The 144,179-nt window shown below is 43.0% G+C and overlaps 1 protein-coding gene across 3 annotated transcripts; it reads left to right on the top strand.

Moving 5' to 3' along the window:
* The first annotated feature begins 23,529 nt into the window (after window positions 1-23,529).
* Window positions 23,530-99,452, top strand: TMEM200A (transmembrane protein 200A). 3 transcript variants are annotated; one of them, XM_072141553.1, is made up of 6 exons: window positions 23,530-23,772; window positions 24,309-24,660; window positions 46,483-47,530; window positions 88,017-88,228; window positions 93,673-93,807; window positions 95,647-99,452. In XM_072141553.1, exon 6 carries the CDS (start codon window positions 95,663-95,665, stop codon window positions 97,118-97,120), a length of 1,458 nt encoding a protein of 485 aa, XP_071997654.1. In that variant the 5' UTR covers window positions 23,530-23,772; window positions 24,309-24,660; window positions 46,483-47,530; window positions 88,017-88,228; window positions 93,673-93,807; window positions 95,647-95,662; the 3' UTR covers window positions 97,121-99,452. The 3 variants fall into 3 exon arrangements, with proteins under 3 accessions (XP_071997654.1, XP_071997653.1, XP_071997652.1); XM_072141552.1 differs by lacking the exon at window positions 46,483-47,530; XM_072141551.1 differs by lacking the exons at window positions 46,483-47,530; window positions 88,017-88,228.
* The last annotated feature ends 44,727 nt before the right edge of the window (window positions 99,453-144,179 follow it).

Below are 144,179 nucleotides of genomic sequence, written 5' to 3'. Positions count from 1 at the left end.
GGCTTGCATCCACACCGGGACTTTCTGCTCAGTGCTGCTCTCTTTCACAGTTTTTCTTATACAGTAGGTTAGATATGGCTATATTATTATTTTATGTTTGTCTGTTATTTTTCCCAAGTATAGGACATTGACGGAAGGTTTGGCAACTTATTTTGCCAACTCTTATATTTCTTATTAAACCAGTATTTTCCTTAAAACTTTATGCCTTGAAAACTTGATTAGAAATAGTATAGGATAGGCAGCAGAAACAGGATCTAACAATTATTAAGATTATTATTATTAGTCGTATTACTCATATTACTATTATTTTATAAACGGATTCCAAAATGTTATATTTACTACCAACATATGTACAGTAACTGGATACATTTATAGTCTTGAAAACAAGAATTTTAAGACTTTGTTCTCCTCTCCAATGCAACAAAAAGCATTTGGTTGGTTGGTATATAAGTCATATGTACCAGCCAGCAGATGACAAAAAACATACTTGCCAACTTTTATGCAATGTCCGAGACTCCCACACATCCAACCATGCATCTCTATTGCCCTTTCTGAACTTCCTCCTGCTGAAGTCATGTTCCACCAAAGTATGCACAGAAGTGAAGAGCAGCTTCATACTTCCAATATTTATAAATTCATTTTTCTGCTCTTTATTATTCTTTACGCTCCCCTCATTTTGTTAAAGTTTTTTTTAGAATCAAATGTTTCCTACTTATTTTTCTACTTATTTTTTATGGCTCTATGTATTGACAGTATTTAGAATGAGATTCAAAAAAATAATTCACAAACACTAACAGCAAAAAAATAAAGAAAAAAAGAAAAAAAATTGTTACAAAATTTGCATACAGATAGAAAATATGTTAGCCATGACAACGTCAATTCACATGTGAAATAGGAAAACAGGGAAGTGTCCACATTAGACGAGGAACCTCATACTATAACTATATGAAGATGTTTTACAAACCAAAGCAAAAAGTTAAATGGGCAGTGTCATGATAGGGAATTGGGAAACAGGCTTGGAATCAGGGTACAGACTCAGAATCAGGGTAAACCATACAAGAAGGGTCTCAGAGTACAGACTCAGAATTGGGGTACAGGGTCCAGAACAGGGTACAGGCAACAAGCCTAGATACAGGTTTGGGGTTTCAGATCAAATTGCGGTTTACAGTTTTGGATCTGGCAGGGTGCAAGGTACAGGTACAGGTTTATAGTTCTGTATAAGGCAGGATACAGGGTTCTAGATCAAGCTGGGGCTCAGAGTATTGGCTCAGGTACAGGTCTTGCAAACACAGACTGACAGAAGTACAACTGCAGTGTTGCTAAACATGACTGACAGAAAAGGGATGACAATATAAAGAGGTCAAACCAAAAAAAAATAAAAAATAACTATATGGCGGGTTTCATGATAAGGAACAAAAATCAGACTCAGAATCAGGGAAAGGCTCTCAAAATGGGCGGAGAGTACAGGTTCAATATCGGGATACAGGGTCCAGAACAGGGTACAGGGTACAAGCTCAGATACAGGTTCAGCGTTCAAGATCAGATTGTGGTTTAGGGTTACGAGTCTGGCAGAATACAAGGTACAGGTTCCAGATAATTCAGGATACAAGGTTCGAGATCAGGCTGGGGTTCAGAGTATTGGCTCAGGTACAGGTCTTACAATCCCAAATTCACAGCAGTACAACTTCAGTGTTGGTTAACATGACTGAAAGCATGTTAACAGAATTAGTTATCACAGAAATGGGATGGATCATGTAAACTGATGCTCTTCACTGCAAGTTACAGAAGAAGGTACTACCAACCCCATTTTATCTAGTTCCTGGACACTGCTCTACAAAGGCGGATTAAGTGTCCCATGGGCCCTGAATGTCCCATGGGCCCTGAGCTGTTCACATGACTCGGGCACCCCCAACATCCAAACCAACCTTGCACCCTGAGGCCTAATCTCCTCCGCCCAATGATACCACAACAGCTCGTAAAGGCCCCCCTTTACTGAAATGTCCACAGCAGAGCCCCCTTGACAAAAAATTCTACAGCAGCGCCCCCTTTACAGAAATGTCCACAGCAGAGCCCCCCTTTAATGAAATAGCCATTGCAGACCCCCCTTTAATGAAATGTCCATTGCAGAACCACTTTACTAAAATGTCCACAGCAGAGCTCCTCTTTACATAAATGTCCACAACAGAGCCCCCATTTTATGAAATGTCTACAGTAGAGCCCCCTTTAATGAAATGGCCACTGCAGAGCCCCCATTTAAAGAAATGGCCACTGCAGAGCCCCCATTTAAAGAAATGTCCAATGCAGAGCCCCCTTTACTAAAATTGTCACAGAAGAGCCCCCTTTAATGAAATAGCCACTGCAGAGGCTTCTTTATGAAATGGCTATAGCAGAGCCCCCCTTTAATGAAATGGCCTCAACAGAAGACCCCCCTTTAATGAAATGTTTACAGCAGGCCCCTCCCTATACAGAAATGTCCCCAGCCCAAAGGCTCCGAACGCCCTCCCATACTGCCTATATGGAGATCTGCCATTGCCTCTGCAACATCCCCCCCCGGACGTTGTATACCCCCAGGGCAATTGAAAGAGCCACCCACGGCTCGACTATTGGACCAGATGTGTAGAAAGAGAACCAACGCTATCCAGCAGCAAATGGCCTCCGGGGGTCCAGGTGTGTAACAGCCGGTAGGGGTGTGAATGGTATAGGTTGCACTTCCGAGGAAGTGCTGGCTATGTGCAGTGTAGCGGACAAACCGTCCATGGTCCTGGAGTTGGTGTTGGACTAAGTACAAAAATACAAATATATGAGATACTTATGCAAAAAGGTGCTTACTGGCGCAACTGAGTCTAACTGGTGCTGCAATATACTAAATACCTCCTATCATGGTATTAACAAAGAAATGCAAACAAATGTGGGTTCTGTATATCGCGCTCCTCGATTATGAAATGATAGTTTTTACCTTTTGCTGCGGTGTTCTATTCCCTCCAACAACCTGGGGGGGGGGGGGGGAGAAGTGAGGGATCAATGCACTGTTTCTTCTGCCACCGATCCGGAGCAGCCCCGGCCGGTGACCGCGTTCGGATGTGCGTGGACGCTGTTCGAAGTTCTCAGGTGTCTGCTTCGGTGACGTCACCACTGGAGATACGGGAACAAACGAGGAACAAATTTCCTACGCGTTTCGGAGACAGAAACGGTCTCCTTCGCCGGGGCTGCTCCGGATCCATGGCAGAAGAAAGTGCATCGATCCCTCACTTTCCCCCCCAGGTTGTTGGACGGGAATAGAACACCGCAGCAAAAGGTAAAAACTATCGTTTCATATTGGAGGAGCGCGATATACAGAACCCACATTTGTTTAATTATATGAGACAGTTGGTAGCTAACGCCCTTAAACCAACTGTATTAAGGAAAGGTGTGGTGTCATGTCCTGTAATCCACTCCTTGCACCAAGGCCTGACTATTTGTTTGAAAACTCTTCTTCCTTGGCGACAAATAGTAATAATAGTAGTACATATTATACATACAGTACATTTTTAACCTGCCGTCTGACGGTCTTACCCTTGATGTATGGCAGCTAGGTGCTTCTAGTTCAACACCCCCGGTCCCCTAAAGACCCGCGGTTTACAGACTACCATAACTTACGAAGCTTTGGTTTGAGGCGTAAGCCAGCGGTCAGGATTTACATATAACAGACGGTCTAACACAGTCATACTATCACCTGCAAACATTAAATGCAAACTTACTGACAATATATGACAGTTGTGCAAACATTATAGAACACGCATTGGCTTTAACAGCTCAATGGGTAAGTGCTTGAACATTGCAAACGTTACATGAGAAAGGCTACTCAGGGTAGCAATGGCAAAGTGACAAAATGTCCATTTTCCTGTGGAGAAAAAGGCATAAATGTAAACAGAATGTCTCATTCCTGAAAATAAAGAGCATTCAGTGCAACACAAAAGTCACTGGCAGTTTTTCCTTGTAGTGGATGGCTAACTGTCTCTCAGAAGGCTTTTGAAGAAAAGTCCATCTTCTGGGAACAGCCCTTGATGTGGGAAAAAGTGCAGATGAAGGGTCTCCTCCAGCGATGGAGGGACAGAGTCCTTCACAGAGGTCTCTGCATCAGCAGAGGTGGATGCTAATGTAGCATATAATACTGTTGTGCAGTTCAAGGAGAGTCTCTTGATTGAGATAAATAAATATGGGAGAGAGTCCCAGGAAAGTCTCTGGCTCGATAAGGTTTATGGTCGTCCAGCCCATCTGGGAATAGCAGATAAAAGTCATATATACACAATATATTTACAGTAAGTTACCTGTTAGGGCTACAGCCCATCAGGGGTTACTATTCTTGCCGCTCAAGAGCAATGGATGCAGGCATGGGAGCAGAAACTGCAGCAGGGATATCATCAGCCTGGGTGAAGAAAGCAGAGTTGAGATCTGTCACCTGAAGACATTTGGTGGTAGAAACTGGAACTGCTGACATGGGACACCCAGAAGCTGGAGCTGGAGCAGCAGGGAGGTCATCTGCGGTGGCAGACATCTCAGAAAAGGAAGGCGCTGGGGGCGCTGTAGAGCGCATGATGATGAAAGCAGGAGCTGCAACTTCTTCATTGCTGACAGCTGAAGGATTGCTGTTCCTGGACTGACCTCTAGCTCTTGGGGGCGCTGTTGCGCTTGTGGTGGGAACCTCTGTAGCTGGCAGGGTGCTCTCACCGGACAGCCTGGGCCTCTTAGCAGGTGGTCCTGGATACTCAGCAGGCTGGTCAGCATCATTAGATAAGCGGTCGGACCCCTTTAAGAGAGTCCCTTTGGTAGCCTGGTCTCCTATGGGGAGATGTTGGCCCTCTGCAGGGAGGCCGGACTGTACCCCAGCCGGGGCTAAGGGAGATATAGTGACAGTCACTGTGATATAGGCCCTGGGGGCCATGGTACTCACATCAGAGGTGGTCCTCTGGAGGTCCAGAATCGGAGGATGAAGCCGCTGTGGAGAATCCGCCATTGGAGGCTGCATGTGGAGGACAGCAGTAAGCGGTGCAGCAGATGAAGGTGCCCGAGATTCTTGGGCAGGTCATGCGACACTTGGTTCCTCATTTCGGCGGCTGTACAGCATGTCAGCAGGACAGGAGACAGCACGTGGAGAAATCCAAGATGGCCAATTAACCTCTCTGATGCTGGATGGCGGCTGCACTGACTCTGAGGTACCTCGTGGGCTCTCACTGGCATTGCAGCGCGGGAGAGTTTCGCGCCAGAGGGCGAAGCTTGAGTCTTGAGCTGAATTTCCTCCTGCGCCACAGCGCTCTGAGGCAGGATTTGCGCCATATGCGCAGGGGGCGGAGCTTCGCAATGCCTCTGGGTTTCCCGCCAGTGAAGGTTTTGGCGGGCTGGAATTACTTGCTGCACCACAATCTTGTGAGGTAACCACTCCGGGTACTGCAGGGCCGGATGTAGCAGAGCTGGTAAACTTCAGTGGCAGAGATTAACCTATGGAGCGCTGGAGCGATGCTCGACAGCACTTGGCAGCAGTTTAATACAGTCAATGTCATAAAGCACAAAGTCACTTGGGCCTAAACCCGGATGGCAGCATGGTTAGGCAGCACAGTAGATTTTCAATAAAGGACAGTCTATAGTGCCAGAATAAGGCACAGAAGTAGAAATCCTGTTTGTGACGCCACTTGCAACATCCCCACCGGGGTCTAGCCTTTTCTTGGGGCTTGGAGGCAGCCGGGGCCCAGAATGGCAGAGTGGGTGGCGGCCGCGGCCTAGGCACGCTAGTGTCACGGTGCTTGGTATGGGGACCGGAGGGCTGTCCTACAGCCTGGCAGGTCTCCACCAGGTGGTGTTGGCAAGAAATGATATGGAAGGAGAGGCTGTGGTACTGGTTCTCCCTGGGGCAGCCCTTACAGCCTGTAGTATGTGTCTCTGGTAGGTAGATAGATGGGGCGCCCTTGGTGGTGATGCAGCTTTAGCAGGGACCAGACGTAGGCCATATTGTGCATAAAAGTAACTTACAGTTCTTTATTTAACCAACGGTAACAACACGCCAAAGGATTCTGTACAAGTGCTTTACTGGAGTGATTTTGGACAGGAACCTCAGGAGTTGTGTCACCAGCCTGGATGCAGGGGCAGGCTGGGATGTAGCTGTGTCCAATCCTGGAAGCTGCAGATTTTTTCTTTTTGTCCTGTGTCACTCTATGTGAAGTTGCTGAGCTGAGGCCTAGCAAGCCTGTAGTCAGAGCTTGTGCTCTCAGGTGTCTCTGGTAAGAGAGCTGGATTCCAAGAGAGAGAACTCCTCCCCTGACTAAGGGTTTAGTTACTCCCCAGTCAGGTGGTCTCCTCCTCCAATCACACTCCAGTTACAATAGGTGGAACATCATTGGATGATGATATTAACATGCTCTTAACCCTTGCCTATCCAGGCAGAATCTACCGCTGCTCAATTACCTCTATATGTATTTCATAGAAAGAGGGCTTATTTGCAATTCCTCTGCCATGCGCATTGGCAGGGACGTTGCACCTCCCTAGCTGCAGACTAGCTAAATTCTCCGTCACTCACAGCTCCCAGCAATGGCGCCCTGGGTGTGACTCACAACCTCAGAGTCCTGCAACCAGAACCTTACAGAGAGTTCAACAGGCAGACAAGTCTTTGTTTTAGATGATGAGGTTTGTAAACAAGGATGCATCTGGTAAGGGCACCTAAAAAAACTGATATTGTCTGAAGACAAATACGGCGTGCAAATTATGCAGTTTGTCAGCAGATATATTAAACCCACAGAAAGCATGAATAGGTGGATCATTGCTTACTGTTAAGCTGGAACCTATAATTATCTATAATCTTTGTATTTGCAGGGGGCACTAAAACAGCTTTACTCATATTACCTATTCAGCCATGGTTTCCAGCTCGCTTATATAATTTTTCCACAGCAGTGGTCCTGAAACATTTAGAAATGACTAATGTTGTCATGGATACCCCAGTCTTATGTTTACTGTAGGTCACCACTCTGGAATAGAGCGTTACTCTCACCTCCGTACAATACATCTCATAGGGTAATGAAGCAGTATATAGCGCAACGATATTATATATTTTATCTTCAATATCATGGAGAGTTTTATACTGAAACACATTATTTAAAGGGCGAATAGCGACATTCTTCGGAGAAAAGGGGGTTCCCAAGTACTTGGCTTAGCAAACTCTAGACTGACATCTTGGTCACTTAGTTTGCAGGTAGTTTATTTTCAGATCACAGTAAAAAAAAATTAGAAATAAAAGGATCTGTACTCTAAGAGCCATGCTGTTCAGCTTAAACAAGACCTGTCACCTCTTTGTCCCTGTACTCTGTTATTCATGAAAATACAGAGGAAAGGCACAATAGAAATTTATAAAAAATTGCATCAGATTTGTTATAGGAGAAAAGCTCTGCACATATAGGGGCTAGAGATGAGCGAGCACTAAAATGCTCGGGTACTCGTTATTCGAGACAAACTTTTCCCGATGCTCGAGTGCTCGTCTCGAATAACGAACCCCATTGAAGTCAATGGGAGACTCGAGCATTTTTCAAGGGGACCAAGGCTCTGCACAGGGAAGCTTGGCCAAACACCTGGGAACCTCAGAAAAGGATGGAGACACCACGGAAATGGACAGGAAACAGCAGGGGCAGCATGCATGGATGCCTCTGAGGCTGCTTAATCGCACCATTATGCCAAAATTATGGGCAACAGCATGGCCATGACAGAGTGACAGAATGAAGCTAGATAGCATCTAAAACATGCAATAATTGACCCTGACACTATAGGGGACGGCATGCAGAGGCAGCGGCAGCAGGCTAGAGAGTGGCATGGCGACATACCCTAAATGGACTCAGGCTTCAAACCAATGGGTGGCAGAGAGGAACCAAAGGAGGTGAGCAAGAAGCGCTCAAATAATATCGGTACATGATAAAAGTTTGCCAGTATATTTTGTGGATTACACAGCAGGGTGGCGACAAAGTTAACATGGAAGCCATGAAAACAACCCAAAATTCTGCCTGACACAGCTCGTTTGATAAGGGGACCATGTATGGAGGCAGTGAACTAGTAGTAGATTAAAGGTTCTGCAGTTAAAACTATGTTAGTTGGATCTTGGCATGGAGTTGGCGCTGCGCTGCCAGGCGAGCTTTCGCCAATCCAAGCCCCTGTCTCTAGGCTACTCCCCAAACAGCACTTCTAAGAACCTTTTGTATAAGATCAAGTGTAGTAGCGTTCTTATAAGTTTAGGATATGGCGGGTGAGGGGAATGTAAACAGATGCGCAAGAAGCGCTGAAATAATATTGGTAAATGATAAAAGTTTATTAGTATATTTTGTGGATAACACAGCTGGGTGGCGACAAAGTTAACAACTTTGATGTGGAATCCATGAAAACAACCCAAATTTCTGCCTGACACACCTCGTTTGATAAAGGGACGATGTATGGAGGCAGCTATATGGACGACTTTTGGAGGTAGCAATGGAGACAACGTGTGGAGGCTGCTATGGAGACAATTTAATTTGGATAGTGCCTGTATGTGGCAGTCCCAAAAATTTTTCAAACCAGAGGAGCAGGTAGGTGGCCCTCCAGAAAAATAGAATAGATTGAGTGCCTGTATGTGGCAGTCCCAAAAAGTTTTCAAACCAGAGGAGCAGGTAGGTGGCCCTCCAGAAAAATTGAATAGATTGAGTGCCTGTATGTGGCAGTCCCAAAAAGTTTTCAAACCAGAGGAGCAGGTAGGTGGCCCTCCAGAAAAATTGAATAGATTGAGTGCCTGTATGTGGCAGTCCCAAAAAGTTTTCAAACCAGAGGAGCAGGTAGGTGGCCCTCCAGAAAAATTGAATAGATTGAGTGCCTGTATGTGGCAGTCCCAAAAAGTTTTCAAACCAGAGGAGCAGGTAGGTGGCCCTCCAGAAAAATTGAATAGATTGAGTGCCTGTATGTGGCAGTCCCAAAAAGTTTTCAAACCAGAGGAGCAGGTAGGTGGCCCTCCAGAAAAATAGAATAGATTGAGTGCCTGTATGTGGCAGTCCCAAAAAGTTTTCAAACCAGAGGAGCAGGTAGGTGGCCCTCCAGAAAAATGGAATCGATTGAGTGCCTGTATGTAGCAGTCCCAAAAAGTTTTCAAACCAGAGGAGCAGGTAGGTGGCCCTCCAGAAAAATAGAATAGATTGAGTGCCTGTATGTGGCACTCCCAAAAATTGTTTAAAACAGAGGAACGGGTCGGTGGCCCTCCAGAAAAATTGAATAGATTGAGTGCCTGTATGTGGCACTCCCAAAAATTGTTTAAAACAGAGGACCGGGTCGGTGGCCCTCCAGAAAAATTAAATGCATAAAGTACTATAGCAAGAGCCAGTGGGCCCTGTCAAAAAATAGCCAGTTTCCTCTGCTTTACTGTACAAAGAGGAGGAGAAGGAGGAAAATGAGGAGGAGGAGGAGTGGATCAATTATTCAGGTTGAGCTTCCTTCACCTGGTGGAGATTGGAAATTATGAGAAATCCAGGCTTTATTCATCTTAATAAGCGTCAGCCTGTCAGCGCTGTCAGTCGACAGGCGTGTACGCTTATCGGTGATGATGCCACCAGCTGCACTGAAAACCCGCTCGGACAAGACGCTAGCGGCAGGGCAGGCAAGAACCTCCAAGGCGTACAGCGCCAGTTCGTGCCACATGTCCAGCTTTGAAACCCAGTAGTTGTAGGGAGCTGTGTGATCATTTAGGACGATGGTATGGTCAGCTACGTACTCCCTCACCATCTTTCTGTAAAGATCAGCCCTACTCTGCCGAGACTGGGGACAGGTGACAGTGTCTTGCTGGGGTGACATAAAGCTGGCAAAAGCCTTGTAAAGCGTACCCTTGCCAGTGCTGGACAAGCTGCCTGCTCGCCTACTCTCCCTCGCTACTTGTCCCGCAGAACTACGCACTCTGCCGCTAGCGCTGTCAGAAGGGAAATACTGTTTCAGCTTGTGCACCAGGGCCTGCTGGTATTCATGCATTCTCACACTCCTTTCCTCTGCAGGGATGAGAGTGGAAAGATTTTGCTTGTACCGTGGGTCCAGGAGAGTGAACACCCAGTAATCGGTGCTGGAATAAATTCTTTGAACGCGAGGGTCACGGGATAGGCAGCCTAGCATGAAATCTGCCATATGCGCCAGAGTACCAACGCGTAAGAATTCACTCCCCTCACTGGCCTGACTGTCCATTTCCTCCTCCTCCAACTCCTCCAACTCCTCTTCTTCTGCCCATACACGCTGAACAGTAAAGGACTCAACAATGGTCCCCTCTTGTGTCTCGCCAACATTCTCCTCCTCTTCCTCCTCATCCTCCTCCACCTCCACCTCCTCCGATATGCGCTGAGAAACAGACCTAAGGGTGCTTTGGCTATCAACAAGGGAATCTTCTTCCCCCGTCTCTTGTGACGAGCGCAAAGCTTCCGACTTCATGCTGATCAGAGAGTTTTTCAACAGGCCAAGCAGCGGGATGGTGAGGCTGATGATGGCGGCATCGCCACTGACCATCTGTGTTGACTCCTCAAAGTTACTCAGCACCTGACAGATATCAGACATCCACGTCCACTCCTCATTGTAGACTTGAGGAAGCTGACTGACCTGACTACCAGTTCTGGTGAAAGTTGACATCTGGCAGTCTACAATGGCTCGGCGCTGCTGGTAAACTCTGGATAACATGGTCAGTGTTGAATTCCACCTCGTGGGCACGTCGCACAACAGTCGGTGAGCGGGCAGTTGGAGGCGGCGCTGCGCTGCCCTGAGAGTGGCAGCATCTGTGCTGGACTTCCTGAAATGCGCACAGATGCGGCGCACCTTCGTGAGCAAATCTGACAGATTGGGGTATGTCTTGAGGAAACGCTGAACTATCAGATTTAACACATGGGCCAGGCATGGCACATGTGTCAGTCTGCCGAGTTGCAGAGCCGCCACCAGGTTACGGCCGTTGTCACACACAACCATGCCTGGCTTCAGGTTCAGCGGTGCCAGCCACAGATCAGTCTGCGCCGTGATGCCCTGTAATAGCTCTTGGGCGGTGTGCCTTTTATCGCCTAGGCTCAGCAGTTTGAGCACCGCCTGCTGTCGCTTAGCAACGGCACTGCTGCTGTGCCTAGAGCTACCGACTGATGGCGCCGTGCCCACGGATGGTAGTTCGGAGGAGGAGGTGGAGGAGGGGTGGGAGGAGGAGGAGGCATAGTAGGCCTGAAACACCTGGACCGAGGTAGGCCCCGCAATCCTCGGCGTCGGCAGTATATGAGCAGCCCCAGGGTCAGACTCGGTCCCAGCCTCCACCAAGTTAACCCAATGTGCCGTCAGCGATATATAGTGGCCCTGCCCGGCAGCACTCGTCCACGTGTCCGTGGTCAGGTGGACCTTGTCAGAAACGGCGTTGGTCAGGGCACGGGTGATGTTGTCTGACACGTGCTGGTGCAGGGCTGGGACGGCACATCGGGAAAAGTAGTGGCGGCTGGGGACCGAATACCGAGGGGCGGCCGCCGCCATGAGGTTGCGAAAGGCCTCGGTCTCTACTAGCCTATAGGGCAGCATCTCCAGGCTAAGCAATCTGGAGATGTGCACATTAAGGGCTTGGGCGTGCGGGTGGGTTGCACTATATTTGCGTTTCCGCTCCGGCGTCTGGGGTATGGAGAGCTGAACGCTGGTGGATGCTGTGGAGGATCGTGGAGGCGACGATGGGGTTTTTGTGGCAGGGTCCTGGGCAGGGGGCTGACTATCAGCTGACACAGGGGAAGGAGCAGTGGTGTGCACGGCCGGAGGTGAACGGGCTTGTTGCCACTGAGTGGGGTGTTTAGCATTCATATGCCTGCGCATACTGGTGGTAGTTAAGCTAGTAGTGGTGGAACCCCTGCTGAGCCTGGTTTGGCAAATGTTGCACACCACAGTCCGTCGGTCATCCGGTGTTTCCTTAAAGAACCTCCAGACTTCTGAAGATCTAGCCCTCGCCGCAAGAGCCCTCGCCACGGGAGCTTCACTAGTTGACACATTTGGCGCTGATGCACCAGCTCTGGCCCTGCCTCTCCGTCTGGCCCCACCACTGCCTCTTCCAACCTGTTCTGGTCGAGGACTCTCCTCCGTCTCAGAAGCACTGTGTTCACCCGGCCTCTCAACCCAGCTTGGGTCTGTCACCTCATCATCCTCCGATCCCTCAGTCTGCTCCCCCCTCGGACTTCCTGCCCTGACAACAACTTCCCCACTGTCTGACAACCGTGTCTCCTCATCGTCGGACACCTCTTTACACACTTCCACTACGTCAAGAAGGTCATCATCACCCACAGACTGACTGGTGGAAAACCTGGGCATCGGAAAATTGCTCAGCAGCAACCGGACAAGTGGTTTGTGACTGTGGGAAGGGTCCAGAAAACAGTTCCTCAGAGTATGCCGGTTCAAATGCCAAATTTTCCTGGGAGGGGGCAGACTGGGGGGGAGGAGGCTGAGGTGCAGGAGCTGGAGGAGTGGCGATTTCGGTGACATGGGTGGACTGCGTGGAAGACTGACTGGTGGACAAATTGCTCGAAGCATTGTCAGCAATCCACGACATCACCTGTTCGCACTGTTCTGGCCTCAACAGTGCTCTACCACGAGTCCCAGTAACTTCAGACATGAACCTAGGGAGTGTAGCTCTGCGGCGTTCCCCTGCTCCCTCATAAGCAGGTGGTGTCTCACCCCGGCCAGGACCACGGCCTCTGACCCCTGCAGTAGTTGGACGCCCACGTCCCCGCCCTCGTCCTCTACCCCTAGCCCTCGGGTTAAACATTTTTAAAATGAGAGTTATAGCTTTAATTTTTTTTTAACTTTTTTTTGTGTTTTTTTTTTTTTTTGTGTTTTTGAGTTTTTAAAACCAAACAATGCTATCCTATTGCTATGGCTATTTTCTAGCCAAGTATGAAAGCACACTACTATGCCAGATGAGATGACACCGAGTTATTAAACAAAATAAACGTAAAATAAAAAAGGACAAATGGCAGACTGTGCCTAATTGAAATCCAACCCCTACTAAATTTTCCCACTTCGGTCTTTGCAATGGATATGTGCGTCACTAAGCGCAAAACACAGCGGTCGCAAGTCTCACTACAAATTGCTCACAATTGGCTAGTAGATGCACTGCAGCAAGTACAGCCACCAGCAGATCAACCAGAAATCAAATATATAACGCTACTGTAGGCGTAAGCCGTTTGGATTCTCCTATGGCTATTTTCTAGCCAAGTATGAAAGCACACTACTATGCCAGATGAGATGACACCGAGTTATTAAACAAAATAAACGTAAAATAAAAAAGGACAAATGGCAGACTGTGCCTAATTGAAATCCAACCCCTACTAAATTTTCCCACTTCGGTCTTTGCAATGGATATGTGCGTCACTAAGCGCAAAACACAGCGGTCGCAAGTCTCACTACAAATTGCTGACAATTGGCTAGTAGATGCACTGCAGCAAGTACAGCCACCAGCAGATAAACCAGAAATCAAATATATAACGCTACTGTAGGCGTAAGCCGTTTGGATTCTCCTATGGCTATTTTCTAGCCAAGTATGAAAGCACACTACTATGCCAGATGAGATGACGCTGAGTTATTAAACAAAATAAACGTAAAATAAAAAAGGACAAATGGCAGACTGTGCCTAATTGAAATCCAACCCCTACTAAATTTTCCCACTTCGGTCTTTGCAATGGATATGTGCGTCACTAAGCGCAAAACACAGCGGTCGCAAGTCTCACTACAAATTGCTCACAATTGGCTAGTAGATGCACTGCAGCAAGTACAGCCACCAGCAGATCAACCAGAAATCAAATATATAACGCTACTGTAGGCGTAAGCCGTTTGGATTCTCCTATGGCTATTTTCTAGCCAAGTATGAAAGCACACTACTATGCCAGATGAGATGACGCTGAGTTATTAAACAAAATAAACGTAAAATAAAAAAGGACAAATGGCAGACTGTGCCTAATTGAAATCCAACCCCTACTAAATTTTCCCACTTCGGTCTTTGCAATGGATATGTGCGTCACTAAGCGCAAAACACAGCGGTCGCAAGTCTCACTACAAATTGCTCACAATTGGCTAGTAGATGCACTGCAGCAAGTACAGCCACCAGCAGATCAACCAGAAATCAAATATATAACGCTACTGTAGGCGTAAGCCGTTTGGATTCTCCTATGGCTATTTTCTAGCCAAGTATGAAAGCACACTACTATGCCAGATGAGATGACGCTGAGTTATTAAACAAAATAAACGTAAAATAAAAAAGGACAAATGGCAGACTGTGCCTAATTGAAATCCAACCCCTACTAAATTTTCCCACTTCGGTCTTTGCAATGGATATGTGCGTCACTAAGCGCAAAACACAGCGGTCGCAAGTCTCACTACAAATTGCTGACAATTGGCTAGTAGATGCACTGCAGCAAGTACAGCCACCAGCAGATCAACCAGAAATCAAATATATAACGCTACTGTAGGCGTAAGCCGTTTGGATTCTCCTATGGCTATTTTCTAGCCAAGTATGAAAGCACACTACTATGCCAGATGAGATGACGCTGAGTTATTAAACAAAATAAACGTAAAATAAAAAAGGACAAATGGCAGACTGTGCCTAATTGAAATCCAACCCCTACTAAATTTTCCCACTTCGGTCTTTGCAATGGATATGTGCGTCACTAAGCGCAAAACACAGCGGTCGCAAGTCTCACTACAAATTGCTCACAATTGGCTAGTAGATGCACTGCAGCAAGTACAGCCACCAGCATATCAACCAGAAATCAAATATATAACGCTACTGTAGGCGTAAGCCGTTTGGATTCTCCTATGGCTATTTTCTAGCCAAGTATGAAAGCACACTACTATGCCAGATGAGATGACACTGAGTTATTAAACAAAATAAACGTAAAATAAAAAAGGAAAAATGGCAGACTGTGCCTAATTGAAATCCAACCCCTACTAAATTTTCCCACTTTGGTGTTTGAGGTGGATATGTGTGCCACTAAGAGCTAAACACAACGGTAGCAAGTCCCCCTGCTAATTCCTCACAAAATGGTACTAGATGGAAATAAAAAAAAAAAAAAGTAGAACGTTATTGTAGCCCTAAGAAGGGCTGTTGGGTTCTTGGAGAATCACTCCTGCCTAACAGTAAGCTAATAGAACACCCTAACGCTTTCCCTGACCAGCAGCAGCTCTCTCCCTAGCGGCATCCAGACACAGAATGATCCGAGCAGCGCGGGCAGCGGCTAGTCTATCCCAGGGTCACCTGATCTGGCCAGCCAACCACTGCTATCGACGTGTAAGGGTACCACGTCATGCTGGGTGGAGTGCAGAGTCTCCTGGCTTGTGATTGGCTCTGTTTCTGGCCGCCAAAAAGCAAAACGGCGGGAGCTGCCATTTTCTCGAGCGGGCGAAGTATTCGTCCGAGCAACGAGCAGTTTCGAGTACGCTAATGCTCGAACGAGCATCAAGCTCGGACGAGCATGTTCGCTCATCTCTAATAGGGGCACTTTTACTTAAAACTGTCCAACTGTACTATGTGCAGTTTGCCTGTGTAGTGTGCAGAGGGCGCTAGATTCATGATTTGTGGCGCCCGTTCTTCATGAATCTGGCACCCTCAGCACTGCCCCGACAGAGCGCTCCGATATTTTTATGGTGTACCTCTCACATGGGGTGTGCAACACATTTCTGTCGGGCTCTGCATGATAAACGTGGAGCAGTGTCTGAATATGCATCGGAATGGCCCTTTCAGTGATGAAAGCCATGACAAAAATGGGTGGTGTGTGACACATATGTGGCATGGACACTTCAAAATACTTGTGCAAACAGTTTGCACATTAAAGAATGTGCAAAGTCCACAAGAAAACTGGTGCAAGGACCTTAGTAAATGTGCCCCATAGAATACCTTGGAGAATCCAAAAAAATGTTTTCTTGTTGAATCCTACATGAAGTTATGGAGGTATAGTAAGGTCATGGGGTACTGTATTAGATTCCAAGCACAGGCATAGCAACAGTGGTAGTAGCCATAGCAGCTGCCATGGGGCCAGTAGTGCCAGGGGGCCCAGGCATCTGACCTGCAACAGCATAATATGTATATAACAGTGCACATCATCCATAACAGATAAGAAATGTCAGGGGAGAGGGAGCGGAGGGGACAACAGATGACAGGACTAGGAATCTCTAATTTTTACTTCCTGTAGTCTACTTCAACATGTGGTCAGCAGCTGTTGGGACAAATCTGTAGAATTGTATAAATAAATATATATTAGGCAGAAGTGGGCCCCATTTAGAAGTCTGTTATGGACCCTGCCTCTCCTAGTTACGCCCCTGACTCCTTGCTTTTCTACTAATTCTGACATTGGGACCAAAAAAATAGGAGGGTGTGCCACCAAGTTCAGACCAGCTTAGACCAGCTAAAAGCAGGTATAAAGGTAAACATGACTACTAAAGCTATCCATAATCTGTCCACTCCATATATCTCTGAACTAATTTGCCTAAAACCGTCCCACACGTCATATCCATTCCTAAAAGGACTTTCAGTTGTACTCTTTTACCATACGTTCTTCTCACAACCGTAATTAGAATTTTTCCTATGCACCTCATATACTATCTACCAAAATGTGTCAGACTGTCCCCCACCTTCCAATCCTTCAAACGTAATCTGAACACCCATCCATTTAGGATTGCCTACAGTACACAATAACTGCTCTGCTCCCACGCCTTGTGTCTCCATCTACTCTCCCATGTAGATTGTGAGCGCTCACCCGCAGGGTCCTCCTTCCACTTGTCTCCTTATCACTGTAGTTGTCATGGGTGCTCCTGCGATTCGTGTTGCGGAGCGCGGGTACTCCGACAGGTGTTAGACTCCTGGCTACCGCTGGTTCCACTTCCGCAGCTTCCCAGTGCTGCTCTGGCTTTCCAAGAGCCACTCCAGTCTGTCTCAATGCCTCTGCAGCTGTTTAATTGCCAGCAACTACAAGTCTGGCTTCCATGTTGGCCTCGCTTGGCTCTGGTGTTCCAATAGCCGGCTGCCGTGCTTACTCAGCTTACAAGCTCTACTCCGGTTTTCCAAGAACCACTCCAGCCAGCCGCCATGCTTCCACTGCTTCCAAGTTGTTCTCTGGCTTTTCCAGAAGCCACTCCAGAGCCTCCGGCTTTCCAAGAGTGGTTTCAGCCTCTGCAGCTTCCCAAAGCTGCTCCAGGCTTCCAAGAGCCACTCCAGCCTCCGCAGCCTCCCAAAGTTGTTCCAGCTTTCAAAGAGCCGTTCCTGCCTCCACAGCTTCCCAGTGCTACTCCGGCTTCCCAAGAGCCACTTCAGCCTCCAGCCGTACTGCTTGCAGAGGAGTCTATGCATGTTAGCAGAGTACGTCCCTCGGCTAAAGGACACTCCAGACGTCTCGAGGATATCCTTAGCTTGTTCCCTGCCAGGTCCAAGCGCCTCATCAGGGTTTGTCCTGTTTCTGCTTTCCTCCTCAAGATGAATTGTAGGAGGTGAAAGAAGAGGCTGAAGAAGAAGAGAAGAGGGGCCCTAAAGGGGGGTGGGGGGTACTGTCACGGGTGCTCCTGCGATCCATGTGGTGGATCGCGGATGCACCCGTGCTCCGTTGTGTGCCGTGGCCCTGTCTCCAGCATTCCCAGAAGCCTTCATGTTCCTGTGTGTCTCCAGCGTTCCCAGATGCCTCCGTATTCCTGTGTGTCTCCAGCATTCCCAGATGCCTCTGTGTCCCTGTCTCTAGCGTTACCAGTGTACCACCGTGTGCTCCTGCCATCCTGTGTCAAGTCTTCAGTCTGCCTCCGTGCTTCCTGCTGTGCCTTTCAGGGTTCCATCGGTGTCTCCAGTCCATGCTGTTACCAGTGTTCCTCTGTCTTCCTGCTGTCATCCCAGGCTCGAACTGTTTCCTGCATATTCTTTACCTTGACTGCCACCCCGGGCCTCATACCATCTCCCGCGGTGGTCCAGAGGGTCCACAGGCTCCTCCCTCCAGACTCTTCCCATAGAGACTTTCCTCCCTGGTACTCCCAAGTACCTTCAGGTGTCTGTGTGACCGTTACAGTAGTCTTGTATTTGTACTTGCATCTGCACTTATCTTACTGTAATGTTTGTAAACCCCTTATTGATTCTACATCACCGTGGAATGGTTTATAAATAATTATAATAAAAGTAGAAGTTGCTAGTCTTAAACTGCAACAATCTGACGCAGCACTAGAGTAGTGTTTTCGAGCCCTGCACTGTCGGAACCTGCAACACATTAATGAATTTCCCCCATTGTCTTATTATCAGTGAAATGTATTAGTGGCCTGGCAACCAGATTGTAACTTTCATTTTACTAAAATGAGCTGGAAACTGAAATATGTGTAAACAGTTAGGTAGGTGTTGCAAAAGTGTCCCTCTCCATGTTAGAAGCTGTAGCATGGGAAACTTAGTAATTGCAGCTTGAAGATACTGCTTGGCAAGGCAACAGTTACTGGTGTATGTAATAAGCCAATGATCTGTCTGTTATGAAAGCTGGAGTGTGATTGGAGAGGTGCTTCCACCTGACCAGGGGAGTATAAAACCCCTGCTGGTGGAGAGCACATGGTTCAGTTTGAGTGAGAGACTTCATCTTGGAGTCAGACTGCAGAGGAGACAGTGTGTGCAGCACACCACTTAGTGCTGCCACAGACACTAATCCCAGGAACTTATTGTGCCTCTGGAGACTCTAACTCAGAACTGCAGCTTCCACAATTTGGACACAGCTCCACTTCAACTATCCCAGCTTGCATCTACTATCAGGCTGTTTGCACCTTTCCTGCGGATCACTCTCCATGACCACTCCAGCAACCGGAACCTGCTGTTAACCATTTTTGGGCCATTGCTTGCTGTTCAAAAAAGAACTGTAAGTTGATTTGCATAAGGCTTCCTCTGTCTTATCCCTGGATACGGCTGCTTACCACCATGGGCTTCCCCATAGATTACCAAGGGACTGCCTCCAGGCCTACAAGAAAAGACTGAACTCTTTTTGCTAGGAAAACAAGAAAACTTTTTTGGTGTATGACACGGAATGTTTTATAGTAAAATGAGAACAGGCCAAAACTTCTTTTATTGAATTTGGCCACACAGTTGGATATACAATCAGTGCAGTGTTTTTATGTTTTCACATATGTGATGCACATTAAATTGTCTTTGAATATACTGCAGCCACTAAAGTAAAGCTTGGCAATGACACAAAAGTTAAAAGTGCTAGTACAATGGTAAAAATCACATAACAATGTGTCTGTATAATGTAAATCACTCTTGTTCAGAAATGCCTTTTACCTCATCAGCTGCCATTCCTGACCATAAAAGATGGAGATGGAGGGTCATGGAACTGGCCATATACCTTCCAGGACCTTTTCATGAATATTATCATAAGGTCCTGGATGGTGGATTGGTCATGGAGAATTAGAGATCACATGTCACATCCATCTACAGCCATTTTAGAGACAGGAATGACATCATCTGAATTGTACTGAGCCTAAACTATACACTCCAGTGGCTGGACATTGCTATTGCCATTTGTGATTGCCATCACATACCAAGAGAACAGGGGCCTGTGTTAAAATTTTAGCATTAAATGTAGAAAAACATTTGTCGCCGCTAACTTTAGGAATACATTTAAGTTCTTTCTAGGAATGTAAATTCAAATGATTTCACTGAATGCTCCTTGTCTAATTGTGAAATGACATATTTTCCCAACATGAACAGCAGATGGCAGTAAGTTGTTTGACAAAACTCCTTCGCCTCCAAATAAGTGTTTGCCAGCAGCAACCTGTTAGAGACTCGCATGTAATTATGTACAGTGACAAAAATCAAATGTTCTGGTTTTCAAGTTCTAGTGAACTTTAATCCATATAAAAGTCATAACTGTAGCCTGTGTAAATTCAATAAATACCCTAATGGTATGTTTCATCTTGAATTAAGTTCATAATGATTAGCTATTGACCCTCATAATATTTTTTTTTAGAAATAACAATCCACATTGTTCAAGTAAATGAGATTACATTGTACATATACTTTACGGGGTATCACATCAGTAGGCTGTTACATCATGTATTGTTCTGTTAAGTCATTTTCTGTAGAGTAATCAGTACATCATCAGTACATCCTGAGATCAGATATCTCGCTGTTTCATTGCAGCCTGCACACAGTGTGGCGCATATATCAATATAATGTGACCATAGGCATCGAGAAGCAGAACTGAAATGCATAAATCATCCAATATTTCTCAAATCCTTGATCAGTAACCAAGAAACTAGTAAATTACAGTTATTCTTGTTTTAAATTAATGGAATTTAGAAAATACTTGAAGACACAAATTTAGTAATGATTGTGGTGAATTAAAAAGTCTAAGTAAATTCAAATTCTTTGTTGATTTTATTTGTTTTACCATATACAGTATGTAACAAGTATTTTTAAAAACCCCCAATAAAGAAAATGATTTTGCTTAAAATATATCTATTATTGACATTTACCTTCTGTCCACAAAATAGAAATGACATGTAATATCACTGGGGATTTGACCCCTGGGACCCCTATTGATCATGAGGACAGGGGTCTGCCTCCTTCACTTCTGTGGCATTGCCAGAGATATCCATTCTGAAAGTCCCATAGTAGCAAAATTCAGCCATTTGTGATCATTCACATGGAGTTTTTAGGGGGAATTTATGGGGGCCATAGTAATTGAACCACCAGCAATCAGATATTGCCACTTTCCTGTGGATAAAAGATAAATGTCTTAAATAAGAACAACCCTTTAATGGCCACATGCAGCAGATTGTAATGGAGAAATCAGCTGTGTGTGAATTTACCTCTATAGAACTATAGAAATGAATGTTTGCTCTTAAAAGAATATGGGGCACATTTACTAAGAACAGTGCAGTCTGTACTATGTGCAGTTTGCCTGTGTATAGTGCAGAGGGTGTCATATTCATGATTTCTGGCACCCCTTCTTCATGAATCTGATACTCCCTGCACTGCCCCACTGCAGTGAACCACTTTTTTATTGGTGCACCTTTAACATGATGCATGCAACACAATTCTGTGGGACTCTGCATTTTAATTCTGGCGCACGGAACACCTTCAGTGCAGAAATTTGTGTGCCACAATTGTGTCTCGGACACTTTTTAAAGGGGTATTCCCACTTTGACAAATTAATGTTTTTCTTTGTATGATGCTAAATAATACATTTTTCAAATACGCTTTCTGTATCAATTCCTCATGATTTTCTAGATCTCTGCTTGCTGTCATTCTATAGGAATACTTCCAGTGGACAGAAATCTCACCACGGTCCACAGAGGCGTATTTTTTACATAGAGTAATCAGAGCTGTGTGATAGCCGTGCACCTGTGTGACCATGGACAGATTACCATCCACTGAAAATAAACAACAAAGTTTTCTATAACAGGACAGCAAGCAGAGATCTAGAAAACTGTAAGGAATCAATACAGAAAGTATAATGAAAATATGTATTTGTCAGTACCTGTCCTGCAACAGCGCAACCACAACCAGTCTTGGCGCTAGCTGTCAGACTAGATAAGTGGTGGTGAACTCACCCTGTGATGTCCCTGTGGGCTAAGGTCACTATCAGGAACCTAACTGATGGTCCCTGAGTGACCCTACAAGATGACAGGGAAAACCTACTTCGTCTGGCAGCTGCTGGATGGTGGAGCGGACAGGTAACCGGAAACAGATATAGGTCAGTATTCACACTGCAACAGCAACTGACACAAGACAGACAGGAAGGTGGGGTCACACTAGGAGATAAACCGTACTTAGGGACAAACAACAGATACAGACAGACAAGCGGAGTCAAACAAACCGGGTCAAAGCCAAGATAGCGGCAAAGGTACAGAATCATATAGCAAATAGAAAGGAACAAAAGAGGACTAGATACACAGGAGACTGAAATAACCAGCACCCAATGAAGGCATTGGGCAGAATATAAGGCAGAAATGGACACTACCTCCAGCACTGACTAGCAGAAGCCGTCCATCACTCAAACCGCAGCTGCAGACAAAATGGGGGTCATTTACTAAGGGCCCGATTCGCGTTTTCCCGACGTGTTACCCGAATATTTCCGATTTGCGCCGATTGTACCTGAATTGTCCCGGGTTTTTGGCGCACGCGATCGGAATTTGGCGCATCGGCGCCGGTGTGCACGCGACGGAAATCAGGGGGCGTGGCCGAACGAAAACCCGACGGATTCGGAAAAACCGCCGCATTTAAAAAAAAAATTGTGTCGCGAAAATTTCACTCACCTTCATCCTGGATAGGCCGGTGTATTTCGAGGCATTCCAGCGGACTTCAGCGCAGCAGCGCCACCTGGTGGACGTCGGAGGAACTGCTTTGATGAATCCCGGCCGGACCCGAATCCAGTGCAGAGAACGCGCCGCTGGATCGCGAACGGACCGGGTAAGTAAATCTGCCCCAATGAGTGCAAAGACACACCCAGCTTTCCCAGGATCAGAAATGGAGCTGTCAATCACAGGCAGTTCTGGGTGTGGTTTTGCAGCAAGAAACCTGAAACAATTTGCGAGTTCTGACAGTATTAATTTTTTTTTATTCAAACAATTGCAATTACTTGTTGAAATGACAATACACATTTAAATACATGTGCAAGCAGTTTGCGAAGCCCTTAGTAAATGTACCCTATGGGGCATAATTACTAAGGGTTGCAACGCACTTTAGTCGGACCGCTCACGTTTTTCAGAAGTTATTTAAGAAGTGTCTGCGCTGAGATTGTAAGGCCTGCGATCCTTTTATGGTACAGCTGCGCTGGCTTCCAAGTGTCACAAAATATAGGGGGCGTGTCGTTGGTCGGTCCGACTTATTCGGATTGAGCGGCGTCTTTAACTTTCAAAATGTGCTGCACGTCCTATGTTAAAGGTGCACCACAAAGAGATGATGAACTCTGTCAGACTGGTGCGGGGAAGCGACACATTCATGATTTCTGGCGCACAGTCTTAGTGAATCTCTGCACGCAGCATTATAGACGGACAATGCACTTTTAGTGAACTGTCCAAATTTGTAAGTAAATGTGCCCCTATATGTGATTGTTGGGATATGTGTATAGCACAATTAGACAAACACACTCAACTACACATTACACATTTTCACATCTATAATGGTTACCTTGGCAACAGATACTATGAAGTATTAATTAAAAAGCTGTATGTATTTTCTCTCCTGTTACAAATAATGAAATTGCTGTTCTTTTAATGTTACCACTATTAGCGCTTGATATATTCAGTGCCGCAGGGGGGTAGTAGAAAAATAAAATCAGAACACATCTGAAAATGTTCAAAAAAAATGTATCATAGTCATTTTGTGAAGATTAATAATTAGGAAGAAAAGCTAAAAGTGTGGAATGTGAATGAAGCTAAGTTTTTATCTGGTTAATGTCCCTATTCATTACACCGACTATTGACCCCTGTGGTTAAAGCTCTCTCATATTTTACATAGTGTAATACTGTTTTTATTCAAATTCTAGGAAATAGAGCAGCACATCTTTGTTTTATCTTCATGTGGGTGCCTGCTCCCCCCTCCTCTACTGCTGCTCCTCCTATCAGTCCCTCTCCACCCCCTCACTCTTCCTAGTGATAGCAGAGCAATGATCAGTAGCAGGGATGAGCAGCAGGGTGAAGAAAGCTCTGCCTTATTATAACTGCATACAGTACAACAAGGGCATCCATAGCTGGGCAGCTCTGCTCCACCAGCACCAAGGGGCAGCTGGGAGACGCACATGTTATTCAGCAGCAACCAAGGTGAGTTTTAGCACTCCTTGTACTATGTACAGTCTGGTGTAAAGTTAGAGAGAGCTTATTGTTTCTTTCTAGCTATTTGTTGCACAGGATAGTATGTGTCTGTATGCTTTTATTATAGTATCACATACAATATAGTAAATACGGTTAGAAAAAGACATCAGTCCATCAAGTCCAAACTATTAATTTATCTCATTTCTCTATAACATTTGATGTATCCAACATCAACACCAACATAACAGAAATGTATACAAGCTTGGGAAGAGATCACAGTAATGTTACTTAAAAAATACCTTTGTTTTTAAAAAGTGTGTTTACCCCCTTATCTGCATAATATAGTAGTAAAGTAGTATAGTAGAGTTAGTTTTGTTACTCTGTCTGGGTGCATAGTTATTTCGGGGTCACTGAGAACATAGTTGCATCAGTTTTTCTTCTTTTTAGAGAAGTAACATTATATAGATTGGAGAATTGTGGAGAAAATGGAATGGCTTGTCAGAATGTCTTTATTTAGATCTAATTTCCTGTTTTCTGTCCCTAAGGAACATAGTCCTTTTCTGGAGATAATCATATGCATGGCAGCTCTTCTTCAGGGTTCTCTTCTTTTTAACCCTTGCTAAGAAGAGACATCTGGATGATTGTTAACCCAAGGTTTGCATTCTCGGTTTCCGTCACTTGGAAAGGTGTTCGCTGGATCATGGATAACAAATGTTCCACAAAGATGCATCCCAGCTGAAACCACGTCGGAAAGCTTAGCTTTGGAAACAACTTGCTGGATGTTATGCCTGCTGGAAACACGTGTCAGAGCTCAGCCTAGGAGCGCACCATCCAGCCTCCCACCTCCATGAAGCCCGGGAGGACAAGCTGAGGGCAGGGGGCTTTGTCACTATTCAGGTGAGACAAATGCCTCTTTCTGGGAAGGCAGGGGCTGTGTCATTGTGTGATTATCTAATTACGCTTGTTGCATCCAGCTCCACTCAAAAATATTCTGTTACTTATAAGTACAAACAATTCTTTTTATGAAAAGTTTCATGAGATGGACAGATCCTATGTACAGAGATATTGCCTTCATCTGCGCTTTCTATATCCCTCAACACGTGAGAATGAGGTCAGCTCAGTTCAATTTATTTTCCATCCTATTCCTAGTAGGTAAACAGTCACTGGGGATTTGGTACCTGCCTGACATGTTCATCTACAATCAAGGAAACAGTCACTTACTGTATTTCCTAATTGAGTTTCATCTATCTATCTATCTATCTATCTATCTATCTATCTATCTATCTATCTATCTTAAATCTAACTATGCATCTATAAATCTAAACTATCTATCTATTGTTTGTCTATAAATGCATCCATCTATACAACTAATGCATCTATGCATCAGTCCAACCATCAATCTATATTATTCATCTATTTTCCTATCCATCAATCTTTGAACCGCTGTTGTAATCTACAAATATATCTACCTACCTATGATCCTTGAGCTTTCTGTCTCTCTGTCTTCCCAAAAGTCTTTTTTCTAGAATTAATGCTTTCTGTGGGGGGATGAGTATTACTACAATAAAGCGGAGCAATCTAACATGCATAATGTGAAAAGTCGTACAGTATAGTGTTGTACTGCTGTTATTCTAGACATAAATGAGTAATTCACTGCCTTCAAACCCATTAGTGGTTCTCCCAGGTATAATGGTATGAAATAATAATGTGCTATTTATAGATCACTGTGGATGTGTGTAGCAGTGTATTAAGGGAATTGCACATTACAGGTTTCTGACCACAGATGCCAACAATTCATTATATGGGGCATGGAGGTTATACCGATAGTGAGTGGCAAAAGGTGGAATCTATTCATTTATTACTTATCTCCTAGTGACAGGACATTGGCAGGCTGTCAGTATATGATTTATTAGATACTTAATCGAAAGAGTAGTACAGGGTTAATCACCCTTCCTGTGGCAGTAGCATGTCCTACATTTTATTTTAGAGAGGGGTGAGAGTTGAAAAGCACCAGTAATAGCATTGGATATTTCAAGCTTATTTTTATCCATGCCTGTTACATAGCTGTTTAACATCCAGGTCGGTATTACAGCAATGCATTCATTTTATAGAAGAAAAGACTGAGCTTATCCTCAGGAATCCATGGACAGTCTGTTGACTTGAGTGCTACTGCGAGGGGATCACTGTATGTTTGATTAGGGAACTGTTGATCGCTATACCACAGCTGTGGTATTATTACACAGTTATTACATCCAGACATATTCTAGAAGTTCTATTCCAGGAGTACTATTTGTGCATGTGAATAAAACCAGGATAGACCCAAAGTTTACTGTACTGTACCTTAAGTAAGAAAAGACACTAGAGCAATTCCCTAATATTATAGAGTATAATATGACCATATGTTCTTACCTTTACCTGTTGGAAGGGCTTAACAGCAACATGATGGGCTGAGCAAAAGCTTTTTCTGTTATCAAACCTCTATTAAACAAATGGAAAGGAATACAAGACAAGCGACAAAAAATTCACATAAGTTGATGCTCATAGGTCTTTATAGTGTAGGTACCTAATCACACATAACGCCTTTTGTAAAATAATAAGTTCCCCAAGTCCTCAAGACTATTAGCTAACTTGTGTGGTGACTGTAAAACAGTCTACAAAACATGGAACTTGGAGGCTAGGAAATAGAGACAACATTGTGTGAGGGGTGTTTACATGTGGCATAGAGTTTTAGAAGTGGACTTGGGGCTAGAAGTCTAATAACATGATGTGGGATTAAGCCAATACTTACTGGGTATTACAAGACAGGGTATAAAGGATAGATGTCGATGATATTGTGTTGGCACTGGCCAAAACATTGAGGGGTAAGGTTTTTAAGTCTCTGCCAATGGTATTTTCCGAGGAAAGAACAACTCTTGTTGAGGAACCTATATATTCATCTTTACAGGGCTAGTTGGTATCTATAGCTAAGTTTCCTAAGTGTATTCCAGCATTGTGTCCATCTCTGCAAGTAGGAGGATCTATTCTTGTTTTTCCAGCCTGCCAATTTCTCCATTTTACAAATTTACTCTCCCTTACTTTCTTATTTAACTGGATGATGGTTTCCAATTTATTGGAATCAATGTTTGGCCACTATAAGAAGATAGGTAGTTTAATATTTCCTATTTGTTATGAAGTCCTTTAAAGCACATCAAAGGGGCACAAGCTCCAAAGTAACTACCAATGTGTGTTCACAGCAGTTTGACAAGGTCCCTACCTGTTGTTAATGTCTTTGCCAGATAACAGTAGTTGGCCATTTCCTGTGGAAGTGAAATTCAGGTGAATGAAATATGGTCAGGAGTTTGTAAGAGCTCTCTTGGGTATGCCCACACAAGTGGTGGATTAAGTGTCCCACACTACAGCATCTTAACCAACCTTTTGCCCGAGGCCTAATCTCCTCCACCCGATAACACTACTGCAGTCCATACTGTTTCCCCTTTAATGAAATGTCCAGAGCAGAGCACCCCTTTAATGAAATGTCTACAGCAGACTCACCTTTACAGACATGTCCACAGCAGAGTCCCCCTTTACAGAAATTTCCACAGCAGAGCCCCCTTTCATTAAATGTCCACAGCAGAGCACCCCTTTAATAAAATGTCCACAGCAGACCCACCTTTATAGAAATGTCCACAGTAGAGCGCCCTTTAATGGCATGTCCACAGAAGTGCCCACTTTAATGAAATTTCCACAGTAGAGCCCTCCTTTAATGAAATAGCCACGGCATAACTCCCCTTTAATGAAATGGCCACAGCACAAGCCCATTCAATGAAATGATTAGAGATGGGCGAATCGATTCTAAAGAAGTGGAATTCTTTTAGAATTTCAGGAAAACTTCGGTTTGGCACGAATCCGAAGTTTATGGTGATTCATGGGAACTAACATTTTTCCCCTTTATTAGCAAAATGGCTGAGAGCACAAAGTGTTACATGGGGCAGTGAACTCTGGGAAGAAGAAAGGAACACCCTCGATCACATGTGCAGACATGTAATCTGCGTCCGTCAGGCTTATGTGATGTCACTATAAAAACAGATGGCCATTTTCAATCCCATCATTTCACACTGCATGTGCTGTCTCAGCTGTCTTTCACACTGCATGTGCTGTCATCAGCTACTCAGTAGCTGATGAGGTGATTTTTGCTCAAAATCCATGGTGTCCCTTTCAATTCCTTTTGTTGCCAAAGTAGATATCAAGAAATCTGTGTCAAATCCACATAGTTGATGGAGTGATTTTTGCTCAAAGTCAAGGGGTCAGTTTTTGGGGTTCTGTATTCCCCAAATTTCAATTCGTTTTTGTTGCTAAAGTTGATATCAAGAAATCCGCGCCAAATCCACATAGTTGATTAACTAATATGTCAGACAGAGAGGTGGCAGAGGAGGAGGACAGAGCGGCAGGACGTAGCGGCATGACGTAGCCGGCGTCGCACTGCCGCGCGATCCCCCGCGCCCAAACACGTACCTGGAAGTGGCCCGGCGTTCTAAACTCGGGATGTCTGACAGCCGGTCCCCGTAGCGGGGTGAGATCCGTGAGCTCTGCGGTGGCGGAGGCGTCTCTGGGATAGGCACAGGTCGCAGCACAGTAAGGGGACATAGCAGCAGGGGTGACTCTGTGAGGCCAGAACTGCTGGTGTCATCTAGCGGCGGTGTGTTGATGAACAACCCAAAGGTTCTTGATTGGTTGACTAGGTCATCCACTTCCTCCCAAATGACATCTGACAACCCCAGCCAGTCCATGGGTGCATCGGATACAACACTTAGTTGGCATGGCCCAGGAGCAGGTAAGCGGTCCTCACCTGTCCTCAACCAGCCTCTATGCGGTTCATTTCCTTCAGCCAGAGATCTAATACTTGGTCTGAGCTCAGTGCCACTATACAGCCAGGAAGAACTCTTTGAAGACAGTCAGCAGGTGGGGTGGGGCAGACATCCGATGCTTCGTGAAGTAGGTGGGAAAGTAGAGATGTGGAGAATGGCACAGGAGGTTATGTTGCACTTGCAAGTAGTCGGGCCGTGCATACAGAGACCATTGAGGAGAACAGCAGTGATAGGGAAACACAAATCGATGATGATGTAGCTGATTGCACTTGGGAGCCAGGTGAAGCGAGGGCTTCATCATTATTGTCGGGAGAAGAGGGTGTCTGCTTGCATGTCAGTCAGCGATGCAGGCAGCAAGTCAGCAGGGTGGCAGCAGTGCAAGGACGGGAGCGTCATGGCCGTGGGGTGCAAAACCCGCTTCGCAGGTCCAAGTAAGCAGTGGCACAGGGGCTCACCGAGGCAGTGGTGTTAGTAGTCACTCAGTGCAGAATGTTGGTGGTAAAAATCACCAACCCAGCAGTGTGTCAGTTTTTTGTAAAGACACCAGAGTAGCCGAGTGTGTTTATATGTAGAATTTGCGGGCCGAAAGTGAAGCGTGGCCAGGGAGCTAATGTTGGCACTACGGCTTTGCATCAACACATGCAGCATCGCAATCCAATGGCTGTTTTGGATCAACTCCTGTTTGTTTTTGGCTTTAGCAATACTGATGATGGATTATTGACCGACTGAAAGCGGACACTGACAGATGAAAAGAAGGGCAAAATGATCAGTGACGTCAATGCAAAATTACTGCTGACACCCTCTCCACTCTTTTGGGGGGTTTCTACATGTATCAACGTTCAACAGAACAGGTTCTGTCGTAATCTATGGAATCATCTGATGTCAGTGTAACTCTTTGATGTTATAATGGGAACTTGGCCCTTAGCTCAGTCCTTTCGAGCTGGCACAGACGTTGCCTTGTCAGGCTGCATTCCCGCTTCACTTATTTGGTCAAGTTGGCCCCTGTAAGTGCCCATGGAATTGAAGAGTGAAGTGATTCTAAGAGTAGCGGCTGTCATGTGCGTGTCATACTAAAACTCAACATTGTTTGAAGACCAAACCACGCTCCCTATGCATATTAGAGCATGGCACAACATTCTACAACACCCTACAGGCTCTCTGCAGCCAGGAAATTTTTTTAACATGATTCGCCATTATTCGATTTGGGTCGAATCAAATTTTGTCGTAAAATTTGGCAAACTCGGTGAATCCAATTATTGACAAATTTGCCCATCTCTACAAATGACCACAGCAGAGCTGTGAAATGTCCCCCTTTCATGACTAAAGTCACAGACATTGGCAATCAGGAATGGGTTATACAGTGTCAAATATAGTTTGTTTTAGATTAGAGTAGTATCTAATTTTAATGCAGGACTTAGTCTGAAAAATGTGTAGGTTTTATCATTTGTATTATGAGGCAAAAACTTTTTCTGAACTGTTTCTCTCATACATATCCAGAGTTTTCTTCGATCATTAATTATGCATGTACATAAAAAATGCTGCTCCGCATTGTAATCTATTATACATCTGAAGACAGAGATTTCGGCACAGCTGTCTATAGCGTTTTTACTTCATACAGCTGTATATTCTAATTGTCATTCATTTATTGAAATGACAAATTACGTGATTGCTGTGTAATTTGGGAGACAGTGTATTGCATGGCACATAGCAGCAGTATCTAGGTGACACTTGATGGTTCAGAAAGTAGGTCTGTGCTATTTTTGTCACCAGATCAATTTAATTTTGTGGTGAAGGTTTGAGTAGAACAGTCATGTTAACTAGAAAATCTGTGATTGAATAGAAGAGATTTAATGCAACCTGCACCTAAGGAAAAGCAGCACGGTATAGATGAGCATCCTATCTATTCACTGTAATACTCAGCATTTACTAGGACTCTAGAGCATAAGTGCTTGTTATCTGTATTCATGTTCTACATTCCCTTTCGAGCCTTGGGCCCAGATTATCAAGTGGTTTTTGGATCAACACTTCTTATCTCTTATTCATGCAAGTATAGATTCATAAGTACTGAAACCAAAACACTTCTTGATAAGCCAGCCAGAGAATTGATCTTTTTCTCTGACAGGGATTTTTCTTTTTTTTTTTTTTGTCAAAAATTATTTCTTCTGAATCTAAAATACTTTTGATTTTGTGAAAGTGTGATAATGGTTTGAAACAGTTACAGAAATGATTTATTCACTGTAAAATTCTTCTCACTATGAGTAATGCTTTAGTGTAGATTTGTTCAGGAATAGAACAATTTTTTTCTCTATTAGTGCTACTTTACCCTAGGTGTTGTCCACTTTGCAGTATAGCTGTGTTCACTTGAGCATAGCACAGACCTGTGACAAAATGAATGCTGTTTATGAAAAAAAAAGCTGACCTTTTTTTCTTCCTGGACTTTATAAGTCACTGATGGCTAACCTATGGCACTGGTGCCAGAGGTGGCACTCAGAGCCCTTTCTGTGGGCACTCAGGCCATCACCAGAGATGACTCCAGGTATCTTCCTGCAGTCCCAGACAGCTCAGGACTTGCTGTGCACAGAGGTATTTTAAAGTGACAGCTCTACCTGGGACTATTTTCTGCTTTATTGGTGTCCTCAGGTGCTGGTATCAATGAAAGCTGTGACAGAGAAGGGAGTATAAATCACTAATTAAATTTCTGTGTTGGCACTTTGCGATAAATTAGTGGGTCTTTTTTGTAGTTTGGGCACTCAGTCTCTAAAAGGTTTGCCATCGCTGTTATAAGTCATTTGGACAAGTATCTGGCTTGGTAAGCATGTCTTTTTTGTTTGGCTTTTCTGCTGGGCAGAAACATCTTAATGTTTTATTTCCTGAAAAAGTATACCTATTAAGGTAGATCTGTTGGTAAGTTCCTAGTAACCTTCTAAATCGTAATCTGTCTTTAACTGCCTTTGCTCCCACAGCCCGAAGAGGTACTGTATAACCAAGTAGTAAAGGGGGTCATTTATCTTTATTTTTCCTTTTTTTTTTTCTGTCTTTTTTGAGACTTTTTTTGGCGCACTGCAATTTCTGCTGGACATTTCTTTATCTTCAGTAAGACACATTTATCTTCTATTCCAGATGTTCTAAAGGTCGTAAATGACATTTATCATTTCAAACATTTTTTGGCGCAAAAACTACAGACAAAACCATACTTAAGGAAAACTTAGAAAATGGAAAGAAGTGACTTGACACACTTGTGTGACATTTTGAAAACATTTGTAACAAATGTCGCAAAAAGAGATCTGAAAAAATAGATAGATTACAGTTTACAAAGTTACTCGGAACCTACCATCAGATTTACCTTAACAGGCAGATTTCTCATAGTAGGTTTCATTTAATACATATGGCATTTGAGGAGTTTAGGTCTTTTGTGAATTTGATACTTTTTTTTTTTTTTTTTTAAAGTTGCAACTTTCACATCAGGTGACAACTAAGGAATCAATGCAGATAACTCAACAATGGCAAACATTGAAGGAAGATTGTTTAGGTGAAAAAAAGGCACAAAAAGTCCATTTCCATGTAGTCTTTAGAATCTTGTTGTTTGACACCTGCTTAGTAGTAATAATGTATACTTGTGATTTTTATTTAGTAAGTGTTGCTAAGTTTAATAATAATTAATAATAATTCCTTTACTTATATAGCGCGCACAGATTATGCAGTGCGGCACAGAGTTTGCCAAATCAGTCCTTGTCCCCAATTGAGCTCACAATCTATTCAACCTACCAGTATTTTGGAGCGTGGGAGGAAATCGGAAGACCTGGAGGAAACCCACACAAACAAGTTTATACTAGCAACAAAACTAACTTCCTCTATTTAAAAATACTAACTAACTAACAACTCAGTAGGACCTGGAGTATAATTGCCTTGCCCCATGCCAGGTATATCAGGAGCCTCTAGATATATCTTGCATGTCGGGAGGGGTGGGGTTTACATCACATGCTGGCACATGATAAATCATCCCCCCTTTTTGTTTTCTGTTTTTTTACAGATTCTATATGGCACATTACATAGGTATTCTTTCATGGAGCTTTACTTCTAGTGGGAAATATCTCTATACACATATTTTCGTAGTCTTCTACACTTGTCCGCCAGACATATTCCTGCACTCTGAATAAGGGCATAAAACAAGGTTGAAGGCAGATTTTGTATTAATTTAACATTCTGTTCTCACAATAGGATATGTTGTGCTCAGGAGTGATTTTTAATATGGTACTGTTAATAACACCTATTACAGTAATTTCATAAATGCTGTCCTGCTTTTTTGTCTCATTTGTAAGTGCTGTGACATGGGTTTTGTGTGAAGTACTCAAGCATGTTATACAAAAATAATGTCTAATGGGCTCACATATACCATTGTAGATTTTCACCTGCTTCTATTTTTTAAATAACGGGGGGAATTTAATCTAGCCTTTCAAATGTTTCTTTCCCCTCTCTGCGCCTTTTGCACCAGTATTTATGAAGTGTCGACGCCATAATTTTGTCCACCAGTTTTCCGGCACTTCTATTTCTCCTAAATGTTTTTTGGTGCTTTTTGTGTGGCGCAAAAATAGTCCAGCTAAAAGCTGGTCTAGGGAGTTCTAAACCTTTCAGTTCATGGGCCAATTCATTAATTCCTTGCGTCACAAACTTACATCCCACTGAAAAATATAGAATGGTTCTTGCGCCACCCTGCACCAAAAATAATAAATGTCCCTCGATGTTTTTATGTTTAGGATGTTTTTAAGAATTATATAGTATACCAGAATAGGAGCCACTCTTCATTGTTTTGAAGTTTAGTCTAAAGTTGACCTTTAGGGCTTTTTGTCCCTGTGCATGTCATTTCTTTGCAATGTTTTTTCAAATAATTTGAAATCTGTAATACTAAAGGTCATGCAGATGTATAGGTGTTAAGCTCACATTTTCCATATCCTTGCTTGCAAAACTTTGACAATTGTAAACTGGGAATTTTTAACTGAATGTTAAAAATATGTATTAAACAGAAATGATAAAATCTACTTTAGAAGCATTTTATGGTACAATTCAAATTGTATAACAGTGACATCTTCTCCTCTAGAATATTTTCATGATCAACCTAGGTTACCCTTTTTGTGAGAGTGAAATACATTCCTAGGAACCGATCAACTAAAAACCTCAAACATAAAAACATCTACATGTGGCAGACTGTGTTATTCAGTTCTCATAGTATTTCATTGCCCTCCAAACACTATTATTTTCTCCACATTACAGTTCCATTTCTGGACTGATCTCCATTTCAGTCATGCCAATTCAAAAATCTACCTTGTTTTTATTTTTATAGCTTAGGTAGAAGAGATTCCACTGTTCAGGGAAGACTTTCTACAGGATTTTGGAGTGTGTCTCACAGAGCATCTGTGAGGATAGACTAATGTTAGACTGGAGGGTCTGTCACTTGGTCTCCCATTATAGTTAGGTCCTCCAAGATCATACATTTCCCTCACATGTAAACTAATACAACACTTCTAGGTCAACCCTTGAAGTAGTGTACTGCCACATTATCCTCTCTGCATACGTCTCAATGCAGTCTGGCAGGTAACATTATCCTGGCATATACAAAACCCAGACTCGCCCATGAGATGAAATATAGAAGCATGAATCATCATTCCACTAAATATATTTATTCTACTTTTGTCAATATAGTGTGTTTGGAGCCATATTATATGTAGGCCTGATTTGTATTTCCTCTGAAACTGTTCTGTATTAGATATTTAGATAGATCTGTTGGGCACTTTATGAAATTAGTTTTCACGATTGAACAGTAGCGCACAAGCCTAAGTTTAACATGAGCAATGCCAAGGGTCTTCTGGACTAAGGAAAGAAAGCCTAGTCCAGAGGACAGTTCTGGAGTTGGAGCATGCCACGTGAAGACTGCCTACTGGAATGTATAGTGCATGCTTAAAAATTGTTATAATAACGGGAACAGTTTTTCAGGGTTTGGGTTAATCCTTCTGTGCAGGATATATTAATACTACAGATTTCAACAATTGTGGGAGGTGTTTTCATGGTTTAAAAAATCTGATTAATTCATGTGATGAAATATATAACCATGAATCATCAGTCTACGAAACATATATTCTATTTTTGTCCATATAGTGTGTTTGAAGACATATAATATGTTGGCCTCATTTGCATTTCTTCTGAAATCGACTGTGCTATTTTAGTGGAACTGAAGGGTGCAGACCCGAAACTCGACCACAATCATGGTCCCTAACGTATTGCCTATGCTTGCTAAAGAGGACAACTAGGAGTCAATCTCTGCCTTGAGTAAGTGATCAGAAAAGATGACAAATGAACACTGAGGGACAAACAAACAAACAGACTAAAGAATGGTCAGGATAGCCAAGTCACATCAAGATGGTAGCAAGGTACAGATTCATTAGAGTGGTCAATAAGCATAGCAATATTCAGATTCCTATTGCTATTTCTGCTATTGTGTAAGGAGGGCAACAAGTGCCAAGAGAATTGTAAAACCATCAATCTGTAACAAGAACTGGGTAGATAAATAAAGGAGTTCCTGGATGGAGCCCCCCAGCAGCAAACTGATTCAGCCATCCATCACTCAAGCCACGGCTGATACTAACACACAGGTCCATGATGGCACTATACAGCTTTTCACAGAAGGTTCAGCCAAGGGAAATTTCTCTGAAAGACAGCTGTCGATCGACGGTCTCAGCCAAGCAGCCCTGGGTGTGGCTAACTCTCAGAACACTGTAGAAGCAATTCCGTGAGTTCTGACAGTGCCACGGTGCAAATGCTGCCTTGGGCCTTCAACAGGGTTTTGCAGGCTTGTGCCCAAACATCAGTTGGACACAACTGCATCTGCCTGCAGGTTATTGGACACATCGGAAGGCACACAAGAAAAACAGGGATCAATACCATAACACCTAAACAACAAAACAAGAACATACAAAGTTATGACTCATCAATCTAAAAAGTATCGCATTTTATTGTACGAAAAAAAAAACATCAATAAAACATAGCAAACTTCATTTGCATTTTGCTTCTTTTTACATTGATGAGTCATAGATTGTGTTTTTGTTTAGGTGATTTGGTTTTCAAGGAATCAATATTACTGTGTAATATATATAGAGTTGTTGTGTAGGTGTTATGAATACCATAACTAAAGAAAACTTAATGGAAAAATGTGATACTAATGCACAAACTCTGCAACAGCTAACTGTTTCCCCCATTCAGACAATTGTATCCCCAACTTCTTACAGAGCTCACTCCAGAAACTTACAGGTACGATTCTTACCCATAATCAAAACTACCAGATTCAGGTACAACATGTAGTTTCAAGATATTGCCAATGAACAAAGTGGCAATTTCCATAATGTTAGGCAGTTTCTCCAGCAGAAAGAAGTGACTCATCTTGCAATAAAGATCAACAACCAGCCAAATCACAGTCATACCTAGAGAGGGCAGCATATTTGTGATAAAATTCATTTTACACAAACAGTGCATGCTGCAACATAGGACCATTTAGGCCACCCCAGTAATATTATGTGACCACTTAGGCTACCAGTAAGATTCATTTACCCCTTAACGACCTGACCCCTTTATGTTTTTATATTTCCATTTTTCACTTCCCACCTTCAAAAATGTATAACTTTTTTATTTTTACAAGTAAAGAGCTGTGTGATGGCTTGATTTCTGCGTAACAAATTACACTTCATAGTGATGGTATTAAATATTCCATGCTGTGTACTGGGAAGCAGGAAAAAATCACGGGGATAACACATTTGTATAGGCTTTATAATGTTTTCATACATTTACAAAAAATATTATATATAGGGCCACATTTATCACTTTTGTGCGCCTAAGTGTAGTAGTTGCGCCTAAATTCTGGCGCACTGTTTTGCCAGAATTATCACAAGCTACAACCATCTGTGATAAGTATATTTTCTGCTTCTTATTAATCACTTTACTTTAACACAGTTTAGGCAAAATTCTGGCGCAGTTTAGGCGCAATGTTAGATTCAGGCACTTACATGTGATCCTGCTACAAGCTCCTCTCTGCTTCTCCCACAGCCCAGAATGAAGATAACACTCACAGCAGCACCCAGTGGTGCAAATCCCAAAAACGTTGGGACCCTCACAGATAATTAAATACTTCAATTAATAATTGAATCTTCAATTATCAGACGCACCCTGCGCTACTGAAAGTGTGTACCATCTTTTTTTAGGTACACCTGTAACATACAGCGTGCGGCACACTTCTGTCAAATGGAGCTATATTACAACGTTAAAAAAATGAACACTAAGGATCTAGACACAACGTAGTATAGTTTTCTTTTACGTTATCTCCATACCTTTGCTAAAAATTTATTTAGCACCATTTATACTATTATGAGTATTGTTTTTGGCTACTGGCAGCTCCATGACATCTTAATTTGCCAAGAGGTATATCCTGGATAAAACATTTGACTAGAGACCCAAGTGAAAATCAGAAGAGCAGGGGTTCTGGTTGTTACTTTTGTACTGGAAGATATCACCTGAGGCTCCTCTGTTTTTTTTTGGCTCCTTTATTTGCACAATTTTGTCAAGTGGCTGTATTAAATGTGTCTCAAGACTAAGCACTAACACTGCTCTTTTGGTGCACATTTTTTCTGTCTTGTTGACACAAGTGCAGCCATGACACGTAACTGGGATCAGTTACCTTTACCTTTGGCAGCTGCACAGCAAGAAATGCTACATAAGTTTTGGCCTGATGTTGAGAGAAAACATTGACATAGTTAACTAAAACAGATACCAAGCCCTCTCGGCCCCCTATACGAGTCACAAGATCTGGAATGGAATCCATACCAAACTCAAGAAGACCTAGAGGCATTAGCTTTTAATGTCTGTATTTTCTGTTTAGATACAGAAAGGGGTGTAGGGTATAAGCCCACCCACAACCCCAGGTGCTACCTGAGTGCCCAGGCTGTGCTATCCACAGAGGACCACTTGGGGTCAATCCCTACTCCGAGTAAGTGCTCGGGAAAAAAAGAAAAACTAAAGCCAAGCCAATCAGCCCTGTGTGTGGCTAAAACCCAGAATACTGCAGAAGCAGTTCCGGCACAATAAAATAGCAGACCGAAGCTGTGCCATTTTTTGCAGGAAAATGCTGTAACTAATCTTCTATTTTTTGGACTAACAACTATGACATAAAAAATCAAATGTTTACATTTTATTAGGATTGTAAACTCAGCCCACGCTAAAATAAGATCATATGAACTCAACATTGTGTATCACCAGATGGAAACTTTTTGAGCATAGTAGATAATGAGGCTGCAAAATACAGGTTTATATTTGTAAAAATAGGAAGGTGACAACCAGACTGTGTTATTACTGCACCTAAATATTTATACATGTGTAAAGAAAAACTCTGGAATATACCGGTAAATAACAAGACAACTCTCAAGGACCAGATAACTTGTACTGACACAGAGGTCAGCATGTTATTAACAGATTCAGAAGCCACAGAAACATATTAAAGCCCAGGATTTTTGTCTAAGCAGTACTTCACAGACTATTATTAAAGATTAACACTAGAGGCTTTTATTGTTTTACTTATACATAAATGTGTGTATCTGTAGGTTGTCTGCTTTCTTCATTTTTTAATGCAGCCCAAATCATGGTTTTGTCTATGTATACATTTCAGAAATACAAATATTTGAGCAAACATTTAAAATACAAATATTTTTGTATATACAGGATGGTACGGTAGAAGCATTGTAATAAAACTTTATAAAAACAGAGTATACTGTAGTTGAAATGGCTCTTTAAAAAAATAAATGTTCTTTAACCCCTTAAGCCACCATGACATTAGGGAATGTCATGGTGAGCTTCTGTTTCGGTCATGACGTTCCCCAGCTTCATGTGGATCGCACAAGCATAGCCTGTGCAATCCGTGTAGAACTATGTGACAGCCGAGCCTCTGCACGACCAGGAGCCAAGATCGCGATAGCCATGATCCGGGCTGTTTAACCCTTTAAAGGGCAACAGTCAACATGACCGCAGCACCTAAAGGTGTCACCCACCTCTTCGTCCGGCAACCCACAGATGTCAGCCTGACTGGTATAATACACTGCCATATGGCAGTGTATTAATCAGATGATCATTTGTTCAAGTCCCCAAGGGAGGCAAAAAAAAGTGTAAAAAAAAAGAATAATTATAAAAAAAAATTAATACAAAATAAAAGTCCCCTAAATGCTCCATATATTGTAAAACTCCCAAACACAATAAAACTTGAAATAACCACACAAACAGCCACATCTGTTATAACCACGTATTGTGACACAGGCAGATTTGAAAAATCGGGCTGTGTCCTAAAGGTGAAATATAGCTGTGTCCTTAAGGGGTTAAAATGTATTTTTCTATGTGTCTCTTCCTCAATTTATTATGTAATCATGCAGTAATTGCAATCAGGAGACTCTCGCTTCAGCAGGTGGCTGCATAAAGCTCATCTGGAAATCTCTACAACTTCACTTTCATCAGTTTATTCTATGTTTTTTTTACTGTATATTATATTTTCATTCATTTTGTCTATTAAAATTACATTTAATTTCAGATTCATAGGATTAGCAGCATTCCTAATAATTTAATTTCAATGCTTAATCCTGTCCGAGAGTTGTGGAGACTCCTTATATAGCAACTATAGTACAAACTCTACCCAATCACTTTCTTAAAGGGTAGGGTAGAAAAAGTTATACAGGCGCTTCCTGGTGCAAAGAAATGTGGTTTTCCAGTATTTTCAAAATAGGTGGGTGTTCTGCTCACCTTCGGTGGTTGTGCGGGCAGGCACAACACTAACTGTTCGCGTATCAGGTGCTGCCTTGTCCTTGCTAGTGGCGGTCTCCCCGGTAAGATATATCCAGTGTAGCGGAGAACACTTCTCTCTCGATGGATATCAGGACTTGCTATGGCGCAACCTAGAACTATACCCGCAACCTTATGTTATCAAGTTCCCTAGTCACCTCAAGGACTCTGACCAGTTAATTAACGAACTGAAGAATATAGACTTACCTACATCTTATTCCCTCTTAGCACTAAATGTAAACGTGCTATAGTCAAATATACAACACGAAAAGGGTATAGAATGCATTAACGAGTTCCTATAGAAAGAACTGTACTGGATAACTTTAGGGAACTACTATTAGAATTCCTTACATTAGTGCTCAAGAATAATTCTTCCACATGTGGTTCTACAATATACCATTGTAGAATGGGCACAAGATTAGCACTGGCGATGTCAGATCACATTTGATAAAAACATATAGTTTATGTAATAAAATGTGAAGCTTGCAACATGTCCTATGTAGGATGTACCACAAGAAAATTAAAGACACGGTTTGCGGAACATCTACGGCACTGCTCCAAAAACATAGAAAATAACATGTCAGGAGCGTCCAGGCATTTCATATAACAATTGTATATAACATAACCTATGCTGTTACAGAAAATATTAATGGAAAAATTTAATATTTCTTAATCTGCTGTGTTTAGTGTTTGACATATTTTTATTTTTCCTGAATATAGAAAAGTGGTAGACATGCCAAATTGACTGCAGCCTTAAACGGGGAGGTACTGAAATGGCTATATGCATAATGTGAACCACAACATAGTCCTGTTTACTTCAACAATACTCCCATCTACCTGCACAAACCTTAATTTTCTGAATTAGAGGGTATTCCAGAGATTGTACCCTTATAATTATACATTTATGGTATTTACTAGTGCAACACCCTCGCCGATGCAATGGCGAGGGAGTGTTTGCGAATACGTCCCACCTGCATGTAATCACATCACACTACATGGTCCTTATAGGACATAGGGGATATTGCAGTGGTGAATCCTGCGTGGCAAGGCAGAAGTTAAGTATTTTGTATGATGCAAGATGCTATTGTCCAATGATCTGTGTTACATCCTGTGCTCTGTAAGCTGAGATGTGATTGGAGGAGCAGCCACCACCTGACCAAAGGGAAGTTACAAATCCCCTGGCCAGGAATGTTCTAAAAGACTCTGAGAGAAGTCTCAGATCTGAGAGAACACTCGGAGAGATTCCAGTGTAGGAGAATCCTAGAGATCAGTGAGTGAGTGAGCAATCTCTGTCTAGCCCATACCAGAGCAGGAAGAGCCTAGCCCCTGCCTCTGAAGAGTGGAGTATAAGACTAGAGTTAGTATAGTGAGGAAAGGGGTATCATCTTACCTTTAAAGGTGATACCTGAAGCCCTACAGGACAAGCTGAAGCTTCCTACCAGGACACAGCTGCCTCCCAGCCTGCCCTCTACATCCAGGCTGGTGAACTATCTCCTGAGGCTCCCTCCAAAAGCATCTCAGCACTCCATCTACCTGTTAAAGGCACGTTGCTGCGGTTCCTGATGGTTCAAATAAAGAACTGTAAGTTGTTTTCTTCAACTTCTGTCTCCGTCTGGTCCCTGCTAATACGGCTGCCTACATCACCGGCACCCTGTCCATCACCCAGAGACTCACACTCGGGACATTAAGGGGTTGCCCCAGGGAGATCCGCTATAGCAGCCTCTCCCTCATCATTTCTTGTCAACACCACCCTGCTGGAGACCTGCCAGGCTGTAGGACAGCCCTCCGGTTCCCCCGTACCAAGCACCGTGACCATAGCGTGCTTAGGCCGCAACCGCCAGCCACTCAGGTACTGCGGGCCCCGGCTGTCTCCAGGCCTCACCTCAAGGGCTAGGCCCCGGTGGGGGATGTTGCAAGTGGCGTCACAAACAGGATTGATACTTCTGTGCCTTATTACGGCATTAAAGACTTTCCTTTATTGAAAAGACTGTGTTTCCTAACCCTGCTGCCATCCGGGTTTAGGCCCAAGTGATTGTGTGTTTCTGGATTGAACTGTGTTAATGCTGCCACGTGCTGTCGAGCGCTGCTCCAGCACTCAAGAGGTTAATCCCTGCAAGAACTGTACCATCTCTGCTACATCCGGCGCTGCCGCGCCTGAAGATTTTTACCTCAGAAACTGTGGCGCAACAAATAATTCAAGCCCGCCAAAACCTTCACTGGCGGGAAACCCAGATGACTCACCAAACTCCGCCCACGCGCGAATGGCGCGAACCCCGCCTCCTGTGGCGCAGGAAAAATTAGAGCCCGCCACAGCTCTTGGCGGGAAGGACTTGGACTCCTCCCACTGGCTCGAGGCGGACTTCCTGCCCCGCCTCAGAGAAGCGCCAGAACTCGTGCTGATCTTGGAGAGTGAGGTCAGCACCATGTGGGGTCCTCCGCCATTCCCCCCTGTGGAGCAGCCGGAGTTCTTCGAAGTACTGGAGACTATGGTCGTGGTCTCTGCCCAGCCGGTCCGGAGACCCTCCGCTGGACACCGGCTGCACCGAGGACTGACCCGGGCCTTCGTCACCGGGACGTATTTTCAAACGGTGACGCAGCACCAGGTACCACCCGGGCGGTTCCTCGTGCCTCTCCCGGCTACCATGCTGTTACCGCGGACCCACGTGGGGGCGCCACGAGGGGAGGCCCCGACTCCTGTTGGGCCAACGCCTGGGCATATTGCTGCCACTCCACCTGCTCCGAGGCCTACCGTTCCCGCTGTGCGGCCTGCCAGCCCCGCTGTGACGGTTCCTGATCCTCCGGCGGTTCCTGATCCTCCGGCACCTACCTGTCGCCCAAGGAGATCCGAGCCTGCACCGGAGCCACGAGCCCCAGCACCGGCGCCTCCGCAGCCTCAAGGCCGAGGTGAGGCCATCCGCCGGCGACTCCGAGACGCTGTCTCGGAACAGCGACGCCGAGAGAAGGAGGCCCAACGGTATATGGCCGGCCGGTCTACAGCTGGAGCTTGGGAGGAAAAGAACCGCACCACCGGCATGGTCCGGTTCTTCGATAAGCAGCGTGGCCATGGCTTCGCCACCCAGGACTACACCGGACGGGAGGTATTTATTCCCCGCCGGTCTGTCAAGAGGCCTGATCTGCCTGAGGGACTGCACAACCTGAAGCCAGGAGAGTGCATCGAGTTCTCCCTGCAGGAAGGACCTCGAGGACCATGGGCGGCTGGCGTAATCCGGATCCCCGACTCCGATGAGGACCGCTATCCATCGTACGACGAGCTGTATGAGGACGACGAGTGGCCGGAATCCCCGAACACTTCCTCCTCCTCGGCTGCAAGTCCCCGAGCGGTGACCCACGTGAATGCTCCATCCACGGTGATCGTGAGTACTGGTCCTATTGCCATCCATGGGCCGGGCATGAATCAGGGCGCCACCCCCACCGTCTCCCCTGCCGGGAGTATTGCCCGATCCCGCGGCTCTTCTGTGGGAGAAGACATCCTGGCTAGCGAGCCTTGTCCGGAGGTTCCGTCTAGGCCCACATCTCCCCTTGCCGGTTACCAATGGGGTGATGACCCGGCCCCAGAAGAACCGAAGCTGGAAGGAGCTGCGGCGCTGCCGCAGGTCCCTGTTTATTTCTTTCTGGACCCCTCCGTGGTCCCTGGCTCAGTTGAGCCCCCGGCTGGAACAGCCGACACCCCGGGCGACAGTGCTCCTCCCCCTGAAGGTCCGGAGGATGTTGCTGCACCTGCAGTACCTGCTACTGCCACCGGGTGTCCCCAGCCGGCACCTACTCCCGCTGAGGATGCACAGGATTCCCTGCTGGAGCTGGATCCTGTCTCTGCTGAACCCAGCGATACAGAGTAACCCCTGAAGGGCTGTAGCCCACTTCAGGTACTGTACCATGTGTATATATGTGTATTTATCTCCATTTTCCCTAAAGAGCCAGAGACTTTCCTGAGACTCTCATCCCTATTTATCTCAGTCAAGAGACATACCTTGAACTGATTATTGTCCTGTGCTATGATAGCACCCCTTCCTCTGCCACAGCAGAGAATTTACCAAAGGACTCTGTCCCTCTACACAAAGAGGAGACCCTTTGTTTCTTTATTGCACTTTTCCCCACATCAAGGGCTGTACCCAGAAGATGAACTTTGTTAATAAAGACCTTCTGAGAGACTTTCGCCAGATACTACCAGGAAAAGTTGCCATGTAATTTATTATTATTTTGCACTTAATGCCTTCCTTTTTAGGTACGGACATTATGTTTGCACTTCCATGCCTTTTCTTTGCAGGAAAAGAGACATTTGCTATCTTGCTACCCTGAGTAGCCTATCTACCTCTGTAACGTTTGTAACGTTCAAGATGTGTACCCATTGGGCTCCTAAGCCAATGTGAGTTAACCTGTTTGCACACTGTCAGAAGATATGCCAGTAGCCTGCATTAACCCTTTCATAGGCTTTTCAGGTTGTAGTGTGGCTGTGTCGGACCGTCTTCTTTGTGTAAAACACTGACCGCTACCTGATCCCTCAAACCGAGGTTTGCACATGGGGGTAGTCCGTAAACTGCGGGTCCTTCAGGGACCGGGGGTGTTACACAGTTAGCACCTGGATGCCACCCATACATGGGTAAGGATGCCAGTCAGGAGGTACTCGTGTCGCATATGCTAACGCAATGCAGATATACACACTATATAATTGCCGCCAGGGAAGAAGCGTTGATATAACAAATATACAGGCCTTGGTGCAAGGAGTGGATTACAGGACATGACACCACACCTTTCATACTGTACAGTTCGGTTTAATGGTGTCAACGACCAACTGTTAAGCAGCTATATGTTTTTGTCTTAGTCCGACACCAACCCAGGTGCCTGTCTCCAGGACCATGGGCGGTTTGTCCCTACACCTCACATAGCCGGCACTTCCCAGAAGTGCCCTTATCCACCTCTGCCCCCTCAAGCCATCTGTAGTCGAGCCGAGGGCGGCTCTTTCAATTGCCCCCGGGGTATGCAACACCCTCGCCGATGCAATGGCGAGGGAGTGTTTGCGAATACGTCCCACCTGCATGTAATCACATCACACTACATGGTCCTTATAGGACATAGAGGATATTGCAGTGGTGAATCCTGCCTGGCAAGGCAGAAGTTAAGTATTTTGTATGATGCAAGATGCTATTGTCCAATGATCTGTGTTACATCCTGTGCTCTGTAAGCTGAGATGTGATTGGAGGAGCAGCCACCACCTGACCAAAGGGAAGTTACAAATCCCCTGGCCAGGAATGTTCTAAAAGACTCTGAGAGAAGTCTCAGATCTGAGAGAACAATCAGAGAGATTCCAGTGTAGGAGAATCCTAGAGATCAGTGAGTGAGTGAGCAATCTCTGTCTAGCCCATACCAGAGCAGGAAGAGCCTAGCCCCTGCCTCTGAAGAGTGGAGTATAAGACTAGAGTTAGTATAGTGAGGAAAGGGGTATCATCTTACCTTTAAAGGTGATACCTGAAGCCCTACAGGACAAGCTGAAGCTTCCTACCAGGACACAGCTGCCTCCCAGCCTGCCCTCTACATCCAGGCTGGTGAACTATCTCCTGAGGCTCCCTCCAAAAGCATCTCAGCACTCCATCTACCTGTTAAAGGCACGTTGCTGCGGTTCCTGCCGGTTCAAATAAAGAACTGTAAGTTGTTTTCTTCAACTTCTGTCTCCGTCTGGTCCCTGCTAATACGGCTGCCTACATCACCGGCACCCTGTCCATCACCCAGAGACTCACACTCGGGACATTAAGGGGTTGCCCCAGGGAGATCCGCTATAGCAGCCTCTCCCTCATCATTTCTTGTCAACACCACCCTGCTGGAGACCTGCCAGGCTGTAGGACAGCCCTCCGGTTCCCCCGTACCAAGCACCGTGACCATAGCGTGCTTAGGCCGCAACCGCCAGCCACTCAGGTACTGCGGGCCCCGGCTGTCTCCAGGCCTCACCTCAAGGGCTAGGCCCCGGTGGGGGATGTTGCACTAGTGATATGACATTGATCACAACTACAGTTTAAACCTTAGTTTTTCCAAATGACCAGGAGGAAAGCACTAATCTTTTTGATAAATAAATTAAGCAGAATACAAATACTTAAGAAATAAGCAACAAGACCATAAACAATGTAATAATATTGGTCATAAAGTACTAAAACACTGATGACCGTAAAGACCAAATATCTTGCAAGTCGACAGGTGATGGAAACTGCTGGTAGCAAGGTGACAATACACAGAGGACAGAGGGAGATTATTTCATTTTCAGTTTAATACAGAAAGTGCATTAACCCAATTAATCAAGAGGATAACAGACAAATCAGAGCTAATGGCATCTCCTTTTATGAGATATGAATGTTTGACAGTGTGAGCCCTTGCCCTTTTCTATAGTATTGTAAATATAAACAAATATACATATATTACCATATTACACAATAAAAAAGTTTATATAACATGATAATATTCAATTATGGGAATAATCCCATCATATATAGAAGTAAACATAGAAGTTACATTTATGAGCAAGTTTTTATCTCTTCTTAAAATGTATATGAAAATATCCAGCTGATTTTAGTTCATGGAGATATATCTATTGTGGTTATGATTTCATATAGAAAATGGTCTATTTTAGAAAAATAGGACACAGATTGAAACGTTTCATCTTTTTCAATGAATTCCGCTAGGTACCATTTCCCAGAACAAAATGACAGTGGTACCTTACAATACAGTGAATGAAAGGCCTACAATGCTTAAGGTCCCCGCTGTAGCTTCAAACATGACTTTCCTTTTCCTCAGTATTGTAGAATAAGATTTTTTGGATGTATATAGCCTGCACACTGGTAGCTGTGAGAAACTATGTTTATTCAAATACAGTCATATTAGTTGACAAGATGCCATCCCTAAGCCTATATGACCTAAGAACATGTGTGTCTTGTTAGTTTGCACATTGCACTGTTCAGGGACCTCATTGCTACACTATATGCATCACTGCATTTGTATTATCTCTTTTCTCTAGTGGTGGATCTCATACATAAAGGCATATCTATTCAAAGATCCGCCTGACTCCTGTTGGATACCTGCAGGTGAATAATTCATTGATATTCTGCTTCAAATAAAATTATGCCGTCTTTACTGGATGTCTAGCGAGTTATTACTTTACTCTTTATTTCCACCATTACTGATCAATTCTGAATTTCAATTTACCAACATAGTAAATAAACAGTAATCGACATTTGTGACATTTACTATGAAAAGAGAAGGAATTTAATAACATGTAATTTTGCAGCTACGCGGATGACTTTATAAAGGGCTGAGCAGGCTTTCACGGAACATGTGTTTTATGCCCATTTTCGGTTAAAGTCTCTTTCATATAAACTGTTTTTAAGTTTGATGGAGGACAAAGTCTCCCAACCATAGAGAACAAGTAATTGAAGAATATGAATTTCTTTTAGCCCATAATGGATGATTGTAACAACCATGCTGGCATCATCCACTGTCCACAGAATGTGGCTGTGACTATGCAGTTTTGCTCCGGTTCATCAACAGGTAACACACTGTCAGGGGCATAACTAGGAGAGCCTGGGCCCCAGAGCAGATTTCTGCATGAGGCCCCCTTTTGCCTTAAAAAATTAAACAAATATATTTGTACACACACGTTTATACAATCACACACATTTACACACTCATATACATACATTTATAATATATACACAGACATAAAGTTTCAGTCTCATACACTCACTTTTATATACTCGTATACGCACACAATTTATGCACTGATATACACTAATATATACATTATATACAAAATCATACCATATAAATACATATGCAGTATTTACACATCCATACAGTATATACACATACATGCACAGATACTGTATAGTACATACACATTATATACATACATAACTTGTTCTTTGTTTTTTTGCCGTGCACATGGAGCTGTGGCTGGTCCGGTCCCATATGTGCATAGTGTCCTTGCCAAGTCTAAATAATGGATGGAGAGCAAATGGTCAGGTTATGCCATGACAAGCACGCCCTAATGGCCTGTGTATGCAGAGGTTAGTGTATGTTTTTCTTCTCTACTTAGTTTCCTCATTACAATATTTTTTCTACGAAACTCCTTTTATAAACATGGAAACAACAGTGGGTCTATAGTGTAACTTGTTTACTGATTTGTACACGCTTTTTACTTTAAAAAACTTTACTGTGAATAATAAATCATATACATGTTTAATAAATCTCTCCATTTCCATTGAAGTGCAAGGCTTGAAACGCGCCACCTTAAGGCTACATTCACACGACGTTGCATGACTATTGGGGGACGTATATATGGCCGCAGTATATTCATCTCCCATACGCCGGCATTGGGCGTACAGAGCAGAACAAGCAGTATGGTGCAGCACACGTGCGGCACCATACCGTTCGTACCTGGGGAAAAGATAGGACATGTCCTATCTTTACCCATATTATGGTGCAGTGCACCATGTATCTCTATGGAGAGGGGTGGGGGCAAGCAGCGTTCACCCCCTCCTCCTCTCCCGTGCGTCAAAGTTTGCCCACCGTGCTATGGTAAGGCGGCACACATTCATGTGAATGTAGCCTAATGTCGATATTTCATCATGAAGAATTAATGTTTTTTAAGTTTTTGATACCACAATAAAGATTTTTGGAATTTTAACTATGAACAGAGTCACTTTATTTGATGTAGCATTTAACTTACATTAAATAAACAGCAAACCTTATCTTTCATCATTTTAAATGTTTTTCAGTAACTTTTATTGTGTGATATCATGTTTTTGTTATTATGTTTTTGTTTTTTAGGTATTTGAGCAGATGACTTTTATTTAGTTGCCCAGAACATTACAATAAAAGGTTGTGATAGTGTGTTCTCTAAATAAGAGCTTCTTATTCTGTTTTATTTCTGGGGCTTCACCAGTCAAAATATTGTGATGTCTGGAATTGTCACTCGTTGATATCCAAGCATTAGGGAAAAATCTTAAAGTATCTCAAATGTCTAAACGTAAAATAGGCACAAATGGTGTAAACGACAGTATGTTTCTAAATAAGAGACTGATGCAGCTAAATACAGATCTGTGCAGCACATGGTCAGTTCTTCAGCTGTGTCTAACTAACAACTGGTGAACACTCATATTTTTAGTTGCACTGCTTAAAAGGGAACCTGTAACCAGATTTTCACTAATAAACCTAATGACAGGTTTCCCTAGTACCATGTTATCTATTGCACCCCCCACTTTCAGTTGACATCATCCTCTACCCTGCTCGAAGGAAGGAGGAAGGAGGGAGCTGCCGGAGACATGAACTGATTCACTCAGTGGGGGACATGTATCTTTATTTCTGCTAGCTTTTTTGTCTAATTTTTGTGACTGTTGGGCATTAAAAGTTTGGGATTTTTTTTTTTTATTTATACATTTTTGCATTCACATTTTATTTAAATTTATTGGTTACTTCTAAGGGCGCGGTCACATGGTGTTCACACTTGTATTTTCAAAAGCATCAGTTTAGAAGAGCAGATTTACCAAACTACATTGCTGTCAACATTGTGTTTACAAAATGCATGTGTTAATGCAATGTTTACAATATTATTAACACATTGTGAACACAATGATGACAGCAATATAGTTAGGCAAATCTCCTTATTCCTGCTGTTGAAGAGTTTGAAGATTCTCGTGTTAACACCACAAGTGACCGCAGCCTCATATGTTGTCATCTTCCTGGGATGTGACTACAGTGCTTAAAAATGCAGTTCACTGCTTCAAATCCAAAATTTACATTTTCATGTTGATTAGGGACATTTTAAACAAAAAAGTCTGAAAAAAAGCCAAAAGTTGTGATAGCCAAAAGGATAGACAAAACTGAATATGTATCACAAGAAAAAAAGTCATGATCATACATAAGGTGCAAATAAGAACTTCCAAAGGTCTCAATTACAGACCAAAGGAAAAAAAAAACTATGATACATGTGACTCAAAGCTACTACTGGCATGGTGCCTGATAGGCTTGAAAAGTTCATTTTCCCAGGATAGGAAATATGCATCTTTTTGACTAAAACTAGTGTGGGCAACAATAGTTAGCATAGTGCTATGGTAATCTGCCATTACGTTCATTAGGGAAAATCTAGAGATTTTTATGTGCAATGTCACAATTTAGGTAATTTTTTAATTTTACTAATCCATAACCTTTTCCAAGAAAACCATCCTGGCACTATATGTTTCCTAAGTTTAAACAATATGTCGCTCCCCCCATTAGGGAAGTCGGATCACTGCTTAGTCACATTACAGACAAGATATCGACCTGTGATCTTAAGGTGTCCAGCAGTGACAAAGGAAGTGCAGCGATGGTCTAAGGACATCAAGGATAAGTTGAGGTATTGTTTTGAATACACTGACTAGGATTTACTTTGCTGTGGCCATGAAGAGAATCTGGACTTAGTAGTGGAAACTACACTCACCGGCCACTTTATTAGGTACACCTGTCCAACTGCTCGTTAACACTTAAATTCTAATCAGCCAATCACATGGCGGCAACATGGTCAAGACAATCTCCTGCAGTTCAAACCAAACACATCAGTATGGGAAAGAAAGGTGATTTGAGTGCCTTTACACGTGGCATGGATGTTGGTGCCAGAAGGGCTGGTCTGAGTATTTCAGAAACTGCTGATCTACTGGGAATTTCACACACAACCATCTCTAGGGTTTACAGAGAATGGTCAGAAAAAGAAAAAACATCCAGTGAGCGGCAGTTCTGTGGGCGGAAATGCCTTGTTGATGCCAGAGGTCAGAGGAGAATGGGCAGACTGGTTCGAGCTGATAGAAAGGCAACAGTGACTCAAATCGACACCCGTTACAACCAAGGTAGGCAGAAGAGCATCTCTGAACGCACAGTACGTCAAACTTTGAGGCAGATGGGCTTCAGCAGCAGAAGACCACACTGGGTGCCACTCCTTTCAGCTAAGAACAGGAAACTGAGGCTACAATTTGCACAAGCTCATCGAAATTGGACAGTAGAAGATTGGAAAAACGTTGCCTGGTCTGATGAGTCTCGATTTCTGCTGCGACATTCGGATGGTAGGGTCAGAATTTGGCGTCAACAACATGAAAGCATGGATCCATCCTGCCTTGTATCAACGGTTCAGGCTGGTGATGGTGGTGTCATGGTGTGGGGAATATTTTCTTGGCACTCTTTGGGCCCCTTGGTACCAATTGAGCATCGTTGCAATGCCACAGCCTACCTGAGTATTGTTGCTGACCATGTCCATCCCTTTATGAGCACAATGTATCCAACATCTGATGGCTACTTTCAGCAGGATAATGCGCCATGTCATAAAGCTGGAATCATCTCAGACTGGTTTCTTGAACATGACAATGAGTTCACTGTACTCAAATGGCCTCCACAGTTACCAGATCTCAATCCAATAGAGCATCTTTGGGATGTGGTGGAACGGGAGATTCGCATCATGGATGTGCAGCTGACAAATCTGTGGCAACTGTGTGATGCCATCATGTCAATATGGACCAAAATCTCTGAGGAATGCTTCCAGCACCTTGTTGAATCTATGCCACGAAGAATTGAGGCAGTTCTGAAGGCAAAAGGGGGTCCAACCTTTTACTAGCATGGTGTACCTAATAAAGTGGCCAGTGAGTATATAATTTTGTGTGTCTAGCATTGTATTTGCTAACAATAAACCTTAGGTGACTCCAAAATTAAAGCACCTAATGAACAAAAAGAAACTGGCCTTTATACAAGGCAATGTACAAACACTGAGATGAGTTCAGAAGAATTTAAAGACCATGAAAAAGAATGCAAGGAATCCTACAAAAATAAAATTGAGGGTAAATTGAAGGTGCAGAACACCAGAGAAGTATGGGAATTATTAAAGAAAATTACCGGCATGAAGGCAGATGTAAGTAGTGTTCATGGTGACTTTTCAAATCAAAGGAATTCAACTTGTTCTTTAATCGGTTGTATGGCAATGTGGGATCAGAGGAAGGAAATTGCCCCTGATTTGCCAGTGGAATATAGAGATCACCACTGAAAATTGATGCGGCTGAAGTGTGACAAAATTTCAGGTGTATTCACACAAAAAAGGCCTCAGTCCAGATGGTATCCAGACCAAAACACTGAGCATGTATTCTGCAGAACTTTCATCAGTATTCGCAAATCTTTTTAATATCAGCCTAGGACAGCAGAGAGTGCCAAAGATTTGGAAATGTTCCACTATTGTCCCATTGGCAAAAAAGAATTGCGTCACCCTTATTAATGATTTTCGCCCGATCGCTATGACTTCCTTGGTCATGAAGTCTTTTGAGTGATCGATAATGAAATTCTTGGTTGACGTAACAAAACAGCAAATGGATCTGTTGCAGTTTGCTTATAGGAAAGATTTAATTGTAGAGGATGCATAGATTGAGACTGGGGGAGTGGTGTTTTTTCCATTTCTTTTCAGCGTGTATACGGCTGACATTCGATACAACTGTCCCTCATGTTTTATACAAAAGTTTTCATATGGTTGTGGCTGGAGAAGTCCGCAACAATGAGGAGTCAGAGTATCGGGAAATAATAGATTGTTATGTGAAATGGTGTGGGGTAAACAAGCTAGTGTTGAACACGGGCAAATCTGAAGAGCTGGTGCTGGATTTTAGACGGGTGAGAAACGGAGACCATGAACCTGTGAAAATAAACGGTATAGGCATTGAGATGGTATTCGAATATAGGTACTTGGGAATCCATGTGGATAAGAAACTAAGTTGGCATTCCCATGTAGATGAGCAGTTGAAAAAGGGTGCAAGTAGATTGCACTTCTTAAGGAAATTAAAGTCCTATAATGTTCGCAGTAGTCTAATTTGGGGGTTTTACAAAAGTGTGGTGGAGAGTGTTCTATCTTTTGCAGCAGCGGCATGGAGATCAAACATAACTCAGCGAGATGAAAACAGACTAAATAAATTCATTAGGCACGCAGGTTCGACTGTGGGACGAGACCTGGGAAACTGGAATGTCACGTTGACTGATATGATAGTTGCACATTTGTAAAAAATAATAGGAAATATTGACCACCCACTGCACAGCTTTGTCGTAGAGAGAGTCAGCTCCTTCAGTGGCAGATTTATTTAACTGAAATACAAAACCGATAGGTGTGGAGGAACTTTTATCCCGATGGCTATAAGACTTGAGAATAAGTTATCACAGTCGTAAGGGTGGTTGTCATATCATTGTGTATGTAGACGTATTCATGTATAGAGGTTTGTAAATGTTTAGAGTATAATGTTTTTTATTGTTTTATATTGTATGTTCTGAGCAGATCAAGACATTTGAATTTCTCTCTGGGGACAAATAAAGTCTTTTCTTATCTTATCTTATGTAAAAGGCATGTTGGACTCACAGGGGACCTTTTATCATATCATGTACAAAAATTTTCCCCCTTACGGCACCAACAAACGAATTGGGACGGGACCTGGAATAGAATTCATCTAAGAGGAGCCTCTTAGTATATCTGGCATGTCGTGCAGCGGTGAAGGGACATCAGACACGATGCACAATTCATTGGCAGAATCTAGAATTTATCCAGTATATCAAATACTCAATTACAAAATTATCAGTCGAAAGTGGTACCCACAGATAATGTATGCATAAGATTAAAGTTTATTCCCCATTATTTGTAGGATTTCAAATGGATGTCTAGACTGAATCATTACTAACATAATATGGAACATACAATTTATCTATACTAAATCACTTCTGCAGGAAATAATTGAGGATTTTATACCATCTTCCAAATCGTATGCTTATCTTACTAGCACATAGACAATATTTTGTTAACAGAGACTCCAGAATAAATACATTTTCATTCCCTTCAGGTTTATCTTGGTTTTGCTCGGATGTAGGAATCAGAAGTTTTATACAGCATTCCATCTATGATTTGAAGAGATGAACCACCTTATGATCTCTGTTGCTTTTTAAGCATTCGATGACTGTATCTGTGTTGACAGCAACTGTCTTTCTGTGGATACTTTGATATACTTTTCCGTCTCCTAGAATTCCTCCTAGCAGTTATTTTCTGCAGCCTGAACTTTCCCCAAGCCTAAGCCATTTAATATATAAGTAGCACATTTCTTTAGTTGGTGGAACAGACAGTACTCTTTACTTGTATCTCCAGAACTACAGTATGTGTTAACAAAACAATGCCTCATTTGTTAGGAAAATGGTGCCAAAAGTAAAAACTGGTCTTGTTACAAGTATGTGCTGTTGGCTTCAAATTCCTTGAAGACTAATCAAAAAGGTTTTATTATGGAAAAAAGCTACAACTTAAGACAAAACAGTGCTATACATCATTATAGCATTTTCTTTGAAAATAGTAGCATAGTTACACTGAATTGAAAAATAACCTGTTCATAAATGAATTTTCCTTTTAATTTTTTAACCGTTCAAGGGGTTTCCCGTAAGTACTGTTTTATGTAAAAATAATGTTTTATCACGGATGGCCAGACTGCTCTTCTGACAGATGGTCTGTCTGCTGAACATATCTCTCCTTAGCTGCTCTATGATGACAGCTTCTGTCATTGGCCTGTCCTGTGGGCTGTGCCAGAAGTCCAATAGAAGGCAATGGTAAGATCTTTGGATATGTGATTAATGTATGGTAAGACCCTTTAATGTAATTGTCATAAGAACAGCATATATCCCTTTTTGAATGCAGTTACCGTATCTACCATTATTGCATTATGGGAGGTAGGGCACTACATAACTTGCATATGCTAGTTATAAGGATTCCATATTGTTTTCTCTCCATGTAAAGTACATCCCTGGACTTTTGAAATGAATAAATCATATAGCAGCCTGTTGTGTGTCTATCACACATATTTTGTACATGTAAATAAAATAATCTCTAAGGGATTTATAGATGGATAATGTTCCACTAGAATTACCTGTCTGTTTCACCTTTTGTATACCATAAACATGCAAATATAATGGTGGAAGATTTATCAAAGTGTTTGCGACACAATTCTGTTGCAATTTGTGCCTTTCGACACTCTTATTAAGGGTTTAAGACCGTTTTTAGACATTTTTCCAAAGAGGGCATGTCTGTGCAAGAAGAAACAAAATTATGCAGTTTTCTGGAGGACACTAGACCAACTAATAGATGCTCCAAAGAATGACTAGAAAATCTTTAATAATACCAAATGTGATGAAATTAGCACAAAAACACAGTTTTATATTCAGGTGGACTTTATGGCTTTTAACATGTCATCGAGACAACACCTTCCCTTTATTTTTTGATACCAAAGTGATACCAAATTTATATTGTTTATTATGTCAAAAACCTTTTTAAAAAAAAGCCTTGTGTCAACATATTCTGATACCAGTAACTGTTTCATACTTCAGTTTGATGATGTTTTCATTGATACCAATTTGAAAACTGCAAAACCTTTTGACCACTTTTTTTTATTCAAATTTTTATTAGAGGCAAAATGGCCAGAAAGTGTTGATTTGGACATTTAGGTACTATTTTCCATTACAGGGTTTATCGATGGGCATAATTGTTTTTATATGTTAATAGCGTTGACATTTGGGATGTGACAGTACCTAATCTGTTCATGATTTGACTTGTTTGTTTATCTTTATGTGTGTTCTAGGGAAAGGAGGATGATTTGAATTTATATTTTTGTTTATTTACAACATAATAATAACATAATAATAACATTATGTTATTATTATTTCAGCCCCCACTAGGGTACTTGAACATTAGGGGGTCTGATCACTTATACAATATACTGCAATACAACTGTATTACAGTATATTGTAGATATGTTTCTATATTACAGTCTGCTTCAGACAGTTTGTAATATAGATTTCATAATGACAGCTTTGGAAGGCACAGCTACTGAGGGTACCAACCAGCATTTAAAGATAGTGGTGCCCAAGATGGAACCTGTTAGGTGCTATGGTCAGGTTTGACCATGGCACCTAACAGGTTAACTGCCGTTATCGATGCCAGCAATGACCGTGGAAGTTGCTGGCAGTTGTCATCTGTGTAATACAGTACAGCTGACACCCACAGAGTAAGGAGAGGGCTCGGACTCTGAGCCCTCTCCATACGGACCTGCATGACTGTCTCACCTATAAATTTGTTGACTGGCCATAAAAAAAGAGATATCTCCACTTTAATGGCACATAAGGATTGTTTTTATACAGACACAGAGATATACACAGTTGCAATCAGGAGTGGAGGTTTATATGAAATTGACACCCCCGACTTTAACAGTCTCCAGTTCTGTGACACTCAGAAACACAATTCGTATGTGATATTAACTGTGTTTCTAGGTGCCACAATTCACAAGATATAGACTTTTACAGGCCTTATTTAGGACTTATTTTTGGAAAAACACAGTATAGCTTAATTTGGGACTTACAGAGGCCCCCCTGCTGCCACAGGACATGTGCAGCTGCACTCTCTGTCCTATGGTTAAAACTGTCACAAGGCACAATAGCTAAAGTCACTATTAATCATTCTTTGCAGCACGTACAGTAGTGTCCCCTATGATACAGACAAGAATTAGCAAGATGAGATGTTTTGTAAAACGACAATGCTGGTTTTCTATTGCTTGTATCGAAGCGGTGTATATGACCTTTACCTGCTTCTCCTGTCATCTTCTTCCTGCAGAGAAGTCTTATGAAATATGAATTATTTTTAGATTTATTAAAATCACTGATTGCTTACAGCTTCATCCATGGCTGATAATGAGCCGAGTTCTGAAGCAGCTGGATGAGACCAAGTAAGGTCATTGTTTATTGTGTCTACTAACTCCTTCTGTCATGTACATATGGTAAAGTTATCTGCCATGTTCTACTGCTCATGTTTGCAGTCAACTGTAGCTCGGCTATGTGGTATCACTAGACATATATTTAGTTAAGAAGGAGGTAATATACTTTACCGCTAGAAACTCAGATAGATTCAGCCTCCAAAATGTCAAAGAATTAGCAAGAAAAAAAAACGATGGTAATTGGGACCAAAAATATATAGAACAGATATCTGTATATGAAGTGTTTTGCATGAATTAAATATGGTATTATTATACTACATTGAAGAACTTTTCCAGTAAAGTGCTGTCAGCTGTTAGGTTGTAGATGTATAGATGAAGTGTTTCTGATCCTGGCAAACAGTATGATGCTGTCTGTATGTTTAGAGTGGTGGGTGTGAGATTCTCTATGGCTGTTTGAACAGATGTGCTACTGAACAACTGTTACATTTAACCAAAAACGAATAAAAGATATGGTGAAAAGTAGGGTATAAAATGGTAGAAAACTTTATTGCATATTAATAATGATAACAACAATAGTTAAAAGGTAAGCAAACAAATAGGGTAATAAACAGACAAAGAAATCTTACAATGGACCGGGTGTAACCATAGAACGAACCAGAGATGTTCATATGTACAGCTAAAGTGCTTAAATAGTGAGACCTGGAACGGTCACCATAAATAAATAGAGCATAGGAAAGAAGTGATGTAAACATGTATACAAACCACGGACCAAGGAAGAGAACACAGCCCCGACACGTGTTTCGCCACTAGATGGCTTCCTCTGGGGGAGTGCTGTAAAGCAGAACTGATCACTATTTAAATACCCACTGACCAATCACGAACACCGGGATAAGCGCATCACAGGGAGTTGGGGGTGTGGCCGTGACAAGGGTAGATGTAGGTCACGGCATCAGTAATTAATAGTAGTTCTCGCCTATCGCGAGATGTGGGTCACGTGACATCAGACACGTCATCGTGACAGCTCGTGACGATTCCCGCTTATCGCGAGAAGTAAGTAACCCGGCACACGAGGTGAACCAACCAGGGGGCGGAATAGGGGCGGCACCGGATGGGATTCTGCCCAATGAAATGGCCAGCGCAAGCCAGACCCGTCTCCAGGGTAACATGACAACACAGGTAAGTAGGTATAGGCAGGAGCGCCACAAATACAGGACGTAACGCTAGAAGCATACAATGTGGGATTAAGATAAGATTGTGTGCCTCTGAGAGGAAAAAAGAGGCTGAAAAATGGAAAGTAAAAGTGTGTGCAATCAAAGGTATAGCACAATTAAATATTGGTAACCTTAACACCTGAAACAGGTGAACACTGGGATGAATATATACAAAAGGAAGGTGTATATAACCTTCAAATGGTAGTGTACTCATTGTAAAGTGCAAAAATGTGCATGAAACTTGTTCATGTTACGTTTTTTTAATGGCACTATTTTGGGGTACATAGATTTGCTTATCCATTTTTGTGAGGAAGATTGTGAAACCTTGAAAATCTGGCGCTTGCTTAATAAGTTTTAAACTTACAGTTTTCACTGTTTGTACTTTTTATTATTACCATATTATTTCTTTCTTTTATATTTTGTGTGTGGTGGTTGAACAAAATACAGCGTTTTTTACAAATAACTTTTGCCACATGGACTAAACATCATGCTACACAGTAAGATCTGGTTGTAATAGATGTGGCAATATCCAATGGGGGTAATTTAACATGCTTTGTTTTCCAGTTTCCTGGCAGACAAGGCATATAAAAAGCCCCATTTCTGTCATATATTTTGCACTTTTGTTGTGATGGAGATGGAGAGTGGGTGGGGGAATGAGCGTTACTATAGCTGAGATTACTTTTTGGTACTCATACTCAAATTTACTATGAGGCCAAAGTCAGTGTTAAAACATTCCCCAAAATATGTTAGTATTTGTTTAGTTCAGTGGGACTGGAAACACTGCTTATAAGGAGAGTACTTCTGTATCAATCTGTAATTTGGAAAAATATTGTTTTATGTCACTACATTTCAGGACTCACATTTTTGTGACAAGTTGTAGCTTTTATGTACTTCTATCATAGTAACTACATATTATGCTATATATAAAGGCAAAATGTAGGTCTGAAACAACAGACTCTGAGGCCCAGAGAGGGAGAGGAGCACGACAAAACAACATGGAGGTTGTTAGGTAGAGGTCCCGCAAGAGGTCAAGGAAGAGGGAAGAGAGGTGGCTTACCTTTTTTAGACAACAGCAACCCCCCAATTTCATGTTATCTGCTGAAAGGCAGCAAAGAAAATCTGTCATGAATGGAGATAGCTAAAGATAATGAATCTGCCTGATCAAGAATTGAGTTCAGGAGAAATTAATCTCTTAAGGAAAGGATTATCATTTGTTTCAACTGTATGTTTTGACTCCTTTAAAGATATTAACTTTTTGCAAGGAAACTGAGGTGGAGAAAGTTCTTTAACCCCTTAAGGACGCAGCTTGTTTGTAGGTTAAGGCTCGGTCCTTTTTTTAGAAATTTGACCAGTGTCTCTTCCTGTGGTAATAACTTTTTAAAAATTTAAGATATCCCTGTGATTTTGAGATTGTTTTCTCGTGAGACATTGTAGTTTATGTTGGTAGTATCATTTCGGTGATCCGATCCTTTTTTGGGGGGTAAAAATTCAAAAATTTAGGAAAAATTTGAAAAAAATTACAATTTTCAAAATTTAAAATGTTCTACTTTTTAGACAAAAAGTCACACCAAAATTTTTTTGGGGTAGAAACCTTTTGCCATTGGTCTGCTTTTTATTTCCATAATTTGTTTTACGTTTCCATTTTCTTTACGGATGTGAGAAGGTTTCAAGTTTTAGTAGCAACTTCTCAGATTTTTTTGAAATTTAAAAAATGCAAAATGTTTGGTGACCAATTCAGTTTGGAAGTGCCCTACAGAGACTTTTGTACTATATACCCCCACAAGTAACACCATTTTATGAACCTAACATCTCAACCTATTCAAATCAGCATTTGATAAGTCTATTAACCCTTTAAATATTTTTCTGGAAGCATACAAAAATGGATTGGAAATTTCAAAATTTAAATTTTTGATTACGATTTTTCTCATTTAGCCCTAAAATGGACACATTCAGAAGGAAGTTGTGGCAAATATACATCCCAAAATTTTTGCCCTGCTTCTTCCGAGTACGACAATACCAGATATGTGGATGTCAATTGCTGTTTCGTCGCACAGCGATGTCCAGAACAGAGTTAGTTCTATTGGGTTTTTGGAAGGCCAGTTTGGCTTCAAATATTTTGTGGTGCCACAGTGTACTTGAAGAGCCCCTGAAGAAACAGTACAGTAAAAAACCCCCAAAGATGTCACCATTTCGGAGACTAGACCCCTCAAAGAATTCGTCTGGGGTTGTGGTGAGAATTTTAACCCCCAACATGCAGGTCAAAATTGAATGCAAAGTAAATGGTGCATAGTAAAAATTGCGTTTTTCTTGCAAAAATGTCATTTTAGTGCCTAATATATTGTGCCCTACCCATGGCAATTTAGACAAACACCCCAAAAATCATTCTGCGGGTTGTCCTGAGTACAGCAATATCACACATGTGCCAATAATTGACAGGCTGGGCACACGGCAGGCCTGAGAAGGGAAGGAGTGACATTTTGATTTTTCAGCTCCGTTTTCACACGTTTGGATTTGGAGTGCCATGTCATGTTTGCAGGGCCCGTGAGGTGCCAGTGCAATAGAAACCCCCGAGAAATCATACCATTTTGGAAACTAGACCCCTCAAAGAATTCATCTGGGGTTGTGGTGAGAATTTTAACCCCCAACATGCAGGTCAAAATTGAATGCAAAGTAAATGGTGCATAGTAAAAATTGCGTTTTTCTTGCAAAAATGTCATTTTAGTGCCTAATATATTGTGCCCTACCCATGGCAATTTAGACAAACACCCCAAAAATCATTCTGCGGGTTGTCCTGAGTACGGCAATATCACACATGTGCCAATAATTGACAGGCTGGGCACACGGCAGGCCTGAGAAGGGAAGGAGTGACATTTTGATTTTTCAGCTCCGTTTTCACACGTTTGGATTTGGAGTGCCATGTCATGTTTGCAGGGCCCGTGAGGTGCCAGTGCAATAGAAACCCCCGAGATACCATACCATTTTGGAAACTAGACCCCTCAAAGAATTCATCTGGGGTTGTGGTGAGAATTTTAACCCCCAACATGCAGGTCAAAATTGAATGCAAAGTAAATGGTGCATAGTAAAAATTGCGTTTTTCTTGCAAAAATTTCATTTTAGTGCCTAATATATTGTGCCCTACCCATGGCAATTTAGACAAACACCCCAAAAATCATTCTGCGGGTTGTCCTGAGTACGGCAATATCACACATGTGCCAATAATTGACAGGCTGGGCATACAGTAGGCCTGAGAAGGAAAGGAGTGAAATTTTGATTTTTCGCCTCCTTTTTCACACGTTTGGATTCGGAGTGCCATGTCATGTTTGCAGGGTCCGTAAGGTACCAGTGCAATAGAAACCCCCGAGAAATTATACCATTTTAGAAACTAGACCCCTCAAAGAATTCATCTGGGGTTGTGGTGAGAATTTTAACCCCCAACAAGCAGGTCAAAATTGAATGCACAGTAAATGGTGCATAGTAAAAATTGCGTTTTTCTTGCAAAAATGTCAGTTTAGTGCCCAATATATTGTGCCCAACCCATGGCAATTTAGAAAAACACCCCAAAAATCATTCTGCGGGTTGTCCCGAGTACGGCAATATCACACATGTGCCAATAATTGACAGGTTGGGCACACGGTAGGCCTGAGACGGAAAGGAGTGAAATTTAGCTTTTCCAGCTCCTTTTTCACACGTTTGGATTTGGAGTGCCATGTCATGTTGGCAGGGCCCGTGAGGTACCAGTGCAATAGAAACCCCCGATAATTTATACCATTTTGGAAACTAGACCCCTCAAAGAATTCATCTGGGGTTGTGGTGAGAATTTTAACCCCCAACATGCAGGTCAAAATTGAATGCAAAGTAAATGGTGCATAGTAAAAATTGCGTTTTTATCGCAAAAATGTCAGTTTAGTGCCCAATATATTGTGCCCAACCCATAGCAATTTAGACAAACACCCCAAAAATCATTCTGCGGGTTGTCCCGAGTACGGCAATATCACACATGTGCCAATAATTGACAGGTTGGGCACACGGTAGGCCTGAGACGGAAAGGAGTGAAATTTAGCTTTTCCAGCTCCTTTTTCACACGTTTGGATTTGGAGTGCCATGTCATGTTGGCAGGGCCCGTGAGGTACCAGTGCAATAGAAACCCCCGATAATTTATACCATTTTGGAAACTAGACCCCTCAAAGAATTCATCTGGGGTTGTGGTGAGAATTTTAACCCCCAACATGCAGGTCAAAATTGAATGCAAAGTAAATGGTGCATAGTAAAAATTGCGTTTTTAACGCAAAAATGTCAGTTTAGTGCCTAATATATTGTGCCCAACCCATAGCAATTTAGACAAACACCCCAAAAATCATTCTGCGGGTTGTCCCGAGTACGGCAATATCACACATGTGCCAATAATTAGCAGGCTGGGCACACGGCAGGCCTGAGAAGGAATGGAATAAGATTTTGCTTTTGGAGCACCCTTTTCACTAGACTGATGTTGGGGTGCCCCTGAGGTACCAGTGCAATAGGAACCCCCGACTAGGTACCCCGTTTTTGGAAATGGCACACCTCAAAGAATTTATCTGGGGTTGTATGAGCATTTTAACCCCTGAAATGCTGGCCCAAATGTCATACAAAGTGAATGGGTCAATGTAGAAATAGCATTGTTTTCTCAAATGTGCCATTGTAGTGACAAATGAAAACAGCCCAACTCATGCCACTATGGATAAACACCCCAAAAATCTTTCTGCGGGTGATTACGGGTATGGCAATACCCCATGTGTGGCAATAGTCTACAGACTGGGGACACGGCCGGGCTGAGAAGAGACCAGCAATATTTAGCTTTTGGAGCACCCTTTTCACTAGAATGTTATTGGGGTGCCCCTGAGGTACCAGTGCAATAGAATCCCCCGAGTATTGACCCCGTTTATGGAAAGGGCACACCTCAAAGAATTGATTTAGGGTTGTATGAGCATTTTAACCCCTGAGATGCTGGCCCAAATGTAACACAAAGTGAATGGTTCAGTGTAGAAATAGCATTGTTTTCTCAAATGTGCCATTGTAGTGACAAATTAAATCAGCCCAACTCATGCCACTGTGGATAAACACCCCAAAAATCATTCTGCGGGTGATTACGGGTATGGCAATACCCCATGTATGGCAATAGGCTACAAGATGGAGACACGGCAGAGCTCGGAATAGAATGGTATTTGGAGCACAGACATTTAATTTTTTTTTTACATCAAAACTACACCTGACCCTATTTACAAACTACACCCCTCCATGAATAAATCTAGGGGTGTAATGAGCATTTTAACCCCACAGGTGGACCCCGAGGATGATGCATAATGGATAGTGCATAGTACAAATTATCCATTATGTCATCTTGTGCCCAGCTCCTGCCACGGGAGACAAAAACCCCAAAAATCATGATGTGGGTTCTCCCGGGTACGGCAATACCCCATATGTGGCAATAATCTACAGGCTGGGCACACGGAAGAGCTCAGCAGGGAAGGTGCGGCATGCGGCATGATGTATAAGCTGTGTGAGCTGTGTGCATCAGGGTACAATTATACATCCAGGGACGTGTGATATATCCTAAAACACTCCTTCATGCATAACCCTGGTTTGTCGGGGCATGTGTCACACTGATATATGGTTTCCTTCCTTATGCCCCTTTTTGAGCACACCCTGCACCTTTTTTGATTCCTTCCCTTGCTGGCTGTTTGGGGAACTTCTCCTGGAAAGTGCTGCCCTGGTACAATCCGTGATGTGGCCTCGCTTCCAGATGTGCTAGCACTCTCCCCTTCCTGGTCTCTAAAAATCAGCTTCTTGACTACCACCTCTTGAAATTCCAGGAAAGTTCCCCTCTGGCCGGCATATCGATGCAGCACAAAAGCATTATACAATGCCATCTGCATCATGTGCACGGCCAGCTTCTTGTACCACACCCTCGACTTCCGCATGGCATTGTACGGCTGAAGCACCTGGTCCGACAAATCAACCCCTCCCATGTACTTATTATAATCCAGAATGCAATCTGGCTTGGGTGCTTCTGCACTGGCACCTCGTACATGGGCAGGGGTGGTGCTGTGCCCATGTATTGTTGTTAGTACAAGGACATCCCTCTTGTCCTTGTACCTAACACACAATACTGAGTCGCTGCTCAGCGCTCGGCTCTCGTGCCTTCTGAGCTTTTCCCCTAGCAGCGACTTAGGGAGACCTCTCTGATTTTTCCTAACAGTGCCGCATGCCGCAGTTTGTCTGGAAGCGAGGCACTTGAACAGGGTAACACTGGTATAAAAATTATCCAGGTAGAGGTGGTAGCCCTGGTCCAATAGTGGGTGCACCAAATCCCACACTATCTTTCCAGCTATTCCCAGGAAGGGGGGGCATTCAGGGGGCACTATCCTAGAGTCCTTCCCTTCATATACCCTGAACCTAAAAGTGTACCCTGATGCACTCTCACACAGCTTATACATCTTCACGCCATACCGTGACCTCTTATTGGGCAGGTACTGGCGGAACTGAAGTCTCCCTTTGAAATGTACCAGGGACTCGTCCACTGATATGTGCCTCTTTGGAGTATACACATCCATAAATTGGGCACTCAGGTAGTCTAATATGGGTCGGACCTTATAAAGCCTATCATAACTGGGGTCATCTCTGGGTGGGCACTGAGAATTGTCAGCAAAATGCAGAAACCTATGGATGGCTTCAAAGCGCATCCTATTCATTGCCATGCGGAACATCGGGGTGTGGTACAGAATGTCTGTGCTCCAATAATCCCTAATAGAGGGCTTTTTGACGAGTCCCATAAGAAGTACTATGCCCCAATACTTCTCCATCTCTGCTGCACTAACAGGGGTCCACCTGTAGGGTTGCGCATAAAAAGAAGTGGGGTTGTGGGCAATGTATTGTGCAGCGTAGAGATTAGTCTGGGACACCATCAAACTAATAAGCTCCTCGGTAAAAAAAAACTTAAAGTAGTCCACTGGTCCGAGCCCTGCCGTGTCTCTGTGTATCCCAGGGCTGGCCGTAAAATCAGGGACCTGAGGGGCATAACTACTGGGGGTCACCCATGTGGGGTCAGAAGTCCCGGGCACTTCAGGAGAAGTCCCGGGCACTCCAGCAGAAGTCCCGGGCACTTCAGCAGAAGTCCCGGGCACTCCAGCAGAAGTCCCGGGCACTCCAGCAGAAGTCCCGGGCACTCCAGCAGGAGTCCCGGGCACTCCAGCAGGAGTCCCGGGCACTCCAGCAGGAGTCCCGGGCACTCCAGCAGGAGTCCCGGGCACTCCAGCAGGAGTCCCGGGCACTCCAGCAGGAGTCCCGGGCACTCCAGCAGGAGTCCCGGGCACTCCGGCACTACTGCGTAAGCGCCTTCTCGGGGGTTCCTCTGAGTCGCTTTGTGAGGACGAGGAAGACAAATAAAACTCGTCCCCACTTGTTGACTCCGTATCGGAGGCCATAAAACTATAGACCTCCAAATCCGTATACGTCTTTTGGGACATGATGGGGGGGATAGTATGCAACCTACACTACAACTACTCCACTCCACTACTACACCGCCTTCTCCTCCTCACAACTCCTTCTCCTCCTCACAACGCCTTCTCCTCCACTACACTCCTTCTCCTCCTCACACGCCTTCTCCTCCTCACAACTCCTTCTCCTCCTCACAACGCCTTCTCCTCCACTACACTCCTTCTCCTCCTCACACGCCTTCTCCTCCTCACAACGCCTTCTCCTCCACTACACTCCTTCTCCTCCTCACAACGCCTTCTCCTCCACTACACTCCTTCTCCTCCTCACACGCCTTCTCCTCCTCACAACTCCTTCTCCTCCTCACAACGCCTTCTCCTCCACTACACTCCTTCTCCTCCTCACAACGCCTTCTCCTCACAACGCCTTCTCCACCACACACGCCTTCTCCTCCTCACAACGCCTTCTCCACCACACACGCCTTCTCCTCCACTACACTCCTTCGCCTCCTCACAACGCCTTCTCCTCCTCACAACGCCTTCTCCACCACACACGCCTTCTCCTCCACTACACTCCTTCTCCTCCACTACACTCCTTCTCCTCCACTACACTCCTTCTCCTCCACTACACTCCTTCTCCTCCTCACAACGCCTTCTCCTCCTCACAACGCCTTCTCCACCACACACGCCTTCTCCTCCACTACACTCCTTCTCCTCCTCACAACGCCTTCTCCTCCTCACAACGCCTTCTCCTCCTCACACGCCTTCTCCTCCTCACAACGCCTTCTCCTCCACTACACTCCTTCTCCTCCTCACAACGCCTTCTCCTCCTCACAACGCCTTCTCCACCACACACGCCTTCTCCTCCTCACAACGCCTTCTCCACCACACACGCCTTCTCCTCCACTACACTCCTTCTCCTCCTCACAACGCCTTCTCCTCCTCACAACGCCTTCTCCACCACACACGCCTTCTCCTCCACTACACTCCTTCTCCTCCTCACAACGCCTTCTCCTCCTCACAACGCCTTCTCCACCACACACGCCTTCTCCTCCACTACACTCCTTCTCCTCCTCACAACGCCTTCTCCTCCACTACACTCCTTCTCCTCCTCACAACGCCTTCTCCTCCACACAACGCCTTCTCCTCCACTAACGCCTTCTCCTCCACCACACGCCTTCTCCTCCACTAACGCCTTCTCCTCCACTAAACTCCTACTCCACACACTTCGCACTTAAAAGTGCGGTTTGGGGGGAAAGGGAATACAGATGATGGGGGGGATAGTACAGGGAAGTGGGATTACACTGGGAGGGGATGGAGGATGGGTGTAGTAGTTGTTTGCACTTTTTTCACAGGACAGATCCTAAACCCTCTGCTCTCCAACACTACCAAACGCAGAATGGCGGCGTTGGAGAGCATGGAGGGTGTTAGATCTGCCCTCCACAGTCACTGATCGCTGTGATTGGCCAGTCTGTACAGACGGGCCAATCACAGCGATCTACATCACAGGACCAATCAGATCGGTCCTGTGATGTCAGAGGGGGACGTCCCCTCTCGATCCCAGCATGCTCCGGGGTTTTAACCCCAGAGCCGCCAGCCTGCAGCCTCCGATCGCTGCAATTGGCCGTCTGTAAAGACGGGCCAATCGCAGCGATCGACATCACAGGACCGACATGACAGGTCCTGTGATGTCAGAGGGGGGATGTCCCCTAGCGATCCCGCCAGGTTTCGGCGGTCGGTCATCCCGTCTTGCGACGGGATGACCGAATTTGTACACGTTGCGCCGCTGGCGGATATATCCGCCATCGAGCGCTAACTCACTGCGCTCGATGGCGGATATATCCGCCGCGGAGCGCTAAGGGGTTAAACCTAATGATAGAAGGCAATGCCTGGAATTTGAGATAGACAAAGAGGTTTGTTGATAACTTGATGTTCTTATGGACAGAGGCAAGTCTACCTTTAGGACAAGTCCTTATGCCAAATCTCAAGTTGAACAGTAGGCAATTGCCATCAACTGGTGAAACCACTCATATTGACTCATTTGTCGATTTAATGACTGCTGAGCTGAACAGTCTTAATCCCTTGGATATCACTAATAATATTAAATCCAATGAGAGTTTGGCACTCAGAACACTTGAAAAAGGTATCATAATAAAGCCTTCACATAAAGACGGGAATATTGTTGTGAGGAATAGGGATGACTATGTTGTTATGTATCAATCAATGCTCAATAATTCTGACTGCTATTGCCCTTTGAGATATAATCCAACCTTTGATTTTAAAGAGGAACTGAGACAGATTTTACAGGAGGCCAGGGATAATAAGTTTTTAAGCAAACAACAATTTGACTTCATGGTCCCTAAATTTCTTATCACTGCGACATTTTATGAGCTACCAAAGGATCACAAGAGTTATCCATCACTATGTGGCAGACCGATAGTGTCAGGGATTAACAACTTGACCCAAAATTCCTTTTGTGACATCACTGCCCTCCTATGTATGTACATTCAACCACAGATGTTTCTTGCGAAATAAGAATAACTATATTTATTGATCCCAAATTACAAGGGATATGAGGTGGTTTGGTCCTACCTGCGGCCTAAAGGGACTCAATTCAGAGGGCACAATGATTACATTCCTTGACTGTTACAATTTATCTTGAAGAAGAACATATTTCTCTTTGTTTGCCTTAACATATGAAAATCTGTACCTAAGGTGGTGGGAGAGGGAAGCGGTTTCCTCTGAGAATTTGACTCATTGGTCATTGCTGTTATTAGTATGGCTCAGATACATTGACAACATGCTCATCATCCTGACCTCCACAGAGTTTGATTTTAATAACTTTGTGAATGCACGGAATAATAATAAGCTGGGCCTACGATACCCCAGTGAGATCCATGAAAGTGATCTGGGTTTCTTAGATCTCAATATAACTAAAACCGCAGAAGGCCGTCTTCAATCAAAGAATCATAGAAAGGAGACGGCAACAAATAATCTACTTCAGTGGGATAGCTGCCACTCAACCTCATTTGGCGTTTCCCAAATGTATTGTTCAAAACGCTGAACAATACGCCAGGAGCAGAGAGTGTTTGATAGTTCCAAAGGACAAACAAATGGGTGATAATATCACTCGCCTGGCTGGGACATGTGACTCCCACCAAGTCAGCCCTGGACCTTTTGAGAAAGTTTGAGAAAGTTCTTCAGGAAGACCATGACATTAGGCATTGCATTATGGAGTCATCAACAGTCACCTGAAACCCCTACAAAGGACCACCATAAGGGTAAATGTCAAGAAACCAGGCAACTACAGTTGCGGCAATTGTACAGCATTTCCATTAATACATACAAGATGTCAAGTTACCAGTGCAGCAATGGGCAAGGTGTATGAAATCCAGGACTTTGTAGCAATATGGGGGTTGTCTATCTACTAACTTGTCCCTGCACACATAATTATGTGGGGAAAACCAATAGACAGTTTAGGAACCACATCTTTCAATGATATTGCAACCACTGAGTTTTTAATGTTCTATTTCTCAACAATTATCCACTATGGGTTATATCTGCTTTCACCTTTTATTGGGTACGTGGCTAGCAGATAATGAAAGCCTTCATCCTTGATTCTTATACTGATGTTATCTTATAAGTGTACATCACTTATAAGAGTGTGGTTTCTCCCCCAATTTGCTATCTGCTTAGTAGCCATCATAGATTTCTTCATAGTGGCTCAAGTCAAGGTAGCAAAACACCAGTATGGAGCTCAGTGGGAAATATCCTACCCCTGGAGTTCCATCTTTCTGTGTCTGATACCTCCCCTTCTGCAGCTCCCCCTGTTTGTCAGCTTAGCATGATGACTTTGCTGTTTTTCTGCGCATGAAAAATAGTTCCTTAGTTTCGGCTCTCATTCATGGTTGTTACGGGGGTTGGCACATGCACAGTGGGCCAAGTGTATGTATGGCACGTCCTTACAGGGGGAGTGTCCTTTCAGGGGTTTGGAACAAGCTGATGGCACTTATTGGTCAGTGCCAATCACAAACCCACAATGGGGTAGTTGGTCTGAGTTCATCACTGCCATTAATGCGGGAGCCTGTATGCTATATCCTATGTCAAATAATGTGTTAGACAGTGTGATTTGCTCAAAGAATGAGATAGGGCTGAAGTTCTAGGAAGTTTATCTGCCCCGGATGATGAAGGTTCTATTCAGAAATGTGTAGAGCTAGTAACATGAGGATCAGCAAGACTTGTGACACTACAGTCATGGGCATAAGTTTTGAGAATGACACAAATATTATATTTTCACATGATCTGTTGCACTCTGGTTTTTATGTGTGATTGTCAGATGTTTTTATCACATACAGAAATACAAGTGCAATCATGTTATGAGTAACAAAAGGTTTTATTGACAGAATGAGTTAATGCAGCAAATCTATATTTGCAGTGTTGACCCTTCCACTTCAGGGCCTCTGCAATTCTCCCTGGCATGCTCTTAATCAACTTCTGGACCAAATCCTGACTGATAGCAGTCCATTTTTGCACAATCAATGCTCGCATTTTGTCACAATTTGTTGGTTTTTGTTTGTTCACCCGTCTCTTAATGATTGACCACAAGTTCTCAATGTGATTAAGATCTGGGGAGTTTCCAGGCCATGGTCCGAAATCTCTATGTTTTGTTCCCTGAGTCATTTAGTTATCACCTTTGCTTTATGGCAAGGTGCTCCATCATGCTGGAAAAGGCATTGTTGATCACCAAACTGCTCTTGGATGATAGGGAGAAGTTGCTCTTGGAGGACATTCTGGTACCATTCTTTATTCATGTATGTGCTTTTTAGGCAAGACTCTGAGAGAGCCGATTCCCTTGGTTGAGAAGCAACCACACACATGAATGGTTGCAGGATGCTTTACAGTTAGCATGAGACAAGGTTGGTGGTATCGCTCACCTTGTCTTCTCCGAACAAGTTGTTTTCCAGATGTTCGAAACAATCAGAAAGGGGATTCATCAGAAAAAATGACTTTACCCCAGTCCTCAGCAGTCCACTCCCTGTAACTTTTGCAGAATATCAGTCTGACCCTGATGTTTTTTCTGGAGAGAAGTGGCTTCTTTGCTGCCTTCCTTGACACCAGGCCTTGCTCCAAGAGTCTCCGCCTCACAGTGCGTGCAGATGCACTCACACCTGCATGCTGCCATTCCTGAGCAAGCTCTGCACTGCTGGTAGCCCAATCTCGAAGCTGAAACACTTTTAAGAGGTGGTCCTGGCGCTTGCTAATCCTTTTTGGGCGCCCTGGAGCCTTTTTGGCAACAATGGAACCTCTCTCCTTGAATTTCTTGATGATGCGATAGATTGTTGACTGAGGGGCAATCTTTCTAGCTGCGATGCTCTTCCCTGTTAGGCCAGTTTTGTGCAGTGCAATGATGACTGCAAATGTTTCTTTAGAGATAACCATGGTTAACAGAAGAGAAACAATGATGTCAAGCACCAGCCTCCTTTTAAAGTGTCCAGTGGTGTGATTCTTACTTAATCATGACAGATTGATCTCCAGCCCTTTCCTCATCAGCACCCATACCTGTGTTACTGGAGCAATCACTGAAATGATATTAGCTGCTCCTTTTAAGGCAGGCCTCCAATGAAGTTGAAATGTGTTTTGGGGGATAAAGTTCATTTTCTAGGAAATTAAATGCTGTTAAGCTGATCACTCTTTATAACATTCTGGAGTATATGCAAATTGTCATTATATAACCTGATGCAGTAGACTTTGTAAAAATTAACATTTGTATCATTCTCAAAACTTATGGCCATGACCGTAATGAGGGTAAGTGAGAGATAGCTGTAGTGTAGGCCAGGCGAGGTATTATGCTGTATTAGACATTACCTACCTTAAGCTATCCAGTGTAGTTTTTTTGTTTATGACCCCTAACTCCTTAAAAGTTAAGTGCAGGCTTAGCACCCCTATTCAGCCCCTTGCACACTGCTAGCATAGTGCTATAAGCAACAAAGGGGCCAAGTAGGATCAGATTCACCCAAGGATTCTGATTTTGGGGTAAATCCTACTCTGCCTATTCACGTCCTAATCGTGTTTTGACACAATAATTAGGAAGCCAATAGGCATTGCAGTGGAGCCAAACAGTAAAATCAGTCAAATGAGATGAGAAATAATGGCTTGTTCAATTTATATTCTTTGGACAATAGTTGTGCTATTTCTCAAAGCAAACCCTTTTTTGTTCTCTCTTACCCTAAGCTCTATGGAGCTATTGAATGTGTGGTATGGTATGGAGAAGTGGTAACAACGGGATGTAACAGCTTTACTATTAAATCCACAGGCTCTTTTCAACATTTCAAATTGAAGGTGAGAAATCATTGAGTTTTCCAGTGCTGTAAACATATCATTTTGGATAAATAATTCATTTGACTGCAATTTCCTTTATAATAAATGTTGCTGACAGGTTAAAGACGCACAGGCAGTTGTGTAATATACTTCGCTCTTGCACTGTAATTTGAAAGTGTCTGACCACTTTGCTGGAGCTGTTAATGAGAGCTTCTTTGTATTTGCTGTGGCTCTTCCACTTGAGCAGTTTCTTGGTAATTACATATGAGAAAGCCCTTGTAGAGATTTCAAATCACTGTTTCAGAATTTCATTGTTAAGTACAAATGTCAGAGACAGGTCCCATCTCAAGGTATTTAAATAGAGAAAACACTATGATGTTTTAACTATATCATATAGAGTCTTTTCACATATAATGAAGAATCTTTCTCAGGTAGGAGAATTTGCACTGCTCCCACAGAGTGCACCAACTTTTTTTTATGTGCACCTTTAACATAGATCATGCAACACAATTCTGTCAGGTAGTGCATGATAAATGTGGCACCAACTGTGCACCAGAACCTTTAGGGCCAAATTTTGTGTTGCATCGGGTGTAGTGCAGCCTTAAATACATTTGCAAGCAATGTATCACGCAAAGTCAGACAGAAAACTGGTGCAGGGGCTTTTAAAAGATTTGTTTGTACTTTTTGTTTTTCATTAGTCATTAAATGAATGACTCACTATTCTTTCCTCCTATTTCACTAGATTTATTGCTGTTTCAGAAATTACATATGGTGGAAGACAGGGTGACATCTACAATGTTGTCCTTGTTCATTCTGCCTTTGCTAAAAGCATTAGACATGAGATTAGTATGGTAGATAGGTAATAACTTTGTCATTCCATTGTTAAGGACTGCTAAATGCACTATATAAATTGTGTATCCTTACAGACTAAAGGCTATTTCATTGTCAGCAGTTGCATTTAAACTGGGAAAGAGGAGACCAAATGGACTCTCAAAATGACTTTCAGTATGAGTTAAGATTTTAGTCAGTTCTAAAAGTTCTTCCAAAACTAGTTACATGTGTAAAGACATAAAGAATGCGCTGCATTGTTTGAAGGAAATCAAACACTTTGGGCTGTGGCTGTTACAGGTCCCTGAAATCCGTTGTAATATACCCCCTTCCCCTACCATGGCGGCACAGAGCTAATACTTTCTGATGCCATGATATAACAGCAGGCAGAAGAAGGAGGGAGACCCAAAAGAGCAGTGGGTGTGCTACAAAGTCTTCTGTGTATCAGCAGGATGAGCTCTGCTGGCCACCTCTGGATCCTTTGGGCTTCATTTGCTTAAAGTTAAAAGTAAATTTTTACCTAGAGTACAGGAGAATTGCTTCTTATAAATATATGAATGCATCCATGCTGTTATCATATGTGATAACAGCCAAAATGACTGGTAGATTTCCTTTAAAAACAATCTACAATATTGATTGTTATTCAAAATATAAGCAATACACAATTACACGCACAGAGTAGTGATTCCAAGTATTTATAAGATACCCATAAATCCCAAGGCACATACATTTTGGGAAATGAAAAACGTATTTCACGTCGTAATATCAGTTATGAGTGCACTCCCATGGATGACCCAAAACTCTTCCTATTCCTATAGCGGGTTGGCTATATAGTGTGAACAGGCTGGCTATATACTACGGGCTGGCTATATACTATGGGGTTGTCTGCCTATATACTATGAGCAGACTGGCTATAAACTAGGGGGCTGGCTGGCAGGCACATTGGGCTTGCTGACTATGTACTATGGGATGGCTTGCTATATACTTTGGGTGGGCTTGCTGTATACTATGGGGCTGGCTATATACTGGGGATGGCTGGCTATATACTATTGAAATGGCTGGCTATATACAATGGGGCTGGTTGGCTATATAATGGGGACTGACTGGCTATATACTGGGGCTGGCTAGCTATATACTATAGGGCTGGCTAACTATTTGCTAGGGGGCTGGCTATATATTTTGAACTGGCAGACTAAATACTATGGGGCTGGGGGATTCAGGTTGGCTTATTGTCGAGAATATACGGATGTTACAGGATAAAGTACCTTTCAAAGACATTAAGAAATTTTCTCAATCGATTAAGGTTAAGTATTCCATCTCATTATATGTTGGTTGGGTGGTTGCATAAGTCTTTTCCCTATATGGAGAGGCTTTTACTATGAAATATACTGTACATTAGAGTTGGGTGGTTATTTCAGATTTTGCAGGTTCAGGTCATGTTTCTTCTATCAACCTTAATACTAAAGATTGTATCCAAACAAAATCAAGATGGTAAATGAAATAAAAATGGTGGCTTGTAGATATCACTGTTGCATCGTCCTTGCAGAGCTGAACTAATCCAACAATGGACAACATCTGCAAAGAGCCTGTATTCAAATTTAAAGAGAGACCCTAGATATATCTATAAATATAGAAGTGTTCTGGAGGCTTCAGTTTGCATGAATGACTAGCACACTCAAGATTTATGTGAAATGGTAATAAAACACATCTGTTCCAGTCCAAACAGCCAGAGGAGGCCGAAACATTGCTGTGCAATGTAATACAACTGTCAATCAATGACTGTATTTCTGGCAGCACTATCCTGCATTTCCGCTTTGGCATTCATACAAGATGTTCTCCATTGTATATGTAAATCTACAATAAACTTCACAGTATTTATATAGTAACTGTCTATATCTTCAAGTGCCAGACAGTGAGGGAGATCAAAAGAAAATGCATGAGCTACTTTATCCTCTATGTTCATACTTTCCAACATATTTCATGTTAATATGATTAGTAGTTAAAACTTTTATAGGCAAGAAGACATATTAGCGGTGGAATGTCCGCATCGCAGATTCCACAATAATTCCAGTCATGCCAAAAAACAACTGGAAAGGTTTCTATCCTGATCTTCACTGGTGGAAGTGGAATTCAACTATGGCCTTACAAAGGAAGAAATCTGCAATAAAGATAATAGTAATTGACCAACAGCAGAATGAAAGCCTGCAATGTAAATCTATGTATGCAGCATATGGATGAGATTTCTGTTAATCCCATCCATCCATCTATACTGTGACTGTAAATCACAGTACATTAGGTGATACTATGTTTCTGGTCTTACGGAAATGTTTCCATTATATTATTGTAAACTATGATTGGTCAGATCAATTATTATGAGGAGTATAATCAAGCCAACACCAAATCTAAAAGAGATCAATAAGAAACATAGATCGAACAAGTGAGCATATAATATTTTGTTATGTCATACTCATATATATCCTGCATTTACCCATGAAATACAATGCAAAACGTATGCACTGTAATTTATACAATCAAGCTTATTCAATGAATTCAGATCGTTAAAATATGCATGTATAGGCTGATTTATTATGCCCTATTACAGGAAATAGACATGCTATGCCAACTGGCTACCTGCCACCGTCATTGCTGCATCAATAGACTACATTAAATGCATGAGCAGTGACTACCATTAGACATATGGAAATAGAGCAATTCCATTAATATCTGCTTTGTATTTTTGCTAACTATGGAAATAATTTTAATCAATACCTGGGACAATAGTAAAGAATGTGAACTGGAAAATAATTAATAAGTAGTTGCCATTATAGAATTGTAAAGACATCTTCTAATAAACCATTAAAATGTTTATATCTTATATTTAAATATGATCATACGTTCATATCTGCAAAAATTTAGTTATATGTTTCATATCATATTTAAAATAGTCCACATTAAAGGTTTCTGCTTTTCAGGTTATACACCAGGGGTAGGGAACCTATGGCTCGGGAGCCAGATATGACTCTTTTGTTGGCTGTATCTCGCTCTTAGACAGATCTTTATAGTGATGGCTGCTGTATGTCTGTTAGACTGATCACTGGACACAGACAGCGATGTTACCGCTGTCTATGTCTTTTGTACGACCCAGGTGTCATGGCCGCCATTGTCTAAGCCAGAGAAGAGCGTGGGAGCGATGAGGAACTGGCTGTAGGGAGTGCAGGTAGGTATTTTTTGCTGTGGCTACCTATCTACTGGGAGTATGTGCTGTGGCTATCTATCTACTGGGGGACATGTGCTATGGCTACCTATCTACTTGGGGGCATGTGCTGTGGCTGCCCATCTACTGGAAGTATGTGCTGGGGCTGCCTATTTACTAGGAGTATGTGCTGGAGCTACCTATCTACTAGGGGTATGTGCTATGGCTACCTATATACTGGGGGACATGTGCTATAACTACCTATATACTGAGGGACATGTGCTTCGGCTACCCATCTATGAGGGTATCTGCTGGGACTACCTTTCTACTGGGTGGCATGTGGTAGGTGTCAGGATTTGGAGTAGTGAACCCCCTGGAACACCGCAGACAATAATGTAAGCCGACACTTGAGACCAGAATATAAGTGCCACCAGTTTTTCACCAGAGCCCGCCGCAAATCAGGTTGATCTTGCCGCGGTGTGGTACAACCAGGTCGTTCCACAGGTGCGACTTGTCCACGGTGGTAGCCAAGGTCGAGGTACAGGATCACTAGGCATTTTTGTGGTCAGGAACAGGGAGACGGTCAAGGCAGGCGGCAATGATGCAAGGTCGGGGACGGAGCATGAGGTCAGGGCTGCCAGCGAAGCAGCACAATCAGGAACAGGTCTGGGGTCACAACGGGAGGTTAACACTTGGGAAGGAAACACTGTGGAAAGCTTCCTCATAGGCATGATGCATTAAGATCCGGCGGGGAATGCTGGGAGCCGCCGGTCTTTATAGGAACCTGGGAAGTGAGCAGCGCGAATCAGCGGTGCACTGGCCCTTTAAATCTGTGAGTGCTGGGGCACGCGCTGGCCAGCTGGGTTGGGGGCCGGAAAGTGGTGAGTTGAGTGAGCTCGGAAAGCTGCGACCCAAGTGTGCCTGCGATTCAAGACGTAGATCTCAGGGGCACCCTTGACACTGGGACTCCCTATCTACTGGGGTGCATGTGGTATGGCTCATACGGAATAACATTTTAAAATACGTGGCGTTCATGGCTCTCTAAAAGGTTCCTGACCCCTGTTATACACCCTTAATTATGGTTATGGACTATTTCAAACATCATATGAAATAAAAGATTGTGATGTGACTTATCACATGCTTCAGACCGGCCAATTACAAACAAGCTGTCCTGCATAATTTGAAAGTACTTAGTTCGATGCAAAGGACTTTTAGTGATGTCACAAGCATGTGACTCATATGAGCCAATTACCAACATGTTCTCCTCTTCTAGCTTCGGTGGGGTGAGCTCATGTCACAACCAGGAAATGCCCACCCTCATCAGAATCAGCTGAATCTGAATTAAATTTTATATATACCCGATATAGTTCAGGCTAGGAAAAAGCCAGTAGCGCACTTTAAGCTTTTACAACATGATTAAGGACACTGAAGTTCTGGCATTTGCACCAGAAGAGTAATTTACACATATTTGATAAAATAATAAGGATGAGGTACAAATATGAGGAGTATAAAAGAAAAGTGAAATAGTACATGGATGGATATAAATAAATTTAATAGATACAACATACTAGGGATGCCCATGTGGGACAACACTCTATGAAACTGAACAGAGAGCAACTTCGTATTTCTGTTTATTAGTAAAAGTTACTTTTTCCCAACTTATTACTTTTATTAAACATTTTATAATGTTCAGACACCTATAACTGGTAAACTAGACAGTGAGCTGACCACGCAGGGTCAATGTGAAAGAAAATAATAGACTCCAATGTTAGAATGGAGGCAATCAGTGGTATAAAGGTTAAAAAAAACAGGCATACAATTATGATAATAGTACCACAGGTAACAACTTCTGCTTAGTTAAGCAGGATATAAATCCAGTACATAATATATGGGAGTAATCTAAACCTAGTCTAAAAGATTATATAAACAAAAGAGGCTGAACAAACAGGGTAGGGAAAAGGAAAGGAGGGGGTTCCACGGGTCCAAGATCCTTCACTTAAGAGCAAGCACTTAAAGTAATCAGAGTCTCACCAATGGCGTCCCATGGAGACCATATATCATGGAATTTTTCCAACTTGCAGGCAGTAAGATATTCCATAGAGCACAGTTGTCTAATTGTACAAGACTAGGTTGAAGGGAGGAGCCATCTTTTAAAAAAAAATAATTGGATCACGGTTTTAGCTACCAAAGACTGCACAGTAGGCTTAAAGCTCTTCAGGGAATCAGAGTGTCGCTGCCTTGCCATCTTTCCAGACTGACAAGTTAAAAGGGAATCCCAAACAGCAAAGGCTTTAACCCACGTCATTGCTGAAGTGTCAACCGTGAGAGATCCTGGTAAGGCTGAAATTGAGAGTCCATATATTCTACCGTGGTATCTGACAGGGTATCAAAATTACATGTTTGGGGGAACCTGGGTAATAGTGACCACAATATCATTGATTTTGTATGACACTTTACTAAGAATGTTAGTGGAAGGGCAACGAACACTCTAAACTTCAGGAGGGTAAATTTCTTACAGCTAAAGCACCCCCAAAAAATGGGACTTTTTTACAAATATTCTAAAAAAGGCCTGTAAGAAACACATACCATATGGGAAAGAGCAAAATAGTTACAAGAATAAAGCCAAATGTAGTGTAAGCTAACTAATAGTGTAAGGAAAGCAATAAGCGAGAAAGATAAGGTGTTTAAGGTGCTAAAACACAAAGGTATCGATGAGGCATTACAGGATTCAAGAGAGAAAAATAAATTCTGTAAAAAGCAGATGAAGGCTGTGGAAATAGAAACTGAAAGAAATTTCGCCAAGCAGAGCAAAAATAATCCCAAATTATTTTTCACGTGTACAAATGTGAAGAAACTAAAACTGAGAGTGTAGTTCCTCTGAGGAATAACCTGGAGGTAATGTTGGGAAGAGATGAGGAGAGGGAAAGTCTAATAAACGTCACCTTCTCGACCGTCTTTACTCAACAAAATCCCTTGGTGGAAGACACGATGAGGAAGTTTGAGGCAGTGCCAAAAAGTCCATAGCCTGCAGTGAGGGAGGCTGCGTAGTAACTAGGGACGCAGCATGTGGTGAAGATATATCATAGTATCATAGTATAATGGTAAAACGGTTAGAAAAAGACATCATCCCATCAAGTCCAACCTATAGGTTATATTGCGATGATCCAGCAGGCAAAATCCCTGCAAGGCTGATGCCAATTGGCCCAAAGAAGTGAAAAACTCCTTCCCAACCTCTAATATGGCAGTCAGAATAACTGCCTGGATCAACAGAAACTACTAGTAAAAAGTTTTATTTCTATACAATGTGATATTATAGCTCTCCGGAAAGGCATCCATGTACCTCTTGATTTATCAGCTATTACAACATCTTATGAAAGAGAGTTTCATAGTCTCACGGCTTGCACAGTAAAGAACCTTTGTCTATGGCAAAAGTAGAACTGCCTGTACTCTAGGCAAAAAAAGGATTCCCTCTTTTTCTGGCCACAGGCCTAGGCATGAAGAGAACTTGTACTGACCATTCAGATAATTGTAACTTGTAATGAGGTCTCCCCTCTTAATTTTTTTGTAAGCTAAATAGCCCCAAGTTTAGTAATCTTTTATTGTGTTCTAGTGTCCTCCTTCCCAACAGTAATCTTGGTTCTACCATGTCCTTTTTATATACTGGTGCCAGAAACTGTACAAAATATTCCATGTGTGATCTGACCAGTGATTTGTTTAAGGGCAAAACTATGTCCTTGTCATGATAATCTATTCCTCTCTTGATACCAATACCCCCAGGTATTTTTCTTCATCAGTTTAACTAAGAAACTTATCATTTAACATGAAAGTATAATTTTTATTTCCTCACCCCAAGTGCTTAACCTTACATTTATCTACATTAAACCTCATCTCCCATTTGTCAGCCCAGGCCTTTAGTTTCACCAAATCCCTCTGTCATGTTATAATATCCTTCTCTGTATTAATTACTTTATAGAGTCACCAGGCCACCATCTTGGATGCAGAGCCCAGAGCTTTGCTGGGTTTATGCAGATATGCTGTGATGGGCTCGGTGGTGGAATGATCAGGAGCAGACGGACATGTGTTTTGGTCAGCTCCCCCTTCCCCCTCTACTATTAATCATGTGGGCACCACTGTGAGTTGCAGAATGTATGCGTATGATGCGGTCATTACTCTCATGAGCTTCTGGACCCCTCCCCCCAGTAAAACTTGATTTAACCTGTTTTTGTAGTTTACTTTTTGACAATTCTTATATTTATGTTACTTCTTTTTGTTTTATAAAGGAACACAAGAATGCCTAGATATGTATTAGAACTGACAACAAAGGTTGGGCTATTGTGCAGTTTTCCTTTTGCAGTTTTTGAAAACGCTGCATAAAAATAGCTGATCATGAGAGACACGGATTTAAGAATGTGATAACAAAGCATCTTTTCATTTCAGTTCAAGGTTACTTGTACAGAAACCTTTTCATTTAACAGTATATTGCAATAATATGTATGTGTCTGAATAGCATAGTGGTATACGCATGATAATTATTCAGGAAGATGCAATTAAGGACTCATAGCTAAATATCTACCTTTTATTTTTTAAAGAAAAAATATGTAAATCATATAGGAATTGACATACATGTCAACTTACTTTCTATCCCACTTATGTCATTAGAACAATAACTTTAAAAAAGAATTTAGCATAAATGCATAGACCATCATAACTGCTATTGTTGAACTTCCTACCATTTATTTGTTATATTTACTTAGAGTACAATACTGTAAGTTGTCACCAATCTATACTCCTGTGTATGGCCAGTTGAAATCATTGGCTATAATAAAGTAATCAATCATATGTGAGTTTGCTGATCAACATGCTTGACTAAACTGGCAGGTCAACAAAGTGTTAAAAACAACAAAGTTGGCTTGCACAAAGTAGAAAATTATCAGCTTATTATAGCAAAAATGCAGATACCTTTTTGCTTGACAACAGTGGAAACACATCTATTATCATCATTATGTTATTAGTCAAATAAAATTTGGAAATGATTGTTGACAATAATTTTTTTTATTTACATTAACCCTCTCTATACATGCCAGCTGACCCCATTTAAGAAAAAAAAAACAAAGTACTCATAGGGGGGCATATATAATAGTTTTGTCTCTCTGTGGTGCATTTTTGAGACATTTGGCAGCTCTTTTTGCGCCGTATGGATGATCCTTTTTACTTGTGATTCATGTTCAGTTTTTCCTATCCTGGCAGGCGCAAAGTTTGGCTTCTTGTTGAGACTTTTTGTTGCAAATGTCTCAAATTCACATTGACTTAATTTGGGATTTAAGGCTGTGTCCTGCATTTTTAATCACTCTAGTCACACCCCAGGGAGATGACAACATATGAGGCTGCGGTCACACGTTGCATTTTGATTGCGTTTTGAAACCTATTACAACAGCTGAGGAGAGGTGATTTGCCTAATTACATTATTGTTAACATTTGCATTTAGAAAACGCGTAGCAAACGCGATGTTAACACATGCGTTAACGTTGCGTTTCTATTGGACGTATACACAGCCAACATATATACGGCGTATATATACGGCCAATGTATACACGCCGTACACCGCAATGGGTGCACGTCACCCTACGGGAGCGGTACAGCGTCCCTATCTGCAGCGTCCCTATATTGCTCCATATATTACTATGGAGAGGGGCAGAGGTGAGCGGCACTCATCCCCTCCTCCTCTCCCCGATGCCAACGTGTGCCCGCCGTGCTACAGTAAGATAGACATGTCCTATGTTTCTACGGGCTACGGAACGGTACTGTGCCGCAAGACCATTGAAGTGTATGGGGGAGGTATATATACGCCGTATATACGTCGGTCGTATATATATGCCCCCAATGTGCCCCATGTGAATCCAGCCTTAGGCTGCATTCACACGGACATGTATTTCTCCAGTCCTGTATCTACAGGCTGTATATCTGTATAAATACGTGACGTTTTTCATCCGTATGCAGCACATATTTAACCCGTATTTTATACATGCCCATAGACTTTTAGGGCATACAGAACTGAAATACGGGAGAAAATAGGACATGCTCTATATTTTTATTCGGCCAGTATACGGTCCGTACACTCCAGTGTCAAAAACGGCAATATAAATGGTTGGACGTATTGTCCATTGAAATGAATGTGGCCGTATGTAACCCGTAAAAAAACGGTATGTATACGGCCGTTTTTATACGTCCGTGTGAATGTAGCCTTACACTGATGCTTTTCAGCTGTTCAGTACTTTTCTGAATGCATGGCATGCATTAGCCATGTGGTCATAAGAGCTTCGCAGTGAGCCATTGTAAAATGTCTTTCTTAGCAAAACAATAGATTTTATTATCTTCTCAAATAAATTTTAGTGGATATATTTAGAAGTCAACATCAGATACTGTACAATTAAAAGTATGCTGTATGTAGCCTTAACTCTCAGTCTCAGTGCATCATTTTCCAAGTGGGAGGTGTGACTTAATCCAATGATGAAGGCTGGTATTTTTACAATCCCCTAAAGCTCTAATGCTTAGCATTCGACTGATACAAGGAATGTAGGTCAATGCCAGCTGTTTGTTAGATATAGGTATTTACATTTTATCTCACTATTAACACATTCCTCTTTGAATCTCACACAGAATGGAAATGGAATCCTCAGACGATTAGAAGAGGAGTAGATTATAATTAAAATTAATTAGTGGAGTGGTGTAATAAAGGCTTCTCCAGGAGCGTGAATAGATGTATTATATAGGGAAAGCAACAGGGTTTACTAGCACAAAAAATGTGTGATTATTTTAAAAGTCTGTGTGGTTCTCCTCTACCAAAACTGGCTTTAAAGATTCCCTTCATGATACATTGGCCCCAATGTGTTCTGATATTTAAAAGAAATCTACCATAAAAATCAAGCATGATGCACCAATGACACTTACTGATAGAACCAGGCACCTTTACTCTGGGACTATTCTTATATTTATTATCCATGGCCTCCTTCAAATCAACTTTTAAAATTATGCTAATGAGCCAGAAGGGCTCTGGGGGTGGTGCCCGAACCCATCCGTGCTGTAGCTTCACAGGTTGTTACACTATATAGAAACACTTCCTCCCACTGTGAGATTACAGCAGTCAGAGGGAGGCAGAAAGTGCTGAGGGATCAGGTGGAATGGGGAGACATTTTGAGAAATAAGGCCCATAGACTTCTTTTTAAAGGTATACTGAAGTATAGGATAGACCTATAGCAGACGTTGCATCATGTAGATGCTAACCTATTATAGCTGATAATATGTTAATGATTTGAAGAATAAAGAAATGTATTGATTTCTGTACAATAGAAGAGTTTCCACAGAGAATATGTTAGATATCTTCCTTTCCTCTACATCTTGTTCACAGCTTTTTCAGTTCAGTAGCAGAAGAGATAAGTGAAAGCAGGAGAGGCACTTGACCATGCAGAAAATCTAAGATGACTCATCGAATAAGAGTTCCTAAGAAAACATTTCCTCCTTGTAAAAATGAAATAACCCTGACCATATTTATCCTTATTGGAATTTCCCAAATCTGACTATCCTCTGTGAACTGTATTGCAGCTGGGATTTCTTGCTGCGTGGTTGTAACGGATTGATCATATGAGGACTTACTCAATATGAAAACCCCAGCATCATGCTGTTTAGAAAAAACTCATCCAAATACATATAGAATGAATGGTGTACTTATAGAGGATGCAGATGTCTAAGACACCGGTATTATTTGTGAAACATGTTACTGTGGGTAAGTGGGGTACCCTGTTACAGATTTAGTACTTGCAAGGCCAGAATAAGGGTGGTAGAGGCTGAGACCAAAATGGAGGGGTCAGGGTTTAGTCGGTTAGTAGATGGCGGAAAGACAAGAAGTTCAGTCTTAGAAAGATTAAGTTTCAAGAAGAGAGAGGACATGATGTTAGAGACAGAAGAGAGACAATCACTAGTGTTCTGGATTAAGGCAGGGCTGACATTATGTTCAGAAGTATATAGCTTGGAGTCATCAGCATAAAGATGATACTGAAACCAAATCTGCTGATGGTTTGTCCAATGGGGACAGTATAGAGGGAAAAGAGAAGAGGACCTAGGACTGAACTCTGAGGAACCCCAACACAGAGGAAAAGGAGACACTGAAAGTGCAGTCAGAGAGATAGGAAAAAAAACAAGAGTGCAGTGTTCTTTAGGCAAATAGAGAGAAGCATCCTGAGGAGAAGCTGGTGGTCCACAGTATCGAACGCCGCCGATAGATCCAGAAGAATGAGGGGAGAATAGTCACCTTTAAATTTAGCAGAGAAGAGACTTTCAATAATAATATACATTACTGCTGCTGCAAAACCTCATAATGCACACCTTGGCTATTGCAAAGCCTCACAATATACACCTCAGCTGCTGCAGGTCCTCATAATACACACCTCAGCTACTGCAGAGCCTCATAATACTCATCTTAGCTGCAGTGGAGCTTCATAGTGTACAGTACAGCTGCTGCAAAACCTTATAATGCACACCTCAGCTGCTGCAAAACCTCTTTATACACACCTCAGCTGGTGTGAATTAGAGCCATCAGGACTATGAGAATCACTCTCCACGCCTATGTAATGGCGGTTACAGGAGCATTATGTGACTGCCTTGCTCACACATCTGCAGGGTCAGATTATATGAAAGGCTCCAGTGACCCCAAATATTATAACTTAGATATGCATATCTAAAAAAGATTCTTTTTAATGACTGGTGCATCTAGTTTATCTGTATGGCCTTGTTAATAGTGAGAGATATAGCCCATACCAGCATTGATATCTTTATATGAGGGAGAAGACTGAGTAGCGATGCTTTTGTCCTCCTGTGTGATGGGAAATTAACCAGAGTTACCTAGCAACACCTGTCATACTGACTTAGAGAGGAAAAAAGAGCATTTTATCTCACATAGCTCCTAATCATTATTTGTAAGGCTGTTAATGATAAAGGATATGTTTCATACATTCTTGCATGTGTCAGCTGTTGCTTCAGTGAAGAAATCCTCCATTTTCAACTTTGAGAGCTTCTTTGTTGAAAGAGTTAGTCTTTCTTCCGATGGGTGGCAGGGGGCACATGAGTGCTAGTGAGAATGATAAAGGTAATTTAGCTGTGTTCTTTGTGTGTGGGTGGCAGCTCAATGCTACATAGGTGACTAGAAGAACGTTGGAAAATACACAGTTTATTTTTTTATGTATTGATCACACAAAAGCTGGAAATGAGAACATTTTCTGTTTCTCTGGCATTCCCAAACGGCAGAAACTCTCATTAGAGGCTGGAAATATTGAGTGTAGGTGTTACAAGAAATCATTATTGTGCTCTCTGTTAGGAACCCCGCTGTTCTATAGTATAGTTTTACCAAGATGCACAATGTACACACGGGGGGTTACTCTGAAAACATTATTATTTTTTTTCTTTCACTTTATTTTGTTTAACAAGTCCACAAATGATGTATTGTTGATGTCTTACATAGATTCAATTCATCAAGTATTAAAACTGTACGTTCTCGTGTTTCCAGGCATTATTGTGCAATACTGCAGGCCTCCGCTTTAATAATTTGATGCTAAAAGAATAAAAAAAATCATATTGCATTTCATGTATCATATGATACTGTTATTAATAATATAGAATTATAAATAAATAATTGTGGAATACTATTAAATACAATATTAACATATGGTACAATAATACTGACATACAATATACAATATAAATAGGGGAAGATTTGCCTTTATTAGGGATAAAGTTATCCCTAATACAGGGGGATCAATGGAGCATATACACTCACCGGCCACTTTATTAGGTACACCATGCTAGTAACTGGTTGGACCCCCTTTTGCCTTCAGAACTGCCTCAATTCTTCGTGGCATAGATTCAACAAGGTGCTGGAAGCATTCCTCAGAGATTTTGGTCCATATTGACATAATGGCATCACACAGTTGCCGCAGATTTGTAGGCTGCACATCCATGATGCGAATCTCCCGTTCCACCACATCCCAAAGATGCTCTATTGGATTGAGATCTGGTGACTTTGGAGGCCATTTGAGTACAGTGAACTCATTGTCATGTTCAAGAAACCAGTCTGAGATGATTCTAGCTTTATGACATGGCGCATTATCCTGCTGAAAGTAGCCATCAGATGTTGGGTACACTGTGGTCATAAAGGGATGGACATGGTCAGCAACAATACTCAGGTAGGCTGTGGCGTTGCAACGATGCTTAATTGGTACTAAGGGGCCTAAAGAGTGTCAAGAAAATATTCCCCACACCATGACACCACCACCACCAGCCTGAACCGTTGATACAAGGCAGGATGGATCCATGCTTTCATGTTGTTGATGCCAAATTCTGACCCTACCATCCGAATGTCGCAGCAGAAATCGAGACTCATCAGACCAGGCAACGTTTTTCCAATCTTCTACTGTCCAATTTCGATAAGCTTTTGCAAATTGTAGCCTCAGTTTCCTGTTCTTAGCTGAAAGGAGTGGCACCCGGTGTGGTCTTCTGCTGCTGTAGCCCATCTGCCTCAAAGTTTGACGTACTGTGCATTCAGAGATGCTCTTCTGCTTACCTTGGTTGTAACGGGTGGCAATTTGAGTCACTGTTGCCTTTCTATCAGCTCGAACCAGTCTGCCCATTCTCCTCTGACCTCTGGCATCAACAAGGCATTTCCGCCCACAGACTGCCACTCACTGGATGTTTTTTCTTTTTCAGACCATTCTCTGTAAACCCTAGAGATGGTTGTGCATAAAAATCCCAGTAGATCAGCAGTTTCTGAAATACTCAGACCAGCCCTTCTGGCACCAACAACCATGCCACGTTCAAAGGCACTCAAATCACCTTTCTTCCCCATACTGATGTGTTTGGTTTGAACTGCAGGAGATTGTCTTGACCATGTCTACATGGTGCCGCCATGTGATTGGCTGATTAGAAATTACGTGTTAACGAGCAGTTGGACAGGTGTACCTAATAAAGTGGCTGGTGAGTGTAGGTTGAGTATGTTGGCTGCCACTCAGTGGCTTGGCCACTATTTCCAATAGTATTACTAAGATGAAAACAACAAGAGGGTACATGTATGAACATATTCATTTGGGGCACCATTTTCTAATAGATCTTGTTATCCTTGGCTGAGACCCCAACTGATCAGAAAGTTATCTTCTATCCTGGTTAAATTACCAGACATAGAACTATTTGCATCAGCGTTACCTTACAGTACGAGTCTTAGACTGGTACCATAAGGTAACAGTGATGTAAAATGGTCTAAGTAGTATTTGCTTCATTTTTAGTCTCATGCTCTCATTCAGGCTGTTGGAGACAGACAGCTTTAACCCCTTCCCGATGCGCACTTTTTCAGTGCTTCGCTGCTTCCAATATGTCACCAATATGTTCGGCACCGATGACGCCATCATCAGCACTTCAGTCCCTATCTTGTGCCTGGTTGAAAAGCTGTTCTGGCCATGGTGGAGGATGTAATACTGGCACAAGAGGAAGGTACAGGTTTCAGACCAGTATTCAAACCAGTCCCCACACGGTTTGCAAAATGGGTTGCTGGACCAGTGGTCAGGCACTGCAGGTGACACTTTTGGAGGAGTAAGCAGAGTATGAGGAGTCTTCCTCACAGCAGGGTGATACCCAGAGCAGATCACAGGCGTTAATGGAACATGGCTGGGAAGATACCAAGGAGATAGAAGAAACAACTCCCACAAAAGACAGATTGTCCTTGCCTCTTGACAGCCTGGCCCATATGAGCCTCTATATGCTTCAGTACCTGCAAAATGACAACTAAGTTGCCTGGGTAATTACCAATTCCAATTACTGGGTGGTCACTCTGCTGGATCCTCGCTAAAAGGATAGAATAGCATACACACTGGTACTCAGGAATGGACATAGGTTAATAGTCAAAATACTTTTATTATTATCTCAGTATCAAAACAAATTTTGGAGTCTCAAAGGGCCCCCTTTTCAAGTGTAGGGGACTGCTGCTTGGGTAGACTTGCATAGCTTCGGGTCTTCTCTTCAGTCTTCCCAAGTCTTCCTTCTAAAATAAACTTGTAAAATTATGATAATGAATCTGAGGGGCTCTGGAGGGTGTTTCAATGAACAGAACATGTCTCACACAACCCCTTGCTCTCTATCTCCTCCCTCTGCCTGTGTAATCAAGCAGCAGTAGGAAGTGCAGAGGGGAGACCTGTTCTGCTCATTTTAACAAGCAGTGAAAAGATATCACTCAGGGGTTCTGGAAATACCCAACAGAACCCCTCAGACTCATTCGCATAATTTTTAAAGTTTATTTTAGAAGGAAGGAGGCCAGAGATAAGAAAAATAAGACAAATATAAGAAGATTACACAGTCACTGTGCTTGGATCTATGAGTAATGATTTGTCATGCTTGATTTTAATGGTAGATTTTCTTTAATTCTATTGAAGTGGGGGAGTGATGAGAGGCTGAATGACAGCAGCTAGTCTCCTCCAACCAGCTCACTTCTCGTTCTCTGCGGTTTGGAAAAAGGTTATGTGTGATGTAAAAGATTTGGAGCACAGTATCTGAAAAAAAGACAAATCATAAGGTGCTATAAAGAAATTTTAAGGCAAAGATCAAAGCAGAAACATAAAATGTATCTTGATGAAAGTGTTGTAAGCGTTTTAAGAATTGCAACAATTTACAAATGACCATTATGATTATTGTCTATAATAATAATTACTCCTTTATTTATATAGCGCAAACAGATTACGCAGCGCTTCACAGAGCTTTCCAAATCGGTACCTGTCCCCATCTGGCTCACAACCTATGAAACCTACCAGTGTGTTTTGGAATGTGGGAGGACACCGGAGGACCTGGAGGCAACCCATGCAAACACAGAGAGAACATACAAACTCTTTGCAGATGTCGACACTGGGACAAAGATAATAATGGATAAAACAACCAACCAGTTAGTTTTACTCTTCATATCTCTATAACTGAATATCTCCTGAGTTTTGCCATCAGACCTGCAAAAGTGGAAAGGCACCAGAACTGTGCAGATGATGATTTATTTGTTCTATAGTTCCTGACCTTATTAAAGTGGATGTTTAGTTTAGGAGCCGACTCTTATTCTCTTCTGTTTCACGTAGCAATTAGGTCAGGGTCCTGTTAAAAGCCAGGGTCTTTTGTTTTACCAAATACATTTACAGTAAAATGAGAATCCAGCTAATATCTGCGTGTCCCCGCATCCATAGCACTAAGACGGACCTTGCATTGCATCTACTACACAATTCAATTTTTTTCAGAGCTCTTTTGTATAGAACCAGCATGTAGGGAGTAAGAAATAACAATTACTCCTTGTATTATATAAATAATCTACTTTTGCTGCCAACACATCTGCTTAAATAATCTGTGTAGGTTTTCTTGGAAATACACAGCATGTTGCATTGGCAATTGAAATAGTAATGTGTAAATATTTAGTGCAAAAAATCAAAATAGACTTAAATTTTCTTGCCTGTTTGATTTTCATCTATTTGCAATATGATTATTTTGATCTGAGGGGACATTTGCAATGTCCACAAAAAATATTTAGGTAATTGAAACCAGAAAGAGAGAGACTCGGTGCTCAAAAGGACCAGAAGCTTTACCCGAAGTAACTAATATTTTTATTAGAATTGCTATGTGTTTCAGTCATAGAAATTTTTTTTTTTTTATTCATTGCCCTTTCTGCTCTAAGATCCAGTAGTGGGTCTCCTTTTAGACAATAAATGGTTGAGCCATGCTGCCATTTTAGACAGAATTGCACTACCACCAAATCGCAGAAGTATTTATGTGTCTACTACTAATCCGACCCAGGAAAAGTATGTCAGCATATTTATCAATAACTAGTGCTGCTTACACCGATTGTAATCTCTGCTGTTTAAGAGCTGTATATGTCTCATGATCTAGGAGCAGCTCCCGAAGTGGGGAAAATAACAAAATTACACTAGTGATTCTATGAACTCTAGCATCCCATAAAATATACATTTCTTTAGCATTCTTTGAAGGGGTGCACCAAGCAATTCTGCTGCCTGAGGCAAGCAGTGAAAAACGCTCTCCAAGTCCCAAACAAACACACCTTTTACCCCGGTACGTCTTGATTGACAATTCTCTCCCTTGCAAACACAGGGGGACATGTCAATTAGGCCAATCCAAAATAAATATGAAGAACATGTTAGAGCCCGTGGATAAGTTATAAGAGCATGAGAGATTTGTTGCACTCAGAAGCTTGATCACAATGGTAAAAAGACTTTAAGATGTTTTCAAGGGACTTTACTATGGTGGGCACAAGCCTCAAAACAATACAAATATAGTTACATATCCCTTCTGTACCAGCATCAATTTTACCTCCATAGGTAGTAAATAAAGCAAATTCAATTACTACTGCTACTAATGATACTACCCCCCATCTTCTTCCCTGACTTACACATGCATGTTCAGGGAGGCAGAAGAGCAGAAGGGCAGAAGGGAAGCAGTCAAGCTTACCCTGTGTTAGTGTAGACCACTCTTGCTGATATGTCAGAAAGGTCAGTAGCACAGTAGCACATCTGCCCCTCATCTAATTTGCCCAATCTCTAATGTTGCAAAAAAAACCAACATCTCTCAGTTGCTTGAGCAGGTTTTATTATTATTTACTGAGCCGGTTAACACCTGAAAATGGCCACCTATTACACAAAGAAGAGTGCCACCTGAGGCAAACTGCTCATTTTGCCTCATGGATGGTGCTGCACTGGATGAAATGCAAGTCTGTGGAATTGCTACTCTCATTCTGCTATACCCATGTGCACAAGTTTAAGATGTGTGCATGATCCTATTCATGTAGTATTCCAACCATAGATATTTATGGCATATTCACAACATGTTAAAAGTAAGCCTTACATTCTGAATGTGAACGATAAAATTATGGTTAAAAGTATAATTATAAATAATTACAAATGAACTTCACATAACTAGCTGTATAAAGTGTTTCTCTCGTTTATTTTTTCTACACAAGTTGAGGTCATTTGATGCAGCGCTCATTCTTCCTCCTCTCCATCTTGCTGACATGTGCCCGCCCATGTGTGAATGTATCCTTAGCTGGTGCTATGCTTTATTGTGCAGTTTGTTTTGGGACCAGAATATGCACTAGGGAAATTAAAAAGTTGGATAAGTTAGTAGAAAGGCCAGTGGTGTAGTTGGTAGTAAACTTGAATGTTTTGCCAGTGTGACTGAAAGAAGGGTGCTGATAAAAATTAAGAGCATTATTAACAACCCAGCTCATCCTTTGTTTGAGATCATGAATGCTAGACAGAGTCAGTTCAGTGGAAAGTACACACAGATGAAAATGTGTAAAGAACGTTGTTGCAGGTCCTACATTCCTTTATAACAGGGAACTGGCGGGTCCATGTTAAGACACTATGTAGGAGGGGTTAATATTCTTTAAACATTTCTATTTTTATTTATTTATTTATTTTTATTGTATATTTGTTTTATTAGTTTTGTACTGTTTGCATATAACTGACAGTTTAAGACACCCCCCCCCCTTGGGGATTAATACAATTGTATCTATCTATCTATCTATCTATCTATCTATCTATCTATCTATCTATCTATCTATCTATCTATCTATCTATCTATCTATCTATCTATCAAGCTTCTAAAGACATCATCAATGTTTCATTACTGCCTGGCATCTAAAAAACTGTGAACAGATATGTTGGCAAGTCAGTGGTTCTTCTTACTGTACTTCTATCAATAGGGGGTTGAGGAATAACATAAAAGAGTAGAAAAAGTGAGAGCTGCTATTGTATAATCGCCAGCATCCTCAACTGGAGGTTGTGACAGTCCCGGCATGTAGTGTGCTCTAAAGCTTCCCTGAACAAAACTTTGAGTTGTTTACACATTCCCTAATGACATTCGATAAAGGAAAAAATTCTGTAACTGCAGACTGGATAAAGCTGATTGTGAAGTAACAAAAGTAGTCTGGCACCAGCACTCCGAGGGTAACATTGGCAGGTTTATGTTTGTTTGACTTGCTTGTCTTATTGTGTGTGTGCATTGGTATAAAAAAGCAACATTTTGATGATTCCTGATTTAATGCTGTATATGTTGCTTACTTTATATATAAAAATTCTACTTTCTGAAATGATAACTTATATCAGAAATGGGTATTCCAGTCTTCACACATTTATTCTCATCGCCGAGTTAGGAAAGACCCTTTAACCCCTGAAGGGTATGGCAGTATATGGGGATTTTGCAAATCGCACATTGTAATAGATAGCCTAGATCATGATAGCCGCGGATCTTTGTGTGACCCGAAGCTGTCATAGCAATGGATTGCTGCTCCCCAATGACATCATGGGGAGCGACGATCAGAGCCAAGATGGCGGGCCCACGCTACGCCGGCTCGTTAATGCCGCCAGCAAAGCTATCAAAGGGTTAACACCCGCAATCGGTGCTAGCACCGATTGCGGGTGTTAGCAACTGGTGTTTGCTTCATTTTGAAGAAAACCCCCGGTGAGTATGAAGAGGGCTCAGCCTGTGAGCCCTCTTCATACTCCCCCATGTACAACAAGATATAAGGGGATGTCTTATTGCGCTATGGGGTTAAGGTAGAATTCAGCAGAAGATTGTGCAGTATAAATTGCCTCTACTATAGCTAAACATACTATGGCTGTTCCTTCTGACCCCTATATTACATGCTCAACATTTATACTGTATACTCTGAATGCGGAGAAGGAAATGCCATACACCCCTGGCATGACTTTTCCCCTCTAAGGTAAGTTAAAATTCAATTTCACAATGTTTCTTTACCCTGACATGAGGGGAACCTACAACAATCATACATACATTGGATGGTTAAGCAGTGTAACTTTCATATTATATTCATTCCTTCAGTATGTCTGTAATGGCAGCCTCCAGTGTGTTCTTTTCTCTCTCAGTCAGTCTCACTGCATTTCTTTCCAGCAAATGTTATCTAACATACTATAGAGTTGTTCATAGGCATCCTCTGATTATGTGCCTTTATTTATTAATCATAATCTCTTTTCTGTACTTTAACTCCTTGCAGCTCAGTGACAGATATATCCGTCGTTCAGCTCTGGTAATTGACGCTCAGCGATGGATATATCTGATGCTAGTTCAACTCTTAATCAGAGCTGGGCAGCATCAGTATACATGGGGTGTCAGCTGTACCTGACATTAACATATAAAGAAACACATAATGTGAATAAAATCACAAACCCCACAGAATGATACTGGTGCAAAGTACCACAAAAAAACAAGCCATCAACCAGCTGTGTAGCCAATAAAATAAGTGTTATGTCACTTAAATGATGCAAAAATGATATATTTTTCCCCACATTAAGTTTTATTTTGCAAATTTAGAAAAATGTAAGAGAAAATATCCCTGTAATACTGACCCATATATTAAACATAAGATGTTTATTAAGCTTATTAAGCTAAATACCACAAAAAAAGTAAAAAATCTTTTACAGAATTGATGCTTTTCTACTCCCCCGCCCCCAAAAAAGTAATAATTTTTCAACAATAGGGCATGGCAACCCCAAAATGGTATCAATGGAAAATGCATTTCATCCCACAAAAACAAATGCCGTTACTTGGCCCCACTAACTGAAAAACAAAAACCTCTCCACATGTCGGGTGTCTCTGAAATTGGATAAAGCAGTTTTTAATCATTTGAGGGGTACACTATTAAAAGTGGGGGGGATTCATAGGGGATTCTAATAATTTATTTTTACAAGTTAAAAAAAAAATATCCCCAAAATTTGTAAGCTATCTAATGTCATTTAAGAATAAAAGGACTTTTAAAAAATAATGAAAACATATAGTTGAGATATGGGAGATGCTAGTAAGTCATTCATTTCAGTGATAAAACTATCAATCTCAAAAGCAGATAATTTCGAATTTTGAAAATGACAAAATTCTGGGGATTTGCGCCGCTGGGACAGCTATTTAACTGGGGATTTGTCGCACGCGATGGGATTGTGGTGTGACTGCGCTGGCTTTCATGCAACAGAAATCGGGGGTGCATTTCGGTTGGACAATGCACTTTCAGTGATCGCGTCAGGACAGGTAAGTAAATGTGGCCCGATGTGTCATGAAAAAACAATCTCAAAATCATTTTGATAAGTAAAATTGTTAAAATGTTATAACCATATAAAGTGACACATGCCAAATTACAAAAAAAGAGGTACAAACGGGCTACGTCCTAAAAGGGTGAAATGATCACTTTTCAGCAAACTTTGAATAAATCAGTAAAAAAAGTGACTGGAAATTACTAAGAAGGAAAGTTCTTCCTTGTCCGATTACTCTTATGTCATCATTCTTCTTCCCACCTTTCTTCCTAATCTGCTTTTCTCTCCTATATTACAGTGAATTCCGTCTCACAAGTAGCAAGACAGAAGCTCGCCGAGGTGTCAGGTTACAAATAAGCTCTATGGAGGAGGAAGGGGGAGCAATGAATCACAGGAGAAAAGTGTGCACCCACAGCTGAAAGTGCGCTGGAAGGTTAGTTACGCTTATGAATAAAATCTTAACTCTAAACCCTTCATAGCACAGTTTAATAACTCATATCTGATGCAGTTATCATTCCAATCTATGATTGGTAATAACTCGAGCTAATATAAATATTTAATATTAAAAGACTCCTGGCTGATTGTTTTCTACACTTCACCGTGAAAAACAAACTAAAGACCTAACAAAAATAACAAATGTTTCACATGCTAATTCTACTGTCCTTCTTATATATATTTTGTAATTTACATTTTTATTAAAATTTTTGTTATTAAATTAAAAATAATGTACATGTAAGTGAAAAGGAGTGCATCAAGTAAATCTGGTACAATATAAACAATTACTCGCACAGGGGTATATTACGTATAATTTACATAAACTGTTGTGGACTAGAGAAAAGCAGTTGAAACCAATTTAACACTGTTCAGTAGATTAAAACAAAAGAAACATAAGATGAATAAACAACTTAAAACCAAACATACATAATAGTAGGTACTCAAGAGAGAAGAAAGAACACAGAGAGAAAAAGTGATACCTTTCGCAAGGTTACCCTTGACTATGGGAGGGTATTTCCAAATTGTAGGCAATTTTACTCACCTCTTATCGTTGTGCTGCTCACCAGGCACAGTTCTCATCTGGACATATGGAAACTAATGGATCTGTTGTAGCGATGAAATCTAGGCATGAAAGAGATACAGTGCATCTAAAATACATAGAGAGTAAAAATACTAAAGTCAGATAAATAAACCCTCCCCCTGCTCCATCAGTACATTTGCAGTGCACACTTTGTGCTGTATTCTCAGTGATATGGGAGCATGGTAAGGGTGAAACATGGAGACAGTCTGTAAAGCAAGATCACAGAGGGGAGGCTCATTTGCATAATTATAAAAGTTGATTTTAGAAGGAGGGAGATAATGGAAAACAAATATAAGAAGATTACCAAAGCCATGGAGCCTGGATCTATAAGTTATTGCCGCTGGTTTATCATCCTACATTTTGATGGGAGATGTAGTGCAGTCAATAGCTTTGTTCAACCTAGGTCTTTTCAATTTTCAGGATGAGGAGGAGGGAAGCTTCTGTGGGGAGGGGAATGCAAAGTATATTCTCCATGTAATTAATGTGAGTTATTAAAGTTTGTCCAGCTTAACCAACTATGGAGGAGGAGTGTCAGTTTACCCCGTTACAGGCATGTATTTTTTTCTAAACATAAAAAATGGACATGTAGTAGAATTTCTTTAACACAAGGGTGAAATCTTCCTTCCTGTTCTTAGAAATCAGTGGGGAGTGTGTTAATATCAAGAAAGCACAGCGCAAGTCTTGGATATGGAGATATTGGGGTAGCAGCTATTTTTTAAATACATTCAAAACAACCTGCCCCAAAATTTTCTTTTGTTCTTATTCCTACAATACGTGGAAAGATGACCCCGTTTTTGCCAAGTATAAAGGCATCTGGGTAAACTATCTTGACTCAGGATAAAGCAGTATATCAATCATCCATAGAGATATTAATCTTTACATCCTGCTTCCATTTTGCCACATTATGTTTTTTTTATCTGTATTGGGTTTTACTTTTTTATATTTAACTATTTTTTTAAACACATTCTTTGTAATTTGTGAATATGTTGAAAACCCTGAATCCTGATAATAGAGAAAATATTTTGCAGGAGAGCATTAGGTCTTCTAATATGGCATAGATCAATACTCACACCCAACACAAGGATTGGATCTTATTCTTCAGAATATAATATTTTTATTTTTGCCACAGTACATGATATTGAAGTTTTGTTATTGTGACTTTATTTTAAACGGTAACTATTCTCTGTCTCTCTTCAGAATCAAATACGAAATTATGATAGCTACTGGAGGAGTTATAACCGGACTGGCAGCCTTAAAGAGGCAAGATTCAGCCAGATCACAGCATCTTTTGTCACGACCAACATCACCACCTCCAGAGAAGAAACCTATTAGACGTCGTCCAAGAGCAGATGTAGTCATTGTCAGGGGGAAAATTCGACTGTATTCTCCATCTGGTTTCTTCCTCATCCTTGGGGTCTTGATATCTGTAGCAGGAATTGCAATGGCTGTGCTTGGCTACTGGCCTCAAAAGGAAACATTTTTAACATCAGAGTTTACGCTAGAAGTTAATAAAACACAAATCCTTAGGGAAACTGGGATGATGGTAAAATTTTTTGAACAGCATCTGCATTCAGAGAAAATGAAAATGCTGGGCCCCTTTACTATGGGTATCGGTATATTTATATTTATTTGTGCGAATGCTATACTACATGAAAATAGAGATAAAGAGACTAAAGTAATTCATATGAGAGATATATATTCAACTGTCATAGATATTCACAGTATGAGGGTCAAGGAACAAAGGCATCTCAATGGTGCTTACTCTGGTTTTTATGGAGAAACAGAGTATCGTCACTCTGACAACCCATGTGCATCTAAACTGGCTGCCAACACCATTGCATCCTTTCCTGGAAGTTATCGAAGTTGCAGTTCTATTGACGATGAAGACAGCAACCCCCGAGAAAGTAAAAGCTTTACAAATCTTCTGCCTCCACTTCTTATGGAACGCACAGGCTCCGTATTTGGCCTTCATGGTCATTCCAACAGAATAGGGGATGACAAAATTCTGAGCTCCAAAAGATGTGAAACAAAATCTATAGTGTCATCATCAATAAATGCTTTCACACTACCAGTTATTAAACTGAACAACTGTGTAATTGATGAACCAGGTATTGATAATATAACTGAAGACTTAGAAATCAGTAGTAGCAGACCTAGAAATGTATCAGTGGATTCACTAGCGATTCCATTGCCAGAAGATGGAAATAGACCATATAAACCTAGTAATTCACCTTTATCACGAAGTTACTCTATCATGGAACCAATAAGGTGTGACTCTATAGCTCCAGCAACTAATAATGGAAAACTTTTATCTCCAGGAGCTGCTAGAAAGCAATTTGGATCTAACACTTCCTTACACATTTTATCTTCTCATTCCAAATCTTTAGACTTAGATAGGGGTCCTTCAACACTTAATGTTCAAGCAGAACAAAGAAAACACCCTAGCTGGCCTAGACTTGACCGTAGCAACAGCAAGGGATACATGAAGCTTGAGAATAAAGAAGACCCTATGGACAGGTTGATTGTACCCCAAGCACCACCAACAAAAAAGGACTATACCAACAAGGAGAAACTTCTTATGATCTCCAGATCACACAACAACTTGAGTTTTGAACATGATGAGTTCTTGAGTAATAATCTTAAAAGAGGTACATCAGAAACCAGATTTTGAATTATGTTTTTTTTCCTTCCTGTATAAAATGGAATTTGAAAAAAGTCAATCTTTTTATTTAATGTTAGTAGGCAGCTTTATCATTAGTTTAAGTTGTGTCCTGTTGTCACTCTTTTGGATAAAATTAAATATCTGTTAACAAAATTCTATAACCAAATTCTTCTTCTAAAATGGATAGTGGGTGTGAACAGGCATAGGGTGCACATGGGAAGTTAAAGGTACTTTGGCAACTATATGATGTCTTCAGAGTCCTGTGTACAGGCATTTCCGATAAGAAATTCCATAGTCCAGAATCTTGGATATTATATGGTTGCATGGTTAATATCCATATTCTCAGTGTGCACCATACGTCAAGACAGACTTTGCATGAGGGTGCATCTTCCATACCATAAAGTTACATCTCCTCTGCACACTGTTTACCATACTGTGAGTAAAATGAGTGAGTGAGTGATATGAATGAAACATTTTTTTACATAGGATTAAGGCTACATTCACACTGCCGTTGCCCGCCCGTACCGTACCGTAGCGGGCAACAGCAGTGCACGGGGAGAGGAGGAGGAGGTGAGCGCAGCTCACCCCCGCCCCTCTCCATAGAGATACATGGAGCACGGCGCCGTATTACGGGAAAAGATAGGACAGGTCCTATCTTTTTCCTGGGTACAGAGCGGTACGGTGCCGCACGTGTGCAGCACCATACCGCTCCCGTAGGGCGCCGTGCGCCCATTGCTGTCTATGGAGGACGTATATACGTCGGCCGTATATACGTCCTCCATACAGTAGTGTGAATGTAGCCTAATTTATATTCTTTGCCTAATGCCAAGAGCTATTAATGCCCCTTGTCACCAAGTATGGAAAACTCTAAAAGAAGATAAAGGGGTGGTATAACACAGTAACATACCTCATTGGTGTTGGCAGTTGTTGAGGTGTCAGTCTTGAACCCTCATAGAAATTTTTTTTGGATATGTCAATAAATATATTTTAGCTGCATAAGTCACAATTAAACCTCAACTACTTCATTATTTCAAAGATTCTTTAGAAAGTTTCCTTTGTTATGATAGATATATAGTAAAAAATAAGGTGGATTTTTTTACAATGAACAACGACCCTATGTCCAGTTTGTTTATAACCAAATCCTTTCATATAGATGTTTCTAATACCCTGTTATATGAAGTGTACTTTTTATGGTTACTCACATTTTCAAGTCTTTATATTGTAGAGGTATAATTTATGTAGTAGGGTTCATGTAGATTTGGGTAAGCCAAAGAAATGTTCCCATGGAATCTTATAACTATGTTCAGCTATTTATATGGACAAAAGTCTTACCAAAGGCACACTGTAAACTTTTATGTTACTTCTTGACTACTATCTAGGATTGATTTGTTTATTTTATATGGCTATTATGTAACTATCCTAATGTGTAAATTCCATTGTTTCAGCGATCTTACAGAATTGAATAATAATTTCTTAAGATTTCTTAATATTTTGCCTTGTTTTCGTCAAACTTACTGTGTATTGGCAAATATATCCTGCTGATAGTGTTCAATGTTAAGAGTGTTTACATTAGCATAGACACTAAAAAAGTATCCTTTAACAAGAGAAGATAGTTTCATGAAATCATTTATTACTATAAAATCAATTTTATATAATAGAGAATTATTATATTTGCAAAATATACTTTCATTCAAAAACTATAAATATAATTAAATGTTTTAACTCATACGAGAGATTTTGCATAGGTTTTTGATTGCCAAAATCATCAATATTATTTCAGAATACACACATAAGACTTGAAAAATTTTTAATGACAGTTTCTTCTAAATAGTAATATTTGAAAGGAATCTCTGTATTTGGAGAGAAAATAATAGCAAATAGTGTTATCATCAGAAATGTTTCCTGAATATTACAGTATCATGTTTAAAATGCAGAAGTTTTTTTTTGTTTACCTTTGTAGGATTATACTGTAGATTATGTGTAAGTAGGTAAAGATTGCCTCTTAAAGAAGGAAAAGGACAATTTACTCTTTTGTCACTTGAGAAGTGATGGCAAACAGTAGCAACTGTTAAGAACACGGTAATGTAACATTTAATGTATAATATTTATTAATATTGCTAGAAATTCAGCAAAACAACCGTTTTGGAAAGAGAAATCAATTTAAAGGCTATATAAATTCCATACATTCAAATTTAATTCTGATATTTTAATGTCTACATTTAATTCAATAATCATTTATACCCCTTTAAATACATAAAAAAAAAAGATTAGTCCATTTTTCTGGGTATCCAGCAATGCCCCTCCATCAGACCTGCCTGTCCCTATTTATATACATAAAACATGTGACCACTGCAGCCAGTCAGTGGTCCACATCAAAATAATCTAGACAAATTGTTCAACTGCTACAGAAATGCAACATATATCAAAAAAGACAAATGATAACTTGAAATAAAATAAAAGAAATCAATTATATCTAGTCATTAATTGGTAATAATTTATCTCAATATATTCTGAATAGTATCTCCAAGTACAAACATTACATAAACCATAGTGAACAATAAAGGCTGTGCACAACGTAGACCTACACTATGAGTGTGTTTGACAATGGGCTGAAACGTATATGTACACTACTGTACTTACAATAAATCCTAACTGCATTCAATATCACGTTGTGCACTGCCTTTATTGTCTACTAAGTCTACGAGGTAGGATCCCTAGCCTGTTACACACTTCACATCAAGAGGTGCTTACCATCTATCTACTTAAAGTATTACATGAACACAGTAATCTAACATTTAACCCCTTAACGCTCTGCGCCGTAGCTCTACGGCGCAGAGGTATAAGGGATGTATGAAGAGGGCTCACGGGCTGAGTCCTCTTCATACAGAGGTGGGGGTTTTTGCATTTTGCACAAAACCCCCACCGCTAATAACCGCGGTCGGTGCTTGCACCGATCGCGGCTATTAACCCTCTAAACGCCGCCCGCAAAGTCGCGGGCGGCGTTTAAAAGACGGCGGCACGCGGGCGCCGCCATCTTTTTTTCGATCGCCACGCCCCCGAACGTCATCGGGGGGCGGCGATCGGTTACCATGGTAGCCTCGGGTCTTCTTTTGACACGAGGCTACATGGTTTATGCAGGTTCGTTACAATGAGCCAGTGGCTCATTGTAATGTAAGACCTGCAAAAACGCCATATATTGCAATACTGTAGTATTGCAGTATATGGTAGGAGCGATCTGACCATCTAGGGTTAATGTACCCTAGATGGTCTAAAAAATAGTGAAAAAAAAAAGAAAAAAAAAAGTTTAAAAAATAAAAAAAATTAATAAAATATTAAAAGTTCAAATCACCCCCCTTTCCCTAGAACGGATATAAAACATAACAAACAGTAAAAATCACAGACATATTAGGTATCGCCGCGTCCCAAAATGCCCGATCTATCAAAATATAAAAACGGTTACGGCCGGCGGTGACCTCCGAGGCGGGAAATGGCGCCCAAATGTCCGAAATGCGACTTTTACACCTTTTTACATAACATAAAAAATGAAATAAAAAATGATCAAAATGTTGCACAGACCTCAAAATGGTAGCAATGAAAACGTCGCCTCATTTCGCAAAAAATGACCCCTCACACATCTCCGTGCGCCAAAGTATGAAAAAGTTATTAGCGTCAGAAGATGGCAAAAAATTTTTTTTCTTTTTTGTACACATTCGTTTAATTTTTGAAAATGTATTAAAACACAATAAAACCTATATAAATTTGGTATCACCGCGATCGCACTGAACCAAAGAATAAAGTAGGCATGTTATTTGGAGCGAAGAGTGAAAGTCGTAAAAACTGAGCCCACAAGAACGTGACGCACATGCGTTTTTTTTTCAATTTTTCCACATTTGGAATTTTTTTTCAGCTTCGCAGTACACGGCATGTTAAAATAAATAACATCACGGGAAAGTAAAATTTGTTACGCACAAAATAAGCCCTCACACAGGTCTGTACACGGAAAAATGAAAAAGTTATGGATTTTTGAAGTTGGAGAGCGAGAAATCAGCCGAAAAACCCTGCGTCCTTAAGGGGTTAATGTATAATCTTTATTATTATTGCTAGAAGTTCAGCAAAACAACCCTTTTGGAAAGAGAAATCCAGTTTACTATAAGGGTTGTCCAAGATCTGTCTTTTCTTAAATATGGGCCCCACATTGAGTAATAGTAACAAACACCCTTTGTATCATTTGTATCAATAGTGCACACCAGCTACAGCTGGACCTGCAACCTGTAGCTGGCTATCAACATGACCGCACCACTGAGCTTCTGTATACAAAGGAGACTGATGGTGATAGGAAGCACCCCTCAAGACCAGAGAGAGATAGTTTAGGGTGTTTGTTATGTTTACACTCATTAGGACCCACATCTACCTTACTTTTCTATATATAGTTTATTCATGGGATACTATCAGTACTTGTTGGAGATGCTGTTGCATATGTCGAGAAGTAACTACTAACCAAGGCAATGCAAGCACTTAAAGGGGTTGACCACTTTCAGCAAATAATTGATATTGTTGTGTAATGCAATTTCCCAATACACTTTCTGTATCAATTCCTCACGGATTTCTAGATCTCTGCTTGCTGCCTTGCTATAGAAAGCCTTAATGTTTACTTCCAGTGGATAGAAATCTGTCCATGGCCTTGTGATGGAGATGCAGGTGCACAAGCCGTTATTATCACAGGTCTCTGATTACTCTCTGTGATAATAACTGCTCCTGCACTTGCATGTCCATCACATGACCCTGGACAGATTTATATCCACTAGAAGTAAACATAGAAACTTTATATAGAATGACAGTAAGCAGAGATCTAGAGGATATAAACTGAGGAATTGATACAGCATTTATATTGGTAAATTGTATAACTTTTCCTTACACAAACCATGTCAATTATTTGCTGAAAGTGGACAACCCCTTTAAACATTATGATCATTCTGCAGTATCATTTGGCTGCCTGTATCTGCTTGGTGTAGGTTTCTTATGAAGATTTAGTTTATCAAGTCATGCAGTATTCAACATATTCTGCTCTGTCCTTGGTGTAGAAACTACAAATACTAAATTCTCTAAAAGTGCAAATGGTGGGGAAGTGGTAGGTTTTGAAATGTATAATTTGCACTAACCAATGTGCACTACACTTGTGTGGTAATTTCTGAGCTAGTAGACTACAAGAAACTTTCTACAATGTAAATGACACCAGGTCTGACTATAGGTGGCCTTTTACTGATGCAATATCAACTCATTACCAACTATTACCAACTTTTTTTTTAGTTTTTAAATATGTAAATGGCTGGATTTAACATAAAAGAAGAAATTCTAGAAAAGATATCTACCTGAAGGTGTTGGTTGTTTAGTGCTGTAAAAGCTGGTAACAGATTCCTTTACCTGTTTTAACTATGTTTGCTGAGGTGCAGTACAGTATTTTCCAAACTTTCTATATTTTTTCTTATTTGTAAAGACCTCAATAGCCACATGATGTATCTATAATTCAGCCTGTAAACCTTGGTAGAACATACTTTGGATGTTTTTTTTGTATTTTAATGCAGTTGAATGTATTTGAATGCAGTTGAATGTTTAAAATCTATTTACATGAAGTTGATTATCATATAGACAGTAATATATCTATTTGGTTATTGGAGACATGAGTTGCAGTCAGATTATGCGCTTCTAAATACATTAAGTGTGTAATAATAATAATATATCTTTATAATTAGCAAAAGTAGCAATCATTATGTAATTGAGGTTTATGCTAACAGCTTTATTAACTAAAATATTGTACAGTATTGGCAATTTAGCTGCTGTTTATAATTTCCCTCCATTTTTAAAAGCTCTAAAGTTTTTGGGCAATTAAAAATGACATATTTCATAGCCAAGTATGGATTACTGCTTTGTAAGATCTAAGTGGAAACTGTTTCTCCTTGGTGAAAGTATTATGTAGGCATAAGGAATATTATAGACCATGTAATTCTTTAGGAATAAGATATGCAAACTGTCAGTTTATGCGAAAAATAAAGGATTAGTTTGACGATTGAACGATCTTGCCCATATAAACATATGTGCATAGACAATAAGGATCCACACAACAAATATGTTGTACGTGGATTGACAACAACAAAAAAATTCGAACAACATTCAGACTGTACTAGACATTGTAATACTTGGGGGGGAGGGGTTGTAGTTTTAATTTCTATACCAATAAAAGTTATATTTTAATTCCTAACATACTACGTCAGGGAATCTTCTAATAGACAAGAGTAGTTGGGACACTCCATCAGTAACGCTCTTCAGTGAGAGTAAAATGTAAGCTTAAACAGAAAATTGTCTACACACTGCAGCTTTGGGCTGAATAAGTAAAGTAGAGGTTGACTGGGTCTCAAGCTTTTCATAAGAAGTGCATGGTATGCAAACTTCATGCAGGTATTCAACCAAATATTGATGATAATTCATTTAATTTCTGTTAAACGAGTGGGACCATATACAAGTATTAAAGCAACATTTTTATTGAATTACAGCTTATTCTCTGCACTTCCAAAAAATACTACTTAACTCGATTGAAATCCATTGGGTTTACTAAAGCCAATTTATGCAGATTATGTAAAATACTTAGACCCTATGTTGTGTCTCATCATGGTATATTCTTTTTCAAAAGCAAAATATTCGTTTAATTTTTTTCTTTTTACAAGCTCCCAAATTTAATATTGTGAAGGACTGCACATTTTTGTTATTTATTTATATGTTTTCTATGTTGTTTCTTATATATCTTTGTACTGATATTTCAATGTGCTGTACTTTTTCAGTCTGTCTTTGTGATGTTTGATATATACTGATAGTGCCTCTATTCTATACAGGGTTAACATCTATATTTAATCCTTTACAGTTAAGTCTACTGGATTGAAGCAGCAGCAACATCCATAAAGCTCATAAAAGCAACATTCTAAAGCTACATTCAGAGTTTTATGTAAATTAATGAAAACTGCCAATTATATTTTTAGACATGTAGTTTTAATATAAAATAGTGATAACCCTTCTACAACTATAATTGGAATATGAATTGGGGTACATTTACACAGTTGTATGCCTCCTCCTCTCCAGTGGGCATACTGCTGTGCATTGGAGAGGAGGAGGAGGTGACCCCTCCCCCTCCATAAAGAAAAGTGTTGCATGGCCGCCCACATGGAGAAAGATACAGCATGCTCTATCTTTTCCCCGTGTACGGAGCGAAACGATGCCATACTGCCGCTGGACAACCATTGCCGTCTATCGGGACGTATAATTTGCAGCAAATATGCTGCCACATATACATCCCCACAGATGGCCATCTGTATGTACGGCCACATACGCCCAGTTGACACTCACTTTCTGCAAGGATCCTACTGGAGACTGCTCCACTGTCTCAAATACTTTACACAAAAAAATAAAATTCCTATCATACTCATTTTATAACACATTGTTCTTTGCTCCATGAGTGTACTGTCTCTGCACATAGGGGCACATTTACTTACAAGGTCACCCAAGTTCATTAAAATTGCAATGCTGCGTGCGCCGATTGATTAAGATCTGCACCTGAAATTCTGAATCTGTTGCTTCCCCACACTGGCCAATTGGAGTTCACCAATTTTTTTTTTGTGGTGCACCTTTAACATAGGGCGTGCAACACTATTTGAAAGTTAATATCTTCTTTTATGGCTTTTGCACTTTCTTTGCCATGGGAGCAGTCACTAGTAGTCATGAAAATTCCACTTTCATTTACAGGGAGAAATAATTAATTGTGTCTAAACAAAGCTATAGATAATGTACAGACTACAGACGCCTTCAACCTCAACCCCTTAAATAATTTAAAAGGATAATTCTGGCGATTTCTGCAGTTTATATAAAATTTTCAACCAATATGCTCATTAGGTTCTCCACAGTCAAGTCATGGGCTACAGCACAAAGCTTGACGCCACCCACTTGACAAAACGTGAAGTAATTAGCATAAGCCAATAATATTCTTTAGCCACATGTAGTGGAGAGAAATAAAGAGTAATATAATAAAAACTTTTCCTTTCCTTAAGCTTGAAAAGCAAAAACCTTGTTTCCGCAGCTTCGGTCTGTAATCATTCAGTCTGATGGATTGTGCTGATTTTATAGGATGTTGTTGCTGCTAATGATAACACTTTCTGGTTGCTTTACAGAAAACCATAGGACCACTAATGTAAAAATCTCAAGCCATGGGATTCACAATTAAATACAGTACAAAGAGAATCTAACTGTTAGATTAAAGGGATAAAACACCCTTAATAAGAAAAGGGTTGGGAAACCAATGTGGTGCTCGCTTGATAATATGAGAATATATTTATATGTAAGACATTTATGTGAAAAAATGTTTAGAACTAACTACCGGTATACAACTGATCTACTGCTATGTCAAATTTAACAAGTTACCTAGTCTTACAAACAAAAAACTATTAAAATTGTTTTCTTAAATGGGTAGTATTTCCACTGTAGGCATATGTTTATTTGCTATAATAGAAGCCTGTTGTATTATACTAACTTTACCTAATATTTTAATAATGAGAATTTCGATATACATATGTTTTGTTCTATTAATACATTTGCTATTTTTAAAAATATATGAATAAATTTATTGTTCCAACTCTACTAAAGGATTTGTAGTATTTTTGTCTGCAAGGCAGTAAAAAACTATTTACAGTCATGAATGATAATATACAGGGAAAATAAAGGAAAGCTCTTTCGACCTCATAAACAATGATTGATCCACAATGGTTGTCTGATTTTTATATCTAAGTAAATTCCATAAATTTTTGTAATTACTGGACATATGTCATGTATGATTGATTTATTTATTACAACAGTAAATGTCATGTGCGTTCATTGTGTATTTTCCTGGTAAAATGTTCAACTATAGTTTACAGTTGTAAAATAAATCTGCTGGCTCTCCACAAACAATAGTGCTGAAATAGGAACAATTGAAAAATGTCCCCAAAGCAATTGAATGCCACTGCAGGAGAAAACAGATTGCCATGTAGTATGCCACATTGACCCATTGGATGCACATATGGCATGTATTTTTTTTTATCCATATTCTGCCAATGGAACAACACCTGATGCAGTCTATGATACAACAAATCTCGTGAAAACTTTGGGATCAGAGGCACAGCTACCATGGAGGCAAAGGGGGCAGTGGTTCCAGGCCATGGGTCTTTGAGGGGCCCATTGTTGAGTTTTTAACTGTATCTGTGACCTAGGACACAGATACAGTTGTATACATTGACTAGCGCAGCCCTGATCTAGTCTCTGTGGTAATACATGTGTGCTAGCACATATGTATTACTGTTGACCTTCTAGGACCTGTAACTGTCCTCCAAAGGTCCTTTTTGGCACAGTACAACTACTCCTACCCTATAAACATGGGTACAGTACAGTACTACTACTCCTATGCTGTATATAAAGTTGTAGCATAATACTACTACTCCTATCCTGTATATATGGGCACAGTACTACTACTTATATCCTGTATTTATGACTTAGATGTGGTGATTCGTAGATCGAGATAAAAGAACAACACAGATTAGATTTTATATTTAATTGCCTTAAAAGCACACTAGACAAAACTATGGGGCTTATTAACTAAGGGTCCATGGATCGCCTACTGGAACAGGTATTTAGAAGGGGATTGTGGCTCACCAACGCCACCTTTCATCTGACAGACGATCAGCGGGCAGGCCGTCAGACGATCCGACTGATTCAGACACAGCGCAGGATTTAACATTTAAATTGTGTTGCAAGAACAAGCACTTACATACACCGGGAAGAAGATAGTGAACTCCGGCTGATTGGGGAGGCAACACATGCAGGATATCGGGCACATGATCTTAGTGAATTGCGGCACAGTGCATTCCAGTCGGACAATGCACATCCGGGAACGCGCCAGGAACAGGTAAGTTAATGTGCCCCAATATATACAGTTGGGATATATACAGTTACGCTACATTCACACTACAGTATGGGGGACGTATATACGGCCGACGTATATACGGCCGATATACGTCCCCCATACACTTCTATGGGCTCACGGCCCTGTACGGGAGCGGTACGGTGCAGCACACGTGCGGCACCGTACCGATCCGTAGCCCGGGGAAAGATAGGACATGTCCTATCTTTCCCCGTATTTCGGCGCCGTGAACCATTAATTCCTATGGAGAGGGGCGGGGGTGAGCTGTGCTCACCTCCTCCTCCTCTCCCCGCGCTGCCGTGTGCCCGCCGTGTTTTTTGTATACCCGAGTATAAGCCGAGGGAATATTCAGCACAAAATTGTACGGTGGATGTTTTTATTATATCGCTAACAGAAGAAGGTAATAATTTTTATCGGGCACATGCTCTGTCATCCACTGCAAACATAGTAATAGATGTGACTGTAAAGAGTCCCCTTGCTTACGCATGCAGTCATACATCCATATGATATTGCTGCTGCCACCCATTGTTAGAACCTGTTGAATTCCTATTCCTGTTTTTCTAGGAATACACCAAGTAACATAAAAAAAGCTCATTCATAGGGTAACACGGCTTGGTAGGTATAGGAATAACATGGATTAAATGTATTAATTGTAGGGTTCAAGGGTGTCACTACAATTCAGGGGCTGGTGCCCCGGATCTCCCTGGGCCAGCCGGACATTTGTCGATCCGTGTGATGTGGACATAGATCATACTGAGAATGAGTGCATAGTGTACACTGCTTTCCCTACAGGACCTGTGATGATGTCACAATCACATGACCTGCAGGGGGAAGCAGTGCACAGAGCTGCACGAGTCAGGTGAGAGGGAGAACACAGGGGGATCTGTATGGGCACATTACAGGAGGGCTGTGTGTGGGGACATTACAGGTGGACATTACAGGTGAGGGCTGTGTGTGGGAACATTACTGGGGGACATTACAGGGGTGCTGTGTGTGGCGACATTACAGGAGGGCTGTGTGTGGGGACATTACTGGGGGACATTACAGGGGGGCTGTGTGTGGTGATATTACTGGGGGACATTAAAGGGGGCCTGTGTGTGGGGACATTACTAGGGGACATTACAGGAGGACTGTGTGTGGGGACATTACTGAGGGACATTACAGGGGGCCTGTTTGTGGAGACATTACTGGGGGACATCAGAGGAGGATTGTATGTGGGGACATTACAGGATGACACTAGAAGGGGGCTGTGTTTGGGGACATTACAGGTGGACATTACAGGAGTGCTGTGTGTGGGGACATTACAGGGGTGCTGTGTGTGGGGACCTTACTGGGGGACATTACAGGAGGGCTGTGTGTGGGGACATTACAGGTGGACATTACATGGGTGATGTGTGTGGGGACATTACAGGGGTTCTGTGTGTGGGGACATTACTGGGGGACATTACAGGGGTGCTGTGTGTGGGGACATTACTGGGGGACATTACAGGAGTGCTTTGTGTGGGGACATTAATGGGGACATTACAGGGGGCTGTCTGTGGGGACATTACAGGGTGCTGTGTGTGGGGACATTACTGGGGGACAATACAGGGGTGCTGTGTGTGGGGACATTACTGGGGGACTGTGTGGGGACATTAATGGGGACATTACTGGGGGACATTACAGGGGTGCTGTGTGAGGGAACATTACTGGGGGACATTACAGGTGGGGGTTGTGTGTGGGGACATTACTGGGGGACATTACAGGTGGGGTTGTGTGTGGGGACATTACTGGGGGACATTACAGGGGTTCTGTGTGTGGGGACATTACTGGGGGACATTACAGGGGTGCTGTGTGTGGGGACATTACAGGGGGACTGTGTGTGGGAACATTACTGGGGGGACCTTACAGGAGGGCTGTCTGCAGGGACATAAATGGGAACATTGCAGGGGGGGCTTTGTGGAGGACATTACAGGGGGCCTGTGTGGGGGACATTAGTGGGGGGCTGTGTGGGAGGAAATAACTGGGGGGCTGTGTGGGGGAGACATAACAGGGGGGCTGTGTGGGGGAGACATAACTGGGGGGCTGTGTGGGGGAGACAATACTGGGGGTATTTGTGTGGGACATTTCTTTGGGCGTGTTCACACATGGCAGTAGGATGGGGCCTCAGTTTGCTCACACATGAGTTTCCAGTGATGGTTATGTGATGGATAAAGAGTAGAGATGAGCGAACACTAAAATGCTCGGGTACTCGTTATTCGAGACGAACTTTTCCCGATGCTCGAGTGCTCGTCTCGAATAACGAACCCCATTGAAGTCAATGGGAGACTCGAGCATTTTTCAAGGGGACCAAGGCTCTGCACAGGGAAGCTTGGCCAAACACCTGGGAACCTCAGAAAAGGATGGAAACACCACGGAAATGGACAGGAAACAGCAGGGGCAGCATGCATGGATGCCTCTGAGGCTGCATAATCGCAACATTATGCCAAAATTATGGGCAACAGCATGGCCATGACAGAGTGACAGAATGAAGCTAGATAGCATCTAAAACATCCAATAAGTGACCCTGACACTATAGGGGACGGCATGCAGAGGCAGCGGCAGCAGGCTAGAGAGTGTCATGGCAACATACCCTAAATGGACTCAGGCTTCAAACCAATGGGTGGCAGAGAGGAACCAAAGGAGGTGAGCAAGAAGCGCTCAAATAATATCGGTACATGATAAAAGTTTGCCAGTATATTTTGTGGATTACACAGCAGGGTGGCGACAAAGTTAACATGGAAGCCATGAAAACAACCCAAAATTCTGCCTGACACAGCTCGTTTGATAAGGGGACCATGTATGGAGGCAGTGAACTAGTAGTAGATTAAAGGTGCTGCAGTTAAAACTATGTTAGTTGGATCTTGGCATGGAGCTGGCGCTCCGCTGCCAGGCGAGCTTTCGCCAATCCAAGCCCCTGTCTATAGGCTACTCCCCAAACAGCACTTCTAAGAACCTTTTGTATAAGATCAAGTGTAGTAGCGTTCTTATAAGTTTAGGATATGGCGGGTGAGGGGAATGTAAACAGCTGCGCAAGAAGCGCTGAAATAATATCGGTTAATCATAAAAGTTTGCCAGTATATTTTGTGGATAACACAGCAGGGTGGCGACAAAGTTAACAACTTTGATGTGGAATCCATGAAAACAACCCAAATTTCTGCCTGACACACCTCGTTTGATAAGGGGAGGATGTATGGAGGCAGCTATATGGACGACTTTTGGAGGTAGCAATGGAGACAACGTGTGGAGGCTGCTATGGAGACAATTTAATTTGGATAGTGCCTGTATGTGGCAGTCCCAAAAAGTTTTCAAACCAGAGGAGCAGGTAGGTGTCCCTCCAGAAAAATGGAATAGATTGAGTGCCTGTATGTGGCAGTCCCAAAAATGTTTCAAACCAGAGGAGCAGGTAGGTGGCCCTCCAGTAAAATGGAATAGATTGAGTGCCTGTATGTGGCAGTCCCAAAAAGTTTTCAAACCAGAGGAGCAGGTAGGTGTCCCTCCAGAAAAATGGAATAGATTGAGTGCCTGTATGTGGCAGTCCCAAAAATGTTTCAAACCAGAGGAGCAGGTAGGTGGCCCTCCAGTAAAATGGAATAGATTGAGTGCCTGTATGTGGCAGTCCCAAAAAGTTTTCAAACCAGAGGAGCAGGTAGGTGTCCCTCCAGAAAAATGGAATAGATTGAGTGCCTGTATGTGGCAGTCCCAAAAATTTTTCAAACCAGAGGAGCAGGTAGGTGGCCCTCCAGTAAAATGGAATAGATTGAGTGCCTGTATGTGGCAGTCCCAAAAATTTTTTAAAACAGAGGACCGGGTAGGTGGCCCTCCAGAAAAATGGAATAGATTGAGTGCCTGTATGTGGCACTCACAAAAATTGTTTCAAACAGAGGACCGGGTAGGTGGCCCTCCAGAAAAATTAAATGCATAAAGTACTATAGCAAGAGCCAGTGGGCCCTGTCAAAAAATAGCCAGTTTCCTCTGCTTTACTGTACAAAGAGGAGGAGAAGGAGGAAAATGAGGAGGAGGAGGAGCGGATCAATTATTCAGGTTGAGCTTCCTTCACCTGGTGGAGATTGGAAATTCTGAGAAATCCAGCCTTTATTCATTTTAATAAGCGTCAGCCTGTCAGCGCTGTCAGTCGACAGGCGTGTACGCTTATCTGTGATGATGCCACCAGCTGCACTGAAAACCCGCTCGGACAAGACGCTAGCGGCAGGGCAGGCAAGAACCTCCAAGGCGTACAGCGCCAGTTCGTGCCACATGTCCAGCTTTGAAACCCAGTAGTTGTAGGGAGCTGTGTGATCATTTAGGACGATGGTATGGTCAGCTACGTACTCCCTCACCATCTTTCTGTAAAGATCAGCCCTACTCTGCCGAGACTGGGGACAGGTGACAGTGTCTTGCTGGGGTGACATAAAGCTGGCAAAAGCCTTGTAAAGCGTACCCTTGCCAGTGCTGGACAAGCTGCCTGCTCGCCTACTCTCCCTCGCTACTTGTCCCGCAGAACTACGCACTCTGCCGCTAGCGCTGTCAGAAGGGAAATACTGTTTCAGCTTGTGCACCAGGGCCTGCTGGTATTCATGCATTCTCACACTCCTTTCCTCTGCAGGGATGAGAGTGGAAAGATTTTGCTTGTACCGTGGGTCCAGGAGAGTGAACACCCAGTAATCGGTGCTGGAATAAATTCTTTGAACGCGAGGGTCACGGGATAGGCAGCCTAGCATGAAATCTGCCATATGCGCCAGAGTACCAACGCGTAAGAATTCACTCCCCTCACTGGCCTGACTGTCCATTTCCTCCTCCTCCAACTCCTCCAACTCCTCTTCTTCTGCCCATACACGCTGAACAGTGAAGGACTCAACAATGGTCCCCTCTTGTGTCTCGCCAACATTCTCCTCCTCTTCCTCCTCATCCTCCTCCACCTCCACCTCCTCCGATATGCGCTGAGAAACAGACCTGAGGGTGCTTTGGCTATCAACAAGGGAATCTTCTTCCCCCGTCTCTTGTGACGAGCGCAAAGCTTCCGACTTCATGCTGATCAGAGAGTTTTTCAACAGGCCAAGCAGCGGGATGGTGAGGCTGATGATGGCGGCATCGCCACTGACCATCTGTGTTGACTCCTCAAAGTTACTCAGCACCTGACAGATATCAGACATCCACGTCCACTCCTCATTGTAGACTTGAGGAAGCTGACTGACCTGACTACCACTTCTGGTGGAAGTTGACATCTGGCAGTCTACAATCGCTCTGCGCTGCTGGTAAACTCTGGATAACATGGTCAGTGTTGAATTCCACCTCGTGGGCACGTCGCACAACAGTCGGTAAGCAGGCAGTTGGAGGCGGCGCTGCGCTGCCCTGAGAGTGGCAGCATCTGGGCTGGACTTCCTGAAATGCGCACAGATGCGGCGCACCTTCGTGAGCAAATCAGACAGATTGGGGTATGTCTTGAGGAAACGCTGAACTATCAGATTTAACACATGGGCCAGGCATGGCACATGTGTCAGTCTGCCGAGTTGCAGAGCCGCCACCAGGTTACGGCCGTTGTCACACACAACCATGCCTGGCTTCAGGTTCAGCGGTGCCAGCCACAGATCAGTCTGCGCCGTGATGCCCTGTAATAGCTCTTGGGGGGTGTGCCTTTTGTCGCCTAGGCTCAGCAGTTTGAGCACCGCCTGCTGTCGCTTAGCGACGGCACTGCTGCTGTGCCTAGAGCTACCGACTGATGGCGCCGTGCCCACGGATGGTAGTTCGGAGGAGGAGGTGGAGGAGGGGTGGGAGGAGGAGGAGGCATAGTAGGCCTGAAACACCTGGACCGAGGTAGGCCCCGCAATCCTCGGTGTTGGCAGTATATGACCAGCCCCAGGGTCAGACTCGGTCCCAGCCTCCACCAAGTTAACCCAATGTGCCGTCAGCGATATATAGTGGCCCTGCCCGGCAGCACTCGTCCACGTGTCCGTGGTCAGGTGGACCTTGTCAGAAACGGCGTTGGTCAGGGCACGGGTGATGTTGTCTGACACGTGCTGGTGCAGGGCTGGGACGGCACATCGGGAAAAGTAGTGGCGGCTGGGGACCGAATACCGAGGGGCGGCCGCCGCCATGAGGTTGCGAAAGGCCTCGGTCTCTACTAGCCTATAGGGCAGCATCTCCAGGCTAAGCAATCTGGAGATGTGCACATTAAGGGCTTGGGCGTGCGGGTGGGTTGCACTATATTTGCGTTTCCGCTCCAGCGTCTGGGGTATGGAGAGCTGAACGCTGGTGGATGCTGTGGAGGATCGTGGAGGCGACGATGGGGTTTTTGTGGCAGGGTCCTGGGCAGGGGGCTGACTATCAGCTGACACAGGGGAAGGAGCAGTGGTGTGCACGGCCGGAGGTGAACGGGCTTGTTGCCACTGAGTGGGGTGTTTAGCATTCATATGCCTGCGCATACTGGTGGTAGTTAAGCTAGTAGTGGAACCCCTGCTGAGCCTGGTTTGGCAAATGTTGCACACCACAGTCCGTCGGTCATCCGGTGTTTCCTTAAAGAACCTCCAGACTTCTGAAGATCTAGCCCTCGCCGCAAGAGCCCTCACCACGGGAGCTTCACTAGTTGACACATTTGGCGCTGATGCACCAGCTCTGGCCCTGCCTCTCCGTCTGGCCCCACCACTGCCTCTTCCAACCTGTTCTGGTCGAGGACTCTCCTCCGTCTCAGAAGCACTGTGTTCACCCGGCCTCTCAACCCAGCTTGGGTCTGTCACCTCATCATCCTCCGATCCCTCAGTCTGCTCCCCCCTCGGACTTCCTGCCCTGACAACAACTTCCCCACTGTCTGACAACCGTGTCTCCTCATCGTCGGACACCTCTTTACACACTTCCACTACGTCAAGAAGGTCATCATCACCCACAGACTGTGACTGGTGGAAAACCTGGGCATCGGAAAATTGCTCAGCAGCAACCGGACAAGTGGTTTGTGACTGTGGGAAGGGTCCAGAAAACAGTTCCTCAGAGTATGCCGGTTCAAATGCCAAATTTTCCTGGGAGGGGGCAGACTGGGGGGGAGGAGGCTGAGGTGCAGGAGCTGGAGGAGTGGCGATTTCGGTGACATGGGTGGACTGCGTGGAAGACTGACTGGTGGACAAATTGCTCGAAGCATTGTCAGCAATCCACGACATCACCTGTTCGCACTGTTCTGGCCTCAACAGTGCTCTACCACGAGTCCCAGTAACTTCAGACATGAACCTAGGGAGTGTAGCTCTGCGGCGTTCCCCTGCTTCCTCATAAGCAGGTGGTGTCTCACCCCGCCTAGGACCACGGCCTCTGACCCCTGCAGTAGTTGGACGCCCACGTCCCCGCCCTCGTCCTCTACCCCTAGCCCTCGGGTTAAACATTTTTAAAATGAGAGTTATAACTTTAATTTTTTTTTAACTTTTTTTTGTGTTTTTTGTTTTTTTTTGTGTTTTTTGTTTTTTTTTGTTTTTTTTGTTTTTTTTTGTGTTTTTGAGTTTTTAAAACCAAACGATGCTATCCTATTGCTATGGCTATTTTCTAGCCAAGTATGAAAGCACACTACTATGCCAGATGAGATGACACTGAGTTATTAAACAAAATAAACGTAAAATAAAAAAGGACAAATGGCAGACTGTGCCTAATTGAAATCCAACCCCTACTAAATTTTCCCACTTCGGTCTTTGCTATGGATATGTGCGTCACTAAGCGCAAAACACAGCGGTCGCAAGTCTCACTACAAATTGCTCAGAATTGGCTAGTACATGCACTGCAGCAAGTACAGCCACCAGCAGATCAACCAGAAATCAAATATATAACGCTACTGTAGGCGTAAGCCGTTTGGATTCTCCTATGGCTATTTTCTAGCCAAGTATGAAAGCACACTACTATGCCAGATGAGATGACGCTGAGTTATTAAACAAAATAAACGTAAAATAAAAAAGGACAAATGGCAGACTGTGCCTAATTGAAATCCAACCCCTACAAAATTTTCCCACTTCGGTCTTTGCTATGGATATGTGCGTCACTAAGCGCAAAACACAGCGGTCGCAAGTCTCACTACAAATTGCTCAGAATTGGCTAGTACATGCACTGCAGCAAGTACAGCCACCAGCAGATCAACCAGAAATCAAATATATAACGCTACTGTAGGCGTAAGCCGTTTGGATTCTCCTATGGCTATTTTCTAGCCAAGTATGAAAGCACACGACTATGCCAGATGAGATGACGCTGAGTTATTAAACAAAATAAACGTAAAATAAAAAAGGACAAATGGCAGACTGTGCCTAATTGAAATCCAACCCCTACTAAATTTTCCCACTTCGGTCTTTGCAATGGATATGTGCGTCACTAAGCGCAAAACACAGCGGTCGCAAGTCTCACTACAAATTGCTCACAATTGGCTAGTAGATGCACTGCAGCAAGTACAGCCACCAGCAGATCAACCAGAAATCAAATATATAACGCTACTGTAGGCGTAAGGCGTTTGGATTCTCCTATGGCTATTTTCTAGCCAAGTATGAAAGCACACTACTATGCCAGATGAGATGACGCTGAGTTATTAAACAAAATAAACGTAAAATAAAAAAGGACAAATGGCAGACTGTGCCTAATTGAAATCCAACCCCTACTAAATTTTCCCACTTCGGTCTTTGCAATGGATATGTGCGTCACTAAGCGCAAAACACAGCGGTCGCAAGTCTCACTACAAATTGCTGACAATTGGCTAGTAGATGCACTGCAGCAAGTACAGCCACCAGCAGATCAACCAGAAATCAAATATATAACGCTACTGTAGGCGTAAGCCGTTTGGATTCTCCTATGGCTATTTTCTAGCCAAGTATGAAAGCACACTACTATGCCAGATGAGATGACGCTGAGTTATTAAACAAAATAAACGTAAAATAAAAAAGGAAAAATGGCAGACTGTGCCTAATTGAAATCCAACCCCTACTAAATTTTCCCACTTTGGTGTTTGAGGTGGATATGTGTGCCACTAAGAGCTAAACACAACGGTAGCAAGTCCCCCTGCTAATTCCTAACAAAATGGTACTACATGCAAATAAAAAAAAAAAAAGTAGAACGTTATTGTAGCCCTAAGAAGGGCTGCTGGGTTCTTGGAGAATCACTCCTGCCTAACAGTAAGCTAATAGAACACCCTAACGCTTTCCCTGACCAGCAGCAGCTCTCTCCCTAGCGGCATCCAGACACAGAATGATCCGAGCAGCGCGGGCAGCGGCTAGTCTATCCCAGGGTCACCTGATCTGGCCAGCCAACCACTGCTATCGACGTGTAAGGGTACCACGTCATGCTGGGTGGAGTGCAGAGTCTCCTGGCTTGTGATTGGCTCTGTTTCTGGCCGCCAAAAAGCAAAACGGCGGGAGCTGCCATTTTCTCGAGCGGGCGAAGTATTCGTCCGAGCAACGAGCAGTTTCGAGTACGCTAATGCTCGACCGAGCATCAAGCTCGGACGAGCATGTTCGCTCATCTCTAATAAAGAGCGCCTGGTGTCTGTTGAAATGCAAACGTGTGAGTGCAGCCTTACAGTATTTTGGGAGAGTGTTAGGGCAGCAGCAGGATAACACTGTCAGTTCACATGATGCAGTTCCAATCAGTTTTGAGGTGGTTTTAGGTGCAGTTTTGTCAATTTAACCCTTAACACTCTGCGCTCACGGGCTGAGTCCTCTTCATACAAAGGTGGGGGTTTTTGCATTTTGCAGAAAACCCCCACCGCTAATAACCTATTAACCCTGTCATTGCCGCCGCAATCGGGGGTTGGTTGCCATGGTAGCCTCGGGTCTTTTTTTGACACGAGGCTACATGGATTCTGGAGATTCGTTACAATGAGCCAGTGGCTCATTGTAATGAATGACCTGCAAAAATGCCATATATTGCAATACAGAAGTATTGCAGTATATGGTAGGAGCAATCTGACCATCTAGGGTTAATGTACCCTAGATGGTCTAAGAAATAGTGGAAAAAAAAGAAAAAAAAAAGTTTAAAAAATAAAAAAAATTAATAAAATATTAAAAATTCAAATCACCCCCCTTTACCTAGAACTGATATAAAACACAATAAACAGTAAAAATCACAAACATATTAGGTATTGCCGCGTCCCAAAATGCCCGATCTATCAAAATATAAAAACGGTTACGGCCGGCGGTGACCTACGAGGCGGGAAATGGCACCCAAATGTCCGAAATGCGACTTTTACACCTTTTTACATCACATAAAAAATTAAATAAAAAATGATCAAAATGTCGCACAGACCACAAAATGGTAGCAATGAAAACGTCGCCTCATTTCGCAAAAAGGACACCTCACACATCTCCGTGCACCAAAGTATGAAAAAGTTATTAGCGTCAGAAGATGGCAAATTTTTTTTTCTTTTATGTACACATTCGTTTAATTTTTGAAAATGTATTAAAACACAATAAAACCTATATAAATTTGGTATCACTGCGATCGCACCGAACCAAAGAATAAAGCTGAGGTGTTATTTTGAGTGCACAAAGTCGAAAAAACTGAGCCCACATTTGGAATTCTTTTTCAGCTTCGCAGTACCTTTCATGTTAAAATAAATAACATTACGGGAAAGTAAAATTAGTTATGCACAAAATAAGCCCTCACACAGCTCTGTACACGTAAAAATGAAAAAGTTATGGATTTTTGAAGTTGGAGAGCGATAAATGAGCGGAAAAACCCTGCGTCCTTAAGGGGTTAACAGGTGAAAGACCTGATCTGAATGGGTGAATTTGAGGGGGAAACCTGTTCCACAAATGTTGTTAACTTAAAATAACAAAACTGCACCTAAAACTACCTCTAAGCTGATTGCGATGCATTTTGAACTGCAACATGTGACAGCACCTTCAGAGAACCAAGATATAGGGACAATGAAGGACATGTGGTGATGCCTAAAAGTGAAGTGGACATGTCACCAGCAGTCACTGTCTGTAACACGTAGGGATTTCTCCTGTGTTTCTGTAGCTGAATACACTCACTGGCCACTTTATCAGGTACACCATGCTAGTAACGGGTTGGACCCCCTTTTGCCCTCAGAACTGCCTCAATTCTTCGTGGCATAGATTCAACAAGGTGCTGGAAGCATTCCTCAGAGATTTTGGTCCATATTGACATGATGGCATCACACAGTTGCCGCAGATTTGTCGGTTGCACATCCATGATGCAAATCTCCCGTTCCACCACATCCCAAAGATGCTCTATTGCAGTGATGGCAAACCTTTTAGAGACCGAGTGCCCAAAGTACAACAAAGACCTGCTTATTTATCGCAAAGTGCCAATACAGAAATGTAATTTATGATTTATACTCCCTTCTCTGTCACAGTTTTCATTGATACCAGCACCTGAGGACACCAATAAAGCAGAAAATAGTCCCAGGTACAGCTGTCACTTTAAAATAGCTCTGTGCACAGCAAGTCTTGGGCTGTCTGGGACTGCAGGAAGATACCTGGAGTAATCTCTGGTGATGGCCTGAGTGCCCACAGAAAGGGCTCCGAGTGCCACCTCTGGCACCAGTGCCATAGGTTCGCCACCACTGCTCTATTGGATTGAGATCTGGTGACTGTGGAGGCCATTTGAGTACAGTGAACTCATTGTCATGTTCAAGAAACCAGTCTGAGATAATTCCAGCTTTATGACATGGCGCATTATCCTGCTGAAAGTAGCCATCAGATGTTGGGTACATTGTGGTCATAAAGGGATGGACATGGTCAGCAACAATACTCAGGTAGGCTGTGACGCTGAAACGATGCTCAATTGGTACCAAGGGGCCCAAAGAGTGGCAAGAAAATATTCCCCACACCATGACACCACCACCACCAGCCTGAACCGTTGATACAAGGCAGGATGGATCCATGCTTTCATGTTGTTGACGCCAAATTCTGACCTTACCATCCGAATGTCGCAGCAGAAATCGAGACTCATCAGACCAGGCAACGTTTTTCCAATCTTCTACTGTCCAATTTCGATGAGCTTGTGCAAATTGTACCCTCAGTTTCCTGTTCTTAGCTGAAAGGAGTGGCACCCGGTGTGGTCTTCTGCTGTTGTAGCCCATCTGCCTCAAAGTTCGACGTACTGTTTCTGAAATACTCAGACCAGCCCTTCTGGCACCAACAACCATGCCACGTTCAAAGGCACTCAAATCACCTTTCTTCCCCATACTGATGCACGGTTTGAACTGCAGGAGATTGTCTTGTTAATGTCTACAAGCCTAAATGCACTGAGTTGCCGCCATGTGATTGGCTGATTAGAAATTAAGTGTTAACGAGCAGTTGGACAGGTATACCTAATAAAGTGGCCGGTGAGTGTATATCCTCAATAACGTTGTTATTGGCAGAGCCAAATGTTAGTGAGGCTATGTACAGTAGCGGGCATTACTGAAAGTGCGATACACATGCATTGGGGCCCATGCCCCGGATCTTTTACCACCCTAGCAACGCCCCTGGTAGGGTTTATATGCAAAAGGATAGGATAAAGAAAGAACAGACTTCAAACTGGATTGGCAAAAGATATAATTGATAACCAACAAAACTTGTACAGCTCTACGGTACTAAGCTGCATTCTGACAAAGTGTGAATTCTGGTATTCACATTTCGAAGGATTTTGTTGGACTTCTCTTTCCCCACTTCCTGGTCATATGAGAAGGGTACAGCTAAACTTATGTATACAACAGGTGTAATGTTGGAGGACACAATCTAATTAATTTGTGAGAAGATGTTCAGCAAGTTCAATAGTATAATTTGCAAACACATACATACACCATAATAAAATATGAACTTAGCTGCCTAATGTTTATTTTGTTGGATTTCTCCTATACATTATGGCATCCCCTTTGGTCCAACTCCTATAGACAATTAACCTCTCCCTTAACACTCCTATAGAATATTACTCCCCTACGCCCCCCATTCCTATACATTATTGACATCTCTCTGTGCCCCCCTCTGATTAAAATACAATACGAAAATACAATACAATAAACACCATTCTTTAAATCCTACATATTAGGACTCCCTGGGCCGCCCTTTCAAAATGTTATGACACACTAGGGCTCATTTACTAAGGGTTGAGGAGCACACTTTCGTCAGACTGTTTGCCATTTTTGGGGATTGCACGCCTTGGGCAGGTCTTTAACAGGTGTCTGTGCTGGGATTTTGGCACACGCAATTGTTTTTTGGCGCAGCTGTGCTGGCTTCTATGCGACACAAATTGGGAGGCGTGCCGTCGTCCAACTGATTCGCACTGAGCACGTGATTTAACATTTAACATTCAAATTGTGTCAAAAGCTAATGCACTTACATGCACCACTTAAAAGATGGTGGACCTGATCAGGGAAGCAACACATGCAGAATAAGGAGCGGACAATCTTAGTGAATCGCAGCACAGTGCATTATCATCGGACAATGCACTTTAGGAGGACTCCACCAGGAAAGTAAGTAAATGTGCCCCATTGTTACAGCACTCAGTGGCAGCAACATTGCCAAGGAAAAGTTTAAAAATAAAGAGGATCCCCCTCTGTAGCTGGAAACCTAAAGAACAGGGGTTTACATGCCTGCAAGCAAATACAACTCTGAACCACATTTAGCTTTGGTTTATGTTAGCTACAGTCATACATTCAATACAGAACATTGATTAGCATTTTGATCAATGTTATTTTTAAAGTTTATATTTCAGCCTTGCTTTATTGAGGTCTGAATGGAATAACAGCTCCATCTCCAGGTATATACTGTATGTGTCCATATAGTTAATTCGAGCATGAGTAAACCAAATTTGACATTTTACTTATACTCTTGAGAGCCTTTCATGTAAGTAGCTTTACATCTTGCAGTATATATGCAATGGTTTTTCTACTTTTTGAACTTATCTTAAACATTTATGAAATTAGTGACCCAGAAGCCACTGCTTCATATGTTGTACTATGCAGTTCTAACGTGCAGTGTATACATTTTTTAAAGGAAATGTGTTTATGCCCAAGTAGTAGAGAAATATTTATCGCATGAATAATATAAAAGGCTTTCATGTGCAATTTTGTTTACACATTAAACTATGAACCTATATATAAAGATGAGCATTTATTTTTCTGTTTCTGCTACACAGAATAAAGGTTGTTATTTATGGACTCTGTAAAGTGGATATGTGTAGCTTATCCCAGTGCAGTGTGGATTCATACAATCTTCCACTGATATTACATTTGGAGTTCAGCAAATTCAATAGAACTACCATGAGCAACAACATCTACAAGAACGAAGCTTTTTACTCAAAAAAAATAAATAAATAAGATCCTTCGACATATTCCATCTAGCCTTGGGTGTTTTACAAAATGAGTTTCTATCCTTAATCTTTACATTTGTTCTCTATGATGGGTCAAATCTAGTTATAAGCAAACCTGAACTGCCAAATTTGGGTCAGTATTAAACCAGCTTGCAGCCCCTTAGCAACCACAGACATTTCATCTGTGGGTATGTCTGTGATAGGCCAGGGGGGACATGTGATTTTTCTGTATAAGAACAGGGTCACATGTCCAGATTCCATTACACACAGAAGACAGAGCTAGATGCTGTGATTCATAAGGTCCATCCGATAGGCAGGAACATGTGAAAATGTAATCCATCAAAATCTGAAAGCTGCTGTCACATTATAGTTTGCAGTTCCATGACACTTGCCTTGCAGATGTGCTGAACCTGGTGGTGCAAAGGTTCCTGGTAAACTACCTTAACCTGCCAGAGCTGCTGCTTAAGATGTGTGGAATGTATATGCATGCACACCCTGCTCCTGCTCATATATCTGCATTGCAGAGGAACTTTGGCCTGCCCAGCAACTGCCTCATACAGTATGTTGTGAACCAATTAGGTAGAAAAAGTTGTGTCAATAGCATCAGGCAGTTGTTGAATGCCAGATCCAGAGCTCCTGAGTGAGTTGAAATAGTGACCAACAGAATATTTGTTCAGTACTACACTGCTTCCAATATACCACCAATATGGTCAGCTACCATATCCATTTTTCGCATGCTTGAAAAAGCTCTTCTGGCCATGACAGAGTATGTAATTCTGGAACAGGAAGACGAGAGGGAACAGATGTCAGGCCAGTCCACACATGGCTTGCAGAGTGTGTTGTTGGACCATTGGTCAGGTACTGCACTATCTAGCCAGGAAAAGGAGGAATCATTTTCTTCAGAGCAGGGTGACAACTGGAGCAGCTCACGAGCATCAATGTAATGTGGCTGGAGACATTCAGAGGAGGAGAAAAAGGAGATGCCTCCCACCAAGAACAGCTTGTCCTAACTTCTGGGTTACCTGGCAAACATGGGCCTATATACACACCAGAGCATGTGCAACCAACACTGAGTAGCCAGGATAATCACCAGTTTTAATTACTGTGTGGCCACCCTGCTGGAGCCATGCTACAAGGATATCTTGCATCATTATTTCCGCCACTACAGTATTGGGCAAATTGGTTGAGGCACTATGAGCAGAGTTTCCATCCAACATTAAGAGCTTAGTGGCAGCACGGGGACCAGCACCACCTCAGGAAGAAGAGTGATGATAGCCACAATCTGTTTCTTGGACTGAAGGATTTGTCCTTCCTGTTCAATTATTTGTTGGATATCTCCCAGTTCTCCCTGGGGCGCTCTTGGTGTATGGATGTATGAGGATCCCCAGGTAGATGGTAGAATGGAGACTCTTGATGTTTTGTGGCTTCTAGTCACCACTCAAAGACAAGGGATGTGAAACATCAGCTCACGGTTCCTTTATTCCAGAACACCAAGTTGACAGGAGCAACAGGCTAAGGCACAATGTGCTCACAGCCTGATTAAACTAGCTTTAGGCTAGAAAGGTGAGTAGCTGCTAAAGCAGTGCTCCAAGGCAACCTCTTGAAAGTAAAGTCCTGCAGCAGGCCTGATATCTGTAGACCACGTGTTTGCATCACATCTACAGACACATCAGGGATCAATCCCAGAAAATACCTTCTCTCAGGAACTTTCCAGCTGCAGGGGGTTTAACAAACTTCTCTTGGGGGGGGGGGGGGCAAGTTTCATTATCCAACCAGGAACCTTCTTACTCTTTTTCAGGCAAGATAAGGTCTTTATCTGAGAGTGAGGCATATAGCAGAGCTGACTGAGAATGTCATTGTGTGTTATAAGCATCTCATGGATTTCATAATCTCATGAGATCTCATCTCTGATCTGTCTCATCTCTCTTTTCCTATATGTCAGATACTAATTGAATGTTCAGAAGCTAAATAAAAGTGTAGATCAGCCCTGTAGCCTGGTAATGCAAGCACATTGTCAACACAATGGGCTTTCCATAGCACAGAGGAATCATTAAAGGACACCTGTCATCAGGTCTCTGTCACTATTTCTGTCACCACTACCTGTTGGAGCAGCTCACAAGGATTCCATCCCAGCTTTTATCTAGTGAATTCATTTATTAATTATTCTAAGATCATCTTTTCTTTATTATAAAAATTAGGCTGGGTACACGGAGAGAGAAAGTGATGTCACTCCCTTTCCCCTTCCCCTCTCCTCATGTACAGTATGTGTGTAATGTATAGTAAATAATTGCTAGTGATTGTGCTTTATCTGCTGACATGCTCTGCCCTCCCATATGCATGTGTGAGACACAGACATCAACCATAGAAGTATCTGACATGTTCTGCTATAACATGGTTGCCTGGAGCTGTTGTATCTCTCCTATACACACACAGGCTGCACTGGGTGCCCGCACCAGGAAGCACATGGAGGAGCCATTACACCATTATACCTCACATCATTCCTAGCCCGCAGGCTGCTGAAGCCTGGGGGCGGCAGGACTGGCAGTGTTCCGCCCCCTCTTTTGGTTAGGGTATAGACCCTCCCTGGCCCGTCCCCTGCCCGGGGTTTTTTGCGCTGGGCAGCCAATCAGGTGGCCAGGAAGTGCTTCCTGGCCACTTGATGGCGCTAGCCCTGGGCTATTTAGCCCTGAGCACGGAGCTAGTCCTGCCTCTTTGGGACTTGCTCCGTGCGCAAGAGTTTTCAAGAGTTTCAGAAGCCCAGGAACACCCCTGCAGGACTGCAAGTATGGCAGACCCTGTATTGATGGCATTTGTGGAGGAAAAGCTGAGGAGGGAGGGCTCCGGCTGGCTGGCGCCGTTAATGTCGCAGCCGGATCCCTCTCCTCTGTCAGCGGCTGCTCCCCCATCGCCGCCTCCCACTGCCCGGCCTGCACGGCGCGGACGCGCACCGTGCAGGCTCAGCCCCTCCCCTATAAAGACACGGAGCCGGGCGAGGGCTCCGTCCCGGAACCCGACTTCGGCTCCGATGTCGGCAGAGCGCGCTCGGCGCTCTGCCAAGTCCAGGAGTCGCGTGCCGGCCGCTGCTGGCGGGCCGGCCGCGACCACAGTGATCAGGCCCCCGCGCGTGGAGGAGGCTCAGGACAGGACTGCTCCTGTGCCTCCTCCCCCTGGCAGCGTGCCGGTGCCAGCAGGCGCAGCGCAGGCTGCTGGGGTAGACAGGCCAGGCCCACTACCCAAACAGCCTGGCCGTTTGGCTAGGTGGTTTGGGCTGGGGGCCTATAGTGAACACAGTCAGCCTTCCCAACCCCCCCCTCATTCACCTCCACCCCCACCATCTACCCCGGCCAACCCTTCAGAGTTTAGTGCGCCGGCGCAGCCGTTGGCGTTTGCACCAAACACCATGCAGCCCCCCGCACACACTTTCCCCGCCCCCCCCCCCCCATCCCAGCAACCGGGTCCAGATAGTGGGAGCGACAGCGGGGATTCAAATGAACCCGTGGATCGCCAGGGCATGATTTTGGTGTCTGGCGGTTCACGGGGCAGGCGGGAGAGGGGCCCCAGTCGCTCGAGCGTTGCCTGCAGTTGTGCAGCACTGCCGCGGCATGGATGTTGCTCGGGGGCTGGGTCTCGCGCGTAGCCCCGTTCAGCCCGCTCTTCCTCCCGCGCTTCTTATGCGAGCCGCAGGTGATCCAGGTCTCGTGATAGAGACAGCAGACGTTCTGGAAGATCCAGTTGGGGCCGGACTTGGTCCAGGCGCTCTTCGTCCTCGTCCAGTGGTGGTCATACCCGCTCAGCTGGCAGGCGGTCAAGGAGATGGCAGGACATTTCTCCCCCTCACGGGGTGGACGAGGCCAGGGTGCCGCCGTCGGTTTCAGCTGCTGTACTGCCCAGTGCACCCATGGCGCCTCCTCCTTCACCAGCGATGACCCAGGTCGTTCCTGCAGCGGGTGAGTTGTTATGTAATAATGCTTGGAAGCAGTCGCATATTGCGGGGGATGATGTGGTAGGCGCCCTTAAGGCGGTGTTAGCCAAGATGGAGGCTGGGGTGCCCCCAGGGGCGACGCATTTGCCGCCTGAGCAGGCTACGGGGTCGGCCGGGATGTTGTTTAGAGATTCTCATTTTTGTGGCATTGCTCCTCTGGGGCTACGCGTGGCGGCCGACCTCAGGGAAAAGATCGTGAATTTCGAGTATATTGATATTTGGTCTTTGTTGTCCCCTGAGCAGTTGACTGTCGATAAGGAAAGACGGTTTGAAAAAAGTGATGAGAGGAAACCAAAGGTCGCTAGGACCTTTGGAAATTGGCTCCAGGCTTTCGCGATTATGGCAAGTATTGTGGTTCAGCGTAAGCCGGAGTGTGCTCGGGATTTGTTTGTGTACATGGATACCATTTATACAGCGCACAAATTACATGGTGGTGCGGGATGGTGGAGGTATGATGAGGAGTTTAGACGCCGCTTGGCGGACAGCCCGGAGGTGGGCTGGGCGTCAAAGGCGACCGATGTTTGGATTCAATTCATGATATCGCAGAAGCCGCAGGTTCCCTTTCAGGCGGGAGCCGTCTCGGGCGCTCAGCCTGGGGCGGCCACCAAGCGACCGGGATCATGTTGGCTTTTCAACGAGGGACACTGCCGCTTTTTTGCCTCCTGCAGATTTAAACACGAGTGTTCCATATGTGGCGGGGCGCACTCTGCCCTCCGCTGCTTTAAGAGGAACAGACCCCCATCTAAATCAGCTGCTTCAGGCAGGGGGGAGGACACCAGTACAGGTGCAAAGGATGCTGCCGTGGCTAGACAGCTACCATCTGAAGCGGGAGGCAAAAGTGCTGCGTGAGGGTTTTGCTTTTGGTTTTGTGATCCCTTTTGTGCCTCAGGACGGGCTGATTCTATCCGATAATCTTAAATCGGTTAGGGATAATGAGTCGATGGTGGTTGAGAAATTATGTAAGGAAGTAGAGTTGGGCAGAATGGCGGGCCCTTTTTCTTTTCCGCCTTTTGAGAATTTGCGGGTGTCGCCGTTGGGCCTAGTCCCAAAGAAAGAGTCAGGGAAATTCCGTTTGATCCACCATTTATCATACCCGGCGGGTGAATCGGTGAATGATGGTATTCCACGAGAGGAGGTGGCCGTGTCTTACACTTCTTTCGACAAGGCCGTGCTGCTGGTTAATGCGGCTGGCCCTGGGGCCCTTATGGCCAAGTCGGACATTGAAGCTGCTTTCCGCCTCCTTCCGGTGCATCCATCTTCTTTCCACTTGCTGGGTTGCAGAATCAATGAGTCTTTCTTTGTGGACATGTGCCTTCCTATGGGTTGTTCCATTTCTTGTAGTTATTTTGAAATGTTCAGTAGCTTCCTGGAATGGGTAGTCCGTGTGGAGTCGGGCTCCAATTGGATTATTCATTATTTGGATGATTTTTTATTCATTGGTAAGAGTGGCTCCGCAGATTGTTTGAGGCTGCTAAATGTTTTCCGTTGTATGGCTCATTATTTTGGAGTTCCGCTGTCGGCTGAGAAGACTGAGGGCCCTACTACGAGGCTGACCTTTTTAGGCATTCTGATCGATTCTGAGGCCATGACCCTTGGCCTTCCGGCCGAGAAGTTGGAACGCCTACGTGGGGACATTGATTTATGTTTGCTGTCTGACAAGGTTACGCTGCAGCGTTTGCAGTCACTGTTAGGGCAATTAGCCTTTGCATGCAGGATTTTTCCTATGGGTCGAGTTTTCTCAAGGAGGTTGTCTTTGGCTACTGCCGGCACCGTCAAGCCGTACCATCACATTCGTCTGACTTCGGTCTTGAAGGCGGACCTGAGGGTATGGCGATCCTTTTTGACTGATTATAGCGGTGTGTCAGCTTTTTTGGAGCAGGAGATCGACAACGCCGATTTGCAGTTATATACGGATGCGGCAGGGTCAGTAGGATATGGTGCGATTTTTGAAAAGAAGTGGTCTGCAGAGCGTTGGCCCGTACAGTGGGTTGAGAGAGGTTTCACCAAAAATCTGACATTGCTGGAACTTTTCCCAATTGTTGTGGCGGTGGAGCTGTGGGGGCTAGAAATGAGAAATAGGAGGATTTGTTTTTGGTCGGACAATGAGAGTACGGTGCAGGCTTTGAATAACCTAACTTCAAGTTCACTGCAGGTGTTGGCCCTGCTCAGGCATTTGGTGTTGCGCTGCTTGCAATTGAATATTGTTTTTAGGGCAAAGCATGTTCCGGGTGAAACTAACGTTGTTGCCGATGCATTATCTCGTTTTCAGCTTCAGCGTTTCAGGGATTTCCACCCCCTGGCGGACCAGGAGGGGTCCCCCTGCCCCCTTTTCCTGTGGGAGCTAGTGATGCACAGTTGACTCCACTGTTGCAGTCCTCTTTGGCGGAGAGTACTTGGAATAGCCACGGTAAGGCGTGGGGAGAGTGGTTTAGTTTGCTGCCAGCAGAATAAGGGAATGTGGTAACGGTGGCTAAGGCTACTACGTTAAAATTCTTAGCCAGGCTGCGTGCCGACGGATTGTCGGTTGCGGCTGTTAAAAAGAAGCTGGCCGGGGTATCATTCGTTTTAAAATTGTGGGGTTTGCACGACGTTACAAAAGATTTTCAGGTTCAGTTGGTGTTACGGGGTTGGGGGAAAGAGCCAGTTGTCAAGGATTCGCGCAGGCCTGTTTCTTTTGCACTGCTGCAGCGTTTATGCATGGCCGCATCGGATATATGCTCGTCAGAATATGAGGCTTTATTGCTGCAGTGTAGTTTTGCGCTGGCTTTCTTTTGTGCGTTGAGGGTCAGTGAATTAGTGGCGGCGTCCAGCCGTGCGACGGCTAGCTTGGTTGAAGGGGACGTTATAGTGGTTGGGGAATTTGTTAAGGTCCTCGTGAGAAGGTCTAAAACGGACATTTATGGCGCGGGCCGCTGGCTGTCCGTGGGCATGGTGGGTGGCCCTTTTTGCCCTTTCATCCTATTGGGTAGTTTCATCGCGCAGCGCCCAATGGCCCTCCCCTTCTTGTGCCATCGGGACGGGTCCCCCTTCACAAAATTTCAGTTTATTTCTTTGTTTAAGAAGGCGCTGGCTTGTGCGGGTGCACCGGTAGCGGATTTCGGTACCCACTCGTTTCGGATCGGGGCCGCAACTGCGGCCGATGCGGCGGGGCTTTCGGATGCTGATATTATGCGCATTGGCAGGTGGAAGTCGGATTGCTTTAGGCGTTATATTCGCCCAAATTTGCTGTTGGATTAACATGTTTTCTTTTGTTTTCTTGCAGAATTTGCTCGCCCGAAGGTTTGGATTGTAGGACATTCGTACATACATTGGGCGGCACGGAGGGCCGCCGTCCGACCGGGAGGCCTGAACTTAGGTTTTACCTCCGCAGATCTGTCCTGGAGGGGGATCAGAGGTCTTAAATGGCTTCAAGTTTTGCCGGAAGTGGTGGCCATCAGCAAAGCTTCTCCGGGGCCTACAATCCTTGTTGTTCACGCGGGGGGGAACGACATGTGTTCAACGCGGCTCGCTGATCTGATTTCGGTGATGAGATCGGATTTCGAGCGTTTTGCTGCCTTTTTTAGTGATCTAGTGGTGGTGTGGTCGGAGATAGTGCCACGGGTCATCTGGAATGGCGCTCGCAGCCCTGAGTCCATAGAAAGGGCCAGGCGCATGCTCAATATGCGGGTGGCCCGTTTTGTGAGGTCCAGGGGTGGTGTGGTTATATGCCATAGGCAGTTGGAGGGGGATAATTCGGGCCTTATGAGAGAGGACGGGGTCCACCTGAATGAGATTGGTCTGGATATTTTTATATCGGGCCTTCAGGACGCCATTGAGAGGGCCCTGTTCCTTTTGTGTGGGGGTCGGAGCACAGTGTAGGGGTACACTGTACTCCTGGTGGCCTGTGAGGAAACTGGACCCTCTCGGTTTACGTCGTAATCACCTGTCGGATCAACAAGGACATGCCCCCGCGTAGGCGGGGCCAGGCATGCGAGGTGAATAATTCCGGAAGGGTCTGAGTCTTCCCACAGGTCATTTATTTGTAAATATTTGTTAATTAATAAAGCTGTGGCCGACCTCCACTTTTACTCCCATCAGATCGGTGTCAATGTTTAGTTCTTTTGGCGTAGGGGACGGGTGGGTTTTACACCGGTGGGTTTGGTTATTGATACTGCCAGTCTTCCTAGCCCGCAGTCTGCTTAAGCCTGGGGGCGGCAGGACTGGCAGTGTTCCGCCCCCTCTTTTGGTTAGGGTATAGACCCTCCCTGGCCCGTCCCCTGCCCGGGTTTTTTTGCGCTGGGCAGCCAATCAGGTGGCCAGGAAGTGCTTCCTGGCCACTTGATGGCGCTAGCCCTGGGCACGGAGCTAGTCCTGCCTCTTTGGGACTTGCTCCGTGCGCAAGAGTTTCCCACCCGCCTGCCCTTTGGAATACTGTTTTTGGGTTTTGGTTAGGTATTGACTAGGGAATTTTTTGTTATATATATTTCTTTATCATTTGTTTGGAATTGTTTTTGTGTTTTAATGTTCTTAACAAAGTTTTTTGGTAGTCACAGCTTGGCCTGTGAGGAAACTGGACCCTCTTGGTTTACGTCGTAATCACCTGTCGGATCAACAAGGACATGCCCCCGCGTAGGCGGGGCCAGGCATGCGAGGTGAATAATTCTGGAAGGGTCTGGGTCTTCCCACAGGTCATTTATTTGTAAATATTTGTTAATTAATAAAGCTGTGGCCGACCTCCACTTTTACTCCCATCAGATCGGTGTCAATGTTTAGTTCTTTTGGCGTAGGGGACGCCAAAAGAACGGTGGGTTTTACACCGGTGGGTTTGGTTATTGATACTGCCAGTCTTATACAGGCTGTCAGTTATGTGTATAGGAGTATCTCATACACACACAGGCTGAAAGGGGGCGTGGCCCCAGCACCAGGAAGCACATGGAGGAGCCATAACACCATTATACCTCACATCATTATACAGGCCGTCAGTTATGTGTATTGGAGTATATCATACACACAGGCTGCAGGGGGTGTGGCTGCAAGCACCAGGAAGTAAATGGAGACATTACACCATTGTACCTCACATCATCATACAGGCTGTGCCTCCCACTCATGAATAAGCTGGACAGCTGAATATGATAATGACTCATTGGACATTTCACAGGTCATTTGCATACAGCTACGGGATTGCTTAAGTTCACAGGCATGTAGAGGGACAATGACCGGATAGGGACAATTCTCTCTAATAGCAGTTTATGAAAATATATTTAGTTCCGGGGGTTAATTTGCCTGAGGGGTTCTGCCACCACAACTATATAGATTATGAGTGGGAGGCGATAAAGGAAAGAGGTTATTGTGTTTCTCGGAAAGACAACAGTTAAGAATGTTCTTACAGATAATTTCCCTTTGTTCCCTTCTGGTTTTATTCTGGAATAATTCTGTACACATGGTAGAACATAGTAATTCTGTACAGACATATAGTTGCAATTAAAAAAGTTGCACTGGGTAAAACCATGATCAGACCTGTAGTCTGTTATTTATACACCAGGACAAATTAGTTACAGAGGACAGAGAGACACAGGAAGGAGTTAGGAAGTATCCAGGAAGAACAGGGACACAGAAATGAATTTACACAAACCAATAACACGAAAGAAACACAGCAGATGCTGGGACTTTTGGTGCTGAATTAAGCAGAAATACCAATAACATGAAAGGTACAGAGAAAGACAAGAGGTGCTGGGACTTTTGGTGCTGAAATTAAGCAGACATAACTGTGGTTGAGAGAAACGAGTGATGGTGAGACCACATGAAAATAATGATGGTGGTGGGATGTAAGGCCATATTGTATAATGCTACATTCTGGAACAATTCTGTGCACTTAACTAGTATTAAAAATATATATTAACAGGATATAACAGGAAGGATTTTTTTTTTTTGGGGGGGGGTGGACTTCAAGAATTGATTCAGGAATTGAGATAAATTTTAAGAACCTACATGTGACATGTTTCCATATATACATGACCTTGCTTGTCAGCTGCTGCAGGCAAGAAACAGGTGGCTATTTGTAATTCACAGTATTTGTGGTAACTGTCAGACATTCTTTAAAGTTTCAGAAGGAGCAACTGCATGTCTGCCAGAATAATGTATAGTTATTTTTTAACCTCTTGGTATAAATGTATACGTGTAACCAGGCAACCACTAAGGAGAGAACACTAATTGGTTGTTTTTACAACTTCGTACCCCATATTACAAGCCTTCTGCACCTTGCTTAAATACTTAGGTTGAAAATATATGGCACAGTCTTGCCGCATCTAGTCCGGAGTTGTGACACGGCCGCCCGCATTCAATTACTACATTTTACAGATAATTAATTTCAAAATTATTATTTAGCGACTGTTTCACATTAACCTCAGAGGAACTGATGACGTCAGTCACTGTTAAAACTTCATATTCACAGATGTAGCACTAAAGAAAATGAGTGTCTTAACTTGTTAACCAGACAGGATAGTATAGTCTGCAGCATAAGTGAACAGAGGGAATTGTCCTATTTCTGTGATAACTAAATGAGTTTACTCATTTTCAGTCATGTTAACCAGTGCCTTATGCCTTTCTAATAGTCTGTGTTAACAGTACATGAAGCAGTCACTAAATGATAATCTTGAAATGAATTATCTGCAAAATGGAGTAATTGAATGACCACACCGAATATTTCCACCCTTATAGATGTTTATAACAAAGGGTTTTTGCCATCTTATGCGGGTGACAGTTGGTGTAGAATTGCACTGGACTGAGTTTCGACTTTCCGTTTTGGAGGCAGTTTTGGCACAATCTTACTCCAGTTCACACCTTTGTCTTTGTGGCGTTTTATAGTATTTTGCTACTTTTTATGCAACTGTCACAAACATCCCCAATAGCAGTAGATTTAACAAGGGCCAAAGCCACTTCAAAGACAGGCACAATGGGGCTCATTTACTTACGCGGTCCTGTCGCGATCCAATGGCGCGTTCTCCGACGAGGATTCGGGTCTTCCGGCGATCCACTAAGGTCGTGCGCCCGATGTCCACCAGGTGTCGCTGCTGCGCCATGGTCTGCCGGATTTCACCATCCTATTCTTGTTGCATGTAAGTGTGTGTCAGGCGACACTTTTTTTTTTTTAAATAGCGTGATCTTTCCGAATCCGTTGGGTTTTCCAATGGCCACGCCCCCGTTTTCGCCGCATGCATGCGCCAAAAACCCGTGCGATACGGTAAAATTTGGAAAACCCCGAGGAAACCCGCGATTTGGACCCTTAGTAAATGTGCCCCAATGGGGCTCATTTACTAAGGGTCCACCAAGCGCATTTTCGTCGGGTTTCCCAACGATTTCCATTTTGCGCCGCATCGCGCCGGGGATTGTGTCACACATGATCAGATTTTGCCGCATTGGCGCTGGCTTGCACGTGACAGAAATCGGGAGTAGACTGTCGGACAACGCGCAAGATTTAACATTTAGAATTGTGTCGCAAGACACGCACTTACAAGCACCAGGAAGAAGAAGGTGAACTTGCTCGGACCTCGGTGCGGAAGCGACAGATGCAGGAACTCGGGCGCATGATCTTCATGAATCGCGACGGACTTCATCCTCTACGGACCGCCCCAATCAGGGATGGCGACTGGAACAGGCAAATAAATTTGCCCCAATATGTCTAATGATGAATTAGAAAAATAGAAAAATATGTGGGATATGTATGAACTCCTCACACACTTTTGGATTTGTACACATTTTAATGTAAATTTTGAATTGTGTGTTATATAATTATAAAGCTGTGTTTTACGACGAAATAACAGAATAGGAGGTTTTTAATTTAAAATCTTTTGTGGATTAAAACCAAATATTGCTTGTATTTTGTTTTAGCATTTTGGGAGTGTAAATTCTTGTTGATGTTGTGTTTTGTGGTATATATAAATCTTCTCACTTTGACATCCCTATTTATGCATAAACCTCCACTTTGATGTGATTTTTACGTAAACATGTATGTTTTTATGCATTTTTTTACACACTTTATTCTATTATACGCCCCCCCCCCAACGGTTTGTGCTCCTTGAACCTGACCACAGTATCAGGTCGCTGCCATGGATAGTAATTAGAGATGAGCGAACACACTCGTCCAAGCTTTATGCTCGTTCGAGCATTAGCGTACTCGAAACTGCTCATTGCTCGGATTAATATTTTGCCAGCTCGAGAAAATGGCATCTCCCGCCGTTTTGATTTTTGGCGGCCAGAAACAGAGCCAATCACAAGCCAGGAGACTCTGCACTCCACCCAGAATCACGTGGTACACTTACATGTCGATAGCATTGGTTGGCTGGCCTGATCAGGTGACCCTTGAATAGACTAGCCCCTGCCCGCGGTGCTCACATCATTCTCTGTCTGGATGCCGTTAGGGAGAGAGCTGCTGCTGGTCAGGGAAAGCGTTAGGGTGTAATATTAGCTTACTGTTAGGCAGGAGTGAGTCTACAAGAACCCAACAGCCCTTGTTAGGGCTAGAATATTTTTTTTTCTTTGCTTGTGGCTGGCCTTGCTGGCACTAGTAGTGCAGCTAGTACCATATTGTGACGAATTTTCAGGGAGACTTGCGAACGTTCTATTTAGCTCTTAGTGACAGACATATCCTTCTCAAACTCCTAAGTGGGACAATATATTAGGGTTTTTTTTTTTTTCCAAACGGAAAGTCATCACAGGCACAGCACAAAATCCTGTTGTGTGCTGTCAGTGTAGGTTAGAAACTAGCCATAGCAATCATCATCATCTTCTGTGGTTGCTGTGTGATTTCTTCTGATCGTTTTGTTAAAAAAAAAAATAAATAAACACAAAAAAAAAAATTAACAGTTTACACTTTAATTTTGAAAGTGTTGAACCCGAGGGCTAGGGGTAGAGGACGAGGGTGTGGGCGTGCAACTACTGCAGGGGTGGTCCTGGGCGGGGTGAGACACCACCTGCTGATGAGGGAGCAGGGGAACGCCGCAGAGCTACGCTCCCTAGGTTCATGTCTCAAGTTACTGGGACTCGTAGTAGAGCACTGTTGAGGCCAGAACAGTGCAAACAGGTGATGTCGTGGATTGCAGACAATGCTTCTAGCCATTTGTCCACCAGTCACTCTTCCACGCAGTCCACCCATGTCAGCGAAATCAGCACTCCTCCAGCTCCTCCATCTCAGCATCCTTCCCCCCAGTCTGCCCCCTCCCAGGAAAATTTGGCATTTGAACCGGCATACTCTGAGGAACTGTTTTCTGGACCCTTCCCAGAGTCACAAACCACTTGTCCGGTTGCTGCTGAGCTCTTTCCCGATGCCCAGGTTTTCCACCGGTCGCAGTCTGTGGGTGATGATGACATTGTTGACGTAGTGGAAGAAGTGTGTAAAGAGGTGTCGGATGATGAGGAGACACGGTTGTCAGACAGTGGTGAAGTTGTTGTCAGGGCAGGAAGTCCGAGGGGGGAGCAGACTGAGGGATCGGAGGATGATGAGATGACAGACCCAAGCTGGGTTGATAGGCCGGGTGAACACAGTGCTTCTGAGATGGAGGCGAGGTTGGAAGAGGTAGTGGTGGGGCCAGACGGAGAGGCAGGGCCAGAGCCGGTGCATCAGCGCAAAATGTTTCACGTAGTGAAGCTCCCGTGGCGAGGGCTATATTTTCTGAAGTCTGGAGGTTCTTTAAAGAAACACCGGATGACCGACGGACTGTGGTGTGCAACCTGTGCCACACCAGGATCAGCAGGGGTTCCAACACTACCAGCTTAACCACCACCAGTATGCGCAGGCATATGAATGCTAAACACCCCACTCAATGGAACCAAGGCCGTTCAACTCCGGCCGGGCACACCACTGCTCCTTCCCCTGTGTCATTTGCTGCCTCTGCTAGTCAGCCCCCTGCCCAGGACCCTGGCCCAAACACCTCCCGTGCGAAAACCACACCTTCGCCTCCACGATCCTCCACAGCATCTACCAATGTCTCCATGCGCAGCGTTCAGCTGTCTATACCCCAGACGCTGGAACGCAAGAGGAAATACAGTGCAACCCACCCACATGCCCAAGCCCTCACAGTCCACATCTCCAAATTACTCAGCCTGGAGATGCTGCCCTATAGGCTGGTAGAGACAGAGGCCTTTTGTAACCTCATGGCGGCCGCCGCCCCTCGGTATACGGTCCCCAACCGCCACTACTTTTCCCAATGTGCCGTCCCAGCCCTGCACCAGCACGTGTCAGACAACATCATCCGTGCCCTGACCAACGCCATTTCTGACAAGGTCCACCTGACCACGGACACGTGGACAAGTGCTGCCGGGCAGGGCCACTATATATCGCTGACGGCACTTTGGGTTAACTTTGTGGAGGCTGGGACCGAGTCTGACCCTGGGGCTGGTCATATACTGCTGACGCTAAGAGTTGCGGGGCTTACCTAGGTCCAGGTCTCTCAGGCCTACTATGCCTCCTCCCACCCCTCCTCTACCTCCTCCTCCGAATTACCATCCGTGGGCATGGCGCCATCAGTCGGTAGCTCTAGGCACAGCAGAAGTGCCGTCGCTAAGCGACAGCAGGCGGTGCTCAAACTGCTGAGCCTAGGCGATAAAAGGCACAAGAGCTATTACAGGGCATCACGGCGCAGACTGATCTGTGGCTGGCACTGCTGAACCTGAAGCCAGGCATGGTTGGGTGTGACAATGGCCGTAACCTGGTGGCGGCTCTGCAACTCGGCAGACTGACACATGTGCCATGCCTGTCCCATGTGTTAAATCTCATAGTTCAGCGGTTCCTCAAGACATACCCCAATCTGTCTGATTTGCTCATGAAGGTGTGCCGCATCTGTGCGCATTTCAGGAAGTCCAGCACAGATGCTGCCACTCTCAGGGCAGCGCAGCGCCGCCTCCAACTGCCCGCTCACCGACTGTTGTGCGACGTGCCCATGAGGTGGAATTCAACATTAACCATGTTATCCAGAGTTTACCAGCAGTGCAGAGCGATTGTAGACTGCCAGATGTCAACTTCCCCCAGAACTGGTAGTCAGGTCAGTCAGCTTCCTCAAGTCTACAATGAGGAGTGGACGTGGATGTCTGATATCTGTCAGGTGCTGAGTAACTTTGAGGAGTCAACACAGATGGTCAGTGGCGATGCCGCCATTATCAGCCTCACAATCCGGCTGCTTGGCCTGTTGAAAAACTCTCTGGTCAGCATGAAGTCGGAAGCTTTGCGCTCGTCACAAGAGACGGGGGAAGAAGATTCCCTTGTTGATAGTCAAAGCACCCCCAGGTCTGTTTCTCAGCGCATATCGGAGGAGGTGGAGGAGGATGAGGAGGAAGAGGAGGAGAATGTTGGCGAGAGAGAAGAGAGTAGCATTGCTCAGTCCTTCACTGTTCAGTGTGTATGGGCAGAAGAAGAGCAGTTGGAGGAGTTGGAGGAGGAGGAAATGGAGAGTCAGGCTAGTGAGGGGAGTGAATTCTTGCGCATTGGGACTCTGGCTCATATGGCAGATATCATGCTAGGCTGCCTATCCTGTGACCCTCACGTTAAAATTATTTATTCCAGCACCGATTACTGGGTATTCACTCTCCTGTACAAGCAAAATCTTTCCACTCTCATCCCTGGAGAGGAAAGGAGTGTGAGAATGCATGAATACCAGCAGGCCCTGGTGCACAAGCTGAAACAGTATTTCCCTTCTGACAGCGCTAGTGGCAGAGGGCTTACTTCTGCGGGACAAGTAGCGAGGGAGAGTAGGTGAGCAGACAGCTTGTCCAGCACTGGCAGGGGTACGCTTTACAAGGCCTTTGCCAGTTTTATGTCACCCCAGCAAGACACTGTCACCTGTCCCTAGTCTCGGCAGAGTAGGGCTGATCTTTACAGAAAGATAGTGAGGGAGTACGTAGCTGACCATACCATCGTCCTAAATGATCACACAGCTCCCTACAACTACTGGGTTTCAAAGCTGGACATGTGGCACGAACTGGCGCTGTACGCCCTGGAGGTTCTTGCCTGCCCTGCCGCTAGCGTGTTGTCTGAGCGGGTTTTCAGTGCAGCTGGTGGCATCATCACCGATAAGCGTACACGCCTGTCGACTGACAGCGCTGACAGGCTGACGCTTATCAAGATGAATAAAGCCTGGATTTCTCAGGATTTCCATTCTCCACCAGGTGAAAGAAGCTCAACCTGAATAACCGCCATAACCAAGCCAATTACTTATAAGAACAGTACTACACTTGATCTTATACAAAAGGTTCTTAGAAGTGCTGTTTGTAGCCCCCGCCTTCTTTGAAAATTATAATTTTTTCAAAGTAAACGTTTCTGGCCCCCAGGCCCATTTTGGGTGGGGAGGAGCCGAGAGACAGGGGCTTAGACAGGCGAAAGCTCGCCTGGCAGCGGACCGCCAGCTCCATCCCAAGATTAGGCAGCCTCAGAGGCATCCATGCATGCTGCCCCTGCTGTTTCCTGTCCATTTCGCCTCCACGATCCTCCACAGCGTCCACCAATGTCTCCATGCGCAACTTTCAACTGTCTATATCCCAGACGCTGGAGCATGAGAGGAAATACAGCACATCATCCCCTTATCAAACGAGCTGTGACAGGCAGAATTTTCAGGTGTTTCACCAGATACATAATGGAACTCGGCGCATCTATCGCCGCCATGCTGGAGACCTAAAGTTTCAATCATAGCAGCGCAATATGGATGCCCCATACTGTCGCTCTTAATCATGGAAGTCGTCTCCATGGCTGCCTCCACATGTCGTCCCCTTATCAAACGAGCTGTGTCAGGCTCATTTTTCGGGTGTTTCACCAGATACATTATGGAACTTGGTCACTATGTCGCCACCATGCCGTGTTATCGACTAAATATACCGTCAACCTTTTGTTCACATAGGAAATCATTTCAGTGCTTCTTGCTCACCTCCTTTAGTTCCTCTCTGCCGCCTTAACCAGGCAAAATACTGATACATACAGTGCTACACGTTATCCTCGACAAAAGGAATTTTTTAAATTGGTTTGAAGCCTGAGTCCACTTAGGGTATGTCGCCATGACACTCTGTCATCGCCATGCAGTTGCCCATAATTTTGGCATAATGGTGCGATTAAGCAGCCTCAGAGGCATCCATGCATGCTGCCCCTGCTGTTTCTTGTCCATTTCCGTAGTGTTTCCATCATTTTCTGAGGTTTCCAGGTGTTTGGCCAAGCTTCCCTGTGCAGACCCTTGTTCCCCTTGAAAAATGCTCGAGTCTCCCATTGACTTCAATGGGGTTCGTTATTCGAGACGAGCACTCGAGCATCGGGAAAAGTTTGTCTCGAATAACGAGCACCCGAGCATTTTAGTGCTCGCTCATCTCTAATAGTGATCTCTAATAGCCTGCCAAGCTATTAGAGATTAGCAGTAAAGTGACTATGTACTGCAATATAGAGTATGCAAGTTTAAAGTACCATAGAGGGTCTGAAATAATAGTAAATAAAAAACAATATAAAATATATGAAAATAAATAAACAGTACAAATCATATTGTTCATGTCAACATGTTAGGTATCACCATTTCCCAAAATTGTCTATTCTATTAAAATATAAAAAAATATTCCTGTCTGCAAACACAGTAACAGTAAATAGCGTCCAATTGTTTAAATAGGCACTTTTATGCCATTTTTCCATCCATGAATATTTGAATAAAATGTTATCACACAGTGATATAGGTTCCAAGTTAATCAATTAAAACATCAGTGTATTGAGCATTTTTTAAAATCTACTAAAACTATATAAATTTGCTATTCCTGTAATCATACTGAGCCAAAGAATAAAGGGAAAGTGTAATTTAGGGCATTCAAAGAAAGCCACAAAAATAGAGCCTACAAGAAAACGCAGCATATGTGAGTATTTTTTGTCAATTTCCCACACTTGGATGTTTTTCCTTACTTTCCAGTACATTGGATGGAATATTAAATGGCCCCATTAAAAAGTACAATTTGTGCCCAGATAACTAGCCCATCTCTGTTAATGGAAAAATAAAAAAGTTAGCACTTCTGGAATGAGGGAGGTAAAAAACAGAAATGCAAAAATGAAAAAAGGCTGAGTCCTGCAAGGGTTAAAGGAAATTTACGATCTGATAAAGCAACAGCATCATAAACCATCCGTATAAAGCAGTGTCCCTTACTGAATCCACTTTACACCCTGATGCATCGGATCTGGCTGTAATGCGGTCATTGGACTTAGAAACAACAGACAAGACAATGAACCCTAAAACTCCAGCATTCCAACAGCACTGCCTACTTGCCTATGTGTATCCTAGGTGATACACAACAACCACAAAGACAGTCGGTCCCTCTCTATGATACAGTGCAGAATTAAAACAAGACAAACAGATATCCGGGTCACAACTTAGCATATACGGTACAGAATTGAAAACATCAATAGTCATAGAACAAGCTGAAAATCAGATAATCAGCAATAGTAATAACAGTGAAGATAAAAGAGCAGACAAAAATGACTTTTAACCCGTGAACAACAGGCAAACAGAAGATATTCCTTTCTTAGCCAGGAACCGTGTTCAAGGTGCAAAGTACAGGGCTCTGGCAGTCAGATGAGTTACCCTCTGCCAGTCTAGAACCAAACTGCATAGAGCCATACACGATAGTTTCACTCAGCAGTCTAGCACAATAATATTGTTCATACTACCAATTGTTGTGTCCCGAGAGATCTGCGGGTTATGACATTTGTCTTATAGTTTTTTAGGGCTTTCTTTTCTTAAAAAAGATATTATAAAAGTATGCTAAACAGCTGCAAGTGCTCCAGGAGCATCACCAGATTCCTGCAAAGCTCCGGCAATAACACATCCCCTTGAAAAAATGGACACCATAAAAAACGAATACAAGAGCAGATCCTGCATATGGTAAGATTCAGGTAGTAGATTTCCTTTAAAAGATGAGACTGCTGGACATAAGCTGGAAAAAATATATATTGATAGCTGTGCCCAATAAACAAACTGCAAGGTATCCAGCCTACATATGATCACAAGATGCATGATTTAAAAAAAAGAGGATACCAGGAACAAGAGCCTTAACATAAAAGGCCAAGGTGTACATAATGTATACTTTATATACTCAAGTATAAGCCAAGTTTTTCAGCACAAAAATGTGCTGAAAAAGTCAAACTTGGCTGATAATGGAGTCAAGAAAAAATAAAGTCAAAACTCACCTTTCCGGTGCCTCCCAAAGGTCTACTCTTCTTCTATCGACAGCAATAGGTCCGTGCACAGTGGCCAAGCAGCTATGAAGTCAGTCGCCACTGACATCATAGTGTGCGCCGGCTGAGCCGTGTACATGGACCCGTCACTGACCTGGCATTGAGGCAAGAAGAGGACCTGCCTGGAGAGTCGGAAAGGTAAGTACTTAGTTTATTTTTTTGTGCTGGGCAAACTGGGGGCTGGCCAGCTATATACTACATGGGGCTGGCTATATACCTAAGGAGGCTGGCTTGCTATATACTAAAGAGGGCTGGCTGGCTATATACTAAAGGGGGATGGCTATATACTAAGGGGGGTGGCTATATATTCTAAAGGGGGCTGGCTATATACTAAAGGGAGCTGGCTATATACTAAAGGGTGCTGGCTGTCTATATACTAAAGGGGGCTTGCTAGCTATATACTGAAGGGGACTGGCTTTATACTACAGGGGACTTGCTGGTTATATACTGGGTGGAGGCTGTGACCAATGTGATTCCCACCCTAGGCTTATACTCGAGTCAATAGGTTTTCCCAGTTTTTGGTGGTAAAGTTAGGTGCGTCGGCTTATACTTGGTTTGGCTTATACTTATGTATGTATATACGCTATATATGAAGGCCTTGAGAGAAGGAAATGTAAAAATAAATCATATTTAGTGAGCACCTATTTGTCTATTAAAAACTGCCTTTTCTTTTCCAAATTGTTTTAGGCTTTGGGATAGAATTCAACAATCTGAAACCATATTTAGGAATTTAATTTTCAGGTATTATTTTTTACTTTGCATAGGAGATCCATGACAAGTCACTTTTAACTTCCTTATTTAGTTCTAGGTTTTATATGCTCTTGTTTATATATGTATATATGTAACTGTGTCTTTCTAAATATATTACTTCTGCACTTGTTTCTTCATCTTTCAAAATAATTAGATTTACTCTACTTAACTCAACCGCTCTAAATATTTTATATATAGACTCATTTCATCATTAATGATTATGATAAATCCAGGGCCATTTAACACATGGTGGGTACGATTAAAAAAATATAAATTTTGGTCTGTTTGCCTCTTTATTTTTTAATAATTTGACAGTTCCTTCCTGGATAAGTACCACAATCAGGCTTACATCATGGTTAAAAAAACACAAAGTTGAAACCCTTAAGTTTGCATTAAACTGAAGAGGATGAACTGTTCCTATTTTATTACATTGGTTTGACTTATGATATATACTTTAATGATTTTGTGATTCTCTGATGGTTTAGAACAGACCTATGATAATAGTATGAAACCACTCTAAGAGAAATGTTACTGTGCAGGATAGTAACAGTACTATGCAGTGTCTGATGTGGTCTAGAGTACTCCTGTTATCCTGCTTTATTTGCAGAATAAGAATAGCAGCACTGTGCAGTGCCCATATATGCAGATAAGGGAAGTAGAAATGTACAGTGCCCATGAATATAGAATAACAGTATAGGTACATATATATATATTTACAGAACAAAATGGTGCTACAATGCAGTGCCCACATATAAAAGATATTGGGGGTCATTTATTAAGGGCCCGATTCGCGTTTTCCCGACGTGTTACCCGAATATTTCCGTTTTGCGCCGCTTGTACTTAAATTGCCCCGGGATTTTGGCGCACGCGATCGGATTGTGGCGCATCGGCGCTGGCATGCGCGCGACGGAAATCGGGGGGCGTGGCCGAACGAAAACCCGACGTATTCGGAAAAACCGCCGCATTTAAAAACCGAAAATGTGTCGCATAAGGACCGCTTACCTTCACCTGGTCCAGCTCGGTGCATTCCGGCGCGATGAGTTTACTTTCAGCGCAGCAGCGCCACCTGGTGGACGGCGGAAGAACTACCTTATTAAATCCCGGCCGGACCCGAATCCAGAGCGGAGAAGCCGCCGCTGGAACGCGAATGGACCGGGTAAGTAAATTTGCCCCATTGTTTGTACTCTGCAGTTCCCATATATACAGTAGTTTTTAATAAAATTATTATATATTGTTTCCTTCATTTTTGACAAGTTTTTAAATTTCCACTAAAATGACAATGACAGAAGTGTAAAAGAAGGGGCGCCTACTGACAATAACCAAAATCATCAAAGTGAGTTTTAATTCACCTGTTAAATGTCAATAGAGATGCGCAGATTCGATGGTCGGGTGTGGCGTTCAGCGGGCTGACCTGGACATATTGTCAGATTGGCGACCAAACAGCCAATATATCAAATTGATGGTCCTAGCAGCTATACATAACTATAATTTGCCAGGGGATGTTCTTGCTAGGGGTGACAATTTTCCAGATTTGCCCTTTGGTCTGGGTCTGGCGGCTGTTCCCAAACGTCAAACCTGAACCTGACCATTGGGTCTGATAATCTCTTTATGTCAGTAGTCAATGTATCTTCAATATTCACCCGCAGCAAATTAGAAAATATATTGATCTGATTCAGTACCTGAAAATTGTCAGATTTATACCCAAACTTCGCAAACACATTTCATCACCTCTAGTCTATGAGTTAACATTTACTGTGCAAATTGAAAACTAAGTACCCGCTGCCACCAAGTCTTATGTTAGGTTTACAACAGCTGAGCTCTTTGTTTTATATAGTTTAATACCTACACCAAATATAGTCATTATATTCTAATATATAGACTCATTAAAAAGAATTAAAAAAATGTTGCACCAAAGTAAAATGACTTAAATAGCATAAAACCAACTCAAACTGTATGGTATACCATAAAAATATGCTGCAAAAACAGTATATAAGATTATATAAAAATGTCTTCCTTACAGTTCTTTAAGACGGTGAATTTACAGTAAAATATCTGCATATTGTAGACTATGTGGAAGCTATGAAGCCACTAATCCAGAGCATACCTACACAGGTTTCACATAGCAATATGTCCACAGTTTTTTCCTGAGTTCTTTACATATACTAAGAAAATACTTATGTTTTGTTTTAGCTATTTTGTGTTCTAATTTTGGCAGATTACTGCTGACAATAGGTGGAGATAAACTGTTTTCTGCTCCAAGGGCATCCAGTGAAGTTTTGAAAGTTGTCACCCATGCGCAGTGTGCGCCAGATTATTGAAAAATGTGCTCCAGTATTCAATAATCAAGCACACTCTATACATTAGGGAGGCAAACTGCACGGTTTGTATCACTATTGATAAATGTGGCTTACTGTACATATGCATTGGTGTATAATATGCTGTATCTTTGAGTATGGGGGTATTATTATTCACATGGTCGTGGTCAGTCAGTGGACATATTACCGACCACAGTACAGAGCATGAGATATATGAGGTATGGAGAATTGATCAAGTTTTCAGTATCTTTTCTGCGGGGATCTCCTGCTATCCAAGTTTCTGTATCAAACATATGGCTAAATATGTAACCTAAATTCCAATTTAGGTTACAATATATATTTACAAAAAAAATTATAACATTTGTTTGTAAATGATGACTTAACTATTGTTTAGTGTGGTAACTAGGTAAAGCTGGTTGATGGGCTGCTCAGCAGCTTTCAGTCAATTACAACTCACATGCCATGTCACTATGATTGGCCAGGTGAGACATGTGACCCTGCTGTATAGGAGGCAGGGTAATATGTCC

The sequence above is a fragment of the Engystomops pustulosus genome, chromosome 3, assembly GCF_040894005.1.
Source record: "Engystomops pustulosus chromosome 3, aEngPut4.maternal, whole genome shotgun sequence".
Taxonomy (NCBI): domain Eukaryota; kingdom Metazoa; phylum Chordata; class Amphibia; order Anura; family Leptodactylidae; genus Engystomops; species Engystomops pustulosus.
Note: the sequence above shows the minus strand (reverse complement) of the source record. Positions and strands in the feature narration are given on the sequence as shown.

What these genes read in the sequence shown, in the direction of transcription:
- TMEM200A (XM_072141551.1), top strand. Translation starts at nt 95,663, where the DNA reads ATGATAGCTACTGGAGGAGTTATAACCGGACTGGCAGCCTTAAAGAGG.